Here is a 137,932-nt window from a genome sequence, read left to right on the forward strand (position 1 = left end):
AATCTGTCAATACAGGACCACATCATCATCCAAGAATAGCTCAAATTTTAATTCAAATCCTCAAAATGAATATACAATGTAAGGCAACCACAAAACAGGGTGGAACGCCATAAAATACAGTAGGTTGCATGTTAAAGTGATAAGAAAATAACATCAACTTTAGTTGTACTTCTTCATCTTAATTTTGTAATCACTAATTGTGCTTATTGAGGATTCCACTTGCTAGAGAGAAACTATGACCGAATGACATTAGATCTGAGGTCATGATTTGATTTTAGATATGGCTTATGCAAAATCTCGGATATACACGTATCAGCTGTTTCTTCTACGATAGACTGAAAGAAAGCCATTCCGCGCACCGAAAAAGATATCTTGCGTAAGTGCCGGCAAACCTATGCATTAGAACAAAATAGATCTGTCTCCTCATTCATGGACGCAATATCAAAGGATTCACTCTTTTTGAATTAGCATAACTTGTTGCAGCTCAACAATCTCTCTTTTCAACTATGAATGCTTCACAAACTTTATTTTTTGCTTGTTTAACTAGCTTCATGTAAGACAAAGTTTTCTGTGTTATTCGAAGTCATGATGACTTGACGCCTGAGCACAAGATGTTTATTGCGTTTGCAATTACTGCTGGAGGACATGTCTGCCTAGTTGCTTTGTTCTATCAATAGAGTTTGTTTAGCTCTGTTTATGGGGACAACGTGTTAAAACACAAAAGAATTCGCAAACAAGAACTCCACAGTGTTGCGAATTCTTATGTATTTCCTAGTGTGTCTCCCACGGCCAGGACTGGCCGCCGTGCTCAGCGCTTTGTCTTCACAAACACCACATAACTAAAAAAAAAAAAACCTACGGCTGCTGAAGGTTTAACACATTCATCGCGCTGTTCATTCTTTCTTTTAGTGAATAGAAACCAGTCAAATCATGGACCAGTTCCTACACTGAGGTCACAGGCGAGGCAGGAACATGACCATTTTTATGTTATCCCTTCGCCCCCATCGTGTTTTCTTCTTTGAGATGCTTGGGGATGGGGTGGGGGATTACTTGGGGATGTGAAAGAAGACGCCGTTTCGTAGTAACCAACTATTATACCTCAGGCACGAACACGTCACGGTTCAGCCGCCCTATTTATAATTCTGTGGACACTCAGAAGCTGTATCACCCTTATGTAGACTGAGATTCAATTGGATGTGAACGAAGGTGAAGATCCCCCTCCCCCGCTTTGATTGCTCGAGTAGAATAAATTCCCGTTGCGCAAGAGGTGTTTCATTGAGAGATTTCTGTAACCATGCTGTAACCATCTAATTTGTAGAGAGTGTGAATAGTTCGAAATTCAAAGGCAGTGTTTTCACTCCCTCATAGGATCGGTATTGAGTTAGTAGAACCAACTTTATTCCATGTTCATCCCCAAAGTAGGGTGTGAAACTGATGTGATATATACATTTCTTTTAAAACATAGTTGCCAGAATAAACAGAACCATAATATCCACAGAGCATGTGATGCATTATATGCTAGTGAGAGTTGTCCGATCAGCATTTTGTAGTGGGGTTAAAGAGCAGGATAAAGAGATAAAGCGAGTGAAGTTCCGAGCCAGTAGGACATATAGGTGGTTGCCTTGATCTATTTTGATGCTATTAATGTGCAGCAACGGTTTAACATTCAATGAGAGTTACTTTATTCCTCCCAGTCATGTATTTGTAATCGACTTGTGTGTGTTTTTGTGCAAATGAATCTGGACATCATCTTCATTAATAGAATATTTTTGTAGTCTCTAAAAAATTGAGTGAAAATGCTCATTTCTGAAGGAGTGAATAACAGAAAAGAGTGGATTTAGAGTGAAACTGGTGTGAATTTTGGGTGAAAATTTTCATTTTCACTCATTTTAGAGTGACTTCAGGGATCACTCCAAAATCTTCGAGTGATCCCTGAGTCACTGCAAAATGAGTGAAAATGAAAAATTTCACTCAAAATGCACTCCAGTTTCACTCTAAATTCACTCTTTATGATTAATCTTTATGGTTAATTACAATCATGATGGAGAACAGTGGCTGAATTTCTCACAATTTAACATCACAATATTGAACGTGCATATACATATCAATGTAACAAACTAACCTATTATCAAAAATAAAAAAATAATATGAAAAATCACAATTTATTGTTAGTAAGGGAAAATGATAAAAATTCATTGCGACGCTACTATGCAATTCAATGACACTTTCACTTCCTTGTTAAAGCTTCTTGTTTTATATTTTCGACCTCATAGAAATCTATGCCATTATTCAAGGAAATGGGTTTATACATCATAATCTATGCAATGTATGTGAACTTACGGTGACATATAATTTCCGAAAGAAATTCAAGTAGTCAAAAGGAATATCGTGCATTCGTACTTGATAGGCGGAAAAAAAAATCAGACTTCCGCCAAAGAGATATTCTCTTCTATAAAAGGAAAATTGCAATCTTTCGGAAAGTGAATTACGATGTCATTATTCTACATCACGCATATGAATTATTGCAACCATTCAATATGCACTTACAGTATTCAGATATACATTTTGATAATAGCATCTACGTGGTTTCACTATTTGAAAGCATCTATAAAATCCATAATTCCGTTATACTTGATTTTATTTATTCTACATTATTTATTTCACATTATCTTCCAGTCTTCTATTGAAGAGTAAGCGCCAAACGGATTCCACCTGTCAACGTGAACCGAGACTTGGGATAAGTCACTTGTCGTCGCCATGAAGGGAAAGTTGGGCATTCTGATTGTGGCGGCCTTATTCTTCGCAGTCGTACACGGAAACGACGATTCCTACTGGAATGTTGAATGGACGACAGAAGAACAATTCAACCTAGAGTCAGCAGAAGACTTATTGTTTGCTTCTCCCGGCGTTATCGTACCGAACATCAGTGTCAGCAACATCCTTTCCGTCATCGGGTCGGCATGGAGGGCTAACGATGTCGTCCAGGCCATGGGGTATCTGTGTGTCGAGTTGGGACCACAGATTAACTGGATGACGGACGGTATTATGCAGGAAGTGTGCGACCCGATCCTGGAGGCGCTGCGAAATGGTTCCTACGAGCAAGTGTATGATATATGCCTCGACACATGGTCCCTGCTTTCGACACTGATTGGAGAAGAAACAGAGTACGTGCCGCTCTTCCACCACACTAGCAATTACTGGGTTATGAGGACCCTGGTCCTTGGCTCAATGGGTTTGGAATACGTCAGCAAATATGATATGTGTAGGGGCTTTGATGAGCTACTGTCAACTGGAATCGATGATTACAGCAGTGTCTTTGATCGTCTGCTCTACATGTTCGTCTACGAAGTGCCGCAGTCAAACAGGTGGGAATGTTTCAACGACTGGAACGATGAGAGCTATCAGGCTGAACTGCTCGGGGCAACTTTCACTTATCTAGGTAACTTTGGGAGCAACGACGAGTTCTGCAACTATGCCCAAGAATCGTTCCGCAAAGCAGAGGATGAGAATGACCGAGCTGACCTTGAGGACATGGTGCAAGACCTGAAAAACGCAGTCTACGCCGTCATAGCCAACAAGAGCGAATGTCTGGCTTTAATGGCTCACATTGGCCAAGAATTGGATATCAGTGCCGTCAACATTTCAACATACGACACTAACCAAGAGCTTTGTGATGTTATCTCTGACAGTTTTAGTCTTCAACCCGATCTATCTCAGGCCATCAGCATGGTTTCTAATGACACCATTTATCTCTCTGAAAGGGAATGGTTTGATACTCGTGTCACGCTTGCGGGTGCACTATTTGTCGAAGATGACGTTGTTGAATCTGTGAAGCTCCTTTGCTACGCCATAGATTTATACGACCTAGACAAGAGCTACTGCGCAGCATTGCAAAACAGTTCGGACTTTTTCAGTCAGTGTAATGAAGATGATACCGAGGATCACACTGTCGATCAGTCTCTGATAACGTCTCCGTATTACTACGGAGTATCGGAAATCATAAACAATATCGCACATCCTGACGGACAGAGCCGCTGGGATACATGCTATGGGCTTGCCGGGTTACTCTTCGGTACAGAGTTTGACATGATATTCGACAATGTTCTTTACATCTACCTGGCTGATTGGTTACGATCGTATGGCGACTACTGCGGAAGCGACGATGATGGCAGCGGAGATTGGGAAGACACGTTTTTCTGGGAAACCTCAGATGACATTCTTAAAGCCGCTCTTGCTGTACTCGGAGATTTTGGAGATATCAGCGAACTCTGTGACAATGCGATGGATGCATCATCTCAGCTGAATTCCGGAGGCGGAGATGACAAACTAGGCGAAATCATAGAACAGATAATGCACGGCATCGAAGTGACTACAAATGATTACACAGAATGTATGAATACTCTACATCGTCTCGAGAACATCACTGGACTTTCGGCGCGTAATTACTCTGAAGCAACCTCCAACGGAGCTTTGTGCACTACCATCACTGGCCTGTTTGATAGCACTTCCGAATCTATAAAGTCCGATGTCCTTTCAATGTATGAAGACAACATCTACGGAGACTTCCTCAGCAATGAGGAATGGTTCACCAGGTTACTTGACACGGCTGGTGTACTTCATCATCTTGAGAACCACGAAGCTGTACAATTTCTGTGCGAAATATCGGAATCGACAGACGATGCTTTCTGCCGGTCTATCACGGAGTCCAATGACTACGAAGACGAATGGACATTTCAATCCATGTGTGATGGTGGGTATTCCCCTGGAGATGATATTGACTGGGAGGAGCTATTTGCAATGGTCGGTGACACTTTTGATTTTAACTTTAATGATTCCAGGCAGACATGCTCACATCTCACTGACATGATATTTGACCCCACTGTCGCACAGACATACACGATACCGGAAGTTATGAGCAGAGCTCTTGAATTGTTTGCCAGGATATCTGGCAAGTATTTGTGTGACCTCAGTAAATTCGACGACACGACAGAGTTGGTTCCACCATGTGAAACACCAGGTGTTGAAGCATGCTTCAATTGGACTGTGCGAGGTGATGGTTATTACTCAGATTTAGAAAATTCGGATGACCCAGTTGGATTCGTCATTGGTACGACATTCTCCTTCCTCGGTGGCTACGAAAACGGCGATCATATTTGCCATCACATCAGCGTTGGACTTGACAACCAGACGCACATGGATGATTTGGTTGGCCGAATTCAAGGAAGCATTTATAACATCCTTGAAGAAGAAGCTTTTTGCTTGAGCATGTTCGGAGTGATTGACGGTATGGTGGGAAGCGAGGTCAGTCAATACATCGGGTTCAACGACAGCTCCGAGTTCTGTTCCACCCTCGCCGGTATCTACGAGCAAGACAGCGATTACTCTATAAGTCTCGATCCTATATTTGGTCTGCTTGGACTTGAGGATACTGATACTGATGACAATGAGGAGTTTGTCACAGAAGGATACGAGTACATGGTCACTGAAATCGCAGGATACACAGAAAATTATGATGAAGAGGTTGACCCCGAGGCTATTAGAAATGCAACCATAGAAATGTTGAAAATTGCGTCGATGTTGATTAAGTCAGATCACGTTGGTGACGCCATAAACAAGACCTGCGGTATTTGGGAAGATTCAGATATCGATTTTGAGGAATTAGGAGTCATTGATGACATATGCCATGTTGTTAAAACGGGAGACGAATTGGCTGCATACATTGCCTGTACAGACGAGCTGGTTCCACTCCTTCAGTACTTCGATATCGTTGGCTACGACGGTTGGTCTGATTTTGACTGGGAATGGCTCCTCGGAATGGTGGAAAATGTTTTACATGTCAACTTAAGCAGCTCCGTTGATACATGTTCCCATCTTACTGATATCTTCTTTGACGAAGAAGTCGGTGAGGCCTACACTCTCAACTATTTTCTGGAACAAGGTGTGGAAATTATGGGCAGAGTAGCAGGAAGGTATCTGTGCGATTTCAATCGCTTTGACAGCTCCACGCCGCTAGTGGCTCCCTGCGAAACCCCAGGGGTGGCAGAATGCTTCAATTGGACCAACCGAGGACAAGAGTACTACTATTCAGCGATACATGAAAACCCAGATCCGTCAGGTTTTATAATAGGAACAGTTTTCTCTTTCTTTGGTGGGTACAATGATGGTGATCATATCTGTCATCACCTTTCCTTTGCACTGGATAACACCACGTACATGGAAGACATGGTGCATCGGATATCCTCCAGCGTGTGGAACCTCGCGGAAGAGCAGGAATTCTGCGAAGGGTTTATGACTGTACTTGATAATATGATTGGCATCAATGTCAGCCGTGAAATAGGTTTCAATAGCAGCGCCCACTATTGTGAAGTTATTACATCGATTTATGATCTGGAAGGTAATTATACAGTCAGTCTGGATTCAATCATTTCCTTATTTGAGAGTGAGGAAGAGAGCCCGAGTTCCGAAGACATCAGGAACGGCGTTGTAGAAATCATCAAAATCGCCACTAAATTGCTCCACTCGGACAACATCGCAGATGCTGCGCGCAAGACGTGCGAAATATGGGACGGCGCTGACATCGACTTCCCGATCGTTGATGAGATGTGTGAGACTCTGCTATCTGGAGATGATTCCAGGGCATATTCAGCCTGCCTCAGTGATCTATTCCCGCTGATATCAGAGAGTGAGGATGAAGATCGCGCAATTGAATTGTCCGATGTTCGAATCTGTCACGGCAACGGGCGCGTCAGCTTCGACGACTTCGAAAATGTTGACATGGAATCCTATCTCTTTAACTCCTTAGAGAAGCTTTACAATCTTACCGCCTTCGAGGAACAGGACATCTGTAGAGCCTTCACCGGTGTAGCCAATTCTGGGAAGAATATCCCCACTCTCATATCCGACTTTGCTGTCGAATGGTTGACCATTTTCTTGCCCTTGGGAGGCGAAATCTGCTCCTGTTGGGACGACGTATTCAATTCACTCTTTAGTTCTCTGGGTGAAGAGTCTCCCTTTGGCATCAACGAGTTTAACGAGGTCGTCCTGATCGCGATGGACGCCATCGGGTATGACAACCATGACGAGTTCTGCAATGAGCTACAGGGCCTTGAAGATGATGAGCTGTCTGAGTACGCGGCAGAAATGGTTCAGCAGATTTTTGACTTCACTGAAGATCTGGACAAGTGCGCATGCCTGGCACGGGACGCGCTGGAATTCATTTCCCCTCTGGTGAATATCAGCATCAGTGAGATGAACTCCTATCTCCATGACTACCTTGGCTTTGAATCAACGGATGAATTGTGTGCTCACGTTGTGACGTCATTCTCTGGGGAAGAAGGTAAGCGCATATGTTTTGTTTCATAAACTCTCATGTTTATATTTCGTTTGTACCGTTATATATGCAGAATTGTTTTTTATCGTCTAAGTGATAATGAAAGGTGTTATCTAAAGAATGGTGGATCATGGGTTTTTTTTTCAATTATCGAAATGTATCTTCAAATGATTTACATACAGCTGTAAATTGCTGCCATTGTATATTACACTTACCTTTACCAAAATTGCATCATTTCCAAAATATGAGAACATCATAAGATCATCAGATTCTGGACCTCGTCCTTAACGCATTTTGATATGATCAAATCTTTATGGTAACATTAGTTTGCCGCTGACTATGAAATAAACAATAATCAATTATGGTATATTACATACATATATTGCTTTCCTAGAATAACAAGACTTTGCAGCATCAAAGAAAGATGAGATGTGTAATCGCCAGGAGAGAATATGAAAAACATAGAATCTATTTTGTCTGAAGCATCTGCACCAAAAGAAACTGGAGGAGGCTGATATTATCTTAAAAAACAAACAAACAAACAAAGATCAGCAAATCGTAAATCACCATCAAGCTTCCGCCTGTCTTAGTCAGATTATTCTGAAAGCAGAAGATTGGCCAGTGTGAAGAACTAACATTTAAGGTGGCTGAATATGATTTAGAAAATGTGTGAAGCAGTGTGAATGCTGACCTAATGCAACATTTTTTTTCTCTCTCTCTTTGTCTTTTTCCAAACTGTGCATCTCTTTATCGCACAGTTGATGTGAACAGCATCCAGTGTCCGCCGCCAAGTGATGGTAAGTCATGGTCAACCATTTCATGCGCAATGTGTATCTATGATACGGTACGACAGCAAAAATGGAACAAACAATAGAGGTATATACACGTATATATATATATATATATATATAAAGTAACGACAGATACAATGTAATGTGGCATGTAGTACAGTATGTAATTGGAAATATGCTGCTTTTTTTACATATCTAAGATACAGTGTATTTGTTTACATTTGATAATTTTTACTAGTGAAAGTGATTCCATTTCCTGTGATGCTCATCATCAAAGAGAGAATGTTATCTTCGACTTTTTTTTTTATCATGTTATTCTTGGTTTGGACATTGCACTTTGTATTACTTTACACGTGGCTTATGATTCCTATTTTCTAATGTCTCCATTTAAGACCTCACGACAGCACAACAGCCCGATGGTGTGACGGGCAGCACGCCGACAACTCAGAAGACTTCAACGGCTGAAGGTAAAAGAACGAAAAGTATTCCAGAAAAATTACATCGAATTTACTCCAAGCACTGTGTCTTGATAAAACCATACACATGCTGTTTCGTTTATTTCCAGACGAGCTATAGTCCCGAATGTTATTTCACACTGAATACATAAGTGAGAAAATGAATTGTGATTTTCAGAATTCTTTCAATAATTTGCCAAGTCCTTTGAACAGAGTTTGACCTTAAGAGATTCTCGGAGACTTAGTATACTTCATGGACTCTACATGGAAAGAGGATACCAGAAAATCATTATTTCTGAATACGATTTTGTACCACCAGCTTGTCTCTTGATCACTGACTGCAATGGAGTGTGCGGAGGAGATGCCGAAAGAGACTGTGCCGGGGAATGTGGAGGCAACGCCGTGCGCGACTGCGCATTCGTCTGTGAAGGTACGGCTTTCATCAACGAGTGCGATTGGTGTGTCAACGGAACCACGGGCAGGGAAAACAACTTCGGTTTCGACAAGTGCGGCTACTGCTGGAATGAAGACGGGGTGGACATCGATTGTAACGATGACTGCAACGGGACAGCTTTCCGTGATGCCTGTCAAATTTGCGTTGGTAGGTCAAAGCAATAATTTCCAAAACATTTCTTCATTTGTTTCCAAGAAAATAATAATATTTCATCTTCTTTATCAAGTTGAATTCTCCAAGTTTATATGCTCTAACTACTTAACCGTGTCTCCTAATATTTTAACTACACTTGTAACAGCCCAGCTACATACGTAATCATTTGTAAGTAACACAACTAACTTAACATAATGATACATAAGTGGTACTAAGCATTACATTGTTTTACTTAGCCATACAAGAGCGCTATTTCACAGCTCAGAATCAGAATGATAGCCAGTGCTTTTTTTCATTTATTGTGGTTTGCTTTGCGTTGTCATGAGAAACCGTCATTATCAAAATTTTATACTTTCGCCACTACAATAATGCGTTTCCGGTAGCCAATTTGAGGCTACATTTATGCACTTGTGTGGTGTAGATATTATGAAGGAAGCACTGTTATCAAACACAACCACATACAAATACACATGAGCTGTCTAACCATTCAATGGAATGCATTATTATTTTCATGAAATTATGTACGCTACTTTCTGGCTTCCTAACAGGTGGCGCCACGGGGTTGATGGTCAATGCCAGCGCCGACTCGTTGGACTGTCGCGGGGTGTGTAAAGGGCTTTGGGAGAAAAACGAGTGCGGCGAATGCGTGATGCCCGATGTGAATGGTAACATCTTCTCTACGAAGGACTGCCACGGCGACTGCAATGGCTGTGAGTTTTAAGTCGTTCTTGCATTTTCTGAGTTTTAGGAACCAGCATTGCAACTAGTCCGGATTCTTGTCGTCAGTATGGTTTGTGATATATTGATGTTGTGCGCAAATGACATATATCGTTTCGCTCAAATCCGTGCGTCTTATAATGACTCTATACCCCAAGGCTTTGTTAATCTTTAATATTTAGTGCCATGAAAGTGAACCAACAGAAAGTGTCCTCTTCGATCATACTGATTTGGTGGTCTTACATGATTGTGTTCTACTTAATCACAAAGGAAAACTGTGTCTTTCCAGCCTATTTATCACTGCGTGACTTCCATTTGTTCCATTATTCCTTGATGGTTCAGATATCGTTCTACTCCTCGCATTGCGTATCACAAATATCTCGACTTTGTTGATGAAAACAAAATGTGCACAGTACCCTCACCCAAGTTGAGACATCATTTACTGAAAGGAATACTTTCCAGCTTAGTAACTTCATAATTATAAAAGCTGTCTAGATATAGAATCATCGATTAGTTCTTTCTATGTTATAATATAAATTGCATTATTTTGGATACAATTGTATTAAGCAGCCACAGACCCGCTAGCTTCATTTGATTATATCCAATAGGAAGGGGAGTTGAGGTGGCGGAACAATTACGCATCAGACATTAAGGTCACCTCACCTCGCCGTATTCATTATCTTAGCAAAAGCTGTTTGGTTGGTTACGAAGATAATACAATTTGTTCACGCGTTCTTAATTTCCGTAGCGCAGTCTGTATAGTGCTAATTAATACCAGTGGGCCCATAGACGCCATCGCAACTATGTTACAAATATTGCACTCTTTTCTTGTTTTCTTTTTCTCTTTTTTTTCCTTGTTCGTTTCCCCTATATTCCTCTCTGCTTTTATAAACTTTGATTTCCCCTACCAGTTGCTGAGATTAATGAATGTGAATATTGTACTGGTGGGAATACTGGCCTCAATGCTACTACGGGTTTCTCCGACTGTGGCGTTTGCAATACGACATCAGGGGCGTATTCCTGTCTCGGGTGTGACGGAGTGGCGAACAGGTGAGTTGAAAAACGAGGCATGTCTCACTTGCGGCGAACATTATTCATAATGACTTGGAGTCTTTCATTTTTTTTCTTTTGTTTGCTTGTCCCGTTACAAATAGAATTTAATTACAACAACAATAGCTATGAAAATATGTTTGCTGGCGACAAGATACATAGTGTCCCATTTTCTTTTCGATTCTTCAGTGCGATAAATAATTGATGTTGATTGATTAACGGTGGGATTATGAAAGAATTTGTAAAATTTCGGTATCAATAACAGCTGGTCACAGGAAAATCATGTTGCAGAGAGTTTTTATATACATAATTATATCTGTGTTGTTGGTTTTTATTTCAGCGGTCAAGTCGTGGACGCGTGCGGGGTGTGTAACGGAGACGGCAGCACCTGCTTTACCGTTGACGAACTTTCCCCGTCTATCATTCCGGCTAATGCCAACTATCAGGTACAGCTTTTCTTATTCTTTTCTTTTTTATTTTTGCATCAACAGTTTATCAAGCTTTAAATTCTCGTTAATGTCTTGACAGATTGGCAGACTTTCGTTTTGTGAGAATAGGACTGTGCAGTTTCTGTCCTATATGCTCAGTTTTCTTCTCTCACACTATGGTTAATCTATAGCTCATATATGTCCCATATGCCTGTATACATTTTGTACTGTCTTGTATTATAGTCCCTTAAGGTTCCTAACATGCGTTTAGGAAGTTTTATGATATTATCCCCTTTGACTCTTCGATGTAGATCCGTCTACGAGGCGCAGGGTTCCAGGATGCCTCGACAGTACAGTGTGTGTACTTGGATGATTCCAGCGAGCAAGTTGGTGATGCTGTGGATATATCTGACCTGGATGAAGAAACAAATGTTTTCAACTGCACTGCAAATCTTCCTCAAGGTAAGATCAAAGCTATGCTCGAAATCCCGTCATTATGGGTAAATCAGCATCGTCCAGATACATTGATTTCATGCGATTTTGTCGCATAGGGTTTTGTTTTTCATTCAATAAAATGTCTTGATGCGGGGCATTTATTTACAACAATGCTTTGAACACGTGAGATTACATTATGCAAATCAATTTCTTATCACTGTCGCAGGCACGTACACAGTTCATCTGAACACAGGAGGCGATTCATACTCCCAGAGTTCCGTCACACTCTACGTGTATGGAGGTAAGTCTACGGTACCCTAAGCTTTTACCCTCATCCATCCCATTATGCCCAATATGATACTCCAATAATTCCTATAAAACCTTCAAATGGTTCCACCAAGGACTGATGCGACTGCCTTGAAATGCTGAAAACTGCCAAACTTAAAACAACATTCTGAAAATGAAGTATTCGTTCAGCTTTGCGTTTAGGTTGCGTTTGGTTCTATGTTGAAGGAAATAAAAAACACCCGGAGGTTAATGAAGATCATTATATTACTACATGGGTCACTCTCACTCTTGCTGCGCATTTCATAATTATTTAACGTGTCGTGTCAGGAAGGATGGGTTCATGAGTCGTTCCAGCCCAAGCCCTATATTCGCTTCTTCCCATACACATCCAGAAATTACCATCAGCGAGATCACCGACACCGACTTCGACATTGACCTCAGCTTGACAAACGTCTACGTCAATATGACGTCATCCAACGGAGCATTCACTGCCTACAAGGACATTGTTGTTCCACTGGCCATTGTGTATACAGGTGAGTTCTTGAGACCGTTGTCTGGTTATAGACCTATATTGTATGTTTTCATGATTGACAAATAAGTTTAGACTCAGGGTGAAGTACTAACGTTGAAAGGCAGAACCAAAGTGACAAAAATTCACATCAATACACATTGATCATAAAGCAATCAAATTGCAAAAATATGACACACACTGCTCCAGAAAACAAGAGCAGGAGAAAAACGTTTGAGACTGATTTTCCAGACCTTGAATCTGTTCAGAGAAATCGTGTTAAATCTGGTAAGTGTCATTCATACAGCGAAGTGAAAGTTTTGGCGATAATGATTTCCGAAAGCTTTAACTCTTCTGTGACGTCATCATTCGAATCAATCCGCCTTCCAGATACCGAGAGGCTATTGTTCGAGGGAGAGTTTGGAGGAGAAAATGACGAGCTGCTGCTGTTTGTTGGCCCGATGGTTCAGTCCTCGACGCAAGTCACCGTCTACCCGTCCCTGAATGGAATCGACTACCTCAACACACCAGGTGGAGAGGGATACACGCTGACGTATTATGCTACGTCACCAATCGTACAGAGCTTCAAGTTCTCACCAACAGGTAAAAACAGACAGAGAGTCAATACTGCAACATCTCAGTCTTGCGATGAACTTTTTGTCTTCAACATTCACCTCCTCCAGGGTCTTATCTTATATCAGATAATAACATTGCTTGCGACGTGCAGTTACGCGAGAAATAGCTTCAGGTTGACCTAAACCGTGATGCTTTATGAATTATAATATATATTAAATCCCGGGGAGGATCCAGAAATTCCGTAAAGACGAGAGCCTTTACAAAATTAAAGAGGGGGCGCAAGCATCCCCCATTTTTCTTTTTTATTTCTTTTTTTTTGCAAGAAATAAAGAATAAAAGAGGGCACCCGGTGCGCTTCCTCTGGATCCGTCACTGAAACCATACGGCAGTATAGGGCCTGTTCCCAAATGGCGGTGAAATATCTAACTTGGTCTGAAATCTCATTTCCTTCGCAGGTCATTATCTCACACTGGTGTTCGACAGATTCATCAATGAAGGTGATGTTGAGTCTTGCGACTCGATCTTCGCCAACACCACGAAGCTGGGAGCTGACGCCCGTTGCCTTGCCTTTGCCTACTCCAACAGAATATACGTCATACCGAGTGATGTCGACAGCTCGGTGTTGATGGCACCAGGTAGGAAAACGTTCTTTCGGGATCACCTCAGATTACCGTTTGCCATGTAGTGCAATATGTAGTTAAAATATATTTTTTTTAAAAACTGACCTCAGTCTTTCACTAATTGTGTAGGCCTACTAGGACTATAGGCCAGGTGTAGGCCCTTCTTTAATAGTTGGCAGAATGTGACTTAGAATAATTCTACCGACACCACCACAGGTTATGATAAGAGGTAACGAAAGACATGTGAAAGAAAAGTATCGGAGTGGTCGCAAGATTAGCATAGTACAAAATCCTCTATAATGTTTGAACAGGGCAACTTTTTTCATCAACTATGGGATTACAAAGCGCTGCTCAGCTGACGACATCAACTGCTGTCTAAATCTAGACAGATAATGCTTTAGTTGCTATCTAAAACGGATTTCAGCGTGACCAGTGTTGGATTTGCCTACAAAATTAATAGCCGTCATGTTCTGATGTTCCGTCCAGGTGATACACTGACGTTCAAGGAGAACGCTCTGAAACAGCGAAACGAAGATTACGCTCACTTCGTCTCCGGCTCCGTCACGGCCGCCGCACCTGACTCTCCCGTCACAGTCCATGCCCACCTCTCCGGCACCACGACCCCGAGCGCCTGCGGCGACGTGCGACTCAGCTCTCTGACCTCCGTCGGCAATGCTGGGCGAGATTTCGTGTACACGTGGAATGTCTCCAGCGACGGATCGGTGTCCTCTACTGTTTCTGATGCGCTCAGTGGTATGAAAATAATGTCAATACCTATTCCTGTCTGTTGTCTGTCTGTCTGTCTGTCTGTATGTAAGTCCGTCTCGAACAAAGTATGCCACAAAAAGGATGTCGATATATGAAAAGATGAAAACAGCTCTCGCGTATGTGCAGAGCAACATTTGTTTCGTATCTTTTGAATCTTTTTATTTGCCTCAAAGCCGCATCGTGATATAAGCGTTGATAAGCTAAAGCTGGCTAATGAGTAAACATAGGAAACATACAAATTTTGTGTGTTGAAAAGCAAGTAACTTTTGAAAATCTTATTTTTGTTGGCGATTCTCGCAACAGCTGCTGACGGCGCATACTTCACAATATCAGCTTCCGATCTCGATGCCAGCGTGGCGTACAACTTCAGCGTGATCGTAGAGAACTTTCTGGGTGAGAGCGACACGGCCACCCTGCAGGTCGTTCGGTCTGCCGAAACTCTGCCCGACGTCGTCATCATCCCTCAGAGGGTGGATACATCGCAGGCTCTCGTCTCAGAACCGTAAGTCAACCAGTGGTTTAATCGATAAGTCAAATGAAAAATTACATCATTTGGGGATGACGATCAACAGATGAGACGCAAGGAATTTAGTTTAGCAAATGGTGATAACTAGCGTTGTGCAGTGATTATATCCCCTTTAATTCACGTCGTGAGTCTAGAATGGTTTTTTTTTTCAGTTCAATTCATTTCAATTCAGTTCAGTAGAGTTCAATTCAATGCAATTCAATTCAATTCAATTCAATTCAATTCATTTATTGCATTCTCTTTTTTCCCAACAAAACATAACACAAAGTAAATAAAAGAAAAACAGAGTAAATCTTCTCTTGATATGACTAACGGGGTGTGAAAACACGGCAAGGGTTTAAGCTGTGTCCTGCCGTGGACATAACCCTATGTGACCCGCTACAACAAAAGGATCCTAAAGTCGCTGACGGGTGAGCCGAGAAAATCGAGTTTGAAGTCAGATCACCAAAATCTGTCAAAACGTTCAGATTTCTGTTTTTAACATAATTTTGTAGTCTAATGTATGTTCTTTCATCTGCCAAAATTTTGAAGCTAAATGATCAAATGAAAGGCCTGAAAACAGCATTTTTCTGGGCCATGCTTGGCTCGCCCGTCAGTGACTTTAGGATCCTTTTGTTTTAGCGGGTCACCTATAATAATTCAAACGGCTGTCAAAGGTCCAAGACAAAGAATATTATTGTTACTCTTGTTATGGCAGGAATTAAAAGGTTAAAAAAAATCGTCACTTACTGCCAAAGTCAACTATACTAGACTATACTATAGAGAGGTATTTTGAAGGAGAAATGGATGCAAAGGTCATCTGTACTGATTTAGTGTTTTTTTTTTCTACATCGCAGGTTTGCTCTAACAGCCTTTGTGAACTTCCACGACGCATGTGGGGGCGCTTCTCAGATGAGTTACGAGTGGAGCGTGGATGACACGTCCATCGCCCTCAACCTGCAGACAAGGACCAGACCTACGCTCTTCGTACCCGGAAGAAGCTTGCCAGGTAGCCTACCATACCTCTTGATTCACGGACAAACATCCAGAGATCCAGAGAAGATCAACTTTCCAGACATGTCATCTCGTTGTAATTGAATGATATAATCTGATTTTCTAATACCAGACCTTCTAGATATATGGACCCCATTTCCTAAGACGATAGGATAGCAATTCTTAATAGAAGGATTTCTTCTCGTAGCAGCAAATTACTAAGGATTCTTGTCTTGACCATTACACTTGCATTGCAGCACAAGTTACCATTACATAAGCTGTTTATACTTGTAGACCCCTGAAACGAATATGTTGTCTTAAACGTGTATATCGTGTTCTTTTTTTGGGGGGGGGGATTACAATTGAGTGTATACTTGAGTTGATGTATTCATAAATAGCCTTTATCTAGAAAAAAAAATGCAGGATAACACATTATCTGGAGTCTCCATGTGCGCTGTGATTCTCTTCCACGCAGGTGATTCCCAAGTGACATTTACCGTCTCTGTGTCTGCCGCCAGTGACCCGTCCAAAGTGGCGACGCAGTCGGTGACGGTCACCACTGTCTACTCGGACCTTGTCGCTGTCATCGACCGCGGAGACGAGATCACGGTTGGCGTGGACAGTGGGGAGGTCGTCCTGGACGGATCCGAGTCCTATGACCCAGACAACCAGGACGAGGATATGACCTACGTCTGGACATGCACAAAGGTAGAAAAAATAAATCGTTCGTTTTTCGAATAAAAATAAAAAAACTCATGACTCTGAAAATTCCGCCTGAATATTCCTCTCATAAAAAAAGGGGGAGGGGGCGGGGTAACATGGTAGATCTCTTTGATCGTCATCATATTTCCATCAAATTGCATGCCATTTTTATGGTCTTCAAAATGGATATTTGACATCCTGTTCCCTGATTGTATAGATGCCGTTGATTGTTGCGCACTGACCTAAGCTATTAATTTTATCAATTTGCATTCCATCCTGAGACTTTTTTTTGTCAGTTGTTCTCTAACAAGTTACAAAGGCAAATCATTATGAGAACATTTTTCTCTCTACCTCTCGTAGTGGAACGGTGAATCGTACGAGACATGCGTATCCCGTGCCACACGCCAGGTGTTCCCCGCACAAGAAGACACCGTGTCAAGCTCGCTGGCCTTCGATGCCAACAACTTCTACCCAGATAGTACCTACCAGTTCACCCTTGACATCGCCAAGGTTTCCCGAACTGCGTCCGCCAGCATCACAATTAACACCAAATCAGGAAACCCGCCTCAGGTACAGCTAATAGGCTATGTTACGGCCCTTTTTCCATATTCAAATTGTCCAGCCATCTTGTTAGTTTATTCTTTGACTTTGGTATTTACCAATATGTTTACCTTTATGAGAAGTTTAGGCAAGTATTCGCAATGTTTGCGATATGAATTTGCTGTCGATTGATAGTGGTGTCTCCCACTCGTGACTGAGTCATATTGGAATAACACGGCTTGTTATCCTCCTAGCCCAGCACATGCCACTTTTCGACCCGATTTTGCCTCGACACGTTTATTCAGTATAACTATAGCTCTCCTCAACTCCTCTGCCGAATTTCAAACTCAAGGAGTGTATGAAATCTGCATTGAGACTGACATTACATTTACCGCGACGTATATATGCATCTACACAGGGATGATGAACACATATATTGACCTATATACACCTTCACACACTTGAAATTAATTAGAATGGCTTACCTCTTAAAATCAGATAAATTCTATATATCACATATTGCATAGCACTTTCTGCAGTGTTTACTAGTATTACGTGTCTGAATGATGCTGTTCGAACGTTACCATGGTGATCGTATAAGGTTGACGTAGTTCTCGTTCTCAACCGTTTCCAACGATCTTTACCGCTCCATTCTACAGGCCTTCACCCAACTCCTCCCGGAGAAGGTGGGCAAAGATCAGCCCCTCACTCTCCAAGCTATTGTCGTGCACACATCAGCTATCACCATAGATTGGTCGACAGACTCAAGTAAGGGTTAGAACTTTAAAAGCAGAAATATATGTATGTACGCATGTATAGAGTCTATGTATTTATGTATGCGTAGTAAGTGTGTGCGTTTGTTCACTGCATGTATGTAATCATGTCTGTATAATGTATGCAATTTTATATGTCTCTGCCTACTGCCTACATAATCTGTGCTTTCCACTCTAATATCTGCTTTATTGTTGTTAATCAGCGTTGAATGCCCGAGCACACTGTACGCAATTGTTTGGTAGCTTTGACAGTATTATTGGTGGCAATTACTCTGCCTTTAAAGTGATATGTAGTTCTTCTATTTATGAAACAACTCGAGTCCGTAGCAGTTTTCATTGATTAATTTTATGTCAGCTTTGAAAGATAGAAACAACATTCAAAAAAACTTATTCGACATGCATCTCTCTTATTTGTGTATGTTTTGCAGATAGTGGATACGTTGATGTAAATAGCTTCAACCCATTCAGTATTGAATTTGTGACTACATCTCCGTTCTACAGTCTTGCATACGTCACCATTCCAGCAGGTAAGGTTTAAATTCATCTTTTGTGGGAAATCCAGGTTGAATAAACTCCCTTGCATGCTGCAGTGGTATAAACAACAACAACAACAACAACAACAACAACAACAACAACAACAACAACAACAACAACAACAAACCAAACCAGCAAAGAAACGCGCATTCTTTTTTTTTCATTTACTTTGATTGTCAAAATAATTTACTTGGTAGTAGCTATGGCCGTTAGCTCCGACTGCACTTATTATATTCTGCAATTTACATTCCTCATTCTTCGAAATGACTAAAAGACAGGTTAACGTAACACATGATCAGACAGGTTAAGGTAAACCATGATCAGCTAGGTTATTTTTGTTGTTAATTGTCATTGCAGTGCATGAACATTATTTTGTTGCCTTAGCATTTTATAAGATATAGTACACGAAAGTAAGAAGACACTTTGCAGGAAAATGGCAGTAAACAAAAGAAGAAAGTATTATACGGATAAAATTCAACGAAAAGATGTAAACAATTGTCTTACATCATGTTATCGTGTTAATCCATTCTCTTTGACATGACATAATCACTATGTAAGTGATGGATCCATGGCAAGGTTTAGACCAACTTATATTAGTCAGTAACGGGGGGGGGGGGGATGGGATTTGTTTGCCTCGCTTTGTAGAAGAGAGCTGATCTATTCCGTTCCTGCAATGGGGTAATACCCTGGTAACATTACAGATACCCTGGATGAAGGCACCGCGTACACGTTCCGGATGACTGTCACCGATGCTGACGGGCAGGAGGCCAGCGCCACTCTGAGCACCACGACCTACTCGGGCGTTTCTCTCTGCTCCATGGCTCTGGAGAGTGGCGCCACCAGTTACAGTGTTCTTGACCAGGTCAGTCTCATACATGTCCATCTGGTCAAGGAGTTACAATTTTTAGCTCAATGATCTGATTAAGATTTACATTGTACGTCAAGCCATGTGTAAAGGGAGTTCGTGGTTGTCAACGGTGTGAAGGCTTTTAAATGACATTCTTCAAAAGCTTAACATTTCTGGTGTGATAAGAAAGAGATTGTGGAAGTAGACTCTGTTGATCAGTTGCCGATCGCCAGGATGGAAATTCAGTCTTGGTACTAGACGCAGCTTTGCTGTTTTAGTTCTTTATTTTGTCTGTTTACCCCTTGTATTTGGCAATTTATGCAATTCCTTGGAAGACAGCATGATACGTTTTAAATTGCGCCGTTTACGAACTTAATGAAACCTTGTATACATCAGTTTGATCTAAGTTAGTCTGTCGTCTTGTGAAATATGGATTATTCATCAGAAAGTGGTGATGGTGTACATGCATTGGGCATACGTGAGAAGTTATGAGATGCTGAATGGGCTAGGATTGATTATTGCTGTACCAATGTTTCAAAACAAATATAACGGCTTATCAATACTGGTTTTCCATCACTGATACTTCCAATAACTAGCGCAATAATCTTAATCAGTGTATAATTCTTGAATTATAATTGAATTGAACATTTCTGACATCAATATGAGTTTTATCATATACGAAGAAAACCAGTTTAGATTCCATGCATTCTGGTCGGTTTTTTTAATGAATACGTCCGATGCGAATTTGTATAACGTTGCAATCGTTTTGCATCAGTATGCTGATTTTGAATCTTTTGAACCATCGAAAGCATCTTCCTGTGCACTTTGTAATCTGTTTCCATTTCGTAATGTCCACAGCTCGTCTTCGTGATAGAGAAGTGTGTGACCGACGAGGATGCCTACCCCCTCACCTACCAGATGTTCATACAGACGACGGGCAGCGGCAGCGTGCGCTACGTCGCTCAGACCGACGCCCAGTCCGAAGGTCGCATCTCCCTGGTCGGACTCCAGTCCATTGATGGGACGGACTCAAACTCGTTTGTCGTTGAGGTGTGTTTCTGAATACTCCTCAAGAATCTCCACTTACGTATTTCAAAATGATAGCTTACGACAAAAAAGAGCAGGTTAATCTCTTTAATTTGGTGAAAAAAGCATTATGAGCAAATAAGGCCATTCGAATGACGAAAAAAAAAATCTCAAGCCATTTGTTTGCACAAAAAAAATCCTACTTATTATCATCGTTCAGTATTCAGTAAAGATTAACTTTTCTTTAGACGTACAGGTCGCGTTGGAGCATCATCCCATATTGTATATAAAAAATGATGAGCGTGATTTTTTAGCATAATTTTATTGTATTGCCAGTGCCATATCATAAAACACGAGAAAAGAGAAGAAACCACCGCATATTCCTCATGATGAACCATAAAATTATGACTTCTGATTAGATTTCTTTTCGTGAATTCGATATTCTGTGGCTTCCTCATTTCATATCTGAACTCCATTGACTGATTTTATTTCCTTTCAACGACACAGGTTTGTACATCATACGGCAGCTGCACGAAGTTCACTCTGACGTTGACTGTTAATGCCCTGGCCACGTTCACAGCAGAACAGTTCGACGAGAGCGTGAACAATCTGGTTGAACCAGAGAAACTGAAAGGTATCCATCACTCGATATGTTTCAAAACCAAATGTTTAGATTCCGGTAATGAAACTTATCATTGTGATTTTCTAGCCTTTTTAAGGAGAACTCTTAGTCATCATATGGCGTTTTAGTGCATTTGAATGTCAATATTGTCTCGCTTCTGTCATTGCGTCAAATATTCGTTTAATACTAAATTTTGGTTTATTGCCACAGAAAACTGGATGGTAGCTTTAGTCAACCTCAACACCATCGCTCAGATCGACCAATCATCCAGCAGGAAGCGTCGAGCTGTGTCGGAGACATCGAGCACGGCTGCCGAACAGCTTTCGCTGTTGGAGAACGCGATCGAAGCCACTGTCCTGGACACGTCCAACGCCGTCACGCTGTTGGACCAGAGCAACGCCGTGAATGTGGCCGAGCTGACACTGGCCGATATGGGTGAGTTTGATTCTTTTTTTCTTCGTTACCTATTTTACACTCATGAATTGATAATCGCAAGTGATGCAAGTTGGTAGCGGACAGTTAGCAATAGCGGCATCAGTAGTCGTTGAAATGGAAGTGGCGCAGTATTAATAGTAATGCTAGTACTACTACTACTACTACTACTAGTAGTAGTAGTAGTAGTAGTAGTAGTAGTAGTGGTAGTAATGGTTTATAGTAGTAGTAGTAGTAGTAGTAGTAGTATCAGTAGTAGTAATGATAGTAGTAGTAGTATAGTAATAGTTTATATTTGTATGAAGTAGAAGAGGTGTTATATTAATATTATCATTAGTATGAGTATGCAATATCAACAATAGTTTCAGAAGTACATTGTAGTGGCTTGAAGACACATTTAATTCCGTTGTGAACTCTTTCTATTCAAATTCCATTTCACATGCAGATACATTGTTGGACATCCTTACTACCTTGGTCGCTGTCTTTGCCGATGAAGAGCTGCCGGAATCGAGCTCGGAGATTGTCCTGACGAAGACAGCGGAGATCGCAGACGAGCTCGATCCTCAGTACAACTCCGACATGATCGACAAAATCAAGTAAGTGATGTTCCCTGTTCATGGTGGCAGCAGACGGCGTAACACAAATTGATATGGTTTCTATTCGTTACTGTTGCGATTGTACAATATGAAGCTGTCATAATATAATGGGCTAAACTTAAATTTAACACCAATTAAAGTAATCCTACATCGACATAAATTATGCAAATACGATATGATTACGTTATCATTTACTTTCCATCACAGGGAGCTTGTGCGTCAATGACGGTAATGTTAATTTACGTTAAAAAATTATGATGGTCTTTCTGTATCATAGAGATTCTTGAATATGTTAAAAATGTATCGCTTACAATGCATAATCTCACTATTGGCCTACTCCTAACAAAGAATCGATATGATATAATACATTGTTGTTTTTCTTCCAACGTGTGACGCGAAATTTGAGTGCTCGTACCGGCAGATATTACATTGATGTAAGAGGACAGCCATGTTGTGATGCATCAAAATTCTTTATACAATCTGATATTTTCTCGCTTTTGCTCTGCGTCGCTTTACAGGGCGCTGACCGATACGTTGGTCCAGGGTCAGCTAAGCGAGCTCACCCTGGGAGCGGACCCGACGGAAACCAAGACCGACACGGTGACAACTCGCGCCTTTTACGTCATCCCCGACAGCAAACTCAAAACCACTTCTGGCAACGATTCCTTCGACGTCGACTTCGGTGACGAAATCGCCAATCTGTAAGTACAGTATGATTGTCTCCATTCCTGTTTTCCAAGCGTAACAACTATAACGATCAATAGTTGTCAAAGCTAAGATGGGTGTTAGATCTACTACCATTAGGCCTATCTTTATACCCTTCCTTTCAAACAGGGCTCCGTATTTTTCCGTTTGCCTCCTGCTGATGTTTAATACTAGAGATGGACGTATGATAAGGGGAATGTTCAAATTCGGCTCTCATCGTATGAACATCAGGTCATTTGTTTTGTGAGGACGTTGTAAAACCATTGTGTGACTTCCGGTGGAATTTCTCATGCCCCAGTAGCAACTTCGTGAGCGTTGGTCAACTTTTCCGTATGGATTGCCATTGTCTTCCTTGGCGTGACCTTCGGGTAAACATCTTTATAAAAATTAACATCTTCGTGTAACTTTCGTGTGTGGTTCGGGCGCCATCGTGTGACTTTCTGCAGGCATCGTTCGTCCTTCGGCTGTTGAATGGCTCTTAACCATGTTTTGGGGCAAATTTTACACGACACTGACAGTTCCATATCTATGCCATCTTGTCTTACATTCGTAACAAAGTGACGCCATGGCCAAGACGAATGAAAATATCGCGTTACGGTGAATTAGTGGCAGAGATTACATTAATTAAAAGATACATTTCCTTGCCTTGATTGAATAATCACTGTAGACTTACATGAAGGAATACAACACCGCGTAAGTGGAAAATATTGAAAAAAGATACTTCTAAGATTAGATCCTGGTCAGCTGTATTGTGCTTTCTTATCATGTCTGTAAAACGTTTCTCCCGTCTCTTTCCCAGTTACGGCGCCAATTGGAACTGCGGATCGACCACCTGCACGGGAGTCCAAATCCAGTTCACCCAGTACAAGGACGATGTTGACCACTACTCCGTGAGCGCCGAAGACCAGACCAATCGCGCCGCCGCCATCCTCGAGATCAACCTGTATAACCCCGACACTCGTAGGTTTATCTCTCTCGCAGCTTAGTCATAAAAATTCTTCACACTTTGAGTCATTCATATTCTACGCAACTGTCCCTTTTGGCTTTGGTCGTCACAGAGTGGCATATATCATGATACTCTTTGCAACGCTTTGTCTTACAATCCACTAGATCCCTTTTGGAATCGTTTCCAGATAAGCGTTTAATATATCTTATTTCTCGTTTTTTTTTCTCTGATAAAATGGCAGTGTCGGAGTTAAACGTGACCGGACTCTCCAGCCCTGTAAGCATCAACATGACAGCTACAATACTACAGAATGACAAGGTCTATGACTGTGTGTATTGGGACACCGACACTTCCTCGTGGAGTACGGATGGAGTGAACACGGTGTACCATTCGGCCACTGAATCGGAATGTTCCACCAGCCATCTCACAGCCTTTACTTTGATGGCGAATGACGCACCCACCACCATTGGCTTTCCCACCACGGCTGGCGAGACAACCGAAGGCTTAGACAGCATCGCTACTGATAACGTTGATGGTAAAATCCCATTCCCTTCATACTCATCGTCTGATTTTTTTTTTTTATTAGCTCACCTGAGCCAAAGGCTCAAGTGAGCTATTGCGATCGCCCTTCGTCCGGCGTCCGTCGTGCGTCGTCCGTCGTCCGTCGTCCGTCGTCCGTCGTGCGTCGTGCGTCGTGCGTAAACTTTTTACATTTTCATCTTCTTCTTGAAAACCCCATGACCGATTTTCATCAAACTTGGCAGGTAGCATCCCTAGGGGGTTAGGAACTCAATTTGTTAAAATGGGCACCATGCCCCACCCAGGGGGCCCCCAGGGGGGCCCAAACCCCCCAAAATTAAGGAATCTGTAAAAATCTTCTTCTCTAGAACCAGAAGTGATAGAGCTAAGTTAATACTATGAGTTAGTACATTGATGACTGTAGTTTCAAGTTTGTTCATGGCAGAATCAGGGGTGCCCCCCTTGGGACCCAGGGGAGGGGGGTGGGGAAGGGTTCTAATGGGGCCTAAATTGTACATTTTCATCTTCTTCTTGAGAACTCCATGACCCATTTTCACCAAACTTGGCAGGTAGCATCCCTAGGGGGTTAGGAACTCCATTTGTTAAAATGGGCACCATGACCCACCCAGGGGGCCCCCATGGGGCCCAAACCCCCCAAAATTAAGGAATCCGCAAAAATCTTCTTCTCTAGAACCAGAAGTGATAGAGCTAGGTTAATACTATGAGTTAGCACATTGATGACTGTAGTTTCAAGTTTGTTCATGGCAGAATCAGGGGTGCCCCCCTTGGGACCCAGGGGGGGGGGGGGGGTGAGGAGGGGTCCTAATGGGGCCTAAATTGTACATTTTTATCTTCTTCTTGAGAACCCCATGACCCATTTTCACCAAACTTGGCAGGTAGCATCCCTAGGGGGTTAGGATCTCAATTTGTTAAAATGGGCACCATGCCCCGCCCAGGGGGCCCCCAGGGGGCCCAAACCCCCCAAATGAAGGAATCTTTAAAAATCTTCTCTAGAATCAGAAGTTATAGAGCTGAGATAATACTATGAGTGAGTACATTAATGACTGTAGTTTCAAGTTTGTTCATAGGAGATCCAGGGGTGCCCCTCTTGGGGGTGGGGGGGGGGGTGGTTGGAAGGGTCCAAATGGGGGCCTGAATTGTACATTTTCATCTTCTTCCTGAAAACCTCATGATGGATTTTTGTCAAACTTGGCAGGTAGCATCCCTAGGTGGTCAGGATCTCAATTTATCAAACTGGGCACCATGCCCCACCCAGAGGGCCCCAGGGGGCCCCAATTCCCCCAAATTAAGGAATCTTGAAAAAATTGGGCCCTTATTGTACATTTTCATCTTCCACTTGAGAATGCCTCGTCAAATTTTGGTAGAGCTGTGAATAATTTAGATTAGTGACTGCGTGAAAGGTGAACTTGCGATACTCAGGTGAGCGCTAGACCCGCGGGTCTCTTGTTTGAAGCGTAGGCCTGCACTCTGTGTCAGCACACGTATGATATATCCTATTCCTTAGACAGCTACACAAGTACATCTCAATAAATTTCGTCAAGATGTCTTGTCTTTGAAAGTCATTATGTGAGTTGATTACATTTTAAAAGAATCAGTCGAATTCACGTTCAAATTCTAAAGAACATTTGCATATTTGTCCTTAATGTAAATGATTATCATCAATATTTTCACTTGCTGCTTTTTTTTTAATTCCAGCGGAATTGAAGATGTTGACGTAATCTCATTCCCCGGTGTAATATAATTTTTTTTTCCATCTGCAACTTTAATTCATACAATGATGACGTTCAAACTTGAATCTCTTAAAGCACCTGCCCTCATCTAAACAATTCGACTGGGTTAATAAAATCTTTGTTGCAATGACCTTCCCTCAATCCTTTTGTTACCACGTAGATATCACTGAAACAGATTCTGGAACCACCAGTTCCAATGAGCAAGGTTCATCAACAGTTGGTGCCGGAGGTGAGTAATGTAATAATACCCAAGCCAAAGAAATTACGATGTGATCAAGTATGTGAAGACTTGAGAATTGTTTGATCGTTTGATTGTTTGATTCATTTTCCATCTGAGAAGATGGCTGGATAGCCCATATTCAGCTACGTTAAGTTGGTCTTCCATGGGGTCCAGTTGGGTGTGAGGTAGGACCACTTCACCGGGTTAAACACCCTGCTCTTTGCGATGAATGAATGAAGAGGGATCTTTTACGTGCATGAGTTGTTACTCTCTCATACACGGGACCTCCATTTTATGTCCTATCCGAGGGACAGAGTGTTTTGCCTCTTGCTAGATAAGAGGGGACGGTATGCTTACACACAACATTGCTCAGTCCAGACTCGGGTTCGAACCCGGGCCGCGTGATCGTGAGGCAGACGCGCTACCGACTGAGCCAACTCACCCAATGAAAAATGTAGAAGACATGAGAAAATTGTAAACCATGACATTTTTTTTTAATGGTAAACCATGACTTAAGTTCAAGTATACAAAGAGATTATAAAGGAGACTGTCTGTCACAGTCTCTATAACTATGGTAAAGTGCATTCACTTTTTTTTTTCAAAATTGTAGCATTATTTTTGCTCGCTAAATTCTGCTATATATCTTTATTCAGAGGCGGCAATTTTTTGTTTAGTTTTTGGTATGGAAGATGCTCTTGATAATTGCCATACTCCCCCGAAATGACAGAGACCCCCCCCCCCCCCAAAAAAAAAAAAAAAAAAAACACCAAAAAACCAAAAACCAAAAACCAACCAAACAAAAAAACAAACAAACAAACCCCCCCCCCCCAAAAAAAAATAAATAAATAAATAATAAATAAAATAAAAATAAAAACCCAAAAAACCAAAAAACCCTGAAACGCAAGGAAAAGTTAAAATTTTGATAAAATTTGGTGTTCTTTACATAGAATGTTATGTATGTAATGTGCTGTCGTGTAGTACTGTATTCCCCTGTTAAGTCGTCGAAGATGAATTATGAAGACGCGATATATGCAATTGATACAAAAGTATTCCACGAGTATCAGGCATTCACACTAAAGTTGGGTTACTATTTACAATGAGGAAATCGCCACAACCTGGTCACAACTTGTTTAATACCAAGCAGCTTTTGAATTTCCTTATTACAACATGCCTTTTCCCGTTGACAGATGTGCCTACACAGTATCTGATATGCCGTCATAATGGTCTATAATCATTATCTATCCCTTGCTTTTCACCCGCAGCTTCTACCGGAGGCCTCTCCACGACTTTGATAATCGTCATCGCAGTGGTCTGTTCGGTCGTCGTCCTTCTCGTCGTCGTGATCGCCGTCGTAGCTGTGGTGATCAAGGGCAAGCAGTCGGCCAAGGTCGGTGTGGATGTCGAAGAACCGGTGGCACCACGAGGATCAAGTGGACAGACCAAGGTTGGCGCTCCTATCTATCTTTACTCTATACTCAGTGTCCCGATACTGTGGTGAAATTGAGCATAATAATACACTACATGGAGCAACGTCGTGTTGGACCATGCAAGACTTTATTCTCTTAGAGTCTCATACTAGTACAACCTGGTACATACATTACGATTCATTTAGATTGTGATTACGTACGTTTGCCCTTTTTATGTTCCTTTATTAACTTATTCGGTGTTATAGATATTCTCGTACATTTCATTATTAAAAGGGTTTGAGTAAAGTTGAAACAGGTTATCAATTATGTTTGAGATTTAACAGGGACTATGGTGGTTTGCATACTCATGCTACGATCGCAAATCCGAATAAAAACAGCTCCATTAACATTAGATTTCCATCAAAACGTGTAAAAGTCAAAGTGATATGAATCCTAAACTTCAAACCATGCATCTCATACCAGTTATTAATATGATGATGTCTCTACCTTTGTTATATCCCTCTCTGCAGAGTGACTACCACGGCAACCCTGGTTATATAGAAGGCGCGGAGGACAGCGAGGTCGGCTGTGCCCCACCAATCGTCGAGGAGTCGCTCCCGGGGACGCCTGTTAATTAACCTCCCAGCAACCTATATCCATGCAGGCAGCTTCACGCGTCCGTCCGATCGAATCCAAATCATTATGTTTTCTTCACATTGTAAATGTGCCATATGATTTGTTTTTTAAGATTCTGAGGTAGCGAGCATCTTATGGTTTGTGCTTCCCCTTCCCCCAGATGAAAGAGAACGGTTCTATCTCGAAATAAAATTCAAGGGGTACAGTTCCTTGACATTATAAATGTATGGAATTACCATTGATGACCAGCTTAATTCCTGCCCACGATTAAGAGCAATTTACGATATTTAGCAATCTTAGAATCAGGTGGAGGGTGCATACACATGGCGTAGATATTACTTAAAGTCCGGGATTTGTGAAATAACATTGCCGCTATTATGCGAGCAATATAGATTTAATCTATCAATGTACTTCTAGTGAGATGAAATACCCCTGCGAGCAAAGCCAGGCAAGAAAATAAAGAAACATGATTGCCCATCATGACGCAAAAAGCATAGAGATAAAACTTGAATACGTAAAAAAAGAATCGTAAAGAGTGTGGATATACATATTTTTTAATAGATTATTCCCGTTTTACATTATCCGATTTAAGAAACCGGTCGAGACGTGTACATTGGTGACAGAAATACTAGAATAGTATACATGTACTTGCTTTCGTGCACATTATTCAGTAACACATGGATATCACCTCGTCACGTGAATTGATATACATAACACTTTAATGTTTACATGCGATCCATCGGTGTATACAAACACATTTTCCTCATTAAATATGCCTCTGCTTGCAAAAAGGTTTCCTCGAAAACGGTATTTATTGTCAATAATTTTATCCATATAAACTCGAATACATTCCAGTTTTATCCTAAGCGATATTGGTAAAATTCCAAAGTTTTGTAAAAACCAGATCGTTTCCCTACTCATGTGTATAGGTGTGTTTTGTATGCATTGGTGATTATAATAAACTGCACACACAAGCGGTACATTACATAGTAATATTGTCATGTTTGTAAATAATGATATATTTCGTACAACGAGTCATTCTCGATATTTTGTAAAATGAGAACACAAGGTACTTTCACTTGTGCTTTGCAATATGCAACCATTTCCACCGTTCAGAATGGTATAAAAAATTGTTTATAACGTGTGTCAATGTGTCATGTATTGATATTTCTTGCAAATTATGTACGATACAGCGTTTTTTGAAAAGCATGTTTTACTGTAGTATCACGAGTACCTATATGTCATTTCCTGTCATAGACGTTTTAACGATGAAGATTGTCTACATGTCTTTATCAGGGATGACATATAGCCCCCTGTAACATTTATGAACAGAAGGCAATTATCGTCTCATGGTAGCGGTTGAGGAAAAAAATATTACATAAATTCACAGTCAAAACTTATCAATCCCACGTGCTTTGTATGACAATCATTTTCTCGATGATATTGGGCAATGGTAACCAATCTGAGAATAAGGTTAGATATAGCTGATATAAACAAGACCTATATTTGCGAAGTGTGTGGTAGTGCGATTAACAGAAGAAAAACAAAAACAAATGAATCATTGTTGAAATGATGATGCATACCTCTGGACGAGCAATGACACCTAGTTCCTCCTGTCGAATCCATTGTACTCGCTCAACCTACCAGTCAATTTTTTATTTGTGTGTGCGTGTGTCTTTGATTGATTTTAACGTCTTGCTGTGTCTAGTGATTGAATTAGGTTTGCGGTATGGAGCGATCACTTCTTAAATGACTAGTGCAAAGTATTATTGTATTCATGACTACACGTGCCACATGGTAGCAGTTATAGGTCGTGTGCGTCACAGATAAATGAGCTCTCGCCGTGGAAGGTATGTGTATAGCAAGGTGTCAAGTATTAATGCCGGATGGCTTCCATGACAGGATTTATACCCACCATTATTAAATGAAAAGGATTCTTGAGTAACACATGTGACGGAGTGAGGATTTTATAGACTGATTTTTCTGTACAAAGGAAGTGCTACATCGTAGAATAAAAATTCAATAAACGTTAACGACAGACAGTATCTATCTGATTCATTTGCGTATGTGTGTAACCTTTCGCCGAAGCATCTCGCTGCATAGGCGAGCACGACAGCATATATATATATATATATGATATATATATATAATTTTATATGCATGTGTGTGTGTGTGTGTATATACATACATATACATACATATATATTTGTATACTGCAAAGAAAATAGGATGTGATTTTTAAAAAGTACGTTTTTTATGAAAAAAAACCACATTTCCTTGACAAGTTACTGATATAGGCCAAATGTTCTACAAAGGATACAGACAGGAATACACAGATGTACCTCTCATCATACACAAATAATGCTCATTGACATTAAAAAAGGAATAATCTAATAATCATCATAACTATAAAAAATCATGCAAAGAATGTTAAGTAGAGGGGTGAGTGTTGAGATATGAATTTTCTTCAATTTGTCTCCCTCTAACATGTGAAATTTGTTAAGATCGCAACTGCTGATCGGCGATTTAACAAACATGACAATTGTCCGAAAAAATTAAGCAAGAACTCGAAAAAAAAAAAGGACTCGAACGTATCATCTACTGCTTTAAGGGCAGCGACACAATAAATACCACCAGGCTATTCCTGGTTGGCGGCAGTGACACGATGAACTAGCAACAAGATACCCAAGCTCTGAAATTCCGACATTGTTATGTTAAGTAGTGTAAGGCGGACATTGAATGAAGGTTGAGATTTTGATTTCATTTAGTGTCAGTACAATGTCATAACAATGTCTGAATTTCGGAGCTTGGGTATTTCTTCCAAGTTCATCGTGTCGCTGCCAGTAACCAGGGATAGCCTATAGTGGTAGTGTCGCTGCCCGAAAAAAAAAAGAGAGAAGATGACAGGGTTGAGTCCTGTGGTTCCTTTTTCAGATGCGATCTTATACAAATTTCATTTGTTAGAGGGAGACAAATTGAAAACTCTGGAATGTGTTTGGTATTGCATGAGTAACCAATAGCTACATCATTTAAGTGCAGTTCTGACGGAGATGTATTATGTTGTTTTGTTTTGCGGTCACAGAGACTTAAGATACTGAACATAACCGCTTAAACTTGACATTGAGACCATAGGCGTAGCCAGGATTTTTTTAGAGGGGGGTGTTCAAGATTAGATCTATTCTTTATTTTAACTGAAAATAATTGATTGACAGGAGAAGCGGGAACGCTTTGGAAGTATGGTGGAGAGAGGGGGTGGGAAGCGGGAAGAAGCTCAAAGGAGTTTTGCCGATAAACATGGAAAATGATAATAATAACGATAATAATAATGACAATAACAATTATGATAATAATGTGAATTCAATCAACTCATCGTTTATTGTCCATATGGGAATTTGTTCTCTTTACATGTAACTCAATGGAAATTACATATTCAGAAGATACAGAGACATGTAGACATAAAAATAAAACATGCAAATATATGAAAGTGACAACAGGAAACAAGGAAAAGGAAATGTCAGATTTAATTATTTCATATCTATCTTAACTATTTCTGTCATTCTGTTTAGTATTATTATTATCATTATTATTATTATCATTATTATTGTCATCATAATCATTTTTAGTACAATTATTATTATTATCAATCATTATCGTTATTATTATTGTATCGTGTTCGTAGTGATCTCATCTGAAATTTCATTAACTTAACTTCTCTTTTTTCACGGTATAGAAGTGTGATTTCGTCACCAAAATTCACTATAAGCCTATAAGATAATTCCATCACCTAAGCTATCAGCCGCAAGCTATCAGCCGAATATGACTGTTTGGGCACTTCGCTTGCCGTCCGTAACCATTCTGCGAGCGAGCGACCGAGAAGAAACTTTATTTTCTTTAAAACGTAGATTCGTCATCAAAATACAATAATTGATTTTTATTAAGTACATCTTCATGCCGCATTCGAATATAGTTACCCAAGTATTATGATATTCAGGCATGGCAGATCACGCTACTGGAAACCATCTTGTTCCTAGATTTTACGAGCGATGAAAAATTGGAATTTTGTATACTGAGAACAGGGGGGCATTTCATGAAGGAACTTGTCCGATAAAATATCTGACAAGTCAATTATATCCGACAAGTTTTGAGAAATTCTTAAGTCTGATTGGCTGAATTCTCTGAACTTGTCGGGTATAACTAACTTGTCGGACATTTTATCCGACAAGTTCCTTCATGAAACGCCCCCCCCCCCCAGGTTCTAGTGTATTGTTTCTCCATTCTCATGATGGTGTATATTTTATCGGCATCTTCCGTTCTCATATAGTGGGTATGATAGGACTAGGCTATTGGTCACAGGCCATTATCCACAGATGAAATTAATCTATTTTAGGTCAACCTCCGCCCGATTCCTTGCAGTTATATTATATACTAAAATTCTTTATAAGTAAAAGAATAATATGACATTAGATAGAGACACAAGATACAAACCAATTCCCTTTTATAAGACAGGGGGGGGGGGGCACCTCGTGGAAAAGTAATTTTTAGGGTGTGTATGCATGCTTGTGCGTGTGTATGTGTGTGTGCGCGTAGGTGCGTGTGCTGTCAGTCTGGAAACTGTAATGGGGACTGCAATACATAACGGAATGTGATACATTCCACTGCGCAGTCATGTTTTTCCTTGTTATGGATTATGGAATGACGGACGTCGGGTGTGAAACGACAAATTACTGGCAGTAACATCAGGAGAATTGCATAACAATTAAAATGAATGCGAGCGAGCGGAGCGAGCTAGCTTGAAAATTTTGACATTTTACAGTCCCCAAACTGCCGTTTGTAGCTATATTTTTTCGCTTTGGAAATTAAGTGGGCGCACCGGACGCAGTACTGCTGGCAATTACTGGCAACGACATCAGGAGAATGACATAACGATAAAAGTAAATATATGCGAGCGAGCGAAGCGAGCGAGCTTGAAAATTTTAACATTTTACAGTCCCCAAACTGCTGGTTGTAGCTATATTTTTTCGCTTTGGAAATTAAGGGGGCGCAACGGGCGCAACTGCTGACATATTATTACTGGCAGCAACATCGGGAGAATGGCATCACGATTAATGCGAGCGAGCGGAGCGAGCGAGCATGAAAATTTTGACATTTTACAGTCCCCAAACTGCCGTTTGTGTAGCTATATTTTTTCGCTCTGGAAATTAGGGGGCGCACCGGACACAACTGCTGGCAATTACTGGCAGCGACATCAGGAGAATGACATAACGATTATTATGCGAGCGAGCGAAGCGAGCGAACTTGAAAATTTTTGCATTTTACAGTCCCCAAACTGCCGGTTGTAGCTATATTTTTTCGCTTTGGAAATTAAGGGGGGGGGGGGGGGCACCGGGTGCAACTGCTGGCAATTACTTGCAGCAACATTAGGAGAATAACATAAAGATTATAATATGCGAGCGAGCGCAGCGAGTGAGCCTGCAAATTTTGACATTTTACAGTCCCAAAACTGCCGTTTGTGTAGCTGTATTTTTTCACTTTGGAAATTAAGGGGAGGGGGGGGGGGGGGCGCACCGAGCGCAACTGCTGGCAATTACTGGTACCAACATCAGCAGAATGGCATAGCGATTAAATGCGAGTGAGCTTGAAAATTTTGATATTTTACAGTCCCAAAACTGCCGTTTGTAGCTATACTTTTTTGGCTTTGGAAATTAAGGGGGGTGCAACGGGCGCAACTGCTGTCAATAACTGGCAGTGACATCAGGAGAATAGCATAACAACTAAAAATGTGAGCGAGCGGACCGAGTGAGCTTGAAAATTTTGACATTTTGCAGTCCAAAAACTGCCTTTTGTAGCTATATTTTTACGCTTTGGAAATTGAGAGGGGGCGGATCCGCCACTTGTAGTCAATGGTGTCGGTCTATGTTCATGATTTGGGGAGGTATGACGAGCGAGGGGACGTCGAAGTGACCAAATGGGGGGAGGATATCCAAAATCTGCACTTTAGAACATCCTCTAATATTATTTGTTTGTGTTTGTGTGTGTGTGTTTTTTATATACATGAAAAAGTTAGGAAATAGCCCAGGTCGTCTTATTATTGGCAATGCAAGGCATTTTGATTATAGACTAGAATGTAAAGCAACACTGCAAAATCATTAATGATCTAGCTTTGATATATACGAAGCGTAAGGTACAAAGGTGTACATTCTACATTACATTGCGCAACGTTACAGCGACTCTTTTTGCCGTTCGGATGTTCTGAGTACACTGTGCACATCCTGCTTATATTCAGAATGCCAACCAGGAATCATGCGGAATCGTAATATTTTGTCGGCTCAGGACTTTTTGCACAATGTTTCACGTTATATACCTCTTTAATTATGGTTAAAAAGAAATCATAGCAAAATATCTTATTTCTTGATCCTCTTTTCATGTCGATTTAAAAAGCAGTTTAGTAACCCTTGAATTACCATTTTGGTATAATCAAGTTTTTTATTCGTTTTTAACGAGCGGATGCGGGGGGGGGGGAAGCTTGGCCCCCCCCCCCCCCCCCACACACACACACTTAACAGGGATCGAATGTACCACTGTTTTGCATGAAATATAAAGTATGAGGGAAGTGGCAGCAAAAACATGAAGACTTTTTGTTTTTGTTTGTTTGTTTTTTTTTTCTTTTGCTTGTCAGCCGACTTTTGGCGGAAAATCAGACCTTGAAAGAAGGAAGGATTTTTGTTGTTGTTTCTCTTATCTTTTGATTTTCTTTCTTCTTGACTTGCAGGTGATTTTGACCCCCCCCCCCCCCCTTTTAAAAACGTAGCATAGCCCTGAATAATGCCCAAATATATTCAATGAAATGGTAATATGGATCTCCATTTCTTTGTGTGTAACGTACCGGTATTATCTTCCTGTATGTATTGTATTTTTCTGTTTTCTTGATTTAAGTCAATAAAGCAATCATCCCAGAGGCATCGTTCTGTAATGATGGTGGGTGGGGGAGGGACTTGAAGTTGGAATATCTGTGCGAGGGAGCGGAGCGACCGAATGGGGGGAGGGTGTGGGAGAGGGATACCCCCCTCTCAGACGAGGAAGATTTTTCATTTTCAGACCTGAAATTAAGCGATCTGGTACACACTTTTGGTGAAATTTTGGATTTACATGTTTACAATGTATAGGCCTATACTATTTGACGTTGTCAACGTCTGGGTCTATACCTTATGTCGATATTACTGTCTTTGCGAGCGAGCGAAGCGAGCGAGCGCTTGAGAAAATTATGTATACATTATCCTACAAGACTATTCAGCTCTATTACCTATCTGGAGGCGGGCGTACGAACGTCATGCAATATGCCAAAATTGATGCAATCACATTTCTGCTTCCTCCATTTTTTCCCTCAAATTTCAGGGGGGGGGGGGATATATCCCCCCCATCCCCCCTCCCCCGGGATTTACGCCCATGGTGTGTGTGTGGGGGGGGGGGGGGGCAATGCACGGTGCAATGTGCGTTCCTCAAGAGCATACATGCATCCCCCAGTAATATTGGAGGTGTTCATAAAGGGGCATTAAATGCAAATAATTTGATATTAAATGATTTTAGACATTAAGTGTAAAATCTTAGTCGATACCTAGTTGAATCATTACAAAAAAATCTTTCATTGCAACAACTTCCCATTTTCGTCCTTGCACAGATGCACTGCGTTTGCGAATAAAATATTCCCACATCAGACACTACAGAACAGAACTAACTTAGGTCTGCTGATACTGGCACGTCATGACAGGGCTATTACGAGTGTCGATCGTGGAAAAATTAGGAACTTTTAGTTTTGTGCGCCTCCGCCAAAAAAAAAAAAAAAAAGGAAAGAAAAAACCCGGATATGAATGGGTCTAATAATTATATTATCAAAACTCATTCAAATTATTGCATATCTTTATCTTCAAAATTTGTGGTCAAATCATGAGACAGAGTACTAGTAGTTTAACTTTGGAGGAATAAAAATTATTCACTTTCCGGAAATGGAAGTGGCAGCTAAAGGCTTTTGTTTTTATATTAGTGTTAACCGACGCATTTTGTGTATAAACAAATGGGAGAACCTGACCCAGACTACACCCGTGTAGCCAGGGAGACGATGGGTGTGGTCGCCCCCAAAACGCAAAAAAAAAAACAAGGAAACGAAAAAACATGAAGAAAAAAAGGAGTAAAAAAGACAAAAAGGTGAGGAAAAGAAAGAAGAGAAGAAGTAGAAACGTCGATGCTTCGATAATACACAAAGCGCGTCACAGAATCGGTATAGCATGCATTGCACACACATGAATGCATCATACACAATTTACGGTACCGCGTACGGTATAATACCGGTAAACGGTGAACATTATGCGCAATGTATCTTCGCGATTCGGCCAGAAAGCAAAGCAGGGAAGAGAGAGAGAGAGAAAGAAAATGAACACAAAAGAAAGGAAAGGCGGAATTCAAAACGGAAATAAAGGCGGTAAAGACAGCTTTTGTTTCATTTTTTAACATCTAAACATTGTTGAAGAGGGGTGTTGAACAGCTCAAACACCTCCCTTTTGCCCAAGGGAGGTGTTTGAACACCTCAAACACCCCCATTTTGGCAAAGGGGGGTGTTTGAACACCCAAAACACCCCCCCTCGCTACGCCCTTGGAGACAATCACAACGCCATCTTCATTATGTTTTAGGGTCATAAATTATGTTCAAAGGTTGATATCATAAAAGCTATGATAATTTATTATTTCAATCTAAAGTTTTCCTTTGAAAAACACCTATAGGAGATAGGCCTATACTGACATTTATTGTGTCATATGTTCAAGGGTCTTAGTCTTTTTTTTCCCCTGATGACATCATGTTCATACATCCTTATGTATATAGGGCCTAAAGCCTATGTATAATATTTCCATTTGTGACTCCTCAGTTTCTAAAACGGCGATTACCAATGGACCAATGTCGGATCCTGCGTATCAAAGTTCTTTTTTTTATTTATGTTTTATTGATTTTCATGATTACAAACAATACAAATTACACAATAATTATGAACATAAGGAACAAAAAATATAAGTAACAATAAAAATAAGATCATCAATAAGACATAAAAAGCAGTATCATTTTGTTCAATAAACACTGTGGTAGTTACCAGCATATTAACATCTTGCAGGTTCTATCACCCAACAAAAAAAACAGTCTATGTTAAATCTTTACTGGGTTTTACAAATCAAATTTACATTTCTTAAAGTTCTTGTATGTGACCGCGTGATATAGTATCACAAAACCAACAAAAATTAGCTTGCAAACATTTATTTTTTGTGAGGACTGAAAACAGGTGAAATGGGTCAATGAACTAGCAAATCCTGAGGTTTTTTTTTCTTTTTCTGAAAGAACAAGTCATCTTCTACATTGTGGTAAAGTGGGGATCATAAAACGAACAGGAGATTGTGTTTTAATAGAATGTTTTCTTGAACACTTTTTTGTTTTTGTAGAATAGAATGTAGTTAGGTGCATGTGTCTTAGAGTCCCCTACACTCTTCACTTTCAACTCTAATAACTTTTGAAATGATGATGCGGCTATATACTGCTTTAAAAGTTGGCATTAACCATGGACAGAATGCAGTGTTGATATAAAGCACGCTTAATTCCTGCTTAATCTTGTAATGGCCCTTCATTTTTTTGTCCCATTGATCGCACAGCTATATAGCTCGACTTGTTATTAAAAGAGCGCTTGAATAGACACTGCACTTCGAGCCTCTTTTCTCAGTTCAAAATTTTCGGGAATGTGTGTTTTCTTTTCAACATTTAAACAATTTGGGAGAGTCCATGCGAATTGACTTACACGCGCGCCGGCATTTTAAAGATCTTATTAACTAAAAATCAATGTCTGGCGACATTTTGTTGGTTTTATGATGCAGGGTCACATGTGTATCACCCCTAAATGTAATATCAACGCTAAATGTAATATCGACCCTAAATGTAATACACCTTAACCCTAAATGTAATAACAACCCTAAATGTAATACATTTTAACGCTAATTAATGTAATAATGGAGTCAACCCTAAATGTAATACATTTTACCCCTAAATGTAATAACCGGAGACAACCCTAAATGTAATACATGTCAACCCTAAATGTAATATCGACCCTAAATGTAATACATGTCAACCCTAAATGTAATATCGACCCTAAATGTAATACTTTTTCACCCTAAATGTAATATCGACAGTAAATGTAATACACCTCAACCCTAAGTGTAATAACAACCCTAAAAGTAATACACTTCAACCCTAAATGTAATATCGACCCTAAATGTAATACTTTTTAACCCTAAATGTAATATCGACCCTAAATGTAATACATCTTAACCCTAAATGTAATATCGACCCTAAATGTAATACACCTTAACCCTACATGTAAATGTAATAACAACCCTAAATGTAATACATTTCAACCCTAAATGTAATATCGACCCTAAATGTAATACATATTAACGCTAAATGTAATATCGACCCTAAATGTAATACATCTTAACGCTAAATGTAATAACAACCCTAAATGTAATACATTTTAACGCTAAATGTAATAACAATCCTAAATATAATTCATGTCAACTCTTAATGTGATACATCTTGACGCTTATAAATGTAATTACCACCCTAAATGTAAAAACCTCATTATAGAGAGTGTAACCAACGCAGAATATCGGGCAAAAGGTCAGGGGGTATATGAAGGGGATATGACGCAACTTTTTATAGCACTCTTGAAAGAGCAGCAATAGCTGCTTAGATTTGTTTTTGTTGTTTTCTCAGGTAAAGATCACACAGTCTTATTAATTCCTTTGTTTGCTGCAAAGTTAATTAGGTACATTCGACATAGTTTTTCTTTTTAATCTATACCTTTATCAAAATACAATCACATAAACATTTTGTATTAAAATCTTCATTCAGTGTTCATGTTTGTTTGAAGTTTTGATGAAAAAGAAAAAAAATGGGAAAAAATTCTTTGCAAGGAAATTCTGAATATGAATAATATTGCAAGAAAAAAAAACATATACCTACTGATGAAACGGGATGATAAAGCGAGTAGATTGAGAAAATTAGAAATTAGAAAGATTTAGAAAGATTTCGCAATTTTTTTTACGAACCATCATTGTAATGTTTTCAATGACGAAATATCTGTCACACATTGACATGGCAGCAAATCACTGTCCGAAATATTAGCCTCATGACATTGTTCACGACTCCTGGTAATCACGACTATACTTACACGAAACTGGGACAATAATTGGTCTTGGGGAGGGTACACGAAATAAATTTAAAAATGCCGGTAAAGCAAAAAGAAATAGATGTCTTTTTTTATCATCTTTGAGTCACCATTTATATATTGACTTTCCTATGATATATGAATGTATGAGTAAGGCAAACTGACTTAACTTTTGCCCATTTTTTTTCTTTTTCAACAAAACTCTAAGCAATAATGAACACTGAATAAAGATTGGAATACAAAATGTTTATGTGATAGCATGATAAAGCTAATAGATTTAAGAACTATGTCACATGGACCTAATTAACTTTGCAGCAAACGATAGATTTAATAAGAATGTGTGATTTTTACCTGGGTAAACAACAAAAACAAGTCTAACCAACTATTATCGTTCTTTCAAGAGTGCGAGAGAAAGTTGCGTCATATCTCCTTCGTATACCCCCTGACATTTTGCCCGATATTCTGCGTTGCTTACGTAACCCTCTCTATAATCAGGTGTATACATTTAAGGTCGTAAAGGCCGTGTCACACCTATCCGGGCAAGCTACGCGGGCTTGTGGCGAGGAGGTAGTTTCCAGCACGTAGAAGAATTTCAGCGGGCGAACAAGAATGTTTGCAATGTTCATTCATGCCTAGTCATACCGTACGGGGGAACTTCTGCGGCTTGACTTGCGGGGAAACAAATTTACTCCCCGGAGCTCTCCGCAGTTGGTCCGCACCTGACAGTATCTAGCGCGTAGTTGCCTGGAGGTGCTCACGCAAGTCCGATTTAACCGCAGCCAAGTTTTGAGCATGACCAAAACTTTTTCCGGGTGAGTCGCGGGAATGCCCGTAGAGGTCCACGCAGAACGCCAGTAGGAGACCCTTAGCGGCAGTACTTCCCAGGCAATTCCCACGCAGGTACTTCGCAGTCCCGTATGCAGCCAACATAATGAAATTCTGTGAGATTAGAGGAATTCCTTCACTGAGATGTCAGCCCCCACGCGACTGGTACAAAGGTCACACAGTATACTCGCAAGTATAACGCGTCCAGCAAGTCAGACACATGCGCTGACTCGCACAAATTCCTTTTCCGCCCTCAGGAATGTCCGGTATGCTAGAAAATCCCTACACGTAACAAGCCCTAGTAGCTTGCCCGGAAAGGTGTGATAGTGCCTTAGAGATGTATACTTAAACACGGTTGCGGGTACAAAAATTATGCGTGCGCACCTCCGGGCGACTACACTTTTGAGATACCATAGGTACATGCTAGGTACTGTCATGCGCGGATCATCTACGGGGACCTCCGGGTAGTCAAAATTGTTCTTTGCAAGTCGCACGCAAGGCTGGTGTGACACGGCCTTTATTACATTAAGCGTTGAATATATGATATTTGATAGGGTTGACACGAATTACATTAAGGATTGTTATTACATTTAGCGTTAAAATGTATTACATTTAGGGTTGTTATTACATTTAGCGTTAAGATGTATTACATTTAGGGTCGGTATTACATTTAGCGTTAAGATGTATTACAATTAGGGTCGATATTACATTTAGGGTTGAAATGTATTACATTTAGGGTTGTTATTACATTAACTTTAGGGTTGAGGTGTATTACATTTAGGGTTAAGATGTATTACATTTAGGGTCGATATTACATTTAGGGTTAAAAAGTATTACATTTAGGGTCGATATTACATTTAGGGTTGACATGTATTACATTTAGGGTTGACATGTATTACATTTAGGGTTGTCTCCGGTTATTACATTTAGGGGTAAAATGTATTACATTTACGGTTGACTCGATTATTACATTTAGCGTTAAAATGTATTACATTTATAGGGTTGTTATTACATTTAGGGTTAAGGTGTATTACATTTAGGGTCGATATTACATTTAGCGTTGATATTACATTTAGGGGTGATACAACATGCATATTTACCCCCTAATTTAAAACAATGTACGTCGTTGAACATTTTCAAACGAGAACTAAAAAACACCCTCATAATCCAGTATACTTATGACACATAAATATTCATACCACCTGGTCAACAAATACCCTAAACAATGAGTTCACGGCCATAACTGAAGTAACATTCACCTCATCACACTGATACACGAAATAACACTCAACGTACAAACCAAGATTCATCCCAACACAATGCACACCGCACTGCACCGCACGTCCTTCGCACAATTACTTCCCACTCAGTGAGTGGCAAGATTTTCTTTATGTATCTTTTTATTGTGCCCTTCGCACAATTACCCCCACTCAGTGAGTGGCAAGATTTTCTTTATGTATCTCTTTACCTGGGGCCATCTTCCTCGTCAAGCTTAGCTTATGATGATGGTCCCCTGCATTTCATTTTTATCATTTCCTATTGCTTCCTTTCATATATGATATTCGTTCTTGAAAAAAAGAAAATGTATGTAAGATCCAAACGTTACAAATATTAGCTGTGTAAATGACTATGTAAGTATTTTGTTGATTTGTTGATTTGTATTGATTTTGAAATGCAGAAATAAAAACTTAACTGAACTGAACTGAACTGATATAGTCTATTATCATTATTTTACGGTAAACTGATCTTCGCCTATACTTAGGCCTGTAAATAAGCCCGTTAGGGCCTACTAAGACCTACACTGCTTTTCCTATTTGACCACACACAAAAAAACTGTTTTCTTACACAAAATTTATTGTATTTGCATAAAGCCCTTAAACTATAGACGTAAAAACGTCTTTTTGAATCATTTTCTTTTCTGTTAATCAATTTCTTTTCATTAAAAAAAAAAAACAAAAAAACAAAAAAAAAACCGAAGTTACGGTCAACGATCACTGGCGGAGTCTGCTTTCCAAGTGAGTTGTGTTACAAAATTGATAACAAAAGAAAAGATTGAAAAAAGTAGAAGGAAAAAAAGAAAGAGAGAAAAATAAAATTATGCAGTGAGATCAGATTGCACATCAAACGAACACTAAGAACATGCACGTACCATAGCAACACTCAATGTGATTATCCATAGGACCTAAAGAAATATAATATCTCAATAAAGAAATCAGGGAAAACAATTATCAAAGACAATTCAGGTCAATGAAATCACGATAAAAAATAATGAAAATACAAGGAAACAATTTCAAAACAGGAGACGAAATTATAAACAAAGCTGCTCAGTGGCAACGTCACACACTGAATAGAGCAATTAAATGTTAAGATATAGTAATAGCATGAATTGCTTGTAAAATGGCATGCAAAGTATAGGCATACTGAGTTTAGATTTTTGTTTGTTTGTTTGATTTATTTTTCTTCCAACACAATTTCATCCATAAATCAAAATTATTTTCAGTAATATCACATGGAATATCAGTAAGCAGATTACAAGTACATGATTCAAAGAAGGAAAATCGATGTGTAAATTAATTTCATTAACAAATTATAAATCGTATACCAATTTTCCAAATAATTATCTGACAAATTATGCGGCAGAAGGACTGCCACTATAAGCAAAAGCTTGAGCACGTGGCAGCCCAGGGACCTATCTACATAATACACAAAAAAATTATATTGTTTGCGGAATGGAGAAATACTACAAAATATAAAACACTGTAAATACATTGCTTTTTTATATATGTATAGTGCATAGGTACGAATAAGAGTAACGTGAAATATGATGATGATGATGATGATGATGATGATGATGATGATGATGTATGATGGACGGTTGATTTGATGATCGAATTAGATTTTTTTCAACCTCTTGAAACAGTTCGTTGGATGAAACTTGGGAGGTTATAGACAATGAAAAAAAAAAAGACAGTTTTTTTTCAGTCTTAGGTCTAAGATTTATGAAAGGCATCTAAATAAATACTTGTTTCACCATAAATTATGTGACTGAGACTGGTGTGCTTGTACATTGTATACAATGTGTACTAGTATTGCGTTTGTATGTCTTTTCTCACACCTCGCTGCGTCTACTTCCGAAGCACGTGTTACCACCTCAGGCCAGTCTCGTCCTGCCGCCACCGGCTGCCACAGCGGCGATCCATCCGCCGGCGCGCCGCCGCCGCTCCACTCGTGCAGTTGTGCCCGCACTGGCCCCGCAGCTGGCATTGCTGCAGAAGACCTGCTGGCGTCAAAGGAAAGACAAGCGAGCGGAGCGTGCAAATTGAGAGAAGTCGGGGTAAGAGTCTCTTTGATTTAACTAGACTAGATTTGGGTTTTAGTGTGTATCATTAAGAGCACAGCAAGAATGTAATTATCAGCGATCGAATTTGTACTAATCGATATTAAAACGTGGACCTCTGCTCTGTGATCTACCACAGCACACATGCACGCCAGATATTCGCTTTTCTAGTCCCACATGTGAAATAATTTGTTGGGCAAAGTGTCACTATATGCGGGGAACCGGCCTACATGCATATCTAAAACAAAGAGTCTTTACAGTCATCAAATGGTAAGTTCCTTAAAGATCGACGGGTAAGATATTCTCACATATAGTTCCTCTTTCTTTTGAAAAACTGTAGGTAGTCTATGTGGACATAGTCTAAAATAGGTTATCACATCTTGTAAATGATGGTATTTGTGTTGATTTCATGTCATGTTGCATGGACCATGGTCATGGATCACTGCGTAAATAAAAGGAAAGCACACATGTCATTATCAATGTCATGAACTTCTCCATTACGGATTGCAAACTGTGAATGTAGATGTGCTTTATTCTATACACAGAAATCTAGCCACAGATGTTCAGTAGTCATGGAAGGAGAGGATAAAGAGATGGGAGAGGTTTCTCCAATGATGAGCAACAAACGACGAGTCCACCAGGATCAATCGCCTACCAAGAGGGCCAGACTGACCAAGAAGGATCTCTACAAGCCACCTACCATTGAGGAGCTTGCAACCCTCAAGGAGGCAGACACACTGTACCAGTCTAGCTTGTTGAGACTACAGGTCAGTGAAATCGGTGCCATCATAGAAAATGTATTTTTCTCAATTTGATCCTGTAGTGTATAATTTATAGTAATTATAGTATAAAATTTATGCCATATCTTGTATATCTATTTTCTTTGAACCACGAACAATAGAGAGGCAGTATGTACAACTTACAAGTTCAATAAATGTACCGGTACATCATACATTGTCTATTCCCTTTATGGGTATTTGCAGTTCCATCCAAGTGTTTAAACAATGGCTGTATCTTCTTGATTGATAGCTGGTACACTACAATTTCCACAGCATACGGTATATGGTTGGCAACACACTGACATTACGTGATATTTCTTGATAATTATCAAATAATAAGATATTCGCACTTTTAAGTACTGTCGACAGTATCTTGATTGACAGGTCAGATAGATGGCATTCGTGGGTCAATTAAAGTTGTTTATTTTACACTAGTATTTGTGTGTGTGTTTTTTTTTCTAAACTTCTGTTTATGAAACTTCCCTCAATGAAAATCCAACATATCCATTCTCTTTTTTTGTTAAACAAATTATCAATAACTTTATCCATAAATGTTCAAACTTGGAAAAGCAGGACAAAAGCATCCACTGTTCAGAAGCTGTCTTTCTAATCACTATTCTGGAAGTTTAAAAACCTGCAATGGAAGTAAATGCAGAATTTGCATGCATATATACACCCTCTGCTTACATTGAAAAGGGTACAAGTTTTATGGAAACATTCACACGTGTGCATACACCTGTGTACATTGACACATACCAGTACAAATGTATTATCATGCATACATACGTGTCAATACTTCATATTCTTATATGCATGTACCAGTATACAAACATGCTTATATTATATATATAGTGCATGAGGCTGAATGCACTATAACAATATAAGCACCGACAAATTCTGAATTTGCCCCGAAGGCCAGTTATATTCAATGAGGCCGCAGGCCGAATTGAATATAATTGCCTGAGGGCAAATTCAGAATTTGGAGGTGCTTGGTACTTGGTACTTGTTATAGTGCAATAAGATGTCATGCACTATGTGTTATATAAAATAGCATACATACCCAGGCAAGATAAATTGAAAAAATACGAAAGCCTAGATCATTTAAGACTCTACACGTGTCTAGACAAGCAATAATACCAGTTTCTTTGAACCTGTGTAGACAAAATCCTGACGTGTTAGGGTCTACGTGGTTATACGTGTTAGGCCCTACGATAGATTAGGTCTAGGGGCCCTGGCCTAACGTTGTACTACTAGATCTACGTCACTTACGAGCGACAGAGCTACAATAGGTCTACCACGGATCTAACAGTAACACGTTAGATGCCCTAAGTTTACATACTGCACTGTGGGTCCAGGACCAGGACTAGATGATGTTTTGTAGGATTAGGGATCTACTGGATTTAAACACAAGGCTCGTGCCAGGCATCATTTAAGTCACCATTGCTGCACAAGTGGATTCCGAGAGTGTGTTGTAAATGTCGTACCGTAGTAAAAGTTCATAGCGTAGCGTAGCGTGATCAAAGAGCGCTTAGCGTACTAAGTATACCGTAGGCCTACACACGCTACCCATTTCCACGGCGCACTTCCGCACAGAATGTACGGAGAAAGCGGCACAAATCTTGGGTTGACTTGCTCAATATCCATCGGATTGATTCCTTTTCAGAACAGTAGGAGTCCAAAATTCGTAGGGCGTATTTGATGGCATCCTTTGTGTCCTTATTGTCTAAGATGCTGTTTATACAGATCAGTCTCTGTAAAAGTAGCGAACCTGTTCATTTCAGCTTCCATGTTTATATCTACCGCTGATAGTCTAGTCCCACACAGATAAGTTGCTGGCATAGCCAGCGAGAATCGAGAATAACGATGATATTGAGCAAAGCATATCGCGATTGTGGCGCAATCGCGTCGATGAGGTGCGGGATTCAGTACTCAATGATTAAAATGAGGGAGCAAAAACCGATATCAAATCGATAGTGGGTTATCGTCTGCAATCGTTATATTTTACGTGCACTATAACTTTTGTCATGCACTGCCGGCCTGTATCATAAGTATGTATGCTATTTTATATACCAATTTATAATCTGAAGCCCACTGTGACAATTTTCTAAATTTACCGTTGATCTGTTTTGTTTTTGTTTGTTTGTTTTTTTGTATACGTGTCCCATGTAATAGGTGGAGGAGCTGTGCTCAGAAGTAGGAGTGAAGAGCAAGAAGAAGAAAGCCTTGTTACCCATCCTTCGTTCCCTGGAGCAGGCCCTCAAGCAGTGTCCCCCGCTCACCATTAAGGAGGTACCTGTCCTGGGATGTCTCTTTCTTTCTTTCTTTCTTTCTTTCTTTCTTTCTTTCTTTCTTTCTTTCTTTCACTCTTTTTTTTAATGTTTTATTTCTTTTATTTCTTTTTAAAGGCAGGCTGAAATATGAAAGTCTTAACTCTGCCATAGCAGAAGGCTGAACTATCTTAAATGAATCAAGCAATTTACTGAGTTATCAAACTGTTATAGGCATGTATTTTTTTTAACTGTCTCATGAATATTGACCTTTGGAAAAGTGTTTAAATTCTTATGACACATCTATATAGTAAAGTTCCAGTAAAAGTTGCCCTGTGAGAGGTTTCTGTGTATCTCAGTGAGCATAGTGAAGTTTTCATGTGATATCCCAAAAATGTTGGACATCCTATGCATCATGCCGATATTAATGGTTTTTAAAATTGTTTTTCTGTTTGTTTTTTGTAGTGAAGTCACAAGAGATTGTCTAGCTCACGCACACTGTAAAGGCCAAAATTAATGTGGCATGTTTAAATTCTAGTTGTGAACCAAATTGACTACCACCTTTGTGTGTGTGTGTGTGTGTGAGTGTGTGTGTGCATGCTTGTGCCGGGTTAGATGAACTTAGTGTGTATAAACTGGTATTAATGTAATAAGCAAACAAAAAAAAAATCTTGTGGGTTTATTTTTGTGTAAATATTTCCACACCACATAGATTTCCACTTTTACAGTACTTTGAACTTCTTCTTTGTGTGATTTAGTCTTCAAATCCAGGTGCTTCATTACCTCGTGACATCTGTGTGCCCCTGAAGTGGAGCAAGACACAGGTCAAAGGTGAACTCAAGCTGGTCAGACCAGCAGAGGTCAAAGTAGTCGGGAGCTACTTACTTGGGACTTGTATCAACACGGATCTAACCATTGACATGGCTGTACAGATACCCACAGTATGTACATTAGTCTGTCTGAAAATGATTGTGTTTCATCATAAACAAAGACATTTCTCTTACTCCACAAGAAAAGGTTGTGGTTCTCTTTATCTTAACCCATTGAGGATGGACTGATTTTGCTACAACAGTTATTTCCCATAGACCCTGCTCGAGTATACTTGGGACTCGCCCTCAAGGGGTTAAGTGCAATTCTGTTTTAATCATCATTGGTTACATTTATTACATTTTTTGTGTAGCTTTTCGACAGCATTTGTAGAGATGGAACAACAAGAATGAATATGGTATGTGTGTTTGTTTGTTTTTTCAAGTTGTACATCTTTCTTATTTTTTGTGCAGTCTGCACGGTCATGACATACAAATCAAACAGAAGCCAGAATATGAGATAGCTGTCTTTTCAAAAATGATATTAACTCAGTCCTATCATGCTCACACTGTGTAGTTAATTCCTGTCTCACATGACCTGTGACAGAATCATGAACTTTGATAATTACAGTTGTTGAATCCCCACTACTGTTTTAAGTGTTGAAAATCATCTTAACAAAACAAAACTATCAAAACATATATTATGATTACCCCTGCTGGATTATGAAGTGTAAGATATCCTTAAAGAGATGAAATAGTTGTATATGTGAGTATTTTTATCTGTGAGTGCAGTTTTAAAGACACAAGAATAACAAGAAAGTGTTGCATAATAGCATGTATTTTAAATGAGGCATTATCTGTATTACAAGCCAATTCATTATTGATTTCATGCATCAACTTTATTGTATTTCTTTTTTTGGGTTGTTGTTCCTTTACGTCACAGGAATGTTTGCAACCCAAGGACTACCTGAATTTCAAATATCACCACAAGAGAGCCCTCTATTGTGCCTATCTTGCCAGGCATCTCAGGAAAGAAGAGTCAGTCAAAGCCGTTTCTTATGGAACGATGCACGGAAATCAACTGATGCCGGTGGTCCTGATCAAGTTGTCTGGTATATAAATTGATAATTTTTGTTGAAGTGCTCAGTGATTGGCTTTGCTGAAGCAATGGAATTGTGTCCTTTATGCGCTCAAAGTCTATCTAGACACCAACATATTATATATATATTTTTTTCTATATTTTTTGTTCTGTTTTGGTTTGGTTATGAACCTCTTCTCACTGGTAGAGGGGTTAGATTTTGTGGGGATCAAGCTCACCTCTGCAAGATTTTGAAGCTACCATGTCAGGTTGACTCAAAAGTTTGTTTAGAGAGATACATATTTGTAAAGCATCGGAATGCTTTATTGAAAAGTGAGTTAGCATTGAATATGTAAACTCTGTTATATTTTACATAATGTATGTACTGATACAATGTATTATATTATTGCAAAATATATTTTCAGAATTGTCTGTGTTCGTAAGCAACTAGTAGTATGCAGATGGGTAGACACTTTTTGTGGAATCTGATAAGATGACTAGAGCATCACCAGAAATGTTATGTGAAATAAGAGGACATCATGTTGTAAACATGCAAGTCAAGATATTATATGAGATGAAATTTGGGACAAGCACATAAAATTGAGATATGAAGTCAAAAAAAACAAAAACCAAATCACTTCTAGGTCTGCATACCAACATCCATGTATTGAATTTGTTATTTTACTTGCAGGTTTTGTCTTTGATATATACACGTGTACATGTACAACCTGTATATATATTGTTAAGGTCAGTAACTTGTCCTGCATACTGGTTATACGTCATAGTCAAGGTCATAATGTCCTAATTCTTATCAGTATTCTCCCACACATATATCTAGTACAGATTGAATATCCTTTGTCCTAAAGTCATAAACTGGAGGGCTTAGTTAGCCCCTATGTGTTAATTGAACCAAGACACACACGTATAAGCTTAGTGTTGGTGCCTAGAATAAAGCAGTTATTGTAGCCCTTTTCTCATCTACTATACTGACCATGCAAGAACCTATCCTTTGTCCTCCCCTAATAGCTAGACGTTTGATGTCACCCCTCTGTAATAGTCTCAACTTTATGTCTCTTTGTCCTATGTTGTAGCCATGCCTCCCTCCAATTACCACCCTACTTGCCCAATTGTACCTGTATTAGTTTCTCATCTAATCTCTTCTATGACTATGGAACGAGCCAACTGGTTAATTGTTTGTATACAGTACTTGGCTGGGAATGATGCCAAGCTAAAACTCCTGTTTGGGAGTCAGTCTGAAGTTGGTCCTCCTGAAGTCAAGACGCCAATAAATGTGCATTCCGAAATGCAACGACTCTACGTTGGTGTGATTGATTCATTGACTCTTGTTGGAAACGTAACACTGGTGGCAGCGGTGGGATTTAGACTTATACATGCCATCGAAACGCTAACACTTTCATCGTTGAAATGCCACAACATTAAAGACGTTGGATATGCACTGCCAACAACCTGCAAACAAGATGGGCCACAAGGCAAAGGCTGGCGACTTCTGTGTGCTGTAAAGTCTGCATGACAACCGTCACCACAAGGACAATGAAGGTCCTTACTCTTCTGTTGTTGGCATCAGTAGCTCTGGTCTACTTTGTTACATCATCAGATGTCAAAAGGGGGATCGAATCATCGGTAGACACAGTGATCACTGAAAATGGTTTCTTTTACCCCGTGACCAGCGACAAGGAAGTGAGGAGAAATGTTTCTGATTTGCTTCTGAAATCGATGCCAAAGCCAACAAAGAACTTTGCTGCACTTGCAATTCATTTGAAAGTATGCGGATACCAAGGTAGCAAGTTCCATCTCGTCATGATCCAGGGCGGGGACTTTCCTCGTGGAGATGACACTGGAGGCAAGATGACACGGATGACGACAGGACTGATGATGACAACTTTTAAGCCAAACTACCATGGACCTGGCTGGATGAGCCAGACAAACGCTGGCAGGAACGTGAGCGGATTGCTGTTCTCCATGAGTAAGAGCACGACCGTTGAGACATCTTGGCTGGACGGGAAGCACATCGTTTGGTAGATCAACCCGGCACATACAATATCACCATGACAACGAAGAGACTTTGACCACACCACAACATGAGTGCAGTGATTGACAAATTAGTGTTTCCCCTTCTTCCCGGTACGTTTTTCATAACTACACATGGTATTTGGTTTTTTAACTTGTAATAAATTTTATTGTTAGAAGACATTCGTGAAATTCAGTTAGTTCCACAACTAAATCTTGCGAGTAATGTGTTTTGTTTCGATATTCTATAGAGAATGCACACACAATGAGAAATGTGTGATGAAATTTTATCATTGGCACGAAAATTAAGACGACAGATGAAATTTAAACCCTGGGGTTGTCAATCAGATAGTGAGTAGAGGTGCCTAGATGTCATGAATTATAGAGATAATTCAGTAATGTGCATTGCTGTTCGTATATGGGTGTTTTTACTGGTGAATTGCCCTGCAACCAAATACAAAGTTGCCTTAGCTGAAATTTTCAGGCAGCAATGATTCAACTTGTAATAGCACACGCATGTATGTGAATAAAGCTACAGTTTATCAAAAACATAATAGGACGATTTCTCCGAAGGATCGCTGGTAGTTAAAAATATTTATAGATACAGTTGTACCAATAAACCGTATGGAAAATTATTATGACAGCATCTGCATCTTTCCTGGCTTGGCATACCAGTGTAGGTGAACTTTTATACATATGTGATGGAATTTAGTTGGATATGTCAAGTGAATGCAATTACAGTACCCCTTTAGTTGAGTTGACTAGTTGTGCACAAATGATACATGCCAGTGTTGTAGAGGTTAAGCTCCAAGGTTTGTAGAGTGTACAAGCTTGTGTTGAGGCTAAGGAACAATCTGCCCTGCATCTATACAAAGATGCCTTAGCCGGATATATCCGGGCCGCAGAGAAATTCCTGTAGAGTTTTGCATGTAGTTGTTTCATAGAATGTTGAAGTAGACTTAAGGGTATCAAGATTTGCGTCACCACTCGTCACCCAATTTAGGTTTTACACTGTGATTAATTGTTCAGTTGATGCTGGTATTTAATTTGCATAGGATCCAAGTTTCACATCAGGGTTTGTTGTCTCTGTTTATTCCATCCCTCACTCTAGTTTTCTATCTTATTTCATTACACTGAGAGACCAGAATGTTTACACCTATGCATTATAAAGAGGAATTTGTGTGGTGCCCATGCTCTTATGTTGCAAAAGGTTCTAAAATGAATTAATATTTTACAGTACTGATCTGTTCTTAACTCCTGTTCGTGGTTAACCTTTAATTTTCTTGTCAATGGCGACCACATTGTATGTACACTGTACATGTCGTTTTACTCTTGATCTCGATGTGTTTACAAAGTAGCATCTCTTCCGTTTAATGTTTTGCCTCGAATTAGGATACTGTCTGTTCTTCTCTTCTTCTCTTACAACTGTCTTACTTCTTCGTTATCTTTTCTTCTGCAATGTTTCATTCTTTCTACAAAACTTAGATTGTCGAAGCTTCAATAACCAATGTCTTTATTTGATTTTCAATGTGCATGTTATAGTGTAACTGTATGATATGAGATTAAAGGTAAGCGTTATTTGTTGATAGAGGGACGTAGAGGGGAAATGTACACAATGTAAATTTGGGTTGTTATTTCTGTTACATGCTGTTTGTTCGTGTCATTACTTTTGGTACATACTTGTACATGATTATACATCGCTGTCAGTTGTAAAATATGTTTTGAGTTGTTTTGTGATGGGTTCGCTATTTGGGAGTTATAAAATATTTGGACTATTTATCAATTATAGTTTGGATAAATGTGACAACCTCTCTAACGTCTTGTACAAAATCTTCACTATCATTCTGTCACACCTCCTGATTCTGTTTCTCTCTTCTCTTTCTGTCAAGTGTCTTCTCTCTCTCTGTCTTTCCATGTCATGTATCCGTACTGCTAAATTCACCCTGTGGTAGGTTGTGTATTGAGGACAATACCTCTTTTCAAAAGGGGGGAGTAGTGTTAAGGTCAGTAACTTGTCCTGCATACTGGTTATACGTCATAGTCAAGGTCATAATGTCCTAATTCTTATCAGTATTCTCCCACACATATATCTAGTACAGATTGAATATCCTTTGTCCTAAAGTCATAAACTGGAGGGCTTAGTTAGCCCCTATGTGTTAATTGAACCAAGACACACACGTATAAGCTTAGTGTTGGTGCCTAGAATAAAGCAGTTATTGTAGCCCTTTTCTCATCTACTATACTGACCATGCAAGAACCTATCCTTTGTCCTCCCCTAATAGCTAGACGTTTGATGTCACCCCTCTGTAATAGTCTCAACTTTATGTCTCTTTGTCCTATGTTGTAGCCATGCCTCCCTCCAATTACCACCCTACTTGCCCAATTGTACCTGTATTAGTTTCTCATCTAATCTCTTCTATGACTATGGAACGAGCCAACTGGTTAATTGTTTGTATACAGTACTTGGCTGGGAATGATGCCAAGCTAAAACTCCTGTTTGGGAGTCAGTCTGAAGTTGGTCCTCCTGAAGTCAAGACGCCAATAAATGTGCATTCCGAAATGCAACGATTCTACGTTGGTGTGATTGATTCATTGACTCTTGTTGGAAACGTAACAATATCAAATTTGGCTGTCTACAAAAGCAAGAATAGAATTGATATTTGTCCCATCATTAGTACTGACTTAAAATTTATATAATCCACTTCCACTTTTGAAACTTGGAGTTACACTCTGCCCTCCCTACATAACACGTCTGGAGGTAAGTATTGTAATGTTATTGTCCCATCACAATGAGATTGATTAAATGCTACTACCAGGAAGGTACAAACGTACCTTTAAAATAGCATGAGTCCACAATGAACTAAAAGTTGAAACCTTCAAGCAACACAAAAGTTTGAGAGTTTTATCAAACTGTAGAGCAATGTCTTGATTTTAAAATTGATTTTGATATATGATGATACCCACTGTCATTTTCTCAGCCAAGAATGCGACGGTGAGGCTGATTCCCTGCCTGCCAAAGGATAACTTCAAGGAGACGAGGTTTGCGCCATCCAAGAACAACGTCCGCCGGCAGTGGTATAGAAAGGCCTGTCAGGAGGGTGAGGGAATGTAAATGTACTGTAAGATCTTCATTGCAGTTTATGAACTCCTCATTGTAATCTTTCTACCTTGAGATCTGTCACATCTAAGTTTCAATACTTATTACTTTCCTGAACCTTTCACCAGCATAACATGAGTTTAAAGAAGAAATGTTTTCTATAACTCTTGAAATGTAGAATTTTTTGCTGCCGAAGTTGTATGCGTCTGTGGTATATTTCATCACATCTTAGATACATGAAAATACATATAGAGATTGGAGTCTTGTAGTATTCACTGGCACACTTAGGATTGACGAAATTAACATCTTGCAAAAATCTGAGTTCCCATTATGCAAGTGCATCATGTATAATCATACTTATTACAAGTGGAAAATTGTTCTTTTTTTCTAGAAAATGTGATAGATTTCTACCAACATAGATATGGTTCTTGATCTCAAATTCAGTTACTCACAAAATTGTCTTTCAAACCCTAACTAAACCACAGTGTATTGTTAAAACAGTAGGGGGCCTATGTACCTGTACTTTCTCAATATGTTTGTTATATACATAATGGCAGGAGAGCAAAGAATGTCGCTGTGCCTTAATGCCTATTTTCCCACCCCACCCCTTTTTTCTTGTATAGAGACATTTCCCCCTACCCCGAGGTACAACTCCACCATACTCCGAGACATGTCGTATGAGAGCCATCTCCACTACCTCTTCAACGTGTCACATGACTTCCCAGCATTCTCAGAGACTGTTCTCCTCCTGAAGGTGTGGCTGCATCAGAGGGAGTTGGATCAGGTAAGAGGAAGTGTAAATTATTTCTTTTTTTAATAACAGTAACCTAAAAAGAGCCGATGATGAGATACTGTTCGATCCCAACCCCCGATCCCTCAGCCCCCCCCCCCCCCCCCCCCCAAAAAAAAAAAAAAAAAATTCATTACCATCAGTCTTTATGTTCCCTTCTGTTATGGTATCCTATTACTGTGCATCATAAAATCTTAATAGCCTCTCCATATGTGTTGGAAGGTATCGAGGCATATTATGTACACTGGTTTCATAGTCAAATACCAATCGGTGGCTGGGTTGAAATAATCACGCAATTAATTATTTGTGGTGTTCTCCAGTGGCACAACCTTCTTAAATGTTCTTCCCTTAACCCTAACTTACCTGGGCTATTTAGCAAGCTTGAATTCCTGAGGGGGCATTATGGCCCCCCTTCAGATCTCGGCCGTTGATCGCGCAATCGCCGCAAAATTTTGCTTGAACATAAAGCCGGATGTAATCTACAAGACTGTTAAGTTATATTTTCAACAAATTTGCATTTTCTATTTTAAATTAATTATGCAAATATATGCAAAAAACCTCATTTTAGTCTTTAATTGCCTTATAAAAGCTTATGGAATGCTGATTTTTGGTGTAAATATTCCTAATGACATTCCAAACATTTGTGTGTAAAAAAATTCAGTATCAAAATTAATTTCTTATGTTTTTTTATTTTTTATAATTTTTTTATGTATTTCCTTGTTTTTTTGAACATTTGTTTTTGTTGTTTTTTTCAGCAGAATTTGTCATACACATCTTTAGAAGCATAATTATACTAAAATAAATTGATTTCAGCCATTAAAATTAAAAATATGAATCTTTATATGAATTAATTGAAAAAACACAATTTGTATTGACTTTGTACACAAAATCACGTTTGTGAGCAATTTTGGGGTTAACGAAAATTTTTTGAAGTGGCGTGGCTTCGGAATGGTATGCCCGGGCGTGACAAATTTGGTCTCAAAAGTTGCGCGAGACTTGAAAGTAAAAAGTCAGCGAGCGGCGCGGTCAAAAAATTTTGCGCGGCGGAATGGTTGCGGAATTCGTCAAGGGGGGGGGGGCATTATGGCCCCCCCCCCCCCCCCCCCCCAGGTAATTTAGGGTTAATAGGTGAGCATATTAGTGTACACAGAAAGCAAATGATACCAAATAGACAGGAATGATGACATTTTGTGCACAAATGATAGAATACAATTTTATATTCATGAAACCCAAGCTGTTTCAGGGAATGGCTTTCGCCCTCTCTATCCTTTGAATGCTGATTGGCAGAGAAACCTCCATAGTGTTGTACACGCTATTCCAAGTCTGTGACACAGAAATGTTAACCCCATTTGGAGGGACTGTTCTCTGTTTTACCTCATTTATTCAATCATTCATTCATTTATTCATTCATTCCTCCATTCATTCATTCTTTTCACTCACTTCAGACATGCATACATATGAAAAAAATGTGACAATAGTATGAATGAACATGACTTGACACGGTAACAGATAAAACAAAGTTATCAGTTGAGGAGGTTAGTGAGAAGGCAATGTAGCCTTATTTTAAAAGTATCCACAGGACTAATGTAGTTAATGCACAAACTTGTCAGCTTCAATGACTGCAATATCCCATTCTAGTTGTCATCTTTACGATGAGACATGACAGAATGAAGACCAGTTTGCCTCCTTCCAAGAGGATACCTCCATCTCTCAACATTATTGCATTCTTCTTCTCCATGCTGCTCACCACTGCCAGGGTGGAGACGGTTTCCATGGTTTCCTGGCCTCCATGCTGGTGGCTCACCTCCTAGATGTGAGTAAAATCAACAGAAGGATGAGTGCATTCCAGGTATTCAGGAATACCATGCACTTCATTGGTGAGTAGACATCAATTTGCGATATTATTGTATAAAACCCCTCATTGTGACACATTGGTATAAAGTTGCAGACATTTAAGAACTGAGAAATCTTCCAAGACAGATGATTTGCTGAAATGTTAGAAATTTGATATCTTTTCAAAACTTTGATATCTTTACCGCTTACTGAACAAAGGTTAGGATTCTTCTGAAATTGGAACTTTTCAGTTTTTATGAAGCATGCTACTTTGGCATTTTCAATCAAGCCGTTGTGTTTTAAAACATGTAGTCTCTCTCATGCTTGACTGCAATTTAAACTTAAAAGGTGATTTTCTCCAGACTGTATATACAAATATTTGTGGAAATGATAATGAAGAAAGTATGCTTGAATGGTGAGCAGAAAGCCAGGAAAATCAAGATTCCTCAAATTTGAAGATGGATATGTACAACTCTACAGCTCTATCAGACTTTCAACATAGTGGTGGTTTAAGCCTTGTTTCATTTTAAAGCTTGCCGTAGAAGAATCACCATTGTATTAAACAAATGTGTGACTTTGTTTTTGCTATTGTTGCATTTACAAAAAAATATATATATACTTGTCATTTTCAGAACCAAACTACAGGTACCTTGTTTATAGAGTAAGAACTGTGAATATTCAGTCAGAAATGTATTTTCTGATTTTACATTTGCCATTTTGAGTCTTAAGTATATTATGTATTAATATTACTAAATGTGTTTTTGGTTTATTCTTGTGTGTTATTTTAATTCGGTATCTTTGGCGATGATCCCGTTTTTTCCAACATGCCTCTTGGGGTTTTATTTCTTGTCAGTACAATCTGATTGTATACCTACTGACAGAGTTACATAATGCTGGACTTAGATTCAATTGCATGAATTGAAAAAAGGTAGAAAAGATCAATATTTTTTTTCTGTTCCTCTGTCGACACAGCTTCATCAGACTGGACATCACGAGGCTTGGACTTGAGTAGAGGAACGCCTTCCCATGATGCTCCACCTCTCCAAGAGTTCCACCAGCACTTTCCTGTTGTCTTTCTGGATCCATCCGGATGTCTCAACCTCTGTTCAGAGATGACTGTCTCTTCCTACGAGCATGTAACTTCATTATACCCCCGCCAAACGAAGTTTGAAGGGGGTATATAGGAATCAGCGGACGGTCGGTCGGGTGGTCGGTCGGGCGGTCGGTCGGGCGGTCGGGCGGTCGGGCGGTCGGGCGGTCGGGCGGTCGGGCGGTCGGTCGGGCGGTCGGTCGGGCGGTCGGTCCGTTGCAAATCTTGCGTCGCGAACTACTTCCTCAGTTTTCAACCGATTCCCATAAAACTTGGCACAGATGTGTGCCTTGGGTTGTAGATGTGCAAGACGTATTTTTTGACAGTACCCAAAAGTACGTTGCCATGGTAACGGCATATTATGGGCAAAAATGGGTACAAATCTTGCGTCGCGAACTCCTCCAACAGTTTTTGATCAATTTTTATGAAATTAGGTACAGATGTTCATCTGAATATGTTAATGTGCAAGACACATATTTCTGCAGTGGCAAAAAGTGCGTTGCCATGGTAACGGCATGTTATTGGTAAAATATAGGGCAAAATGCTTCATGGCAAAACTGCTTCATCAGTGTTCTTCCAATTCTCATGGAATTCATATTGAATGTTTGTCTTAGGATATAGGTCAGCATGACACATTTCTTGACAGTGACAAAAAGTATGTTGCCATGGTAACAGCTCACATATTATGAGCCAAAATGATGGAAAATTTTGTGTTGCAAACTACTTCCTCAGTTTTTGCCCAATTTCCATGAAACTTGGTACAGATGTGTGCCTTTGGTTGTAGATGTGCAAGACACATTTTTTGACAGTACCCGAAAGTACGTTGCCATGGTAACGGCATATTAATGGCAGAAGATCAAGGAAAGATCTTGCGGATTTAACTACTTCCTCAGTTTTTTGACCAAAGCTTATGAAATGTGGCACACACCTTGATCTTGGTGGGAAGATGTGGAAGACATATTTTTCGGACGTGTCGGAAGCTGCGTTGCCATGGTAACGGCATATAAATGGCAGAAGATCAAGGAAAGATCTTGCGGATTGAACTACTTCCTCTGTATTCGACTGAAGCTCATGAAATGTGGCACACACATTGGTCTTGGTGGGAAGATGTGCAAGACATATTTTTTGGATGTGTCGGAAGCTGCGTTGCCATAGTAACGGCATATTAATGGCGGAAGATCAAGGAAAGATCTTGTGGATTGAACTACTTCCTCAGTTTTTGACAAAAGCTTATGAAATGTGGCACACACAATAGTCTTGGTGGGAAGATGTGCAAGACATATTTTTCAGACGTGTCGGAAGCTGCGTTGCCATGGTAACGGCATTTAAATGGCAGAAGATCAAGGAAAGATCATTCCTTGGGTAAGACTGTCGTCACGGGGCGGGGGTATTAATCACCTTAAGTGATATTTCTAGTTTTCCCTGAACTTCTCTACATGTGACATATATGTCATTTTGTGCCAGTATTAGCAAATTTATAACTCTAATACTATCACAAGATAAGAACATATGGATATTTGGGGGCAATTTCAAAATATAAACAGGTATTAAGTCATTCGACCAAATGCAAAACCACCTCTCGCATGAGAGTGTCCATTTGATATGCAGTATGCAATCATTCCAAAGCAAAATAAGACCAGCTGAACGAAACATAGGGTCTCAGCAGTTGTTTATTTATAAGTGTTTATTTCTAAACCTGTGGATGTACTCTGTAATTGCATTTCTCTGTTGCATTTTAAATTGCATCCTATTTTATTGTGAGGGAATCAACTTTTTCTGATCCCTCACATGCTATGTATGTTCATGTTTTTTGTTTCTGTTCTGTTTGTCTTGTCAATGTGATGTATTCTTTTTAGCTTGTTGAATGAAATGAAATGAAGTGAATTGCATTGAATTAAAAAAAAAATGTGTGAAAATGTATTGGCAGATTTGTTTGTTTGTTTTATTTGTTATGTTTTTAACATCATGCACCTTTTAGCATTTCTTTGTGATTGATAAACATATGAAGATTTTAGTATTCTGTTTCTGTTTAACCCTTTAAAGATGATATGACTTTTGATGTAATTTGTTCTACCGCTAATTTACATTCTCCGAGAACCTCAGTCTGAGTGCACTCAGGACCAGCTGTGAAGGGGTTAGATCAGGGGGGCGTTTCATCAACGAGTTCGTGGGAGGTTTTCACCGACAAATTTGCTATCAGCCAATCAGACGCAAGGATTTCAGTAGCTTTTAACAGTTGTCAGTGTAAATCCCTGACAAAAAGTTTCATGAAACGGTCCCCAGGGGGGCATTTCATGAAGCATTTCGTCCGACAAAGTTGTCGGACAAACTTGCTCTCAGCCAATCAGTTGCAAGGATTTCAGTAGCTTGTAACAGTTTGTCAGAAAAATATCCGACCAAACTGCTTTATGAAATGCCCCCCTGGGGGGCGTTTCATCAACGAGTTCGTCGGAGTTTTCACCGACAAATTTGCTATCAGCCAATCAGACGCAAGGATTTACACTGACAACTGTTAAAAGCTAATGAAATCCTTGGTCTGATTGGCTGATAGCAAATTTGTCGGTGAAAACTCCGACGAACTCGTTGATGAAACGCCCCCCAGATGTCACTCACAATGCTACACACTGCTACACACTACTACACACTGTAGTGGAAGTTACCTGTGACTGAGGTCAATTTTCTGTTTGTTTTCTTGCAGTTGAAGCATGAAGCCTCCCAGAGTCTTGATATCTTGGAGGACCAGCGAATCGACGCCTTCCAGTGTCTCTTCATGACCCCCGTCCCTTTCTCCAGGAAGTTTGATCATTTCATCAGGTAATATTAACCCGTCTCGTACTAAATTCTGCAATCCCCATAGACTTAATACACAGGCCACGAGGTTCCCATATGGAAAGGGTTGAAGAGGAATTCCACATACCATGCTCCATTTGGCTTTGATAAATAGAGTCGAAGTTCAGGAGTATGGTTAGCTACTTTAATTTTTTTTCCTTCTCCATTTTTGAGCACATTGCAGTGATGCCATAACTTTATTGCATTTCCTTATTAGATTATTGGAGATGTTCCATACTGATGTGAAGAATTTGTGAAGAGTTATATTTTTATGTCTTTATTTTTCAGTATAATTTTACCCTTAAGAACGACTCAAGATATCAATTTCCCTATTTGTTTTTAAAGGGGGGGGGGGATGAATGACAGTGGTCATGTAAACCGCACATCAGAGATTTCAATTTTTTTTTAAAGTTAATGCTTATTTTGATAGTGAAATAGATTTCATGACGACAAAATTAGTTTAGCATCAGGTTAGTATGTCACACAAGACAACAAATAAAAAAAAAATAGTGAATAAAAATAAAGGAAATTCATTTTAAGTGGTTTACTCTTATTCTGCTTCCTCTCCATGCCTCCAGAATTGACAATCTCAGTGAGATGAGACCAGGTATCAAGAAGTTTTGCCTACGGGATGAAGTGATGGACGTAGCAGGTGATTTTACTCTGGTGGTCAGACAGAGATTGTTGGAGCTCTTGAAGCGAGCTCTCGGTGAGAGGGTGCAGCTGATCAGCTCCCAACTCCACCATACCTCACAGGTATGCTTTCAATAGTTTCATTATGTGTTGGTCAAGCCATTTCCTCTAACCTGTTGAAGACGAGTCCGAGTATACTCGGGCAGGTGTACATGGACTATATTTTTTCTTTTCTACTGTAATTCTAGGAAACTATGAGTCTTGTAAACTGAATTGATCGGAATGCTTTTTTGAGGTTTTGATGCACAATCTCTCTTATAGTCTCAAACTTCTTTTGGGCAAAGTTGGGTAGGACAATCTTTTGTATTGCATACCTAGGAGGTCACTTTCACAGATATTGAAAGATACCCAATAATATGCAGGGTATCTGTTATAATCAAATGGACGATCAGAATACAATTGGTAGCTGTCTAATCAAATCGTAGAAAGAGAGTTCTTTCCTAGCTAATAGGAGGGAAAACCATTTGGCCAGTCAACATTCAACATTCACTGCATTCTACAACCCGTTCAAATATGATTCGTTTGCGCTAGAATCATCTATTGGATGAATGTACGAAGTTTGTGCAGATTGCCTAAATTTTCTTCTCCACAGTCAGTTAACAGTGTAAACTATCTTTATTCCTACCCATCAAAGTGGCCACTCAATGCCACCCCACCCAAAAGTGTGGACCAGGGACCACTGAGCATCGGGCTATTGCTCAACCCTAGTCTTGCATCAAGCATTTTGGACAAGGGACCCACAGCTAACACTCCAGAGGTAAGCAAACACATCCCAAGCATTTCCTGTTTCATTTCATGTACAATGTATCTTATGGAAAGATTCCTTGTTGATTTGATGTGCAAAGATATACCCTCAGAGTTAGCAGAAAAGAAGTGATGGGTGCTGTAGAGTTATGATGCACGGATTATACACTATTCAACATGGTCCATGGTGGGTCTTGAAAAATGTACTGTAAAATGAGAAATTTTTGCGTGCATTTTAATTTCGCGAATTTCGCGAGCGCCGAAATTCGCGAAATTAAAATGCACGCGAAAGTTTTTGTCTACACTACATGCATTGAACGCCAGTGGCAATTCGCGAAAATTTCATGCCGCGAAAAAGGCTGTCGGCTCCAATTCGCGAAAATTTCATGCCGCGAATATATCATGTTTTACAGTATTCAACATATTATGCCAAATGGAAAGAAAACAAGAAATTTGCAAATCACTCAAATGTCTCCTCAAACCTTACTTATTTTGTAAAATGTGGTTTGAAAATCTCAATCTTTGATTACAGCTCAACTTTGATTCAACAGTAATCTTATAAAACCACCAGAGAACATCTACAACCTTATAGAGAGCTTCCAGGCATAGACCCTGGGCCAGAAGCACAAGAGACTTTGTCCACAGCTTCATGCACAATATTTTGAGAGCTTTTCCCAAGCAGCATACTACAATGTCATCCTGCACATTTCCATAAATGTACACATCTTCTTTTGTGTCTTAACTGGTAACTGCACTTTCCTGCCATTTCAGTTTTTTTTTTCATTTGCTGCTAGAAGTGTGTTGTGAAAGCTGTACCATTGAATACAGCCAAAACCATCAAATTCTTTTGAAAATCTTGTAATCCTGTGTTGAAGTGCTACTGCTCACTCTAAAGTCATCAGCGTCTTTATTCTACAGGCTGCCGAGTTCAGCGAGTTTTGGGGGAAGAAGTGTGAGCTGAGGCGCTTCCAGGACGGCTCCATCTGTGAGGCTGTGGTGTGGCCAGGCTCCTCGGTGTCTGAAAAGAGACTAGTTTGTTGTCACATCGTCAAGCATGTCTTTGAACTGTGAGTTGCCTTGAGTAGTGATTACTTACCAGGAAAATCACCTCGTGATATCATCTGACTTGAAAACCTGTAGTGTGAGATAACAAGAAAGTGTGAGGAAACATCTAAAAGAATGAAATGATATAATGGTCTCCTGACTAAAGTGTCAGGTGACCACATAGTGCCAGATCAGATCACTAACAGTCAAATAAGTGGCTCATCTCTTTGATAGATGTCTAATTTCTATCGAATTTTACTGGTCCAAGAGTGTCAATTTTGGTCATTTATGCAAATACTATTTCCATGGCATGCTCTCTCCTCAATGTTGTTGTTGTTTGGCACAGAACTTGATGACTCTGTTTCACCACCAGACACAAGCCCCAACTGTAAAGACATTTGACTATTCAAAAAGCAAGAATGATAATACTTATGTGAGTGAGGTTTAATGTGTTCAAATGGGCAAGATTCTGCCATTAATGACAGATATTTTGTAGTTGTGTAAGGAATTCGATTATTTTGATGTTGTCACATTGATCCTCTCTTAGAACAGCTTCTCAACTATTTTTTCTACTGCTGTAGACATGCTGGTATTTCACCGGACTCCGTCTGCTACATCGGCGACCAGCTGGATCCCGTCTTGCACCAACCCATCCCCGACCCTGCTCCTGGGACGGAGGGAGCGGACAAACCCGTCATAGGAACAGGGGAAGAGGAACACGCCCTCATCAGTGCGGCGTACACCAAGCTCAGTCAGCATCTGAGAGGACTGAAGGATCTTCCTTTGAGTATTGGATCGGTGCAGGGAACGTCACAAGCATTCCGCCACACAGAGGTACACTTGGTGCCCACCCGATGATTGGAAATCATTCGTTAGGGAACCCTAATTAAGTGCAACAAAATTCTGTGCAGCAAATCTTCCGTAGTGTATTTTTACCTCCTGCTTTGTTCTGGTTTAAATTCTACTACTGTCCCTCATGAATAGCTCAAAATGATGACTAAAATTCGGACAAGGACTCACAGAGATATGATTTTGAATACTCACTTGCTAATTCCTCATATATCCCTGAGAGAAAACAGTCAACTGCTCAGTATTAGTATTTGCTGGTTGCATGGGATTATCATGCAAAAGAAAAAGTACAGTTTGCCACATTGTTATTGTCATTTTGTCTGTGAGTGTTGTTGTAGCAAGTATCTACCTTTAATGCAGATGTCTAATGTTACCAAAGACATTCATAATTCACTGCCCCACATATGGAATACGAGTTTGAAAAAGTACGAGGAGAGGTCGAAGTACTTCTCTGGTGCAAAAATAGAAGCAGCTCACACCTTTGTTCAATGTATCAATACATCATGGGATGTTGTTGTCGTTGTTGCTTAAAGACCATTCAAAGTTCAATGTATCAATGCGCCAATCCTTTAACAGGTTCACCCTCCCACTCCTGGGTTTCCAGCTGCTATCAAGCTCAAGCAGACCCAAAAGATTAATCCCGTTAGGACGCCCTCACCTGACAAGCAGAGCCCAGCGTGGGTGCCATCTCTCAAAGGTGTGTTGTGTGTGCACAAATTTTCCACCTCCGATGGAATTTCAAACAGGTGTCGCTTCCAGCGAACCAACAGTTTGTGTTTGTAGGTTTGCATGATACTGGGTAACAATGTAGAACTCCCTACACTAGTGTGTTTTTATGGTATTTATTTAGTTTTTTTCTTCAGCAGAATATGATTTCGCTATGAAGAATTTGCCTTTGCTGAAATTTCATTCAGAATGCTCAGAATTGTTACTTTTCCATTTTTTAACCAAAGTATTATTATAATTATTTTTTTTGTCATAGAAATATGATTTGTTTTGGTCTTTTTGTAAACGATCCATTTATATGTTCCTACTTTTGCAGATGTTGCCAGCCCTCTTCTAGCTCTTACACTATTTTTACATGATCTACCATAATTGATAATTCCAGATATAAGTGGACTCTAATATCATTTTGTTTGTTTGTTTCCACCATGTATGGCCTTCTTGTCACGCCTACCTTTGCAAGAAAAAAAAAGAAAAAGAAAAAAAATATAGCAACCGGTCTTTCCAGAGTTAATTGTTTTGGACTTGTGCACAAGACTTATCCTGCCCCCCCCCCCCCCCCCCACCACCATCCCCCCATTAGCCTTTTCCTTACAAGTTTCTCATTTGCTTATTTACTGTGTGTGGGATCCACAAAGTTTCCATTGGGAATAGGTCAAGTGCTCCACCTCTTTTAATTGGCTTATAGTGGTAGTTAATTAACAGGACCACTGTCACTTGCTGGCTAGGGTAATATTTACCGTAAATGTCAGTGGTTCTTGGGGTATGCTTACCTGCTGATTTTGAATATTGCCCTCATTTCAGTGGTATGCCACCTGGAAAGCAGCGGTAAGTGGCCCGATGATCTTGAAGCAATTCATCACATCAAGGCCGCCTTTCACCTCAAGATGGCGGAGCTGCTGAGGAAGCAGTTTAAGCTTGTCACCATGGCAACAGCAAAGCAAGTCTTTGTCATGCTTGTGAGTTGATGGCATTTCAGTTTGATTAGTAAAGACCATCTAACCTCCACATACTATGAGAATGCACTGTAATAATGATACCAGGTTTAGTTGATTGATACAGGCTGTATATCTATCCTGCTAGTTTTTTTCAATTTCTTTGTGATTATTATTACTAATTTCACAAACACATAGGCCCGAATTCATGAAGGTGGTACAAATGAAACCATGGTTTAAACCATAGACAAAAACCATGGAGCGTCAAGTGTCGCACTTAATATTTCGTTATGAAACTGGTCATTTTGTCTACAAAATGACCGTTTCGTCAACGAAATCATCATTTCGTGGACAAAATGTCCATTTAGTTACTAAATGTTGTCATTTCACTACGAAATAATCATTTCATCGACAAAATGATTGATTTCGTAATGATATATTCCATGCAACACTTGGCGCTCCATGGTTTTTGTCCATGGTTTAAACCATAGTTTCATTTGTACCACCTTCGTAAATTCGGGCCATTGGGAATAATTTCTAAGAGTATGAACTATGGGTGAATATCACAAAGGAATATAAGGATTCCATGATTAAATGTTTTCCCTAGCACTGTAGCCTTCATGTCTCTCACTCAAAATATTGTGCAGCACAAGCAATATAGATAGATATTATATTATATGTAAAATTGAGTTATTTTTAACAGAAAGAAAAAATATGATTTGCAGTTCATCCATATGCATTAGCTTCTCAGTTACAAAGAATCTTCTTTCTCGCACTGTTTTGATTTGTTTTGAAGTTTATGTGGTCATCTTGCGGTTTCTCCATGTCCAGGATGGCTTTGTGTTTGAGGTGTCCGTGGCTTACAGACGAGAGATCACCCTCCTTAAGGAAGTGGTCAGCAAGGAAGGACTGAGCATGCTCAGAGACAACCCAAGGTCCAGCGCCCTGGAAGTGGAGACGGAACACCAGCCACACCTGACGAATCTGCTCAATGGGTGAGTTCTGTCTGTCACTACTCTTTGACAAAAATATAAAGATTGTACTGGCATCAGTGATCATTAATATGAATGATCATTAATATTAATGGCAATGGTGATGATGATTATGATAATGATGATGATGATGATAATTCAAACAATGAGATCAAGCTTTTACAGTAAGAGAGATCATTTCTCACATCTAATTAAAATAACAGAAGCATTGGAACATTATAAAGTACACTGTAGCTGGTGAAAATCATGAATTGCCATTAGAGTATAAAAAGTAGAAACTACCCCATATATGCCAAACAAAGTTGGCAGGGGGAGGCGGAAATACCCTTAGAAAGTTATTGCAGGTTACAACATGTTTATCAGAGCAATGCTACATTATTTGTTATTATTATCATAAAATATAGACATTAGAGAAAAGTTTTAGTTAAGCTATTATAGATTTTGAATGCAATGCACTTTAATATGAATTTGGAAATGAAAAAAAAGCTGTGTTTTGAAAAACTTATCTGGAATTTCAAAATTGTCTGTATTTAATGCACATGGCAGTGTACAGCAGCATCACGGGGTGTATGGTCCCACCGTCCGAATGGCCAAGAGATGGGTGTCGGCACATCTCCTATCTGATCATGTGACCTCAGAAAGCATTGATCTCATGGTGGCGTACCTCTTCTTACACCCTGCTCCGCTCACACCGCCAGGGTAAGTGAGTGTGTGGATGTGAATGTGTGTTTAGATATAGGTATGGGGAGGAAGGATGAGGTACTAGTAGATGTGAGCAAGGGTGTTGTGTTTTAAGGGTGAAGTTTTTTATTCCGAAGGTGCGTTAATCAAAAAATGTAGAAAAAAATTTGTTGTTCCAAAGGTTTGTGGATCCTATAATGTAACAAAGGTGGATTAAATGATCCTTCTCAATGTCAAACAATATTTTATTTTCAGATTAAAGAACCTTCAGAGTGACAAACCCTCTTTCATGCTTGGATTGACAAACTTTTCAACCAACCTTACAATATTTCATTTTCAGGATTACAAACCCTCCAAATATTGACCTTTTGGAATAATGAGCCTTTGGTATAAGAAACCTTTTAGAATTCTAAACCTTCAAAATAATGAATTGTAACCATGGTTTAATATGTCATACACTGAGGAACATACGTGTCATTCATAGTCCTATAAAGTAAGAATTTGAAGCTTCTTTTTTGATGCAAATTGAAGGGTTTTAATTGAAATAGAATCAGTATAAGCCAGTGAGTGAGAGACGAAGAGGAAATATTTACTCCATACTCAAACATTCTTAGTAACTGCTTTCAGAAGCTTAAAAAGGAATTGACATTGTCATTAATATTTGAGAGGGATTTCTTAATGAGAAATTTGCCTTCCACTTTGTAAACATTAGAGATAGTGAGCGAATTGTGAAGACTTTAAAATGTCATGATTTGTTTCTTTGTAACTACTAGTAGTTAATTATAGGCACATTACCAGTTGCTGTAAATTCCAATTCACTTTATGATTGCACCGAGAAGTGTTTGTTTGGTTTTTTTCCCACCCACCCACAGCTGTCCACAAACAGGGTTCCTTCGGTTCTTGAGCTTGCTCTGTACCCATGACTGGGAGAGCACCCCCCTCATCATCAACTTCAACAATGACCTCAAAGGTATGGTGTACTCTTTTTGTTCCCCGATACTATTTGCCTGTTTGTGTATTTTTTTTTTGTGTGTGTGTGTCTGCCTGGTAGTAAAAAACTTTCTTCAGCCATGAACCAGTATTACGCAGTGCTTCTTGCAGAAGGTCATCCCTATCAAGATAGTTTTGTGTCTCCACAAAAGGAACTTGGCTGTGTTGTACATGAAAGTGCAGCTGCTTTATGAATACTTGCATTTTCCTCTTTGTTTAATGGGTAACATTTACAGCATGCAGGCGAGTGTAATTTTCTTTATTTTTCGCCTAAGTATGCTTGATACACTGAATATTCATTTTGCTGTTCAGTTTGTAATTGTATTTTTTTTTTCCAGCTGCAAATTATGATGAAATCCGAGACCATTTCACCAACAATCGCTCGCAACTGCCAACCATGTTCCTAGCAACGCCCGCCGACAGACAGAAGTCAATCTGGACACAGGAAAAACCAACAATCCAGGTACATACATGTACATACTAAGCATCTTGGAGGGAAAAAACAACAACAAAAACTTTGACTTTTCTTATTTTCAATGAAATAAACAGGAAGGAGGAGCTGAATATATTTTTTGATTGCTGTGTCTTGTTAGTAATGTGTACTGCCAATTCCTTCTTCATTTTTCATAAGTGTCAAATACAGCTGATTAGTTTGATGTTCACAGGATGCTATGTAAGATATATAACCACCTACACGAACTAATTGTTTCAGAATGTTGACAATGCTTCAGACATTTTTTTTTTGCTTTTTACATATTTTTGCATTTTTTTTTCTTTATTATACTGTGATGCATTTCTTCAGATTTGCCAAAATGAAGTTCTGTCTTCATGTTCCTGCTGTTATCATTCTTTTTAAAAAGATTTTCAAGAGACTGGTGGCCCTAGCTGGGGAATCTCTCAAAGAACTGAAGGACCAGCTGTCTTCCAAACATCTCTCTGAGTGTGATTTCAAGGTATGCGCTCAAAATGATAACTCTGTATACACCCACAGATAATGTATGAAGGAATACTACTTCCAATCAGCTATGTCCCACACGTACAAAACACCAAAGTGAAGAAAAGACATGGACTTGCAACTCAATGGAAGATACTAAAAACCAGCAGCCCCGAGGTCTCTAGTCTGAGTACCCTGGCTGCAGCTGTTGTGCCTCTATGGTATGCAAGGCACTTTTTCCTTGTTTCTTCTAGTCCTTCAGATCATAGGGAGGACTCAACTCATCAATTCTGTGGCTGCTTGCTATTGAGCATTCATTTACAGAGGGAATGGTTCTACACAGAGGCTGTTTGGATTCAAAATGCAGTAGGAAAGACAGGTTAATCTTTGTTCCTTACCATTTAGTTTCTATGTCGGTTGAACGAGGAAGTATGCTAGCTGCTCAGCCTATCCAGGAACAACGTGCAGTAAGGCTTGATGATGAAATTCCACATGCAATTTAGTAATTAGCCCAAAGTAATGCCATCCCTACCCTGTCCCTTCAAAAAAAAAAAATGATAATAATAGTAATAGCAATAATTTCATAGAAAATCATACTGGACAACACTTATTCATAAAAGATTGCTGGTGCAGAATGTGTTATTCTGGGAATCTTTGTGTGGACAAAATCCTAGAAACAACCAAGTATTGTTCTATATCGCATTAAATGCTTTATCAATGCACTCCATTTATTGATCTTGCAATGAAACTTCTTTTGTGTTTGTGTGTGTGTTTTATTATCAATAAAATCAAAATGTGTGTTTTTCCTTCCAATATTTTTTTAAAAAACATATTCTAGAAGATATTTCGGCCTCCCTTAGAGCCCTATGATGTCATCATTCATCTCCGAGACAAGCTGGTACCCAGGAGGCATGAGGCTGTCGACGCAAGCCAGGGAGCAGTGACCTCAAGATTACTGACCCTGAAGACATCCCAGGGTGCAAAGCAACTTCCTGTTGTCAACTTTGACCCAGTCCAATGCTACCTTCGAGAGCTGAGGGTGAGTTTCAGAGCTAGCACAAAGACAGAAGTGATTTAGGACCTTATCATGATCCTGCAGAGCAACTGAAAATATTTTATTTTTTCAGTTATTTGTGTAGCTAGGTTTGTTTGAATGTCTCCAATAATTATATCCAAATTACACTAAGTAGCAAAATTTGCTTGTTTTTTGTTTGTACTTCATTCTTAAGATGTCATTTGCAACATTGCAATGTTTTTATCCATTTCCTATATTGCTGGTATATCACAATAGCATGATGACATACATGTATACTCACTTTTTTAATTTCTACGTCTTCTCTCTTCAACAGAACATGACATGAATGTTAGTTTCTGTTTACTGACTTTGAACTAATCACTTTCTTGATTCGATGTAATTTTTCCATCATTTTTTTTCATGACACCATAAATACTTGTGCATCTGTGTTTTTGTTTTGATGTGTGTTTTTTTGTGGGGGGGGGGGGGGGTCAGAGTTGTATTCAAAATTAATTCTGTATTGATTTTGTTTTTGGGGGGATGGGGTTGTGGGTTGTATTCAAAGTGAATTCTGTGTTGATTTATTATTTTTTTTCTTTCTTTTCTGCATGTAGGAGGCTTTTGGTGAGCTGGCCTTGTTTTTCCATGACACTCATGGTGGGAATCTCATTGCAGTCCTGTGGAAAAGACCCGCCTTCAAACCAGGTCCTTTCAAGGTAATTTCTAAGATCTTGGACTACACATGCTCTAAGCCCTGAGGTGTGTATGAGACTTCTGCAGAATGCACAGATAGTGGCATGTCTGTCTTGCGTCCAAAAGTCTTTCAGCCAGATTTGTTGCCTCACTTTCAGTGAAGTCACAAAACAAAATAATGAAAAGTGTGAGTCAGTAAGCTCAGAGTTTTCTTATCCATGGGGTTACATTTAAAGCCTGAGGAGGTTTTGATGTTAACCCACTGAAGACCAGTCCCGAGTATACTCATGCAGGTGTCTATGGGAAATATGTGTTGTAGTAAAATCAGCGTGTCCTCAGTGGGTTAATATGCTAGCATAGGAACCACAAAGTGCTTAGCCACATGCACTGATAAAGAAAAATATTGCAAGTCTTCATGGTATCTGTAGCTGGGGGGGGGGGGGGGGTATTTCATGAAGCATTTTGTCCGACAAAGTTGTCAGACAAATTTGCTCTCAGCCAATCAGATGCAAGGATTTCCATAGCTTGTAACAGTTTGTCAGAAATATATCCGACCAAAACGCTTCATGAAATGCCCCCCAGGTGTGTCTACCTGACTGTACGTGGGACTTGTCATGTACAAACTGAAATCTCTACGTGTATGTGCCCAGGCACTTGGCTTAAAGGGGCATTCCAGATGATTTTCATAATTTCACATCATGTAGTACATAAATTGACAACTCCATGTATGGATTTGTGGAATTTATTGTGGTTCTTGAGCAGAGAAACAATACTTTGAAAAACCTTAAACAAATTACACTGAACAAGGATGATGACATAGGAGGTTCACATATTTCAGAAATGTAGCAGTGTAATTCCATTACAATACCGCTTGCTTGCGAGTTCACCTGTGTATAATCTATGCATGCCTTATTCTTTTGTTCTGCTTCCTGGAGCCCCAACTCATGCATTCTTATGGTGACTCTGCCATGTCGTCATCCTTTTTCATTGCAATTTGCTCTAAATTTTGAAAATATTCTTATTCTTCATCCCTATTATCGCAAATTCTGAAACTCTGTCCTCAGTATAACTAATTTATAGTTGTTCAAATGTAAAAATTTGAATATCATCCGGAGTTCTCCTTTAAACTGACCATGCTATTTTGACAGCAGTCAGTAATCCGTCCAAATGTGACCTACTGGTAGTTGTCAAGTGAGCAAGCCCTCTCAGGTGTAGCAATGTGCCTCAGTCCAACAGGCAGGCCATGCTGATACAATAGGAATAAGAGCAAAAATCTCTATTCCTTGATGATTAGTTTCCAGACATCTGTACCAGTTTGCAATGAAAGCTCTCCACCATGCATGCCATGTGGCAAACAAAGTAAGGTTTAATGGATATTTCTTCAATAGATAACATGACTCTGCAGTGGCAGAGTTTTGTGTGTGAGGTAGTTCCACCCCAAAGTCATTCCCTTTTGATCCCCATAGATATCTGGTATTAAATGCAGTTAAAACTGTAGGGATTAGTCTGTACCACACTAATGACTTTCAAACCAGAGCAGTAGCATCGTAATAGGCTCCATCTCCTTTTATTCCAGGCTCTCCAAGTCCAGGCCAAGTCGCCGACATCATCGTCCGCGTCCACTTCAAGTATGATGGCCCCAAATGTGGAGGCCATCCTCCAAGACTTTCAGACCATGGGACAGGGCATCGTCTCATCCATTGAGGTTCGCACAGAGAACTGGAACATTTAAAGCTATGTGAAGTCTGATAATGAGGATAAGGATTAAACATGTACCCATGTCCGTGGCTGATGAACCCATGGCATAATGGTATCTATTTGTGCTATACAGTGCACTCCCCTTATAACGAAATGCTCGGGACCGGCAGTTTTCTTTCATTATAACGAAATTTCATTATAACCATGTTTGTTGTAACGGGAGTGCACTGTATGTCAACTCCATGGGAATGACAATAGTTGGGAGTCAATGATTCAAGCCAGGGATTGGACCGACTGTAAAGCAAGACATTTTTGCGGCATGAAATTTTTGCGAAACAGCACACAAATATTTCTGGTTTTACAGTACTCTCATCTATAACCGCATTCGGTTAATCTCCAGGCAAAATATATTGAGCAAAGCGTCAACTTTTCAAACCGAACTACTTGTTGAATCACCATTTTTTGTTTGGTTGGTTCTTAATTAAACCTGTTGAAGACTAGTCCCAAGTATACATGTACTTAGGCAGGTGTCTATGAAAAATGCCTGTTGTAGCAAATTCAGCCCGTCCTCATTGGGTTCAGATTCATATATTTCATCATTCTTTTTAATGAAGTTCATTCGTACATGTATACAATCAGATGGAATGCACACTAATCTGTTTTAGTGTATAAACAGTGTACAGTTTATGACATTGCAACGCTTTGTCAGTCTTCCAAAGCTGTGGTTGCTCAATCTCAGGACTGAGGGCAGCTGACTTGTTTAATGAATGGATGTTGAGAAGGAGATCCTTTATTTTTATAATCCACAAGTCTATTTCACAGTGATTCCCTTTTCCTTTATTCTTTTCTTAAGTATGTGGTCTTCTGATAGGTTTTCTCACACAGCGTTTTTTGCTATTGAGCAAACCCAGAAAACATTTGATACTGATTTTCTTATCAAAATTCACTCTTGATGAACTGTTGTGATAGTCATGTGTGACCTGAAGACAATTTCTCCTATTAGACACTGTCTTCAGAGATGTTAGTACATGTACAGTGATTATGCGAGAAGGTTATCCCTGAATAATGTCTCAATGGCAAGAATTGTAGAGGTTCTTGTGACTTGATAAACTAAAGAAGCACTCTGAGAGTGCAGACCTCCGCCAAGCATGCAGCTTATTTCCATCACTGATATTGTTCTTCCATACATCAGTGATTTCAACCCATACGTACTTATAGCATGCTGAAAGTGTGTGCTGAAAGTCGCCCGATTTCCCAATATCATAGAAGCCTTTGTTACGTCATAAACCCTCAGCTGCACGGCACGCCTCGCCCTAGCAGAAACTAGAGCACGCACTTTATTGCGCGCATGCAAACCTCAAATACGCGCAGCCTGAACTCCCAAGATCATTGACCCTACCTGCCAAAATATCAAAAATCCTTCATAAATTCCCCCAAAATTCTCAGATCACTGCCAAATGTTAATCGTTTGGTACTTGTGTCATTCTCAACCTTTCCCGCAAGTTTCATCCCAATCTGTTAACTACTTTTTGAGTTATTTTGCACACGGACAAACTAACTAACAAACCAACGGTAACAAAAACATAACCTCCTCCCTTGGCGGAGGTAATGATACTAAAGACCAGCAGTGCTGAGGTATCTGGTTTGAGTACTCTGACTGCAGTGGTTGTGCCCCTAGGCAAGGCACTTTTTGCTTGTTGATTTAGATACAACATATAGACCCAAGTCCTTCTGGTCATAGAGGGGACTTTAAGCCGCCAATCCCTTGCTTGCTGCCTTGCTTATGAGCATTTATTACTTTAATAGCAGCCACATTAAACAAGTCCCAATTTAGATTCAAATTCACAACCTAGTACCTTATTAAGACGTTTCTCAGTGAAGTCCCTCTTTTGTTTTTCTTTAGTTCAACGTACGTTGTCTAACATCTCAGACTTGGAAGGGGCATGATACAGAATGCACAGATAGGATCACCATGTCATGATGAACAAGTGAAATATTCCACTGTTTCATATACAAGTATAATAGAATTTAGTAATATGACTGTTGTTTGCAATGCCACTGTGCTGTCTTGTATTGATTTAAATGTTTGTGTACATGTAATCATATCAGCCTGTAATAAACTATCTCATATCTGATGTTTTGATCATTTTGATCATGGTGATGCTACATTTATTGTGTGTGTATTACTGCTGGAGAGAGAAATACAATTGTACATGTGTAGAGGTGGGGGGGGGGGGAGAAGGGGGAGAAGAAATCTACATTTTGCTGATACATCTGTTTTTGAAACTTGTAAAACATGTACAATTTAAATAGGGCCATCATGATCATAGTGTAAATCCTCTGTATTCTTTCATGTAATACTTGCATACCTACTCCGAGAATACAGTACAGTATCCAAGAAGTCATATCCAGCTCACTGATAACAAATCAGCACAAGGAAAGCAAAGCAATATAAACACAGATAGAAGAAGGGATCTTATATATACCTTGAAGGTCTAAAGAAAAGATCGAAAGGCAATAAACCACGTTGAAATTATATATATATATATAATCATATATAGCATTCAACAGACGTAGATGGTTCAACATGGTTTATTACCTTCCAGTCTTTTCTTTATATATATATATATATATATATATATATATATATATATATATATATATATATATATGTATATATATATATATGTATATATATATATATATATGTATATATATATATATCATATATATTATGTATATAATTGATATAGGAAGACAGGAAACTTGTTGGCTGAATGAAAAAAAAAAGGAAAAAGAAAAATGATGATAATGAAGTAAAATATCCAGGAGGAAAAAAGAATGGAAAAAAAAATTTTCCCCTGTTGGTTAAAGTCAGCTTCTCGGTTGATGCACATAGATAGTGAAGTTTGCCAATTTATTAATTGTCTTTATTGCTTGTCCCAAAAGTTTTTTTTTCTTTCTTTTTTTCACACTTCTGACATGGGAAACATCAGGTTGAGAATTAGACAATAATTGCCTAAATTTTATGAAGGAACACTCTTTGAGCCCATAAATAAGGCATTTGCGCACTCTTTTGTGTCAAATCTTGCAACATGCTAAAGTGCTCCCAATGGGGTAAAAATAAATGAATCCCCTCCCTCATCATCTTGTTTGTTTGTTTGTTTGTTTGTTTGCTTGTTGTTTTTGGGGGGTTGACCACATGGAAAATATTATACATTTTCGGTTTAAATGTTTTGCTTTTTTTACCTGTTGATGATCTTCTTATCTTTGCTGTGAATTTTGTAACAATACATGTATATCCTGGGCAGCATACATGTATATAAAGATCATTTACTTCACACGCTAATGAATACAAGTGATTTCCTTTGTCAAATGATTGAACACATGCATCACCAAGTAAAAGACACTTCTAAAAAAGAAAAGAAAAAAACCTGGTATGTAGATCATTAAATTAGCAATGATTTTATTACAGGAATCAACAGCTAGTCATTATAATTATTTCAAACAAAACAGCAATAATAATGATAAACTCCCCGAATTGAAACACAACACAAAGAAACTGTTTTTCTCTTTCTTAAACTTAAATTGCTACTATATGGTTGTCATTTATGGAAGGCTGTAATATAAAATTTCAGTAGGTCATCCCAAAACAGTTTAGATTGCAACACAAATGAATGACTTCATAAATACAAATTTAGATATACATGATAATATGTAAATACTACGGCATTAAATGAATATAGAGAAAATTAATGCACACTACTGTATCAAGAGGAAAATGAATGACCAAAAGAATGAATAAATTGATAATTTTTAGCAAAGAAAGAAGGAAAAAATGATGAAGCATCTGTAGATACAAGCCGAATAGGAACATAAACCAATACATGTATATTGATCAGAATGAATAAAGTCATACAGTATAGCAGGGCTCGACACTAACGGTGGCCCGGTGGCCCGGGGCCACCAAAATTGAAAGTCGGGCCACCAAATTTTAAAAAAAGGCAAATTTGGTGGCCCGCCTAAGTAAAAGTACGTCAATTAATTCGTAACTTTTTGCGCCGGAAATTAGCAGTTAAATTTGTTTAAAGGATGGATGAGAAGGACTGAATGAGTGCCTGAGAGTGAGTGTTGCGAGTTTGTTGAGGTTTATTTATGAGTAGATGTATGTCCAACTTCCAATTCTTACTATGACTGGATAAAACATAGATATTTGACTCATTAAAAAAAAACAGGACTTTTAATGTTTTTGTATCATTTTTTTTTTTTTTTTTGGGGGGGGGGGCCACCAAATTTTTCTCTCGGGCCACCAAAAATTTGAAATTGAGGATTTTGGTGGCCCCATCGGGCCACCAAACAAAAAAGTTAGTGTCGAGCCCTGAGTATAGGCCTGATGGAAGGGAGACAGACAGGCAGAAAGAAAGGAAAAGAAAGAAAGGAAGGAAGAATTTGAAGAAAGAAAGAAAGAAAGAAAGAAAGAAAGAAAGAAAGAAAGAAAGAAAGAAAGAAAGAAAGAAAGAAAGAAAGAAAGAAAGAAAGAAAAAAGAAAGAGAGAAAGAAAGAAGGAAGGAAAGAAAGAAAATAAGGGTAGGAAGTAAGGAAAAAAAATCAGTGTTAAGAGTACTCTCACGTTGCGATGGGATGAGTTGCATATTTTCCTTGTGCAGTTATGATATAAACATTCCCTATGATTCAATAAGCATGAAAAAACTGTCACGTGTGTGCACGCAGGATTGCATCGTTACGCACGGGGCACACACACAGTCATCGTATGCGACGATTTTGTGTTTATCTCGGTGGTGAGGGAGATCAGAGTCCTTTACTGTTGTTCAGGTGAGATATTTTACAATTGTTGGTTGCCAAGATGTTGTCGATTAATGTTTATGCGGTTGATATTTACGCTTGTGACATAACCACATGAAGGCACCAATTTCAGGTTGTACAAGACAGCTCGTGCGCAATCTCTCTCTGTACAGTCCCATGTGCTGGTAATAATGTTTGTAAAGGGAGGGACGGTTAGTATGCGTTGGGGCCACTGCACTGCTCCACGCCCAGCACTATGCAGCAGGGAAAGTTCCAATACAATTTACAGAAATGCACTCATGAAGTCGCATGTGTAAATGTAGACTTAAGACGTCTTTGTTAGATTAAGAATGATTTCAAGCAGTCTTTCTGATGTTAATTCACTTTAGCAGATTCTCCTCAGGCTTGAACTGAAGTTGAAGTTCAGTAAAACTGACTTGAAAAGTCTCATCAAAACAAAGGTCCTGCACTGCATAGAAACTATGATAGCCCTACTACATATCGACCACCGTCTTTTAAACCGACCGCGTATTCATTGGCGCACTGAACGCTTAGTACACACTTCACTGCACGCAAAGCACATAAAAATGGATTGACTTTGAATGTTGATGAGGATGGTGTGGGAAAACGCAAAAATTCACTGTTCATAATGCATAACGTTAATGGTTTTAATCAAGGACAAAATTTCAAATGAATATTTTCACCGAATCGTAATGTAATGACTATGGAAGTTTCTAAAAAGCTTCGTACAACACAGTGTTCAATACAACTCGGTTTGCGTGCATTGTCAATGCAAAAACAGCGGTCGATCCTAATAACAAGCATTACCGCGGGGAGCTGAAACGAGGCCACGCAAGTTCGTCGGCGATATTTTTGCACTGAAACTTCGAATCAAAAAGGGAACAACGGCATTTGATAGAGCTGGATTTTCTCAATCACGTAGGTCAAGTTTTTTATGTGAATTTCAGTGTTAAATATTCTTATCAAGCAAATAAACATTAGGCGGTCGATTAGTAGTAGATCCAACCATACTATCAACAAATTCAAATTTAAGCCTTTTCAAGGCTGACCAAGGAGCCAGCGTAGGCAAGTGTCATCTACGTCTACATCTACGTGGATACTTAGCAACTTCCAATACTGGATATACAATGTGTATTTATGCTGAGGTGTAACTTGAGCTATTTGAGTGCATGTGCATGAAGTCGGTGGTGCATGATTAATACAAGTGCAAATAAAGATCATCCCTTGGAGCTAGTCGGATGAGATGTGTGCCCTGAAGACGTCCACGGATGGAGCTGTGATGACGTCTACCGGCAAACCATTCCATAGCCTTACAGCTGTTGGCATTAAAGAGTTTTTAAACACATCTTTGGTTGTTAGAGGCTGAAATCTAGCTGGATGGTAACTTCTCAATCTCGTGTTGGACATTTGAGAGAGATAATAGTCTTTGTTAATTGCAATGAGGTCATGTGATATCTTGTAGAGCATGATTTTGATGGAATTTTCTCTTCTGGATTGGAGCAAGGCCCATTGAATCACCGGGCCATTACATTGAGTCAAGTATTGCAGAACTTCACACTCTCAGTACGATGTTATATATTCTTCACAAATCTGGTAGCTCTACATTGTATGGCTTCAATCCACATTGTGAATCATACAATGATGTATGATTGATAAATTGTCAGATGAATAGCATTATTTTGTGAATCACATTTGGAATTCCTGTTGTTGAGCTTGTCAGATCACTACAGATATGTTAGATGCAATGTTTAATAAGGTCGCTCAGAGCAGAGGAGCCTTTTTCGACACCAAAAAAGACCAAGTTGTATGGAAAGCACTGAGCATGAGAGAACATTACAACTCCCAGTCCCATGCTAGTTGTTTTCTTCTTCTGGCAATATAAATTGCCAGATAAGACATTCTAAAATTTTGTATAAAAATCCAGTGTCCTGGCTCGCTGCCATCAATATATTTTGTTTGCAGACTAAGGATTGTCATTTTCAAGGATACACTGGATTATCAGCACCTTAAGTCTGGATTGCCACTAGTTGGTTATTTTAGTAAATTGTACAACTGGCATAATGAACCAATCACAATATAGGGCACATATTATGTGGTATGCTTAATAATGTGTTCTTGATGTGCATTTAATGATCACTGCCTTGTTTCAGTTCCAGATGCAGTAGTGATAATAATAATAATATCTGTATATTCTTTATTGTGACTCACAAAGGTCTTTCATTCATGTCATCCTTACTTGTTATGCCAGAACTTAGTCTGTAAACTGATATAATAAATCCATCATTCACTCAACTGTTTTCTGTGCTTCAGAGAGACAGTGGCTGGACAATGAATGAGGGGGATTGCAATGTTGTGCTGGAGGTCTTGACCAGAGCCACTAGTCAGGACCCTAGTGTCCTAAAACCAGCCGAGCAGCAACTCAAACAATGGGAGACTCAGCCAGGCTTCCACTCAGTCCTGCAGGTAATTTACAGTTTTGTATCTGTATGCTTTAATTTCATGTTCCCATTGACCAATTTTCTTCAAATTTTATGACAGTGCTGAGTATTGTGTACAGCAATACATCACCCAGCAGAATTTGAAGCAATCGAGCTACAGTAAGCATCAATGTTGGCTTCAATTCTTTACAGCAACCCCCTGTAGGATTACATGTACACACATCTTGTAAGTTGCTTTATACTCAGCAACCATGAACTTATGGCTTAATTCATACCTAAATCTAAACCCTAACCTTTAAACTCCAAACCTAAACCTTACCCATATCTTCATTCTGAAGTATGATCGGTGTGAGCAAATAGTTACAAACTGCATTAGCACCAATAAAAGCTCTCCATATGCACAGATATTGATAAGCTACAGTTAGTACTGTCGCAATCCAAAGAAGGCTATGGACAGATTCCTTGGTGCTGCTGCTGAATGGCATCTCTTCTGTGTATTCGAGATGAGTAATATGCAAGTTTTGCATCCCGGATGATATATTGTATTGCTTTGAAATGTCTCATATTTGCAAGTACAGGTATAGTGACATTATGTTTTGAATTGCACTAGATAAAAAAACAGTCCATTTGTATGCAGGTTGTGCATAGCTACTGAGAAAAATCAGATCCATCTTGAGAGTTCTTGCAAAGAATCCTGCACGTAGCCTGATTTTATTGTGACAATTTTCAACCTTCCTCAACTGGGTATTTTGTATTTTTCCTCCTCTCTAGACCATCATCCAAAACCACAGTGTGAGTGTGAATGTGAGATGGCTGGCTGTGCTCTTCTTCAAAAATGGCATTGATCGATACTGGAGGAAAACTGCTCACAAGTAAGTTTTGCAGCGGGAAAAACTGGGCCTAAGCTCCCTAGCATGGTGTAGATTATAGATGCAGTAGAAATCGGCAGACATCTTCAAATCTTACAGAACTACATTTTATGAACGACATGCATGTGCGTTTGACAAAATATTGGTCTGCGCGTTGACTGAACAGATTGAGTGCTTTCAAGCTATTGTGTACTTCACAGTTCCATGGTATCTAATTACAGTGTTGTTAGGATGTGTCATAGTATCAAATTTACATACTTTATATATCTTTCAAATTGTACAGAAGTTACTGCTAATTTCCACCAAGGAGGTTCTATTTTTACTGATCTTGGTTTGTCTCTTTATTTGTTTGCAAAATGACTCAAAAATAATATTATACGAAAGGATTTGGAGGAAGTTTTCAGGAAAATTTAGAAAGTGTCACAAGGAACCATTTTTACAGTGATCTAAATCACCATCATGGATGGAAATGAGCTGCTTGGAGGAGGTCTGCACTCTGATTGATTTTCTAGTTATTTACGTGTATGAATATTAAGTTAAAGCAGGCTTGTTCATCTGTGATATTGATGAAATCACTACTGCAATCACAGTCCCCTCCCCCAGGCCTACTCATATCAAGATGTCTTTGAATGTGTTGCTTTCCTCAACTGAAGCAGTGCTTTATACTCTTAGAGCATAGTGATTCAATGGTGAGAGCTCAAGACTTTGAACAAACGACCATAGGTTTGTAATATTGTATCCCGCCCTGCCCCTCTTGATTCAAGAATGCAAATGGGTGTCTGACAATTCTTGCGTAAAAGATATGTAACCCTCAGGGAAAATCAGTGTCCAGACTAATTAGGCTATCCTGAGTAAATAGGAGTTACCATCTTCTTTATAATATGCTTCATCTTTGTCTGATAGGTTATGTTTACCTATTTAATCTCTTGATTGATGATTGATATCATTTGATCATTGTCATCATAAATGTGTCTCATCTTTTATCTATATATTTGTTTATTCATTTATTTATTTGTTTTGTTGAAACTGCAGTGCCATCTCAGATGCTGAGAAGGAACGCATCCGAGTCAAGCTGGTGGCGCGGTTTGATGAGCCCATCACACCCATTGCCACCCAGCTGGCCGTACTCATAGGCAAGATAGCCCGCATGGACTGCCCCCGAATCTGGCCTGAACTGGTACCCATCCTCCTGGAGGCAGTCAAGCAGCCAGATCCTCTAACCCAACAGAGGGCGCTCTTGACGCTGCACCACGTGACGAAAACACTTGCGTCCAAGAGGCTTGCAACAGATCGTAAACTGTTCAGAGAGGTGGGAGCATTTGACTCTTATGTAGGGGAGTTCAGCTTTGAATGTTATCATGTTATCATGATAACAACTTCATGTTATCATCCATTGAGGAAGAACTGTGGATGTTCTTTATTTTGCATTATAATTATTCATGAGCTCTTTGCTCACTATTATTACTTTTGAATTTTATGTTATTACTCTACGTAGTAGGAAAAAATGGCTCTATATTGCTGTGATCAGACAGTTATTCCAGAGTGTGTATTTTGAAATTGCTCCAACACAAATTCAAAGAATTTTGATATCATTCCCTGTTAGGGGCTTATGAGGAAATAACTTCATTTAAAACATTAAGTAGATGTAGAGTAAATGATATAGTATAGTGAATAATAACATACCGATGTGGCTAATTGATTTTGTTTAGCATACAATAGGTAAGAGAGAGATATGTTTGTGGGGCGAGATACTGGAGAAGATACGAAAACAATGTATCCTCTCTTTTGTCATCTACTTTTTGTCTCGCCCACCGGAGGTGAAGGCGAGACTAAGGGATCCAAATGGCGTCTGTCTGTCGTCCGTTCGTCGTCCGTCCGTCGTCCGTCGTCCGTCACAAATGTTAAAGTTTACCTGCAAGACTCTCTTATGATGCATAACTTGGCAACTATTACAGCAATGGCAGCCACACTTGGGTGATAGAAGCACTAGGGGTATCTTCATGTTATGGTGTTGTCGGAGGTCATGTGATGATGTCAAAGGTCATTTGAGGTCATATGTTAAAAAGTATGTGCAAGACTCTCTTTTCTATGTTAAAGTTTACCTGCAAGACTCTCTTTTGACAAATAACTTCACATAAGTTGCTTGGATTACAACCTAACTTGGGTCATAGATGCACTGGGGGTACCTTCATGTTATGGTGCCGTTGGAGGTCACAGGATAAGGTCAAAGGTCATTTGAGGTCATACGTTAAAGTTTTCTTGTAAGACTCTCTTATCACACGTAACTCGACACATGTTGCTACAATGGCAATCAAACTTGGGTGATGGATGCACTGGGGGTACCTTCATGTTATGGTGCCATAAGAGGTCACATGATAAGGTCAAAGGTCATTTGAGGTCATATGTTAAAGTTTACTTGCAAGACTCTCTTATCACATGTAACTCAGCACATGTTGCTACAATGGCAATCAAACTGGGGTGATGGTAGATGTCTCTTGGGAAGTTGAAGGTAACCACAAGGCCAAAGGTCACAGACAGGGGTCAACGAACTTTTAGGGCCCAATGTTAAGTTTTTAGGGCGCATTTCATTTATGGCCCATAACTTTTGATCCCTTCGTCCGTTTGTGACCAAACTTGGATGGAAGATGTCCCTTGGGGAGGTGAAGGTCGTCACAAGGTCAAAGGTCACAGACAGGGGTCAGCAAACTTTTAGGGCCCAATGTTATGTTTTTAAGGCGCGTTTTGATTGTGGCTCATAACTTTTGATCCCTATGTCCGTTTGTGACCAAACTTGGAGGGTAGATGTCCCTTGGGGAGTTAAAGGTCATCACAAGGTCAAGGGTCACAGAAAGGGGTCAACAAATTTTTAGGGCCCAATGTTAAGTTTTTATGGTGCGTTTCGATTATGGCTCATTAATTTTGATCCCTTTGTCCGTTTGCGACCAAACTTGGATGGTAAATGTCCCTTGGGGTGTTGAAGGTCACCACAAGGTCAAAGGTCATAAGCAGGTCAATTAACTTCTGGGAGTTATAAAAAATATTAATTCCTTGTACGCGAATGGGCGAGACACAATTTGGCACTTGCCTTGTTCATATAATGAGAAATATTTATGAGTGTCTTCTACAATCAGCTCTCATGAACTCTTGTGACCTTCTTGCACAGTTGACGGGTAACATCTTTGGCTTTGTGCTGAGCCTCTGGAACACGCACACTGAGAGGTTCTTCCAGGCAGCCAGTAGCCAGGATCAGGCAGCCATGGGGATGTCGCTAGAACTGAGCACCCTGGCTCTGAAAGGTGAGAAATGAGAGGAACGACGAGATGAGATCTACCTTGTTGAATCGGGAGGTAAACCATTTGCTTTGGAACAGAAAGGATATTGGTTCAAAACCTTAAGGGTGACAAGGTTGTGTCCATTTTGTGCAGAGCATGCTGCCCTCTCTGTCAGGAAGTACAACACTGTGCCCCTCAGATCAGATACACCGTTTATCTGGAGAAAATGCTCTGGGTATACAGATTGAGACGTATCCTTCAATATGTTTTACTAGTAGTTTTCTATGATTATCCAGTTTTGTTTCTGTTACGTTTGTGTGTGTTTCTTTTTTTTTTCATTTGACTGAAGAAGAGCCTCTGATTGGTTTTATTCTCAATTGCAGTTCTAAGAAAGCAGATGGTGTTTGGTATGAGTGAACCACAAAAGTCTCAAGATGCAATGGTAAGATTTTCCATGTTGAGATGTTTTTATTCCGTAGTCATGTACTCCCGTAATCATGATTATTGGGTTTACCAACAAATAGTAATCACTGCATTATCCGGTATGTGACCTTAAAGGTCATCAGTATTAAGTATGATACTATAAATGATAGAGTGGCTGCTATTATGTTTATGATTGAGGAAAGGGCTTTGATGTTAGAATTTAAAACTTTTCATGTTTTACAGCTCACTGCAAAATTTGTACTTGTGATGCATGCCCACTGTCTGTTTGTGTGGGTGTGTGTCTTTTGTTTTGGGTTTTGTTTTGTTTTGTTTTGTTTTTTCATATCTGATAGGCACCCATTGCATCGGAACGATAATATTACATTGCATAGTGTGGATTGTTTGTAAGCAGCTACAAATTTCCCCACCCGCTAGGAGTGTGCTCAGATGTGCGAAAATCACTTTGAAACAGCCTCTGCTTTTGGAATTCGCTCGTTTGAGATGTTGTATGAAACAAGCATCTGCATCAAAGCTGCTTTGATAGTGAATGTTGGCACCCCTGCTGAATAATTGATACTTCTTGCACATTTTCAAATACTGTATTTTCTATTTGGAACATACATGTATATCGTTTTGTTTGCCAGATGCTGCTCCAACTTGTGTTTCAGCGAGTCCGCCCTTTCCTGGAAGTCAGTGAGTATAACTATTCGCTTATACTAGTTCTTAACTGGCAAGAGCTATGATGCCAGAACCCTTGGAATGTAGGGTGATTGCAATTTACAAAAATTATTTAACAAGTCAGTTAAACGATGAGTCATTTATGATTTTCTTTGTACATGTTAATGAGTGTGAATGAGATGAAGTTCTTCGTCTTCAATTCTTGGTATTAATACAGCCTTGTCTATCACAATACTGTCTTGTCTTTAAATACATAAACCTCACAAGTGAGACTCAAACAGGAAAGGCTGTCTTCAGTTGCATTTTATGACAGAAATTTGCTATCAGCTTGATTATCTAGAGTTGTCCACAACAGAACAGAGATCCTGCTCTGGTTTGTAGGAAAACAGTTCAACAAATACCTCAGGATTAATACGTACAATGTATACACAGTGTGCTAGTCTAATCAGAGCTACCCTATGAAGTTTTACGTAGCGCTGTGTATGGTTTTGTTTAATTTTTCCATTTCAGGAGCCAGTCTCCCTGCCAGTCATTCGTTAAGGGAAAAGTTGGAGAAGATGGCCATCCTGCATACCAAAGTGGTGAGTATGAAACTTGTTAAAGCTGATGAGTATTATTGTTATTCCTCTTCTTCAGTTGATCTGTGATTAAGTGCAGCCATAATGCTCAGATGTCTTTTTACTCTGTGTGTGTGTGTGTGTGTGTGTGTTTGAGTGCATGTTTGTGCATCAGACATCAGTTATTTATTTTGTTTCGCCTGTGTTCTGATATTCCTCTCTTTTGAAAGCAATGACCACAATATCATTAAGTAGGGTCATTTGAGAAACAGACAGAAAAGAATGATGATGTAGAAGAAATATTACACTGAAATCAGGCAATAAAGCAAGAAGATCTCTAATGTTCAATATATCAAATATATATGTTAATTTCTGCATAAGCTTGTATATATTTATTTCTGTAATATCATTACATTTGATTAATTCATATGTGCTCATAGAAATTTTCCATATTCAAGAATAATGTATATTAATTGTTTTGAAGTGCATGGTTACTGACTGGGACCTTTAAGGTAAATGTAAGATGGAGCTTTGGCCTAATGGATGCTTTGTTATCATCTGTCTACAGCTTATTGATAGCCAAGAGAGTTTCCCTCTGGCCTACGTTGATTTCATCACAAGCTCGCTGGAATTCTGCGTCCCGTGCGTCTTCTCCGACGACAACCGACACCTCCTGTTTGAGCGCTTCACTGTCCAGAGCATGAACCTCATCAAGGCAGTTGTCAAGTGTGAGAACTACAAAGTTAGGGCGGGGCCAGATGAGGAGCCTAGCCCCATTTCAGTGAAGGCGGAGAAGGTTTGTTTCAGGAGGGAACCATGATAACAAACAGAGATTGTATAGAATGGAAACATGTTTTCTGTCAAGAAATGACAGGAAGGAAAACCAGTTGATGTATGTATTTTTTTTTTCAAATCTCAGTCTCTCCATGAAAGTTTGATAAGTTGATTTCTATCTTTCTTCTGCTCATTGTGACATTAATCCATTGAGGACGGACTGATTATGCTACAGCACGCATTTCCCATGGACACTTGCCCGACTATATTCGGGACTCTCTCGTCCTCAACTGGTTAAAAACAGTCATCTATTCCGTGCTTCCTCTTAGCCAGTCACCTCCTTTCAGAGAGTTCATGTCTCCCTGAAATGTAGCATGTTACATGTGTATGTGCCGTAGTCATAAAATCATGATGGTCAGTTTCCTATGCAAGCACTCCAAAATGTTCAAATTACCCCCACATTGGAATATGCCATAGTCTCGCTCAACACTTCCCATCATTCGAGCTGTTACAGTGACTGCATCTCTTGAATAGACTTTGCACCTCTCTTGTCAACTAGAGACTTTTTTAGGTTATTGTTGCACTATAGTGTTAAATAATGTTGGGGAAAAAAGATGATAAATAATAGATACCAGGTAATACTTTTAAATAGTAAACAAAACAAAAAACATAATTAGGGTAATAAAAATGTATTTTTCTAAAATTCTTTTTTAATGTTGCATAATGTCTTGTCTCCCTGCAGGCAAAAACTACATTCTTCACCGATGAAGTGCTACAAGAGATCTGCCAGAGGTTGATCATGCATTACTTCCCTCTCAGACAAGATGTAAGTTCCTTTGGGTTGGTGGAGATGATGATGATGATGATAATGACAGTGGTAATCAAGATAATAGAAATGATGATGACAATGATGAACCTGATTGTGATCATTGTATTCATGAAGATGGAAATGAAGATGATAATGATGGTAAATATTTCGGTGGTGACAATGAGTTACGTGGTCATGATGATAAGGGTCAAGGCGAGACTTACTGCTGTAGAGATAACAATATAACCAAAAACACCCCCCCCCCCCCCAAAAAAAAAAAAGCCACACACACATATTGCCACCATCACCACCATCACCACCACTATAATCATAATATTCGTTACCAACTTTAACTCTACATCCTCCACCAACAAGAAGAGCAACACTATCGAAAAAACACAACTTTTGTATGATTTTCATTGTTTGGGGCTCACCTACACCATTCTTCCACAAGCTCTTTGAAATATCTGTCATTTCTATCCACACGCTTTGTGGACACTTTCTCCACTTGACATGCTATTAGAGATGGTTTCCTGCATTCCTTGATATTCCATTTAACTCGTTCCTGACAGCTTTCGCACTTGTGGATTACCAACCTCTCCATCCCTTTCAACGGGCAAAAAGAATCTCTTTTGGGGCATTGGGGGCTCTCAGAGAATTGCAGGAGGAATGGGTTAATCTCTTTGTGGACTTTTTTGTTTGTTGTTATGTGCAGTGTACATACAAGGTATATTCCTTAATAAGGAGAGGAACCAATTCTTATCAGAGCCGATAGAAAAGGAGGAAAAACATACTGGTGATATCATGAAATGATCTGATACAATTGTTTCTCTTCTATCCCTTTGTAGGATCTTCAGCTCTGGGAGTCGGACCCGGAAGGTTTCGTTGCAGATGAGGGAGGAGAATCGTGGAAATTCACCTTGAGGGTAAGCACTTAGTCTGGTTTTATATCATCTGTCACTCTTTTGCTATGTTTCTAGGTCTCATTTCATAAGAGGTGTTGGGGTAGCAATTTTGACTATTGGCAACAACAGCCAATCAGGAAACAGGATTCTTGTTGTAACCATCGTGACATTTGTCACTGCAGTGAGAGTTGCTCAATCATTTTTGTAGCAACTTTCTATGAAATGGAGCCCTGCTGTCTGTATCTTCATTTTCATATCTGTCCTCACACGTTTCAGGCTCAGAAGTGAATACTGTACTGTAAAAGAAGTCATTTTCATTTTGTGGAAATTTTTGTGCATTTCGTGTGACCTGAAACTCGTGTGAAAAATAATATGTTAATTTGTTACTTGTACATAATGCTATTTCATATTCTGATGCTTTAGAATTCAAAACATCTGAAATTCATGTTACCAGACCAAATGTGAAAAATTCATCACTTGAAAATATCTGCTATTATGGAAGGGAGGAAAATGTTGGTGGCACAACAACATGTCACACATTTCTGACAACAAACAAATCACCACCAGCATGATATCAGACTTAAAGTAACAAAAAAACTATATTCTTCCTTCACCTCAAGCGATTGTCCCAGTCCCTGCGAACAGGCCACACCCACTTTGCGCAAATGCGTATTCATGACACTGCTTTTACAGTTAAGGATTAGTTAATTGATATGATTGGAGTGAAAGAGGGTTAGAGGTCAGACCATGGCCAGTAATCAAGATCAATAAACTTCGTCAAAATGCAAATAAAGGGCCATGTGTGTACAACAGATAGTGGCTGCGTGAGAAGCATAGGTGTCCCAGTCAACTGATGACAGATGGGTTAATAAGTGTTCTTGTACGTAGAGAAACTGTAATTATGGATATATCAGGATAATCAGAGAGGACTATTAGAACATAAACGCATGCAGACATACATTTGTATGTAAATACATTTCTGTCTGTTTCCTTTCGTTCTTTTTTTGTACTTTTATCTATCTCAGAAAATCTTTTTGAGTTAAAACTCTGTATGTGCATTGACAAAAGTCAACCTGGTAATAATGCAAAACTCTGCATCACAGCAATCACTTATAAAGCAGTGTAACAAAGAAATATCAATTTTAAACAAAATTAATGCAATTTATCATTATGCCTGCTGATTATTTTTCCCTTTCAGCCTTGTACAGAAGCACTGTTTCTTGCTCTTTTCCACGCCTACAAACGAGTCTTCACACCGGTTCTAATCGAAATGGTTCAGAAAGTGCAAGGTAACTCACCTTTCTCACTTTGATGGTCATACATGTTACCTGCAGTGATGTGAGTTGTCAAGTAAATGACTCCAATTATGAATTGTTTTCTCTGCTTGGTATGTCTCAGATACATGTTTCCTTTGCCCTGGGAGATGATAACAGTATGACATGCAAAGATTGAAGTCAATTCAATGCTTTTGATATCATCAATTGTTAAATTGCAGTATAACCTCTTTTTTGAGCCAGTTATCAAAGAAGCATAATTATTATCATGCTGCCTACTTCAGGGAATGCTGTTTTGGAAAGATGAGGTAGAATAATTGCTAGTATTCTAAAATGTTAACTCTCATTCCAGTATGAATCAAATTTAACCCGTTGAGGACGAGTCCCAAGTATACTCGCGCGTTTGTCTTCAGGAAATGCGTGTTGTAGCAAAATCAGTCTGTCCACAATGGGTTGATGTATCAAAACTTGTACGTAGTGACAGAGCATTCACACAGTGTGGTTGAGTAACTCCATGGCAAGTCACTTTCGGTTTTGTTTACATGTTTTCTCTTTGATTAATGACTCAGGAAAAAAAAACAAACAAACAAACAATAAATTACATGAAAGTCTTGTGAAGGCATCAAAACCATGCAGGTTGTCATTTGCAAATGTGAGTTTTATCATTTCAAGCAATTAGACATTGAGTGCTCCTACTTGGAAAGTACCCTGCAAATACAAAAGAACATTAAAAAACAGCAACCTCGAAACAAAAATATCTGTGACTGATGCACAATATTCCTTACTCTTATCTGTACAGTGCATTTCTTACTCTTATTTGATTGCATTCTTTACATCCATGCAGATGCCAGTGATACAGAGAATATGCAGTTATTGCTGCAGAAAGAAGCAGGTAAGGCTTTGTGAAGGGGCTTCTGTGCAGGGTAATTGCTTAATTCATACTTCTGCCAAGGGAGGAGGTTATGTTTTCATCGTGGTTTGTTTGTTTCTTGTTTGTCTGTGTGCAAAACAACTCAAAAAGTTGTGAATGGGTTTGGATGAAACTTACAGGAAAGGTTGAGACACAGGGAAGAGATGATTAAATTTTGGTAGTGATGTGGGAATTTTTATGGATTTTATGAATGATTTTTCATATTTTGGCAGGTAGGGTCAATGAACTTGGGAGTTCAAGCTGCGCATTTTGGTTTGCATACGCACACTAAAGTGCGTGCTCTAGTTTCTGCTAGGGTGAGGCGTGCTGCGCAGCTGGAAGTGATGAAGTAACAAAGACTTCACATTGTATATTGGGAAATCAGGCGATTTTTAGCACGTGTAGGTATGGGTGGAAATCACTGATCTCTATGGAAGAACAAGATCAGTGGTGGAAATGAGCTGCATGCTTGGCGGAGGTCTGTGCTGTCCGAGTGCTTCTCTATTTCAATTTACAATTTGAAGGCTCATTCCAGAGGTCCCTCAATTTACATCGTCAAAATGACACAATGAAGAAGAACTGGAATAATAGTGTGTGAAATGCAGCCATATCACTGAGTATTGGTTACTTTACCATTCTTTGCTTCTGCATCCAGTGTACAATGCCATTGGTCAGGCAGCCTTCGAACTCTTTGACGATGTCGACTTTGATCAGTGGTTCTCAACACATCTACTGAAAGAACTCCAAAATATGCATCCAAGGTGAGCGGATTATCTTAAAGTTGAACCATGCGGTGGGAATCCATTTAGAATTTTTGATCAAAGCACTGTGAGATGGCCATGTTCAACTTGCAATCTTTCTTTGGTGCAATGTATGATAAGGTGTCCCATTTCATGTTAGAGTTTATGCCACTGTCTGGATTATGCCTCTGTCATATTCTTTGTGCAGTGTCTTGTAAGTCTCATGTACACGCCGCTGACAGGAATGTAAAAAGAAGACTGTTAATTTATCACCTTCAGTCAGTGGTTCATATGATTTTTTTTTTTCAAAGCTTCAATCAATGGTCAAGTACCATGCTTCAGATGGCAGACTCCTTTTTCTTCAATTATCTCTTAAATGAGAAAGTATTGAATTGTTGCCTTCTTGAAAAATGTCAAAATGTGTGTTTGTTCATATATTTTGAAAATTATGTTGTCCTTATATGTAGTGTGCATTTGTTTCGTATTGTAGATATATTGAAGTATATGTAAATTTATTCTATATTCTGTGTATGATTTTCATGGGAAAATGCAGATGTAAAGTCAATACAAACTGAAAAACTGTAAGTGGTAGTGTTTGATTATCCAGCATAACAGAATTTTCAGCTTTAGCAACAGTCCGTTGGGTTAAAAAATTTCTTGCAAACTTGAGAGGCTTTTAGTGATATAAAGTTCATGCTTGTCAGGGTACAATTATCATCATGAACTGACAATACCCAGTAGCACTGTATTATATATATTCTTTTTTTCCCCCTCACCTACCAGGTACAAGGTCATCCGACGGAGGGTCATCTGGCTGATTGGTCAGTGGATTGGGGTCAAACTGTCCCCCTCCCTCCATCCCACCTTCTACCAGGCAGTCCAGCCTCTTTTAGCTACTGAGGAAGATATGGTGGTCAGGATATCGGCTGCACAAGCCCTGAAACTTGATATCCTTTGAAAAGGCCTCAGAAGTTCCTGCTGAGCCAAGTTGTTGGTATTTTCAGGTGCCTCTCACTGCTAGTCTTGTTCTGGGATTGTTCCAGCAGAGTTAGAACTGAAAGTGACGCCGTCATATATTGAGCCAGCGATGCATACCGGTATCTTGATATGCTGAAATCAGTGCTAGGTTCTTCTTTATTGTATATTGTATTTTTGTGCCTGCATGTGATTTTGTTTAATTTTGTGGTTTGCTGTTTTATTGTTCATATGATAATATTGTTCTTGGTACTGTCATACGATTTTGAAAAGGCTTCATTCAGGTGTCTGGTAATCATCATCACTTACAATGTATGCCGTCTACTGATTGTCTTTAGAAGCTAATTTGTTGATGTGCTCTTTGAAGATTGCAGCACCTTGGGTGGCGGGGGCCAGTAGATATGGCAATATTTACATGAATGCAAAGTCTGTATAGCTGGGGAATTCATGGAGTGGGAAGGCCAGCCCGGTTTGGAATCTTTAAGAATCCCTGTAATGAATTGTGTACAGCTTTGTCACTATTAAATCTCTATATATTGACATACACACACGGCTGAAGAATCTTGACTGTAATCGATGGTTACCAATGATCATACTCTTTGATGTACATATTCACTGGCCGGTGCTCTTTATGTGTGTGTGTGTAGTTCGGTTTTTATGTTTCGGAGGGCAGCAAATGAATTGAGCCACCTATGAATCCCCATGCTACTGTGTCTTTAAGCAAAATACAGGACACTTTTTTTTATTAAGTTGAATTTCAGACATGTGTGAACCGTCTGGATCATGTCTTTCCTTGACTTTCACTCTGCTCACCTGTTGATGACTTTGAGTTCAAGTCTGATGTCTTTTTGCCGGTGAGTAAACTAGTTTTAATGTAGCAAAAAGGAGGAGCTGTGGTTCATTCCATGGTTCATTCCATGGTGTGAACAGGACATACATGTATAATGGCATTTTAATTAATTCTACACTGTATAAGCCGAATATTTTGCGAGGTTTTTATTTTTGCAAGTCAGGTGCTCTTTGCAAAATCAAAGACACACAAAAATAATGAGTCTGATCCTGATATGATGGTGACACACACATATACATTTCTCCATTCAGTACAGTACTCCACGATCGTGAATTTAACCACTCACGAAATTGGCGGGAAGTCCTGATTCGCAAAATTTTTGACTTGCTAAATATATGGCGTATACAGTAGCCTATCTTAGGCTAGTAAAACTACGTTGTGAGCATGCCATTATCAAAACTTCAGAATATCCTATCACTGTTATGTTTTCTGTTGGGTGTTGATCCTGAAGGATTTCTTTTGTAGTTGTTTCAGTAGTGTTAATTGCTTGTATATCAAATAAGGACCATTCCAAGAATACACCCCTTGAAACTGTGGGCATGAAAGAACAACTGATGACTTTGCTACCCTTGGAAGTAAATTAGGAATGGATCACAAAACAATCCATAGTGATGCGTTCACATTTGTGAAGTATTAGAATGGTCAGTCATGCAGATGCATAAATTCCTACCTTTTGTCCACACATTGCTATAATCAGAGAAGTACAGTAGAGCGGTTTGTCTTTTGTTTGTCATGTTGATGCATGGAGTTTAGTTCTATGTCTGATGCAGTGTTCTCTCCCTCTCTGTACACACAGTTTTTGGAATCCATATTCTCCCTGCTCTTCAACCTGCTACAACAAGTGTCTGAGTGTGACACAAAGGTGAGATGGAGATAATTTGAATAAAATTGTATATTCCAAAACTGTATGAAAGATACTTTTAAAAATTTAAAGTCCAAGATATATTTATGATTTTAATATGGTTTCATTTGATTCTGTTTTAACCCTAACTAGGCCGGGCTATTTAGGTAAATGATAGAGCCGGGGGGCCTACCAGGCCCCCCCTCCAGGTCTCGGCCGTCGACCGCGCGATCGCGACGAAATTGGCACACACATTGCCTATGATGTAATCTAAAGTGCTGTGAAGTTAATTTCTCAAAAAATTATCACTTATGCTAAATTATGCTAATTTATGCATAATGATGCCTGAAATCAGACAATTTGGTATAAATCACTAAATAAAGCTCAAAACAGGCACATTTTCAGTGTAAATATTCTTTTTAGTGTCCTTAGCAAATGTAAAAGAAAAAAATTTCATCAGTATTTTATTGTTTTTTGAATTTCTTATGTATTTCCCTGTTTTTTTTACTCTATTTTTTTCATTGTTTTTTTGATGAAATTTGTCCGCGACATTGTTCCAAATAAGAAAATATGTTATTGATTGATTTTAATCAATAAAACCCCAAAGTAATCATGCTTTTATGAAATTTGCCTGTAAGCACAGTTTGCATTGAAATTGTACATGAATTCACGTTTTTGAGCAATTTTTGGTCTGACATGCACGTACATATTTATGCACAACTTCGGAACTGCGAACCCGGTCATCGCAAATTTGGTGTCAAAAGATGCAGGAGACTCGAAAGAAAAAAGTCATGAAACGTCGCGGCGCTAGCTTTTCGTGATAGCGATACATCGTGCGGAACGTCGAGGGGTGTAGAGAAAAGGAAAACATAATCATTGAATCTTTGTTTGATACTTAGTGTTTATTTGTTCTCTTTAGTTATTTAATATGTAATTTGCATTTGTTAATATACATTGTACACAGTTGTATTTTATATGTGATCTTCTTTGAAAATCAAGTCTCTTACTAAAAGGGCTATGCACTCTGTGAATGAAATGAAATCCAATAATGATAGTATAGAAAGAAAAACAGGCATTCATGAGTCAAGGAGACTTTTGACACTAAAGCGGATCTCATGGACCTTTAAATGATAGCTTTAACTCTTAATGTGCCAGGCCCAAAACCCCTAACGTGCCAGAGGTTTTTACCTAAAGCCAGAACGTTTCGAAATTGGACCGACAATGAAATTTAAAACCGCCATATCTCTGAAACTATTGACTGTTTTGAAGTGAGTTCTACACAACATATATCAAAAAATGTTTGTTCTTTCATGTCATGTAGTCAGTTTGCCATAATTTCTATCTGAACCTGAAATATTGCAGAAATAATTGATACATCAAAAAAAATTATTAGAAATTTTTGTGTAGTATAGAAAAAAAGAGTCAGTCGCGGTTTTTCTTCAATAGAACGCTCCCTTGACTCTGTGAGAAAGTTTTAGAGCAACATCTCCTCTTTCAAATGATAACAAAATTGCCTTCTAGAATTGTATGATTCCAAAGATACCAGCAGTTTATTTTGTCTTAGCAATTTCTCTTTCTGCCTCAGTAATTCATTCCCAAATGTGACTTCTTTAGTCCCAGATCCTGTATTTGCAACTGAAGTAATGTCCCTGGCCCTGGAAGAGTGTCTTTTGTCCACTTGAGAAGGAAGAACCTACTAATCCTCCTTTTGTCTAAGCGGACCGGGGGCGGGCGTATTCTATTGAAATCGGCTAGCCTTTGTCCGCGCGTAATTCCTATGCTAGCGTGGGGGACGATTAGTGACGTTTACCAAAACAAAAGGATGAAAGACTTGACCGATGAACGAAAGCTGACCCTCTTTCAGGGACAAAATCAAAGCAGCTTCCCGCAGGACAGCATCCAAGTGGAACAATGCGAGTGGAACCGCATAGACAATACATGCTGATTCAATAGCATACACACGCGTGGTTTACCAATGAGACTTTTGGTCCATACACATCTTGCGGAGGGTGCGCTCACTGCGGATTTTCCCGACGCGAAAAAAGTACATCTAGCTGAAAAATCATGTATTTACTCAAAAATTTCCAATGTAAACATGGTCATATTTTCAGTGGAAACGATGGTTATACTAATCAGCTACCAGTACATATCATTGGCAGTTTCTTGGTGTAACACATTACGGTACCACAATAACTTAAACGATCAATGCTTTTCTCGCTCTTCTTAGTCGCCGATCGGCGACCATGGCACGTCAGGACTAAGGTCGCCGTTCGGCGACCATGGCACGTTAAGAGTTAATACTATACACTTCCCTTCATCCCTTTCATCACCAGATGAATGTTTTGCACGTGATGTCGTACATCATAGAGCGGATGGAGGCAAAGATCCGCCCCTTCTCCACCAGCCTCGCCCAGTACTTGCCCCTCCTCTGGGAGGATTCGGCTGAACACAACATGTTACGGTGTGTCATCCTCTCAACCTCTGTCCATCTCATCCAGGTGGGTCCAACGCAAACACATTCTATTCAAATTCATGAAATTCTTCCGTTGAGATGTTTTTATTGCAACAGATTGAGTTTTGATAATGAAGCAGTACCTACTGATGCAAAGGAATTCGAACCTGCACTTGCTGTAAATAAACAAAATCATGGGCGTACGTACTCGAGTAGAATTCAAACATGCACTGTCACTTCCTGATCTCTGGACAGGGGTCATCTCCACTAGACCACCTAGAACCAGCACTTGCTGTCGGATGGAAGCCTGTTGGTCTAGTGGAGATTGGGCCTGTCCAGAAATCAGGAGGTTTTAGGTTTGAATCTTGCTCGAGTGAGTATGCCCATGATTTCTTTTATCATGGCTTCTACTTAACTCTAACTAGGCCAGGCTGTTTAGGTAGATGATGATAGGTGTTATATTGAACAAATAATGTAAATGTATGGTCTTTACTTGTGCAATGAAACAATATTCCGCACTCGCTGAAAGATGAGGTGCAGTATTCAACTTAGCTGCACCTGGTGCAAAATCTTGTACCATAGCTCTCGTGACCATTTATTATTGCCGAATGGAGCATGACTTTAGATAGCTGTCATGAATTCCAATCAATTATTCTATCTCCCATCCTCCATCCTACAGGGTCTTGGGTCATACAGCGTCAACCTGTACTCTTTCCTGATACCGGTCATCAAGTTCAGTACTGACGTCTCTCAGCCTCCTCACGTCTACCTCATGGAGGACGGAGTAGACCTCTGGTGAGCCGCTTCAGTCAGTCATGATGAAATAACGATGTGATACAAAGAAAAAAAAATAGTGTTAAGAGCCAAGTAAAGTGGTAATGCTTAGAGATAGAACAATGTTTCTACCGTATGCATCAGTGCAGTATGCTAAGTACAATGTATAGGAAGGAGTTGAAATAGAGCCATGTACAAACATAATCAAATTCTATGTATACATGTACCTTGATAATAAAGATGTGTTTTGACATCAAGAAAGGGTGTGCTGGGTATGGTTACTATTGCAAAAACTAATGCATGCAAACCAGATTCCGTGAATTGAAATGTACCTGTGTATTGTGTATGTACAGGTAGATGGGATAGCTTGAAATTACATCTTAAGAAGAAAAGTATCCATGGTTTTGAATGACTCAATGAACTTGCTCGTTGATGAAGGTTGATTTGACAGCACATTACCCCCCCCAAAAAAAAAACAAACAAACAAACAAACAAACAAACAAACAAACAAAAACAAAACAAAAAAACAAAAACAAAAACAAAAACAAAAACAAAACAAAACGAAACAAAACAAAACAAAACAAAACAAAACAAAACAAAACAAAAAGGGGGAGGGGGAGTATAGCAAAATCATAATCTGGAGTATAATAGTGATGTTACTTTATTTTAAGTGTGGTATGCGGAGGCCACTTTGCAGGCTCTTTGAAGGAGATTGTCATGCAGAACTGTTTTGACCCCTCTTGCTCTTTCTGTACTACTTCTGCAGTGATCCCCTTCATCGGCAAATAGCATGTGGTATCATATCATTCTTGTGAATCAATGAAGAATGTCGTCATGCATTTTGGCTGGTATGAGCATCATGTATTTACATGGAAAATGCGCCATATGAATTTATTACAAACTAATGCAAATTTTGATTATTTATTTTTGGTGTGGTGTCACAGGTTTGCGACTCTTGAGAATGCACCAGTCATGACACCGGAGCTTCTCCAGCTTTTCCCAAACATGCCAGAAGTGCTAGGTAAGTTGAATTGCCATTAATCGTTGATTACATTTCTCAAGTTTTCAGAGTAAGTGAATCCAAAAGAAAACACTGTGACAGAGAGAAGTTATAATTTGAATAGTGAATAGGAAAAAGTGGGTCATTTTGAACAAGAGTCCTGTGCCACATCTCACATCTGCTGAATTATAATATTTCTGTGAGCAACAAAGATAGATACCACAACATCATGAGCAATTAATCTTACCACTCTGAATCAACAATGTTTTTTTCATAACACAATGAGACTATAAAAGGATGATAAAAAACATACTGCTGTTACTGTCATTTTGTCCTTCATATCGTGATCATTGCTAGTAATACACTGAGGTGTATTATTAAGATTGTGCAGTGGAGATGTTATTTTATTCTTTGTCAAAAGAATTATGTAGAAGTACAACTGTGAGTAACAAATTTTTTATTTTCATGTCATTTAATTTGATTTGTGATGCCAAAATGACAGGTATTTATGAGTATTTTTGTTAAAGGGATGGTACAGTTTTGTTTGGATGTGGCTTTAGGTTTCCAATGCTTTTTGATGATAAATTTTTTGAGATAATGATAAACCTCTTATGAAATATGGAAGAGCATATAGTTCTAAGAGGAATTCAAGCATTATTTGATGAACATTCATTTTGAAATGGCAAAATATCCAAAACAAAGCAGTCCTAATAAAAGTTGGGACCCACCTTTTATTAGGACCACTCTATTTTAGGATGTCTTAGCCATTTGAAAACAAATTTTCATCAAACAAACTGAATTTCTTGTAGAATAATACATTCTGCCCTATTTCATAAGAGGTTTCTCATTATCTTGCAAAACAATGTGAAAAAATAAATAAAATTGGGGATTTTTGAAATCATAATTTGAAGAGTATTCTTTGTTATTCAGCAAGTGAGATATCACTGCAATGGTTTTACTTTGCTGTACCTGATGATAAACTTACTTTCAAATCCCGAAATGTTAAGAATGGTGCCTAACCCATTTTGCAATCAAGCTCGTCATTTGTTCATGTTGTTGTACCAATGCAAACTTCAACTTTCAGAGATAGCCACAGAGAACCTTAGGACGTGTCTTCTCATCATTAGTAGCTATGTGGTCCTCGGCAAGGAGCAATTCATGCAGGTATGTATTTGTAATTTAACCTCTAACCCTTTGACCCTACACCTTTGAGCTGTATTACCTTTGACCTTTTGCCCACTAGACCTATGCCTTGTGCGTCATTGCCTAGTGACCCTTGTCTCAGTTGCTCTTCAGCAGCACTCCTTCTTCTTCCTTTTCTTTTCCTCTTCCTGTTCCTCCTCCTTCTTTGTATTTGTGTTTGTATGGCACAATGTACCTGGTTGATCCCATGTGCTAACTATTTGTGACCCTGCACCTCAAAACAAACAAAAAGTCGCCAGACATGAATTTTTATTTAAGACCATATTCTGAAAGAGAAGACTTTAAGCTTTGAAATGATGTATAACTCAAATCAAATGGACTCTCCTAACCTATCTAAATATTGGAAAGAAAGCACAAACTCAGAAAAAGTGTGAACTGAGAAAAGAGGCTCTGAAGTACAGTGTCTATTCAAGCGCTTAATCTTTACCAAACCGTGCTGGCTGTGAGATGAATGGGACAAAAAACAGGAAGTAAACCACCAGAGGAACAACAATGAAGGGATTATCAGATTAAACTGAAATTGAGCATGCCTCATTAACACATTCTGTCCATGATTAATGCCCACTTTCAAAGCAGTAGCACGATCCTTTCAAAAGTTATTAGAGTTGAAAGTGAAGAGTGTGGACAAGGCTTTTCAGAAATGAAAAGGGGATTCTGAAGACACACCTAATCACACTATTCTACCAAAAATGTTCGAGATAAACTGCTAAAAAAACACACTTTCCTGCCCATTTTATGATATCAAATTTTAGCATAATGTAAAAGAAGACCCGCTCTTTCAGAAAATATGAAAAAGTCAAGTTCGGCTAGGTTGACCCATTTCACTTATTTTCAGTCCTCAGGCAAAATCAGTGTGTGCGACTTTATGTTCGTTTTGAGGTGCACGGTCACATTTGCTAATCACGTGAGGAGGACAATGAGGGGTTGGCATTATTCACTCGTTTTCTTGTATGGGTGGGTAGGCGGACTACTTCAGGTGAGCCTCCTGCTCTTTGCGATGAATGAATGAAATGGGTTCTTTTATGTGTGTGCATCATGACTCCCTCACACACAAGACCTCCATTAAATGTCCTATCCGAGGGACAGAGTGTTTTGCCTCTTTTAATACCAGAGGGGATGGTATGATTACACATCACCATACCTCATCTTGACTCAATGAAAATCAAACCCAAGCTGTTTGATTGTAAGATAGATTCACTACCAAGTGAAGCATATCACTACCCTTGTGCAGGCCTGTGAGGTCTATCACTAGAGAATCAAATGTGAATCCATAAAGCGATATAATCAGTGTAATCATACTGCAGTTAAGACCTTACCAGATACTATTCAGTGCCTTTTGTTTTTGTTGTTGTTTGTTTCAAACAATTGTATGGATTTAAAAAAGAAGAATGTAAAGTTTTCAGTCATCTGTTTAAAAAATAAAGAAAAAAATATGTATGCAAGGGTTTATGAAATCATGTCCTCCAACCAGTGTGGTCTTGATGTACTTATTATCTCCTCCAGATGTACGGTCAGCAAGTTGCCACCAGCCTGACCAGTATGCTTACTGACCTCCGGACAGAAGGGATAGTTCTTGTCTTGAAGGTATGTCCTGTGAGAACTCCTGCTAGTCAGTGGTAATTGGGAAATGACCCATATGAATGCTTAGTGCAGATCTCCCTTCTCTGCAGATCTGTGTGGATGCATTTTTTAAGACAGAAAGTTTACTATTATTTTTTTATTTTAGTTTTATTTTATTTATTTATTTATTTTTTTTTGGGGTGGGCATGATTACTTCTCATATTCTCCATGTTGACTAGATGATTGCTTCGTTTATACAGTGTGTTACCAGTAATTGCATTCATGGTGTGTACATAGTAGATCTCAAAATCTGTGATTATCTTGGACAGGGAATCACTTGCTATTTCCCATCTTCAAGCCAGGTCATTTTGTGAGTAAACTTTGTCTAATTCATAAAATCAATATTTATTTTTTACAAGAGTGCACATGTAGAGCATGCTCTGGAGAAATTTTACTGAACTGTCTGTCTTGTTTGCACTCTGTGTTTGCCTGCATATACATTGTACATGTATTTACAGCACACTGAATAAGATACCAGAATGAAGCTATGAAATTTTTACTGATTTGATCCTTAAACTTTCAGACAATAGAAACCATCTTCAAAGTATTTCCAGTGGAAGGACCCAGGCTATTTGAGTCCTATCTACCGACAGTCTTTGACCAAGTCGTCAACAAGGATGTAAGTCCATGTTTTGTGTAATTGTTGTTCCCTATAATCAACATCAATGTTATGCATTACCTATCAGTCAATAAATGTCCAGTAGTTTGTGTTCTTAGCTAAGTGTGTACATATTATGTACTTCCTTTTGTTTGGTTGTGAACAGCAGTAATTAAGAGTTAGATCTGTTTTGCGATATAAGGTCATGCGTAAGATGCATTAAATTCTACTGTAGATCCCTTCCCCCTTTAGTAAAAAAAATTTGAAGCATGTATTCATGAAATCTAAATTTATTCTTTGACTTTATGGTTCTATTAATTACTTTCACATGACACAGTGATGTGGTGTGATCATATTGGCAGAATTTTTATTTTATCAGTGTGTCAATTAAAGTGTGATCATTATTCTTGATTTCATATACAATGTATGAGAAAATTTATTTGGTGGGGTTACTTTTCCAACCTAGGATCATTGTTGATTGGTTGCACATAGGCAGTTGGAGTGCTCTAGCATAATAGCCATATCGTCGCTGGGGCCACAATACTTCGTATCTACTAAATGTCAAATGTTCAGGAGAGCAAAAAAAAAAATGGCCGCCAAAACTACTATACCAAATGGGATAGCCTTTCCTTTGACATGCTGTGGTGGCTTCATTTTTGGAGTAAGACAGCTAGGATTTGGACAGGACATCACTTTAACTGATTATATGACCATCAGTCCAAAACAGTCATTTTCACCAAAATTTGAGGTACGAGGTCTGGTCACCCCAGCGACGATACGCATCTGGTTGGTAGAGTCATTTCATTGAGGTTGTGACCTTTGTTACTGTTTTGGCAGTGTGCAACAGATACAGGTCTTCTAAATAATGTTGGAACAATGCTGTTGCTAGCTGTATGTGCACTGTATACTCACATTATCATTAACACAATAACTACTGACTAATTTACAACCATCCTTTTCCTGTGATCAGAATTACCCCGTGCTGATGACGATGTACTTGTCTCTTCTCAGTCGGATCATCATAAGAGACCAACAGTATTTCTTCCAGCTCCTGGACATTGTGGCAAAAGAATACAATAGCACTGTAAGAGTCTGAAATAGTACATTGTAAATCATGCAAAACTGCCACAGTGAAGATAATAAAGGTGTTTTGGAATGAATGAACATCGCTAGGAGCATACCTTCTATTGTCAAGAGGTGAAAACTGTTTGCCTCCCCTTGATCATGATTGCGTCAGAAGGAAAACTTTGAAAGCGGTTTTCTCGAAACACTGATTTCCTAAACCCCTCGATATGCGCTAACAAAATCATGTATATCTCCGCAACCGAGTACTTTTATGAGTTGTATTATAAATGAAATTGAAGAAGAAGAAGAGTAAGGGAACAATATCATGTCACTTTCAGAAAGTCGTCCTCCCCCGACTTTCGGATCCTTTTCTTTTAGCAGGTTACATTTGTTTTGTAATCATTGTCACTTTTATGATGTGATTCTTTGTGCAATTCCTTCTTATGACTGCAAGACATGAATATCTCAATGAAATACTATTTATCTGTAATTTTAGTGTACATATTTTATGTCATCTTGCTGTGATTAATCAAATTATTCATTACAAGAAAGACCTTATAAGAAGTTATGGTGACACATACACTTTCTTCAGCCCTCACAAGACCAATAAATCAAAATTGTGGTGTTGTCCATGATAGTCTTTAGTAAAGGGGTCAGCAATCAGCTTTTGTTGATTTTCTTAGAAGATTTAAGCTTCTCATTAGGGTTGCAATTCATTACTCTGTACTCATTATTTTGATGATGCTGTTTGTTTCAATCTTGTTATCAGGGATCATAAGCACTCGTGAACTTTCAGATATCATGAGAATTTTAAAAACTGGTAGTTGTAGCATTTGTCAATAGTTGTTGCAGAGAGATGCTAGAAAGATTTTCTGTAGAATCAGAACATATTTATGAGATCAGTGTTGCATTATTTGACCTATGCCAGCCAGTTCAAGTCTTGCCCCGTTGAGGACGAGTCCCAAGTATACTCGGGCAGGTGTCTATGGGAAATGCGTGCTGTAGCAAAATCAGTCCGTCCTCATTGGGGTAAGATGTTGATTGTATGGTGTGTACTAGATGATCATGCATTCATTTCTGCCATGCGATGCAGGCTGAGGAAGTATTGACTGCCTTGATTCAGACCTGGGTGGACCGCACTGACCAGCTGACCCAGGCCGAGCGGCGAAAGTTGACTGGGCTGGCCTTTGCCTCGCTGCTGACCAGTAACTCTCCAGTGGTGACAGAGAGGCTTCCCGACATGATGTACGTGGTCGTAGAGGTCCTTCACGATGTCTGCCGCGAGGAGAACGACCAGCAAGTAGAGTGAGCTCCTCTTGGAATTTTCTTTTTGTCTTTTGTTTATGATCTTCTAGTGATGCAAGCCCTGTGAGGAAATTCCCCTAAGATGAAGATGTTGTGATGGAAGGACTGATGAATTGAAGAAAGGAAAGTTCAAGTAAAGAGGAAAGACCCCTTAAAACCACTAGGAAATGAGTACAAGAAAAACAAATGTATTTGTCTGAGAATGACCAGCAAATAAAGGGAGCTCCTCTTTGAATTCTCTTCTTGTCTTTTGTTTATGATGTGCTAGTGATGTAGCGATGTGAGGGAATTCCTCTAAGATGGAGATGGCACGAAAGAAAAACTGATCAAGGAGAGAAGGGGAAGTTCAAGTAGAGAGGGAAAGCCCTATTAAAGCTGCCTTGAAAATTATTACAGAAAACAGTGCTAAACTTCGCTGTGATCAATCTAAGGAAGAAGGGACTATAGAAATGTGAAGCAATGAAACTTTCTAACTACAGAAAGCTGAAAACAACATGACAATGATTTACTGATGTACCAGAAGTCATAAATGGAAAAAAGTAGGAGAAGACAATGCGTTGATAACAGTGCAAAACTACCTGTGACATCTTTGTCTGCACTCTTGTTTTTATGCCTCCGCCACGAAGTGGTGCCGGAGGCATTATGTTTTCGGGTTGTCCGTCCGTCCGTCCTTCCGTCCGTCCGTAATGAATTTTGTGGACAAGGTAACTATCAAAACCTGTTGAGGTATCCTAATGAAACTTGGCATGTATGTGTATTAGGGGGTGAAGTTGTGCCTATCAACTTTTGGGCGCACATGCTCAAGGTCAAAAGGTCAGGGTCAAATACATAAAATTTCACTATTTCCACCATATCTATTGAATGCCTGAAGATATTTTATTGAAACTTAGTGTATACATGTATTACCCAATTAAGATTCTCTGGTGAAAGTTTGGGTCATGAGGTCAAAGGTGAAAGGTCAAAAGGTCAGGGTCAAATACATAAAATGTCACTATTTCCACCATATCTATTGAATGCCTGAAGATATTTTCTTGAAACTTAGTGTATACATGTATTACCCAATTAAGATTCTCTGGTGAAAGTTTGGGTCATGAAGTCAAAGGCGAAAGGTCAAAAGGTCAGGGTCAAATACACAAAATTTCTTTATTTCCACCATATCTATTGAATGCCTGAAGATATTTTCTTGAAACTTAGTGTATACATGTATTACCCAATTAAGATTCTCTGGTGAAAGTTTGGGTCATGAGGTCAAAGGTCAAAGGTCAAAAGGTCAAGTAAAAATATTAAAACTTCTTTTTTATCTCCGTACCTTGGAAAATTGTTCAAGGTATCTTCATGGAACATAGTATAAACATGTACTGACTGGAAGTGATTATCTAGAGAATGTAGGGTTCATAGGGTCAAAGGTCAGGGGTCAAAGGTCAAGTGCAACACTTCAAAATTTTACTATTTCCCTCATATTTATGCAATGCCAGCAGGGTCATTTTTTTTTTTACACTTGGTGTATGCATGTGTAACCTAATAGAAATTCTCTGGAAAGTTTTTTTTTCTCCTTTTTTTGCCTCAAAGGTCAAAAGATCAAAGATCAAGTGAAAGTGCTGAACTAACTTTTTCCTCCATATCTCGGAAGTGGCTCAAGTTATCTTGAAACTTAGTACATATTATGCATGTTCTACCTGAAAGTGATTATCTTATGAATTTTAGGGTCAAGGGCCAGAGGAAAATGGTAGCAATTTACCATTCAATTCAGAAATTGCACTTTTTCTCCACACCTGTACCTTGAAAATTACTCAATGCCTAAATGTATGAATGGGTCAAAGTCAAGTTAAAGTCCTTAAATCCCTAGATACATGCTCTCCTATTCATCCAATTAAACCTAGGTCAAGGAAGGTGAACATTCAACACATTTGTGACAAACCTGTCATTTCAATATTTTGCCAATTTTGTGAAAATGTAATCACACATTGTCCACATGTACTATCTAGACCTATTGGGAAAATCATGCATTATGGCGGAGGCATACCAGTCGCCAAAGCGACATTTCTAGTTTTTTTTTTTTCTCATTCATTTTTGGCCTTTGTCATAGCAGCCTTTATATGCCCTTGCAGAAGTTTGTTGAAGAGGCATTGTATCTGAGGCTGGGTGTCTGTGCATCAGCCATTTATCTGTACCACCTTTAAGAACTTCATTTTACCTTGATGGCTTGTGGTATTTTTGAAGGAAACTGCATATACATTGTAATTGTGAGAGATTGGTAGAAATGTCCCTTTCATGTGAGCTTTTGGAGAATACATGCTATGTAATGCAGGCCTGAAGTTGTGGAAATGTTCTGTAAAAGAGCACGAAATCCATAAATTTATATTTTAGATACGTTCTACAAATGAACAGATATGCTTTTACTGTCTCAGTGGCTTTACTGCTGTCTTATTTGCAAGTTGTGATATGATTTTGATGATTTCTATTTTTTTGTCATCCTCTGAAGTTATCTTGTGATGAGCGATGAGTCGGAGGAAGAGGATCAGGAGGACGAGTACGAGACACTACACGAAAAGCGACAGAGACGGGTGAGTCCCCCTTCCTGATATTGTTGATAAGTATCATCCTCTTTCTTTCTTTTTTTTGGAGCGGAACCGCCATGCAAGGAATGACCTTTGTTAGTCTTCTTTAAAAACACTTGCTTGCAAAATAGCTATGGCATGGATATGATTTCTGTGGAGAGAAAACCAAGAAATAATCAACAGTCTACAGATTTTGTAGAGACTACACTGTATAACTTCAGTCAGTGACTTCATTGTACTCTTTGTATACATTACGTGTACAGTACATTCATTGCTAGTTGTTTCTAACATTATTGGATCCACTGTATCAATACGTTAATAATGAAGCATCAGCTGACCAAACCAAATGCACATACAGTACATATAGACATATAGACTATCACAGATGCATGCCTTTTGATTGGGACTTGGTGATACATCCATTGCATGGAGCGTTTTATCGTTACAAAGTGTCAACCCAAAAAAGAAAAAGAAAAAAAAAAGATTGCTCAAGTGTTTTCCTTTTTTTTTAGTCTAGGAAATGTTCAATGAAAATAAGTTGTGTTATATCCTTATGAGTAGTGTACCCATCATATAGTAAAACTAAAGTCATCGCCTGGAGGTACCCTGTACATAAAGAGCTTACTACCTGGTTACCACTCGCAGAGCACTTGGCAGCATGTTATACTATAACTAGAAAAGCACTCTGAGAGCGCAGACCTCCACCAAGCAGCTACTTTCCAATGATGATCTTGCTCTTCCATAGAGATCAGTGATTTCCATTCATACACTCCATGCGTGCTGAAAAATCGTCTGATTTCCCAATATAGAAGCCTTTGTTACGTCATAAACCCTCAGCTGCACGGCGCGCCCTCCCCTAGCAGAAACTAGAGCACGCACTTAAGTGGGCGCATGCAAATCTCAAATATGCGCAGCCTGAATTCCCAAGTTCATTGACCCTACCTGCCAAAATATCAAAAATCCTTCATAAATTCCCCCCAAATTCTTGGATCACTACCAAAAGTTAATCATTTGTTACTTGTGTCATTCTCAACCTTTCCTGCAAGTTTCATCCCAATCCGTTAACTACTTTTTGAGTTATTTTGCACACTGACAAACTGACTATTAAATAACTAACAAACCAACGGTAACAAAAACATAACCTCCCCCCTTGGCGGAGGTAATTATTCTCGTTACTGGAATCTAACCCACAAACAGTGTATACATTTCACTCCCTGGGAGGCATTTCAGCCAGACTTCCAGCCACTGGAAACACATGCTGAATTCAAATGCAATGAAGGATGTCTAAGTTTGGTACAGGGTACTTTGGTATATTCCTCTGTAGATTGAGGTACTTAGTGTTATACATTGTAAGGACAGAATATCATGCGCAAGGTCAATTAGTGTCATGGTGCGAAATGGACCTTACACCTTCAGATGAAAGTATCGTGTGCAGTCCCTAGACAACCATACTAAGAAGTCTGAAAAGAAAAGTGATGATGACATCAAATGTTGAGATTTTGATACCTTTTTTTTTCTTTTTCTTCCTCAATGGTTTAATACCCCCTGCAGCTGTCCAAGCAGGATCCTGTGCACAACACGTCTTTCCCCGACTACGTCAAGTTTCAGCTCGCCAAGTGCGAGCGGCTCCACGGCCCCGCGGCATTCCAGCAGATCATGGACTCGGTGGACGTGGAGGTTCGGCAGCAGCTCCAGGGGTTCATCTCCTGAAAAACTGTATGAGCTGATGCTGGGATTTCTGAACTGAGAGACATTCTGCAGAGGGATGCAGTAGTGTACCAGGCTTGTGGTTTAACCTTTTTTGTCCCAGAGTCTCAAGATGGCATTAACATTGTACACAAACAGGTCAGCGGTCGTGATGACAAGAGTTAATACAGACATGTGGAGAGAATGGGAACTTTTAACTCGGTCCTCCCGCAGTTTTCTGAGGAGCCTTCAGTGCTTCCAAGCAAAATTCTTTTTGCAGGTCGACAAAGAACGGACAGGGTAGTAATCCAACTGTGCAAAAGCAGTCAGGCAGTACATGTATCCCCTTTCCGTGGTCAATTGCATTTGCCATTTGCCCAACAAAAATATTTATCCGGTACAAGGCGTGCACTGATGGGCCCGCAGACTCTTGTGATATGCAAACTTGAGACACCTGAATGGGGTCAGCAAAAATCAAAATTTACTGAGCTCAGCTTTGATTACTGTGTACAATGTACATCTTGATACAAGCTTTATAGCAAAACAAACCTGCACATCATGGGGAAAAAAGGTGAATTAAGCAATGGTTTGCTAGTTTTCCATACAAAAAGAAAACAGATATTGATAGAAGAAACTCTAATCTTTCTCGCAAAGCCATTTTTCTGGCCAGCATAACACAAATTTACAAGAATGTAGGCCAAGAATGCAGGCAGCTTTGTCTACAATGTACATTTTGGGAACGTTCCCGTGTATCAGTTGACATCACAGGAACCTGGTATCTGAGGAACGAGTCTAAATGCATGTGCATGTGAGTGTTTACAGTATGCGTGTGTGTGTGTGTGTGTGTTTACGCCTTGATTCATTGCGAGTTAATCACCATTGGCATTTTGCTGTGGACTGCAATGTGTTGTTACCATAAATATGTCAGTAAACAGTTTTGGTGTGGTATGTGTATTTGTTTGTGTGTGTATGTGTGTTCAGTGCTCACTGTGCTAAAGTTTTTACATAACAAGTAGCCTTTGTCAAGGCCCTCTTGCTGTAACGGGCGAGTGAAGTGAGCCCAGCTGAGGCAAGGGCCTCGTGCAACCCCACTCAGCTGGGTCCTCTTCACCATACAGCGAGAGGGCCTTGACAGAAGGCTACATGCCAAGTTGGTTAGCCATTTTGTGTGGTGCTTTTGGGATGCTGTGTGTTGCCGATATACAGTGTTTGTGTGCACAAACTGCCAGTTCCATATCATTCTCATAATCACTCATTAAACCTTGAAAATATTTTTGGATATCTCAAACACTCAAGAGAGCATCCAAAGGCAGGAAATAGTGATCAGGATGTGTCTTAGAAATCAGAATTAAGACATATTGTCTTACAGTTATGATTGCTGAACCATATCATAAACTACCAAGCTGATTTCACTGTCTTCTGAAATGCTGTATGTGATTGGTGGAGAGTAGCCAAAGTGATTGCTGTGGCTTTACCTTTGTTTTTCTTTTTTTTTTTTGTTCTTTGATAATATGCAGTCTTTACTGGGCATTTCCAGGTTTACAGGAGAGAAGAAAACATTTTTTTTTTTTCAATTTGAAACTTCATTGTAGTTTATATACTGGATGAGTCATACATGTGTATTTTGTGATGATTTTGTTGTTGCTGTTGTTTGTAGAAGTTTTAATGCTGACTTCGATTGGAATTAGCAGCATTGAAAACATACCAAAATATTGCCTCCTGTAAGGCAAATACAGTGTATAACATATATCCAGTCCTACATATAGCTGGGAAATTGCCAATTTGGCCCTTGTTTGGGATGATGCTTGTATATTCTCCTTCTGCCATTTGGGTTCCCGGATGTTGAATTAAACCACCCAGAGAAGTGTCTTTCAAGTTACACTTGATGAAACTTTATGAAAGGTATTTTTAGTAGCCAGTTGCATTGTTCAATGCTGCACCCTAGGGCTGACATTGTTCTGTGTAATATTCAAGTGGGATGCAAGATTCATAGAATGTGCTTGGTTATGTTTCTCCTTTTAAACAGAAGAGAAGGACTTTATGAACATCCAGTTCCTGGGGAAATCTACTGCAGAATTTGTCATTTGTCAACATGAATTTAGCACTTGTGAATTTCAATGCGTGTCAGATATTAGACGGGAATAGGTAAAGTTATCAGTTCTGCATAAAATCAGAGAAAAAAATTCAGAAATGTTATTTTTGACAGAAAAACAGGACTTTCCATCTCCTAGAAGATGTGCTTCCATTTCAAGAATCAGATGTAAATTGAGCAGTTCATTTCAAGAATCACTTATGAATTTTGCAGTGTAGACAGTTATGAATTTCTGCAACCAAAACAGAAATCATTTGTAACAAAAATTAAATTGAAAATGCATGAATTTGTGTTTACTGCTAATACCATCATGAGAAAAGTGAGGGTCATGATTAAAAGAAAAAATGCCGCACCAAACTGCAGGATCAGGTATCGTGGACATCATGGTCTAATACTGCCCATTCTATATATGAAGATCTCATTTTGAGTTTGAGATGGGAGAAGTATGTTAATATGTGCACATTTTTTTTTCTAGACTATTTGTATTAGTCACTCACTATTTGTAATGTACATTTTCAAACACAACAAATTAACATTGCACATTGTGGAATATGTCTATGAAACCAGAGTATTACTGGGTTGCCATTATATTACATGGTGGTTGGCAGTGGGGGACATATTTATCTAGGATTATATTAATGTTTTATTACTTTCTTTTAGACTCACCAATCTAAATACATTGTATGTGGCAAATATGCTCTAGACTTCTATTAAGTTCTTATCCCCATGATCTAAGTGTCTTTGTTTTCTTTATTTAAAAACAATTTTTTCTCATGTTGGAGAAAAGAAAATTGTGACTGGGCAGTTAGTAATAATTTATTGGGATGTACGTGTATACATTGTTTGAAAGCATTGTGATGCCGTGTCATACTTAAAGCATTGTGATGCCATGTCATACTTTATAATATTGTACATCTCTTCAGGGTGAGAGAAGCTCTTTCTGGAAGCAGGGATCCGTCGATGTACATTTAAAAAGATATGTTATCTTGGTGGCATACTATTTCGATGAAGCTTAGTCTTGCTTGAAGGCAAATGATCTGTCCGATGCATGGTGTATACTCTATAGACTGCGCACAGATCACCAACTTTAAGTGCTGGTACACTCAGAGACTCCAACTCTCCCGTTTTCGACGGGAGATCTCCCGCCGAAAACCCATTTTTGCAAAATCTCCCGTTCTCCCGCTTGAGATTTAATTTCTCCCGCCCTGGCTCAGTGTCTCCCGTTGGAAAGGATTTCTTACTTATTGCTATCGTATGTTGAAAAAATAAACCTTAGATAGCACCAGAGAGCATCTAGAACCCTAGGAACTTCGCGCTTCGCACACATCAACTTGGAGTCTCCCGTTTGCCAGGGGTTTCGGGCGGGAGAATCTCCAGATCAGAAGGTGCTTGGGGTTGGAGTCTCTGTACACTGCTGATATCTTTGCTGCCAACAATTTCACTTTTCTCTACCCTGTTACCAGGGCCTTGTATTAAGAGTGGCACCTGTATGTCTTACAATGGTCTACTTGATTTTTCAATGAATGTATTCAAAATCAGTTGATTTGCATTGCATATTCTCCAACACAGTTATGGCTAGTTTTCAATACGTGTGGTAGAAATTGACAGTCAAATCATGAACTCTATTTTCATCGTAGTACCTATTCCCCACCTGTGGCTAATGAGGAATACTCTTTAGTAAGGTAATTCAACTATATTTTGTCAACTCCCCTGGAGGAGTAAGTTTAATCGTAACATGAGAAATCTGCTTTTTATGCCTCCACCACGAAGTGGTGTCCCGGAGGCATTATTTAATAATGATGAGTGAGCAGGTTGAGACGAGGAATGGTATGGAAGCAAATTAGAATAACTGACTCCATGTGATGTACACATTAGTTACAAAAACAAAATGAAACAACTGAATTCACTGTGAGTGATGGCTATCAATTCCATTTAAATAGCAATTGCCTACATGTGTGTTGGCCTGTCAGATGTAAAGTTACTATTGTGGTAAAGGAATAAGGAGGATTATCAGAAGTGGAAAAATGATGGATTATAAAGGCGTAACAGCTGTCATTTCCTGGATTAGGCAGTGGCCCTTTTAAATCCAAACAGCAGGCATGTACATTGAACGAGTGTAGTTCAGATTTTGTGGTATGTCTCACAAATTATGTATCATCGATCTTGCAGTCTCTTAACCCTTTTAATCTGAGCTTTCATTTTTGTTTGTTTGTTTGTTTGTTTTCTTTCAAGGGAGTCGTATCATCTGCTTTATATGAACTGATTGCAATAAAAAGGTATTGAAGGAGGTTTTGTGGTAAAGATCATGCATTAAGCCGTGCACAAGGGCATGAGGATAGCCCATTAACAGTTTGCACTAGGAAATAGCTGTATGTATCTTGTCATACAGCAAGCTAAAATGGTTAAAGGGATGGTACAGTATTGGTGGAGATGAGAATTGGGCTTTTAACTTTTTGCGAGATACCAAGAAAACACTTATGATATAGTACAGAGCATACCATTTTAAGAGGAATTCAAAGTTGATTTGATGAAAATCAGGTTTGGAATGACTGAAACATCCAAAAACAAAGTAAAACAAAGCAATCGTAATAAAGTGTGGGTCCAACACTTTATTAGAATCGCTCTTTTTTGGATATCTCAGCCATTTCAAAACCAGTTCTCATAAAATAAATGTTGAATTCCTCATAGAATTACATTCTCTTTTATATTTCATAAGAGGTTTCTCATTATCTCACCAAAAAATGTTAGAAACCTGAAATTAGGTCTCAACCAAAGCTGTATGAGCCGTTTAAATGTGACCTTACAACATTCTTTGGCTCACCAGTCATAAGTACTCGAGTACACTGGATATTTGAAATTGATTAGACTAAAATTCAAATAAACCAATTCACAAGAAAAAAGGCTGCTGAAAAGTAAATTGTAGTTCTGATTTAAACAAAATAACAGAAGAAAATACTGTTTGAAAATAATGATTGCAGTGATGACAAGGATTATCGTTACTAATCGTGTTATTACTACTAAGATTATTATTATCATTATTATTATTATGTATTGATGATAATAATAATATTGTTGTTATTTTTATTTTTATCATTATTGTTATTATTATTATTGTTATTGTTATTATTATTATTATTATTATTATTATTATTATTATTATTATCATCATCATCATTACTATTATCAAAGAGATATATTTTCTTGCAGACGCGATCCAATCATTACAGATAATGATGTCAAGTATTGGTACTTCACATTTGAAAGTACAGCTGTGTGAGAAAAGTGCATTGTGTAAATTTCTGTCGGTTTGCGATACATGTGCTGTTGTATTTGATTCTGTGATGATCTCTTGTTCTCAGTCTTCCTAAGTCACAGGCAGGCTTTCTCAGAAAGTCTTCGAGTCAGTGAAATCCTTTCCATGTTGTTGATGTTTTGTTGGCCTCCAAAAACTTGACTCTATTTTTTAGTACGGTATGCCAACTTGAACATATGTGGAAGTGTACTATCAGCAAGTTCTTTGGTGTGCCGTTTTATTTTGGCAAGAGTCGCATGGCTCCACTGTTCAATGTAAGGAGCAACAGTATGGGGAATGCTGAAGATGTTTTTGTGTGCCTGGAGTTGATAAGATTTTCTCTTTTGTTGATGTGTGACTGCAGATCACGCAGTACAGGCCAGTCGCAATGGACGCATTAGAACCTTGTGGTGTATGTCACTGTGTGAATTACTTTGCTTTAATGTTGCTGTCATCCTAGCGGCTGGCAGGAAGATTGAGAGTTGTACATTGCACTGTACATTGATGTATTACTGACTGAATGTATATGAATAAAGCATTTATTTATGTGGATACATGAACGCAATGCCTTCAGTTAAAGTCGAGTCTTGTATTTATGCCTCCTTACATCTTTGTGACGCATTATGTAGCTGCGAGCTGCTCATCTCCCTGATGCATTGCGAGCCATGTCTTGAGGTCTTGGGACGTTAACTTTTTGTCTATGTCATATAGAGCTCTCCTGCCTCAAGACAGTCAAAGGAGATTGACTGTAACTCTCCACAGATAATTGTTCTAAGAACACCCGCTATGTTTAAATGATCTTTAACCCTAAACCTATAATTCTGTAACGCGAGAAGGCCTTGTCGCGGGGCTTCTTGACTTTCTTTGTTCAAGTCTCGCGCAGCTTTTGAGACCAAATTTGCAACGTCCGCGCATACTTTTGCGTAGCCACGCCCATTTTTGCATGAGGCAAATCTCTCGTTTGAAGAAGCTACACCCCTATAGACAATGCCAGTGTATATCTTGGCAATCAAGGACTTAGAGACCAAAGATATAAAACACCTGTTTCTTGACCCTGGCCTAATCTACGCATCAGTCACCGCCACAGGGGTGGGGGGGGGGGGGGGGGGGGGGCACCCGTGAGAGGAGGAAATTGTTTTGGCTTCGGCATGGGCTATGTAGCTCCATGGTGCGTGTGTGTGTCGACAAACTTCTACAATCCTCTCCTTCTTATTCCTGTATTTTCGTTATTTATGGGTCAAATTTTTTCGTTCGAAATTCAGAACGGATGACTATAGAATTTCTCAATAGAATATAAAATCTAAAACTTTAGAAAGAATAGAGAAATTTGATTGCACTTTGAATGGTTTGCCACAGGCAGATATCCTTATCATGCTCTTACGTAATATGACAGCTGTTGCAGTCATTAAACCCTGGCTTGGCCTCCAGGTTTGCCACGTCACGCCTGAGTAGAAAGTTATTTCGCAGTGGGCAAATACATCTACTCCCACTTCTCAAACAAGGAATCGTTAGGGGGGTATAGCACCCCATCAGCTTCGTTTGGCGATGGGGTCTCGCCCCAAGCGGGGGTTTGACGGCATGGTAACGGAATGTCGCCCCGGCCAGAACGGGCACAATTTTGTGATTTTGTGTACATTTCCTATGGAAAACAGTGCTCTGTCATGAAAGTCATAAAAACCTGATTATTTTTACAATTAATCACTTTCATTGATTAATTTTGTGCTAATTATGGTAGAAAAGTGGTCAGTGACAATTTCCAATGAAAAACAAAGAAATACATAAATTCTGAAAACAATAAAATACATAAGAATTGAAATGAGTTTTGGAAGTTTTTGTGATGTAAAATTGTTGAATATGCTAAAACAGATTTACAGATTAAAAATTAGACTCTCAATGCTTTTAATTAGGCTGAAATATGTGACCGTGCACCACAAAACGAACAAAAAGTCGCACACACTGATTTTATGTGAGCACTGAAAATAGGTGAAATGGGTCAACCTAACCGATGTTGCCTTTTCATATTTTCTGAAAGAGCAAGTCTTCTTCTACATTATGCTAAAATTTGGGATCATAAAACAGGCAGGAAAGTGTGTTTTTTAGCAGTTTATCTTCAACATTTTTTTTTGCAGAATAGTGTGATTAGGTGTGTTTTTAGAGTCCCCTTTTCATTTCTTTAAAACCTTCAACATACTCTTCACTTTCAACTCTAATAACTTTTGAAAGAATGATGCTACTGCTTTGAAAGTTCGCATCAATTATGAACAGAATGTGTTAATGAGGCATGCTTAATTTCAGTCTAATCTAGTAATCTCTTCATTGTTGTTACTCGGTGGTTTACTTCCTGTTTTTTGTCCCATTCATCGCACAGCCAGCGCGGCTTGGTAAAGATTCAGCGCTTGAATAGACACTGTACTTCAGAGCTTCTTTTCTCAGTTCACGCTTTTCCCGAGTGTGTGTTTTCTTTCCAATATCTAGATAGGTTAGGAGAGTCCATTTGATTTGAGTTATACATCATTTCAAAGCGTAAAGACTGCTCTTTTAGATTAACTAAAATTTCATGTCTGGCGACTTTCTGTGCGTTTTGTGATGCAGGGTCACATAATGATCGTGAGGTTAATTTGCATAATTAATTAATTAAAATTAGAAATTGATTGTTTCAAGAAATCTTATGACACAATCTTGTAGATGATGACGTGGGTCTCACGCATGCAAAATTTCATCGCGATCGCACGACCGATGGCCGAGATCTCGGGGGGGGGGGGGGGGGGGGGAATCTATCCCCCCCCCCTCCCGGTCCGAGCATAGCCAAAAAAGCTCGGCCCTTTTAGGGTTAATGAACAGTTATACAGTTCAAGCAGCGTGCACACAAGTCTCTTTCATTACAAAAAGAGAAAAAAAAAGGAAAAAAAGATACAGTTGAAATTGCATCGACGAAGTAGAAGATATTTTTAGCTTGTAGGTAGAGCAAGATGTCATGGGGGAGGACGAATTGCTATTGACTTTTGGAGACACTGGAGAGAGGTAAAATATACCAAGACGAAGGACAAAAAAAAAATCATAATTCAGAGTGTGGGAAGGTTGTACACTTTACACTATCTATACACAGCTACATGACGTGCTCATTTTTACATTGTCTCCTTTTTATAAAACAAATAGTGCACATGACACTGTTGCGCGTAATGTAACCGCAGTAAACACTCGGTATCTCTAGATGGTGCGCACTGTGAACTCGCCGCAAGTGGCTAGGTCGCAGAAACCACACCAATCTAAAGAAAACGCATGCGCTTCTGTGCGAATTAAGAATTCGTGTGAAGAGATTTATTCGATCTAAAATGGTTTGTGGTAGACTAATGTCGCTTACCGCCCCACCTAAATCTGTATTCATGAAGAATTTCTATACTTCACATTCCTCATGTGCATGAGGACTCTATAGGTATTACAGTATATTGACGAATACGCTGTACGTTTGAAGTACGTGTATTGCCTTTTTATGAGTATTGGGTATGAGTGTGAGTATTGCCTTTTTATGGGATGTTTAGCGACAATACAAATGCCTTACATCAGTGGGTGACGGAGGGGTACCATTGCACGAGTCTGAACGTTGTGCAGGTGTCAAAAAAAAAAAAACAGACCATGCTCATGTCACTTTGTAAGGAGTCAAAGTAAAAATCACAGAAAATGCTAAGATAAGTATACTTATTACCACAAACGTTTATTCAAGTTCACGCTAAAGTACAATCCTTGAACCAACAGGTCAGTGTAAAAGTTAATAAAGATATCTGCTCAAATACCATTAACCATCTACTCACAAAGAATATTGCTTCGATACAGTGAGTACAGAATGATCCTTCACCTGCACCTCAATCACTTATGATATGCACTCCCACCACCCCCTCACACCCCCCCCCCCCAAAAAAAAAAAAAAACAAAAAACGTTGCCATCCAGGATTCTTCTCAGTGTTTGTGGATAATTGCAGGAATGATGATTTGAACTGCGACATAAAATTTCAAAATGCAAATATCTACCCAGTGAAATGCGCACATATAACCGCAGATAACTGGAAAAGTTCTTTTAATAGCTTCTGTTTCTGCGTACTCTCAAGTCGAGAGAGGGCGTAATATCTTTCATCCACAGAGGTTGCGTACTCGGTATGTAAGACCTATCAATACGTCTTTGCTTTAATCTTGGTTCGCTTATTAGCACTGTAGCCCAAACTTCGTTACTTTTATTTCTTTTCAAAATCAGTATTGAGCTTTGTTTACCGATTGGTGAGGTATGCACACAAGAAGGCATGCTCTAGCTCTCAAAAACCAAACACTGTACAAGGAAAGGACAAGATATGAAGCGCAGATGTCCAGACCCGTGAAAGTTAAAATCGTGTTCTTTTTGTTTATTTGTAACCGTCCCTGTCGCATCTACAATTAAAGTTTAAATGCAAAAAGGCAAAAAAAAAAAAAGGATTATATCCATTTTTTCCAATTTGAGATATTGTAGATTAAACATAATGTTAAAGTTGCTGAAAAAATAAAAGAATCAAAATATGTATGTTAAATAATATCCTCAAAATATTTCTTCTTATGTAACAAATGCAGTATTACTGAAGATATTTTTTTTCACTTTGCCGAAGACTTTTGACGAAAACCTTAAAAATCTGTTTTTGCATTCAAAGTCTTCATATACTTACAGTAAAGGTACGAAAATCGTCAAATCTAGTGAATGACATGCCTAATCTACTATTGCGGCACCACAGCAAGCATGTATTGACAAAGGACACGCTCTATATTGTACAAAATACATTACAAAATGATGCTGATGAAATCTTACACACGTAATTCAAGGTGATAAATATGTGAGAATATTAAAAAGCAGTTATTCAAAAGCTCTGTATGTACAACTATAGAAAAAATAGCGGACCGATAATTTGGTACTCTGAACAAGGAGGGTAGAAGGACCTATACACATCTATCAAGTTTCGCTATTTTGGTGTTCTTAAAACAAAGGTGAAAGATCACGGAACTGTTTAAGAAAGACACAATATATGAAAGACTGTCTGCGATCTGAAAGACTGCATTCACAATCTGAAGTCAGTAGGAAGGAATGTATATTGCTGTATTGTGTTATATTACATGATCAGTGCATGATTTCGAATTATCTGTACTAGATTATTTGTACTGCACAATACAGTCAAGCTTAATTACAGGAAAACTAGTAAGCACTCGGAGAGCGCAGACCTCCGCCAAGCAGCTCATTTCTACTCATGTCTTTTCCACGGTTCCACATTCATATCATCCGCATTATTGGATTTCTTAACCATTAAAACATACTCTTAAAATTTTGAATCAAAGTCATATTGTGTGTTGGTATCATAGTTCTTTACAATTGGCACTATTTCCCAATGATAAAGACTCCTTCAAAGAAAAAAAAATCGTGGGTCAAAACGATTATGCTGAATACTGCCGAAATTTAATTATATGTTTGATCTTGTGACAAATCATCAACTTTCCTGAAAATTTCATCCAAATCTGCCTATAACTTTTTCAGATATTAGACAATTTTTGGAAACAAACAGACAAGCAAACCAATGTCGGCGGAAACAGGACTTCCTTGGCGGAGGAAGTGAGGATTGTTTTTGTTTTTTTGTTTTTTCGTGCATGATTAATAATAAGAAAATGTGGCTTGCAATATATACAAAATGTAATACAATGTACATTTAACTACATTATAGCATCGGTTCTCGATACACGCATTTTTAGCTATTTGACACGATCGTTCGTTATTATAATATAGTCAAGTGAATGTCGTGTGATGCCAATTTAACAAATCAAATTGCTGCATCTATATTATTTCAGTGAAACTGTGAACTGTGCGATTAAAATTTCCATGCGCAAACATAAAAAACAATCAACATTATTTGACATGAAATATTGTGTTTTATTTTTGAGATGTCAACATCTAACCAAGATGTAGAATCAGATTATCTGAAGTCTCATGATGTATCTCTGTGATGTGACGTCTTGTAATAAATACTTGCGCTGCGTTCTAGGCTACTGCCCTGCTCTGTGTTATTGACATATCACGTGACAAGGTGACGTCACACAAAGTGAGCAAAGTAAAAGATCAAGAAGAAAGTCTTATATACATCTTCATCCATAATACATTTTTTTTTCTCTTTTCTTTAGACCGATTCCAATTGAAGCAAGGAAGAACGCCTGCCTATAAAGATGCAGTCCATCACGTGTCATGAGACATTCTACAAATTATACAGATATATCAGTTGAAATTCGAAGTTGTATACTTGCTCTCCCGTCGAATTGAGTTGATAAACGTCTTTAAAAATATTAGTTTGATATTGGAGAATTTTGTTTGCGAATAACATTGACACAACTACCGATGTCCACTTATTGAACATCTGAGATTAATGCTGGTTAATGTTTCCCCTCTCATCGGGGGTGGGAAGAAACTATCTTGTAAAAACTTTGACATTTACAGTGAGTAAGGAGGTTCTGGAGTTTTTAAGAGTTGGAAGGACAACTGGCCGTCTGGACGCGATGCTTTCTCAGGGGGGTGTCGGGGATCCCGGGAGCGAAGCCTCAATGATTGGTGGAGCGCAGCCGACTTCGCTGTCCTCCGCGCTGTGTGCGAGACCTGGGTTGCCATGGTAATTACTCTGCAAAGAGAATTTGACAAGATTAGAGATGCCATGACACGGCTGATGGTGTCCGAAGATTTGAACTCGACACGTTTCGACTTCCTCCAGATGTCAATGGTTTCGAACTGTCTCATAACTGCTTGAGTATGAAAACAAAACAAAAACAAAAACAAAAACCCACACGCAGACTCACTGCACTACAGTATTGTGTTGTTTGAATAAAATTATTGATGACTACCTCTGGTACAATAACTGTTTCATTTCCATCTTTTCAAGTCAAACTGTTGTTGAAATCAATCACGGATAACGTAGAAGATGAAATGTTAAAATCTAACATACATTCACACCCGCATTCACTTGCTCGAAACTAAATCTTCCAAAGTGAATTCTACTCGTTTATATACAGTGGGCTCTGTTATAAACAACACTGACATAACAGATATCCGTTATAACGAAGGTTTTTCTTTTTTTTTACCTTGTGGTTAAATTTTTTTTGTATTTTTTTCAAAATCTTGATATGTATAACAAATCTGTGACACAAGAGAGTCAATGGTTTCAAGGAGTACGTTGCAAAAGTCAACTCTATTCTATTCCGATATATCGCATGCATATGGATATATGATGTGGAAAGAAGTGCTATGCAAAAGTAATATTGAAATGTTGCACACACACACATAAAATAATTCACACAAGCACGCACGCGCGCGCTCGCACACACACACACACACACACACACACACACACACACACACACACACACCCTCTCACACACCTACACACACACATACGCACACGCACTCACAGAGCCTATTCTCGCAGGCATATCAGAAGACAACGCATGGCCAATGGGTACATGCAAATTCTTGGCTTGTTTGAGTATGGGACGCAAGCAAAATGCGATTCACATCGGATTCAAACCGATATTGGTACGCATGCACAGGTAGTATTATGTACACAGGCCTACTATAATGGAAGGTAAAAACACAATAACATAAACCGGAACATTATTGAAGATGTAGTTGTGTTATATGCATAATTAGACGTCGTTCAAGCCGTTCTGTGATTGTCGAATATAATGCAATCGTACGTAGGTAATAGATCATGTAGCTACAAGATATGCACGGCAAACGAAGGAAAAAAAAAGAGGGGGGGGGGGAGAAATACGAGTTATAGTTCCACACATGGTGCACCTACCTACTTAGTGCAATTCAGTCAATGCAATGACTTTAGTAGTAGAAATAAACAAAGAAGTAACACGTAAGTTTAAGACGCACGATGATTTCTCAATCAGCACAAACAACACATAATCAACTTTGAACAAGTCATACTTTTGCAATAATTCTGCACAAACGCACATGCAATTATGTGCACATGCACAGACGTATAATTATGAAAACATAGCCAGTAGCACATAATCTATTCCAGGTTTTTTTTTTTTTTTTTTTGGTGTTTCTTTTTTAATGCAGCTTCCAGTTCCATGTAAGCCCGATATTCCAACTCTGATCCAATTATATAAACGTCTTAAAACATGATTTATACAAATGGGGTAATGAAAATATTAGCTGAGGACAAGCCAGGGTACTACAGTGTACGTCCATAAAACTTCATGCATTCACGAAGATTACGCACCAACGAATGACGTCATAATCATACATACATGTACATATAATACCATTCAGAGGCATTTAAAAAAAGGGAAATGTATGCGGACTGTGAGCTCTATTTGATAAGGCGACGTGATTGACATTTACACCTCACGCCAACGATTTCGATTGAGACTAGAGCGCGATTTATTTTTATAGATTTAACTCCTTCTCTGCCAGGGACTTTGGACTGTGTACAAAACGCTGGTCTTCTGTGCAAAATCGGGACTCAAAGCGCATAGAGGGTTATGACATGTACCTACTCCAGTTGATATAACATGCTCACGAAGACGTGTCAAAAGACTACTGGCTGTGTAGATGTATCAGCATTTACTGTTACTTGAGAATGTCATTTCTGAGAGAGATTGTTAATGCAAATGGGAGAAGACGTGCTAAGATAGATTTTTATCAAATGTCATCCTCTGCATTTCTAAGATTGCAAATGCTGATCGTCATTCTTTCAAAGGGACATGAGGGATGGTATAGTATTGGTGGAGATGAGGATTTGGCTTTTAACTTTTTGCAAGATACCAAGAAACCACTTGTAAAATAGTCCCAAACGTACCGTTCTAAGATGAATTCAAAGTTTATTTGAAGAAAATAGGTTTTAGGATGGCCGAGACATCCAAAAACAAAGAAAAAGAAAGCAATCATAATAAAGGGTGGGTTCCAACTTTTATTAGGACCGCTCATGTTTGGATATCTCAGCCATTTGAAAACCAATATTCGTCAAATAAACATTAAATTTCTCTTGGAATTACATGCTCTTTCACATTTCATAAGACATTTTTCATTATTTCAACACAAAAAAAAATGTTAGAAACCTGAAATTTGGTCTCAACCAAAACTATACAATCCCTTTAACGAACATGTTGCGCAAAAGAAACCAGTATGATTCAAACCAGTCTACTATCGCTTTCCGATAACCAAGCGTTACATTTGATAAAATTCCATCATAGCACATAATATTTATATAATTTGTTTCATTTCTCCTGATTATGATGCCACTGAGTTTAAGGGCAACGCAATTTCTCCCCTGGGCTTACCTGTGTCGCCCCGTTCAGTTCCCGCGGTGCTGGTGCTTCGTCGGATCGAGCACCGACTTTGGAAGCCTTCTTGCTCTTGATCACCAGTAATGCTACAACGGCCACGACAACCAGAAGGACGACGAGCGACAAGACCACGGCGATGACGATTATCGCCGTCGTGGAGAGACCACCGCCGTTAGGAGCTGGAAAACACATCCACACAGCAGAGTGATATTGGAGTGGGGGGGGGGGGGATGATTAATGGCAAAAGACAAAGGTACACGGGCCTTTATTTACCTAATTTTCAATGAATCTAACTGACACGAAATTGTCATAACCCTTAATATTTTCTTCGTTTTGTAAAATCAGGCAATTGTCATGTCCGTATATAATATCAAGGGTAGGCCACTTATACGTTGCAATGTCTCACGCCACCATGCACGAACGTGGCTAAGTATATATACAAGAAATGATAACATGAAAACACTGTATCTTTCACAATCATCTATTAGGCCTACCAGCCTTTACATGCGGAATAAGAACGAATCAACAAGACGCCTACTAGGCAAAGCTCAAGTGGTTTTTAAAAAAATCCCTTATTATGTTCGCTCTGCTTGGCCTACTAATCTCCTTTCCTCATAACGTCAAACACAACCCTGTTGCAATGGAATTACAGTTCACCTCCGTCAAAGAATAACTTTACTAGAATATACTATTATTTTCATGTATTGCAGGATAAAAAGGTAAGGGAATGAGTTCCAACTTCAGAACAAACGTAGAGAAAAAGGAGATGAAAGAGAGAGGTATAGTCCACAATACTGAAAATTCATTTTACAAGGATATCATCATAAACGTAAGACTTAAAGGACAAGTTCACCTTCATAAACATAAGGATTGAGAGATTGTAGCAATATTAGTAGAAGACATCATTGAAAGTTTGAGGAAAATCGGACAATCCGTTCAAAAGTTATGAATTTTTGAAGTTTTTGTGCAGTAACCGCTGGATGAGAAGACTACTGCAGTGTGTGAATAACTTAGATGTCACATGCGTACAACAATATAAGGAAAATATAAAGAGAATTTCACAAAATTTCATCTTTTGAAAAAAGTACACATTCCCCCGACTCGTTACCGACAAATGTTATGGGTAATATTATTCCCCCTGCCTTTAGAAAGAGGCAATTCAAGTGCTCTATTATTATGCGAAAAAAAGTGAAAATATGTTGAATTTTCTTTACATTTTCTTTATACTGTTGTACGCATATGACTCACAAGCTGTAGTAGTCTCCTCATCCAGCGGTTCCAACACAAAAATTTTAAAAATTCATAACTTTTGCATCGATTGCCCAATTTTCCTAAAACTTTCATTGATGTGTTCTACTAATATTGTTGCATTCTCTCAATCCTTATGTTTATGAAGGTGAACTTGTCCTTTAAGAAGGGGCATGGGTTCAAGGTAAGCACAGTACCAGCACTATAATGGTTTTCATGACTTTTAGTACCTAACAAATAACATGTATTGTTTTCAGATAATGCGTAAATATCATCAGTGAAACTTTTAGATACAACTTCAGAATGTTATTTTAAAACTTACGTCCAGCGCCAAGCGTTGTTCCCTGCTCGCCCGTGCTTCCCGAAACGGGAGTGACTGGATAAGAAAGTAAGAAATGAAATATCAGTCACACGAGCTTTCTATTTATTTCAAAAACTGTAGGAGCCTATACATGCAATTCCAAGTTGGCATAGATTGTACGAGTACCGTACTGATTTCTAGAGATGATAATTCGAACAACAGTCGTGACATTAGTACAAAGATATTATGTCCCCCTGAGTTCGATCATCGAAACAGAATTTAATGGACGCTTGAGTATTGACGTCAACAACAGATCCAATGATATAGCCCAATAAGCAGGACGGGGATAAAGGTCAAATGGATCTAAGAGAATGTCTTCAAGATGTCCCAGCTGATGTCTACTTCTGTGTTCATGAATGTTCCTGAGATATTCAGAGGAATTGAGAGCATGGAATCACTAGCGGCATTCACGAAAGTTACTGTTTTGTATCTTAAAGTTTATACCCCTATATACTCGTCATTATATCTATGAAGGAATGGAATATTCATCAGTGCACAGCCTAGATGAAATTGCCGAGATGAGGCAATTAGAGGTTTTATTACCATCAGAACTTAGGTCAACGGTAGAGGGCGGGCCAGTGGTTGTAGGTGCGTCATTCGCCATCAAGGTAAAGGCTGTGAGATGACTAGTGAGGCATTCCGACAAGGTGGATGAATGGTACACCGTAATCACTCCATCTGTACTCCATGTGGAAGAGTCGGTGTCCCAAAACACACAGTCATAGACCTTGTCACTTTGCAGTATTGTAGCTGTCATATTGATGCTTACAGGGCTGGAGAGTCCGGTCACGTTTAACTCCGACACTGCCAGAAAAAAAAAAAACAGAGAGGAAAACATAAACACACACGAAGGGATATTAACAAAGGTATTTTACACTTCAAGTTAACAAAACATAATTGATGATATAACAATGCTTCGCGTAACTAGGGCTTAGCAAGTGGACGTTTGCTTTGTTTTTTTTTCTTCTTTTTTTCAAATGATAGAATTTATTGATTTCTTGAAGCAACATAATTATACAGAGGATGAATGAAATACATAATCATTTAAACCATATAAAGCCATTTTTGGGGTACAAAAGCAACATAATAAAATTTAATTATGTTGCTTTTATTCACAATGTTTGGCGTCACATCCCGATAGGATAGAAAAATTATCTCAGACAGGGTCACGCCAAAGGCACTCTACTGCATTAATTGTCATAGCATAACAGACGATAACACTTCAGGACAATAAAAGTGTAGCATTCCGACAATAAGGTCAGTACTTTAACATCTGAGAGTAGAGGTAAACTTACGTGAGTCGGGGTTATACAGGTTAATCTCCAAGATGGCGGCGGCCCGATTGGCCTGATCTTCGGTGGTCACGGAGTAGTGGTCAACGTCGTCCTTGTACTGGGTGAACTGGATTTGGACTCCCGTGCAGGTGGTCGATCCGCAGTTCCAGTTGGCGCCAAAACTGATTATGAGGCAGATTACATTACATTACAATTGTACGGTACACACATAATTACACACACGTACACACACACACACACAAAAAAAAAATAACTTGCAGATAGGCTGTCCTACGAAATAATTATGCGTGCTGGATGTTGCTCTTCCCGGCCCGGGAAAAGAAGATGATCTCAAAACAATGCTAAGTCGGATAAGGACTCATAAATCATTTACAACATTACATGTTTGATTCAACATTTCCAGAATGGACAACATTCATTTTTTTGTCAAGTTGTAGTGCTCATATCGTCTGTTGAGAATGAGAAGGGCGTTAAGTGGTCTTGAACACTATGGGTTTTGTGGCAACTTAACGCCCTTATCATTCTCAACAGACGATATGTTCAAAGAAAACTATAAGAAAACGCTATGATATCAACGTATTATAGGGGCCTACTCTCTTTACATCACAATTGTATGTAAAGGTAAAAAACTCATCCTTAAAACACATCAAGGTAGACGGAATTATCACTGACCACAATACTATCTGCAGCAAGAATCACTAGCCATCTGAAGGAACGTTCTTACTTTCCTAATCAAAACACGACAATAAGTCCAGTAATTGCTCCCTGTACGACAAAATGTCTGCCACCGTATGTATGGATTACTTTACTTACAGACTGGCAATTTCGTCACCGAAGTCGACGTCGAAGGAATCGTTGCCAGAAGTGGTTTTGAGCTTGCTGTCGGGGATGACGTAAAAAGCGCGAGTTGTCACCGAGTCGGTCTTGGTCTCCGTCGGGTCCGCCCCCAGTGTGAGCTCGCTTAGCTGACCCTGGACCAATGTATTTGTCAGCGCCCTGAAACGCATCACGGAACCAATATGAGAAAATAATCAGATTTTGGCGTCAGTAAGACAATGCTGTAAAAATTGTAAATCCTGACTCCTAAAGGATCTATTAGCATGATCAAGCCAAGTGCATTTCACATTTCCTTTCATTTCGTATTCTTTTTTCGCCTACTTATTTCAAGACTAAAACCAAATTAGACGCACTTGTCGTTACGAAATTGCCTTGCGAGTAAAAACCATCAAACCTCGATATGGAAATTAAGTGAATCATTTGGTATCATAATAAACGTTGGACACAGTCAGGGGATGAAAATGTTCAAAATTAGTTTGCTTTTACTTTAAGGCGGTGCAATCTGAACACAAGCAACGCTTTGCTGTTAAAATAGAGCTACTGTGTTTACCAACATCTTATTCTTTTATAGTCCTGACTTTCATGATATTACATACACACTACTGATCAATTTCAGGTACGACGTCCTTTAAATTGGGAGGACAACTACACTTACGTGATTTTGTCGATCATATCAGCGTTGTGCTGGGGATCGAGCTCGTTGCTGATCTCCGCTGTCTTTGTCAGAACGATTTCGGAGCTTGATTCCGGCAACTCTTCGTCGGCAAACACAGCGACCAAGGTGGTCAAGATGTCCAAGAGTGTGTCTGTGTGATGGATTTTTGGAAAGGACATGTTGACGAGGTAAAATATTTTGTCTAGTGCTGCACACAACTTCGGTTTTGTTTAAATTTCGGGTCTGGCTGCCCGCTTCAGTTTTTCTTCGTTTCCATTTTTTAATCAAGTGGTTCGTTTTGGTTGTTCTACTTTTGTTCCTTCCTTTTTTGGGTGCGTCTTCAGTCTATAAGCCACCTGATATTAATGTTAATAACAAATACTGTTATCCTTGCTTTTTCTGCTTCTATAACTGCTAATGTACTACTCCTACGTGTTCAACTATTTCAATTATTGTACCATTATCAGGGGCGTCACCAGCTTTTTTTCAAGGGGGGTGCGTTTTGACACTAAATGTTTACGATATTTTTTGGACAGACATTTGGAATATAGGAAGCTCTCAATCCCTTACAGTTTTTTTTAGGGAAACCGGCGCACCGGTAGCTAGGATTTCATCTTGGGGGGGGGGGGGGGGGGGGTAATATGCGAGGGAGCGAGCAAGGGTGGGGGGGGGGGGTGAGGGTGTGGAAGTGCCGGAGAGGGTTGTACCCCTTATAAATGGATTATAGAATGACGGTGTGAAACGACAAATTACTTCCAGCGATATCAGGGGAACGGCATAACGACCACATGCGAGCGAGCGGAGCGAGCGAGCTTGAAAATTTTGACATTTTACAGTCCAAAAACTGCCGTTTGTAGCCATATTCTTTTGCTTTGTAAATTAAGGGGGGCGCACCGGGCGCAACTGCTGGTAATTACTGGTAGCAACATCAGGTAAATGGCATAATAATTAAATGCGAGCGAGCAAAGAGAGCGAGCTTGGAAATTTTGTCATTTTACAGTCCAAAAACTACCATTTGGAGCCATATTTTTTCGCTTTGGAAATAAAGGAGGGGTAGGGGCGCACCGGGCGCAACTGCCGGTAATTACTGGCAGCAACATCAGGAGAATTGCATAACAATTAAATGCGAGCGAGCGAAAAGAGCGAGCTTAAAAATTTTGATATTTTACAGTCCAAACACTGCCATTTAGAGCCGTATTTTTTCGCTTTGGAGATAAAGGAGGGGTGGGGGCGCAACGAGCGCAACTGCCGGTAATTAGTGGCAATAACATCAGAAGAATTGCATAACAATAATTAAATGCGAGCGAGCGAGCGAGCGAGCTTGAAATTTTTGACATTTTTACAGTCCAAAAACTGCCGTTTGTAGCCGTATTTTTTGCTTTGGAAATTAAGGGGGCGCATCGCGCGCAACTTACTGCTGGCAATATCTGGCAGCAACATCAGGTGAATGGCATAACAATAAATGCGAGCGAGCGAAGAGAGCGAGCTTAAAAATTTTGACATTTTACAGTCCCAAAACTGCCATTTGGAGCCATATTTTTTCGCTTTGGAAATAAAGGAGGTGGGCGCACCGGGCGCAACTGCCGGCAATTTCTGGCAGCAACATCAGGAGAATTGCATAACAATTAAATGCGAGCGAGCGAGCGAGCTTGAAAATTTTGACATTTTACAGTAAAAAACAAACAAAACTGCCGTTTGTAGCTATATTTCTTCGATTTAGAATTTAAGGGGGCGCATCGGGCGCAACTCCTGGCAAATACTGGCAGCAATATCAGGAGAGCATACTAGTAATGATTACATTCGAGCGAGCGGGACGAGCGAGCTTGAAAATATTACATTTTACAGTCCAAAAACTGCCGTTCTTTTCTTAGCAATATTTTTTCGCTTTGGAAATTAAGGGGGGAGGGGCACCGGGCGCAACTGCAGGCAATTACTGGCAGCAACATCAGAAGAATGGCATAAAGATTAAATGCTAGCGAACGGAGCGAGCGAGCTTGAAAATTTTGACATTTTACAGTCCCCAAATTGCCGTTTGTAGCTATATATTTTTTGCTTTGGAAATTAAGTGGGCGCACCAGGCGCAACTGCCGGAAATTACTGGCAGCAACTTCAGGAGAATGGCATTACGACTAAATGCGAGCGAGAGGAGCGAGCGAGCTTGAAAATTTTGACATTTTACTGTCCAAAAACTGCCGTTTGAAGCTATATTTTTTTTCGCTTTGGAAATTAAAGGGGGGGGGGGGGACGCCCGGTGCGCCCCTCTCCCTGGATCCGCCACTGGTAGTCAAGGGTGTGGGTTTATGTTCATGACTGGGGGAGGAGGTATGACCAGCGAGGTGGCGTCGAAGTGACCAAGCGGGGAAAGGATGTCCAAAATCTGCACTTTAGAGCATCCCCTAAACTAATTGTGCGTGTTTGTTTGTGTGTGTGTATTATAATGTACATGGAAAAGTTAGGAATTAGCCCAGGTCAAGTCTTTTCATTGGCAATGCAAGACATTTTTACATAGACTAGTATGTAAAGCAACACTGCAAAATCAATGATCTAGCTTTGATATAACGAAGCGTAAGGTACAAAGGTGTACATTCTACATCACATTGCGCAACATTGTAGCGACTCTTCGTTCGGATGTACCGAGTACACTGCGCACATCCTGCTTATATGCAGAATGCCAACCAGGAATCACGCTGAATCACAATCTTTTATCGGGTCCGGGGTTTTTAAACAATGTTTCACACTGTATCTATACCTATCTAATTATGGTTAAAAGAAATCATAGAAAAATATCTTATTTCTTGATCACCCTTTCATTCAAAAGCAGTTTACTAACACTTGAATTACTATTTCGGTAAGTCTTTTTTTTTTTTACCAGCGGATTGGGAGGGGGCGCACCCCTACCCCCCCCCCCCCCTCCCCCCGTAGTTACGCCACTGCTTTTGGGTGAAATAATTGGACAGATTTCTTGAATTCTAACAAAAAAACAAGAAAATCTTTTCATCGCGGGAATTATGATTATGTGGGGTGGGGCAAATGGTACGCTTGCCTTCCAACATTTCTATGGGGGCAACATTTTTGTTTTCTTTCAAAAGCAAGAAAATCTTCTCATTTCGGGAATTATTAATTATGGGGGGGGGGGGTCAAAATTTAAATATGCTTGCCCCTCCAATATTTTTATGGGGGTAACTTTTTGTTTTTCTGTCAAAAAAAGAGATAAGAAAATCTTCTCGTCTCTGGAATTATGGAGGGGGGTGGGCAAAATGATACGCTTGCCACTCCATTTTTTTCATCTTTTTTTAGTGAGGCTAGGGCTCGCTCTTGGGCTGGCAATGGATTGGTCAGAAGTAACGTACATAGACCCTAAGTAGCACACGTATCTCCGTATCGTACGGATGTACAGTATACGGTCGATAAATAGTAAACACTGTAGAATACTAATAGATATGTATAAAATCAGTGCTGCCAGAACCAGGGGTTCGAATTGATTTGTGTGTGTGTGTGTGTGTGTGTGTGTGTGTGTGTGTGTGTGTGTGTGTGTGTGTGTGTGTGTGTGTCCCTGGTGCAAAATATAAAGAAAAAAATAGAAAAGAGTAATCATCTAGCATCCGGCGTTGAGGTCGCTCGCAGACTGATTTTTTTTTTTTTTTTTTTTTTTTTTTTAAGGATCTGAAGGGGGGTGCGTTCGCACCCAACGCACCCCCCCTGGTGACGCCCATGATTATTAACACAACCAATATTACAGCAGCCCATTCCATGTAAATCTGATATACTTGCGTGTTCATGGAATTTGACTCATTTTATCCACACTGTTAAGAGATTGGTGTATAAACACTCATACCCAACAAATTTATTCTATTCATCATCTTCTAGGTCTCACTTACCCATATCAGCCAGTGTCAGCTCGACCACATTTATGGCGTTGCTCTGGTCCAGCAGCGTGACGGCGTTGGACGTGTCCAGGACTGAGGCGGCGATCGCGTTCTCCAACAGCGACAGCTGCTCGGCAGCCGTGGTCGATGTCTCTGACACAGCTCGACGCTTTCGACTGGAGGACAGGTCGATCTGGGCAATGGTGTTGAGGTTGACCAGAGCCGACAGCCAGTTTCCTGTGGCCGAGAAGGGGGTTTGGCGAGCACTTAACAACCAATGCCACAGGGAAATGAACTTCAAGAATGTTATGCATGAAATGACAGTTACTCCCCGATGAGGAGGTATATATATACGACAATACTAGTACAGGATTTTTCCGTCTATTTACTCATTAGAAGCCTTATATGAATGCGAAGTGATGGATTACCTTTCAGTTTCTCCGGTTCAACTAGACTTGTTACGCTCTGATCAAACTCTTCTTGGGTGAACGTGGTCAGGGCTTCGACCATCAGCGTCAGAGTGAACCTGGCGCAGCTGCCGTAAGATGTGCACACCTGTGACGGCAGGGGGAAACAGATATGAGAGCATAATTATCAGCGGTATATAGTGCAAGTCAGGCAAGCTCAATACGTGTATGTCCACTTCAGAAAGCAATGATGACGATGACAGCGACGACGACGATGATGATGACAATGATGATGAGGATGATGATTACAATGATGATAATTACGATGATGATGATTACGATAATAATGATGAGGATTATAGTGATGATGATGACGATGATGATGATGAAGAAGGAGATGATGATGATTGATTATAATGATTATGATAATAATAGCCATCATCATCATAATCATCATTTCTTTAATCATAATAATTACAATAATAACAATAAATGATGTCATTGCCCTTCACTAGATATTGTTTGATACATCTCTGGGGTTGCAATAGACGAAAACACAGTAGTTAAGTGTGTACAACCCATCAGATGTCTTGGTCTTTGTTTTTAGTTTTCAGGTCTGTAGCGAAGCCTGCTCTGTTTGTCCACTCTATAGGGTGATGGAGTCTCACGGTTCACAAGAAAGGGCTATGGGGGGGGGGGGGGGGGGGGGGTGGTGGGGGGAGTTAAGGGTTGGCGCTCGTATTTTACAGAAACCAGTTCATGTGATTCGTTTTGTTTCTTTATTTCTACCAGTGTTTATTTTGTAAATTCTTATGTTCACAAAGTACATTTAGAAACAAAAAGAAAAGCTCTTAAACAGACTGACGAAATTCCATATGATATTTCATGACCTGTATATTGTGTGGCGCTGGCGAACTCACCCGAATGACGAAGGTGTTTGAGTCCGTCCCGTCAATGGACTGGAGTCCGACCAGGGAGATGCGGCCTTCGGATTGGGCGTCGGTCTGAGCGACGTAGCGCACGCTGCCGCTGGCCGTCGTCTGTATGAACATCTGGTAGGTGAGGGGGTAGGCATCCTCGTCGGTTACACACTTCTCTATCACGAAGACGAGCTGTAAAAACAAAATAACAAACCTGGACGCATTCAATTTCACTTTTTCAATTCAATTTCAATTTATTTTGATATTGTAATGAAAATGACACAAAAACATAATCATACAATACCAAATTTACGAAACGCAATTGTGCAAATTAGGTGGAGTTTTATCTTTATTGTACAAACAGGATTTAGAAAACAAAGGTCTGTTTACAGTACCGCTGGGCTATGTTAAAAAAGATACGAGAAATATAATGACCTACACAGGAGCGGATCCAGAAATTCCGTAAAGAAGGGGCGCCTTTACAGAAATTAAAGGGGGCGCACGCCCTCCATCTTTTCTTTTTATTTCTTTTGTTTTAACAAAGAAATAAGGGGGGGGGGGGGCGCCGAGTGCTCTCACTACTGGATCCGCCACTGCTTACTTAAAAGCAAGTTTGTGCAGTGGTGGGTCCCAGGATAAAATCAGATATAGGAAAATAAGGAGCACGTCATTTACATCTATTTCGATTTAAAAAAGTGCGCTGGTGACTGACGTTTTGAAATCCATACAATATTACAGTTCGAATAATCATAGTTCTAGTATTGGAGTATTAGTCGTTTTTATATTTCATTTGGCACAAACTATTGTGGAAACTACAGTATTGTTCTTGCAGAGAGACCTACCATCATTATTGATCTAGCACTGCCAGGTACTCATTTTTACACCTGGATCGAGAAAGGCATCATGGGTAAAATATTTCGTCAAAGGAAGTAAGCACTAAGCAGGACTCGAACTCGAGACCTCACTTTGAAAGTCAACAGTCGCATCCACTATACCACAGCCCCCCACCCCCAATTTGCCCACCTAAAAGGGAAATCCAGTCCAAATATAAGTTAGTCTGATAAAGAAAGAGTCAAATCTAACGAGTTCAATGGTAAAGATTTGACTGAAATCGGATGAAAAAGAAGGAAATTATGACATTTTGAAATTTTGCTAATTTCTGCAAAGCAGATCTTGTACAGTGGATATGAATATACAAAGCTAACCATGTCATATCCTCACAATTTTCCATTGATTTTGGGCAAAAAAAAATGACGAGAATTCAATGTTTCTGTCATTGAGGTCTGAAACATGATGTTATTCCTGGTTGAATAACTTCAGAATAGTGATCCGTTAGATATACGAGGATTTTGAGCCTTGTGCATAAATTTTGCGTATGAATGAAAACTGGAAATTTCAAAATTTTATGTACAAACTATATGATAAGTTGTGAGGGGATGACATGCTCACTTTTCCATTTGCATATTCACATTTATTGTTCAAGAACTGTTTCCCCCCAAAATTAAAGAAACTTCAAAATGTCATAACTTCCTTATTCTTCTTCCGATTTCGATCAAAATTATACCGTTTATACTTTTTCTTATCATATCACCTTATATTTGGACTGGATTTTCCCTTTAAACTTTAAAGTCCGAGAGATGCAACCTTTCAAGTCGAATCGGTGAACTATAACCATCCAACGAATTAAAATGATATCCTGGACTCAAATAACACTGACCTGGTCAAGAGCGGTGTAGCTATTGACCCCATTCTGGAGAGCCATGGAGCAGAGAGAAACGCCCGAATAGGTCGTGGTGCTGAAAGTAACACTGGCTTCCTGGCCGTCAGCATCCGTGACTGCTAGTCGGAACATGTAGGACGTGCCTTCGTCCAGCGTACCTAAAAGTTATGGCATTAGCCCAGAACACGAGACATAACAATCCTGTCTGAACAAGGGTAGGTTACGTTTGATCGGCGTTGTAGTTTGTTCATAGCAAGTTCAAGTTTAAGTTCAAGTTTCTTTTTCTTCATCCTCAGCATAATCTATAGGACATACATGGCATAGGTACAACGTGATTGAAATGAAAGAGATATCAACACAAGTAAATCCAAAAGCAGGGTAGGCCTTTACATTGCACTGTCGATGAGAAACAAGAAGGTGAAACATGTGACAGTTTGAGCAGAGGACAGGACAAACATTTTGAGCATAGGACAGGACAGGTGTTATCCTAATCACCGTTTACCTCCTATGACAAAATTGGCACATCTTGGCTCACAGTCAGAGTCGTTTAACACATTAAGGTCGAAAAACGCGTATGAATGATAACGTCCACCATTCATCGTCCTCCGTCCATCCGTATATCATTTTAATGGCATTATTTACCATGTGCAGATGAAACAAAAACCCAGCTTAAGTGCTTCTAACAGTTCTAAAGTGTGACTTAGGGATAGAAATAACTACTGTAAAAAATTCAATAAGGATAATCAATGTTAAGTACTGTTAGATATACAAAATGTGAATAAATGCCACAATGAGATTGTTTCTAGAATAAACCATCTACAGTTATGACTTATTGAGAAAAAAAAAAAACATTTCTCCCTATATTTCAAGCCCCCGTTCCATTATCACGATCAGGACCCTGATCTGTCCCGATCTAGCAGATCGGGAGAGAGCGGCAAAAGCGTACGGGGATCGGAAGCATCGTTGCAGCAGCGTATGGAGGACACCGGTCGGGGTTGGAGCGGGCATTTTTTGAACTTTTGAAATTTTGAACCTGTTCAAAATTTCTTCCCGATCTCCCCGATCGCGGGGAGAGCGTAGCGACAGCGTAAACGCAGCGGGGAGAGCGTAGTGCCAGCGTAAACGTGGCGGAATGAGCGTAACAAGGTCTTTCTGAGCGTAGTAACATCGGCACAAGAACGGGAAGAAAACTCACACACACACAAAAAAAAAATTCTGCCAAAAGAAGATATGGAGATCGAGAGGTAGAACTGTTGAGGAGGAGGAGGGCATTGTCGCTACACCTGTCAGGGCAGAACATGAAGAAGAAGGAGCTCAAATTTTCGAAGGAGAAGAGATAAAGAGAAGAGAAGAAAGCAGCAAAGCAGCTTCCCAAAAGGCGAAGAAAGAGAGACTGCACGTGATGCTAAAGAGGAGGAAGAGGATATAGCAGAATTTTGAAGAATATGAAATCATCTACAACTGGAGGAAGACGGACTATAAAAGCAAGGACATCCAGAAAAGCCTTGGAAAAATCAGCACGTCTTTGTTTACAACAATGCATTGCTGCAAAAGAACCGGGAGTTGAGGAGCCTCTTCGAGGTCGACAGTATATTTCTTCGGTTCTGCATGCTAATAAGTTGACTGACTGCATATCGACAGTCGAATCAGGGTACATCGGGGCACATCGGGCACTTTTCAGCTCTCTGAACGGGGTGACAGCGTGATAAGATCGTATAGATCGTTCAGAGCGTAGATACAGCGTACATCGATCAGATAACATCGGCAACATCGCACTGACAGCGTAGCTACATCGTTCTAAAGCGTACTGCAGCAGCAGAGATAGTAATGCCTCATTCCTGATCATCGTAGTAAGAGCGTAGCAAGCACGTGGTAGTCGTAACTGCAGCGTTCTTAGAGCGTTCTAACATCGTACTGTGTCCAGATCGGCTCAGGTTTTAACCGATCCTTCCCGATCTGAGAAAATTGTCAAATCGTAGCGGGAACGGCATATCGAGAATTGGGATGTTTTGTGATACAACCGACCTACAATAATATGCATCAAATTTGATAACTGGAAAATTTTTAAAATCACCGTTCCCAAAGTTAAATAGTATATTTTCACCCGTCGCTCCCGTTTTTCTTCTGCTTCTACAATGCTATGAAGGTCCTATAGCAGCAGCAACAACAACAACAACAACAACAACAACAACAAAAGTATCACACGGCCATGTGGCATTTGATGCTATACCATACGGACCTCTGTTACAGTCAAATATTATTCAGAATAACATACTTCAGTCGGTGCGTTTGTGTAGGACTAGAACTTACGAGTTTTGCCAGCAGGACTTAGAAGCTATTACTGTAATCTTACCTGCTGGAATGTTGACGTATACAAGGCTGTTGAACGGAAGCGCCGTCGAGAATTGGATAATAGACGGGTTGAAACTGCTAACATCGACGTATCCACTGTCTGCAAATACATAATAAGAGGCATCTTGACAGTTAGTCTATTCAGATATTGTGCGTCCATTTCAATGCTGACGAAATGTTAGCCAAAGCATATCATGACGATAATGGCTTCATTTTCACATAGTTAGGTCTACAGACATATAACTTGTTGATGCGACAGTGATAGCTGCTACCATAACAACAGAGCAAAATGATCGCAGAAGACTGGCTGTTGGAGACTTGATGCCATGGCAACAACTTTTCTCATAATGACGTGCTGCTGGTTTCAGTTTATAAAAGAAGGAAGGCCAAGTAGTTCGATTCGAGCTACAAAGAAATTAGCAACCATCTACAATTGTTACCTCTCACAAGGTTCCGCATATTGGGCCTACACCATCCAACCAATTTTTGAAAGGGATAGACATAAACAGACATAGACATAGATAAGATTAGAAATACAATAACCCTTATTGGTATCAAAAGTTTGTTAAGGCCTGAAAATGTATAGAATAGGTCCTATGTGTGTCTTAACTGGTGAAACAATGTATACGTCATAATGACGATTGTCGTCGCTATTCATCTCTGAGTAAGATGCAAATGTAGGCCTGTAACGTATATGGGAAGATAAATAATAGTACTTCGTAATCACACACACACAATGTCATGTAAATATATTCAGGGATGCCAAGTTCAAAAAAATTATATATTCCGTTTGTAGGCATATCGCGTGCGCCGAACAAAAGATCTTAGCTAGATCTCTCTATATACTTTTCCCAGTCCCTTCTGACTATACCTGAATCCGTTGACCAGTCTACGGTGATTGCAGACGTGTGGGTGATGATAGCCCGCAGGGTGAGAGGCCGGGTAACGCCTACCTTCTTCGGGAGGAGTTGGGTGACGGCCTGTGACATGAAGCGGTGGAGAAAATTGATGAGAACTGCACTGGCAGAGTGTCGCGGCCTTACCGCTTTCTCATAAATATCAACTACACATAAAGGCAACTGACTAAATGTATAGTCACTAAGTATGCTGAAGGGTAGTAGAGTCGAAGTGGTAAGTTCATTTTTGGTTACGCTTTTGTATGAGGCCGTATACATTGTATAAATGAATTAATATAGCGGTGGAAGTCATTAAGTACCACAATAACGAGACTTGAACTCATCACTGAGACGGGTTAGCTGATTTAAAGAGATTGAATGATGGTCTGAGAGTCTTAGAAATGTTAAAAGTAAAAGCCAAGCAAACAAATGAAATGAAAAATCTGCCGGTGCTTGGAATCGAAACTGCGACCCCACGAATGCAAGACTGATTCCTTTACACTGCGCCACGGAAATCCCGATAGACACAGTGGCGTATCTACGGAAAACGGCGCCCGAGGCAAGCGCGAAATTTCTGAACAAGTGTTCAGCCCCAACCCCATCCTGGTAGAGACTTGTAAAAAGTCCACATGATATGCTTTTTCCAACACTTAAAAGGGATCTTTTGATGGTGATTTGAACGCAACAAATTTTGATAAATTTTGTATTTCAGCTTACAAAATATGGAATTCTTGTCATTTTTTTTTTGCTGATTAAATCTTACACTTCTAATCAAGATGAAGCGACGGCCTTTTTATATTGATAACGATTTATACCAAAAAAAATGAGGACTTGAACAAATACTCTAAATTAGTACGCGCGAGTGAGCCCAAATTTGTATATTTCCGCGTCATCGATACGTTTTGTTCTTTTTCTTTTG

At 39.3% G+C, this 137,932-nt stretch overlaps 3 protein-coding genes across 3 annotated transcripts; all 3 read left to right on the forward strand.

Annotated features, from left to right (window-relative positions):
• The first annotated feature begins 2,757 nt into the window (after window positions 1-2,757).
• LOC139744521 (uncharacterized) lies at window positions 2,758-28,328 on the forward strand. Its single transcript, XM_071654954.1, has 30 exons — window positions 2,758-7,336; window positions 8,089-8,127; window positions 8,514-8,588; window positions 8,896-9,177; window positions 9,732-9,893; window positions 10,812-10,950; window positions 11,291-11,396; window positions 11,690-11,840; window positions 12,040-12,114; window positions 12,494-12,634; window positions 13,000-13,212; window positions 13,641-13,820; window positions 14,292-14,558; window positions 14,877-15,075; window positions 15,936-16,087; window positions 16,547-16,779; window positions 17,134-17,343; window positions 17,973-18,081; window positions 18,515-18,613; window positions 19,322-19,482; window positions 20,326-20,517; window positions 21,001-21,127; window positions 21,326-21,550; window positions 21,993-22,143; window positions 22,662-22,844; window positions 23,648-23,808; window positions 24,036-24,329; window positions 26,225-26,293; window positions 27,547-27,728; window positions 28,221-28,328. Exons 1-30 carry the CDS (start codon window positions 2,758-2,760, stop codon window positions 28,326-28,328), a joined length of 9,264 nt encoding a protein of 3,087 aa, XP_071511055.1.
• Window positions 28,329-36,394: 8,066 nt separating this feature from the next.
• On the forward strand, window positions 36,395-72,362 carry LOC139744522 (nucleolar protein 6-like). Its single transcript, XM_071654955.1, has 25 exons — window positions 36,395-36,443; window positions 43,541-43,737; window positions 44,286-44,507; window positions 46,692-46,808; window positions 47,545-47,727; window positions 48,536-48,704; window positions 53,677-53,796; window positions 54,419-54,579; window positions 56,342-56,462; window positions 57,391-57,554; window positions 60,207-60,322; window positions 60,916-61,093; window positions 61,665-61,787; window positions 62,693-62,841; window positions 63,400-63,652; window positions 64,244-64,364; window positions 65,195-65,349; window positions 66,157-66,320; window positions 66,864-67,016; window positions 67,871-67,968; window positions 68,327-68,451; window positions 68,849-68,941; window positions 69,761-69,961; window positions 70,552-70,653; window positions 72,207-72,362. Exons 1-25 carry the CDS (start codon window positions 36,395-36,397, stop codon window positions 72,360-72,362), a joined length of 3,690 nt encoding a protein of 1,229 aa, XP_071511056.1.
• A 4,717-nt stretch (window positions 72,363-77,079) lies between these two features.
• LOC139744517 (importin-11-like) lies at window positions 77,080-107,751 on the forward strand. Its single transcript, XM_071654949.1, has 27 exons — window positions 77,080-77,161; window positions 79,463-79,615; window positions 80,362-80,462; window positions 81,492-81,768; window positions 83,623-83,755; window positions 84,115-84,173; window positions 84,799-84,847; window positions 85,343-85,413; window positions 85,958-86,185; window positions 86,906-86,989; window positions 87,820-87,897; window positions 89,075-89,165; window positions 89,995-90,042; window positions 90,716-90,821; window positions 91,584-91,747; window positions 92,589-92,629; window positions 93,422-93,487; window positions 95,800-95,964; window positions 96,598-96,713; window positions 97,637-97,713; window positions 98,777-98,856; window positions 100,399-100,479; window positions 101,039-101,134; window positions 102,084-102,197; window positions 103,272-103,483; window positions 105,966-106,047; window positions 107,593-107,751. Exons 2-27 carry the CDS (start codon window positions 79,481-79,483, stop codon window positions 107,749-107,751), a joined length of 2,913 nt encoding a protein of 970 aa, XP_071511050.1. The 5' UTR covers window positions 77,080-77,161; window positions 79,463-79,480.
• The last annotated feature ends 30,181 nt before the right edge of the window (window positions 107,752-137,932 follow it).

This window comes from Diadema antillarum, unplaced genomic scaffold (assembly GCF_040938485.1).
Source record: "Diadema antillarum isolate AM-2024a unplaced genomic scaffold, OU_Dant_1.0 seq00001186_RagTag, whole genome shotgun sequence".
Lineage (NCBI taxonomy): Eukaryota > Metazoa > Echinodermata > Echinoidea > Diadematoida > Diadematidae > Diadema > Diadema antillarum.

Excerpts from the sequence above, each read along its gene's own strand:
- LOC139744517 (XM_071654949.1), top strand. The coding sequence starts at position 79,481 with ATGAATGAGGGGGATTGCAATGTTGTGCTGGAGGTCTTGACCAGAGCC. Across the intron at positions 90,043-90,715 it reads ATTGCTGCAGAAAGAAGCAG|TGTACAATGCCATTGGTCAG; the intron begins GTAAGGCTTTGT and ends TTCTGCATCCAG. Across the intron at positions 102,198-103,271 it reads CAAAAGAATACAATAGCACT|GCTGAGGAAGTATTGACTGC; the intron begins GTAAGAGTCTGA and ends CATGCGATGCAG.
- LOC139744521 (XM_071654954.1), top strand. The coding sequence starts at position 2,758 with ATGAAGGGAAAGTTGGGCATTCTGATTGTGGCGGCCTTATTCTTCGCA. Across the intron at positions 8,128-8,513 it reads GTGTCCGCCGCCAAGTGATG|ACCTCACGACAGCACAACAG; the intron begins GTAAGTCATGGT and ends TCTCCATTTAAG. Across the intron at positions 16,088-16,546 it reads ACCCGGAAGAAGCTTGCCAG|GTGATTCCCAAGTGACATTT; the intron begins GTAGCCTACCAT and ends TCTTCCACGCAG.
- LOC139744522 (XM_071654955.1), top strand. The coding sequence starts at position 36,395 with ATGGGAGAACCTGACCCAGACTACACCCGTGTAGCCAGGGAGACGATG. Across the intron at positions 46,809-47,544 it reads CCCCGCTCACCATTAAGGAG|TCTTCAAATCCAGGTGCTTC; the intron begins GTACCTGTCCTG and ends TGTGTGATTTAG. Across the intron at positions 67,969-68,326 it reads CTTCAACAATGACCTCAAAG|CTGCAAATTATGATGAAATC; the intron begins GTATGGTGTACT and ends TTTTTTTTCCAG.